At 36.0% G+C, this 142,007-nt stretch overlaps 13 protein-coding genes, 1 long non-coding RNA gene, 1 other non-coding gene and 1 pseudogene across 25 annotated transcripts; 10 read left to right on the plus strand and 6 right to left on the minus strand.

Moving 5' to 3' along the window:
- The first annotated feature begins 17,367 nt into the window (after positions 1-17,367).
- Positions 17,368-18,894, plus strand: LOC103863523 (chromatin modification-related protein MEAF6). 2 transcript variants are annotated; one of them, XM_009141266.3, is made up of 6 exons: positions 17,368-17,644; positions 17,739-17,839; positions 17,963-18,032; positions 18,325-18,352; positions 18,438-18,492; positions 18,581-18,894. In XM_009141266.3, the coding sequence occupies exons 1-6, from the start codon at positions 17,540-17,542 to the stop codon at positions 18,708-18,710; spliced, it is 489 nt and encodes a 162-aa protein (XP_009139514.1). In that variant the 5' UTR covers positions 17,368-17,539; the 3' UTR covers positions 18,711-18,894. The 2 variants fall into 2 exon arrangements, with proteins under 2 accessions (XP_009139514.1, XP_033146651.1); XM_033290760.1 differs by having other exon boundaries at positions 18,438-18,550; positions 18,581-18,658.
- A 246-nt stretch (positions 18,895-19,140) lies between these two features.
- LOC103863525 lies at positions 19,141-22,685 on the minus strand. Its single transcript, XM_009141267.3, has one exon. The coding sequence runs from the start codon at positions 19,996-19,998 to the stop codon at positions 19,405-19,407; it is 594 nt and encodes a 197-aa protein (XP_009139515.1). The 5' UTR covers positions 19,999-22,685; the 3' UTR covers positions 19,141-19,404.
- A 3,329-nt stretch (positions 22,686-26,014) lies between these two features.
- LOC103870680 (PH, RCC1 and FYVE domains-containing protein 1) lies at positions 26,015-44,956 on the plus strand. Of its 3 annotated transcripts, none has more exons than XM_033290695.1 (9): positions 26,015-34,114; positions 40,719-40,909; positions 41,093-41,179; positions 41,310-41,399; positions 41,499-41,585; positions 41,669-43,846; positions 43,937-44,083; positions 44,172-44,554; positions 44,624-44,956. In XM_033290695.1, exons 2-9 carry the CDS (start codon positions 40,862-40,864, stop codon positions 44,817-44,819), a joined length of 3,216 nt encoding a protein of 1,071 aa, XP_033146586.1. In that variant the 5' UTR covers positions 26,015-34,114; positions 40,719-40,861; the 3' UTR covers positions 44,820-44,956. The 3 variants fall into 3 exon arrangements, with proteins under 3 accessions (XP_033146586.1, XP_033146584.1, XP_009147090.1); XM_009148842.3 differs by lacking the exon at positions 26,015-34,114 and having other exon boundaries at positions 39,760-40,909; positions 41,669-41,767; positions 41,849-43,846; XM_033290693.1 differs by lacking the exon at positions 26,015-34,114 and having other exon boundaries at positions 39,759-40,909.
- A 2,662-nt stretch (positions 44,957-47,618) lies between these two features.
- On the minus strand, positions 47,619-59,693 carry LOC117133775. Its single transcript, XR_004457790.1, has 2 exons — positions 57,041-59,693; positions 47,619-50,051 (listed from the first exon to the last, which is right to left on the minus strand). It is a non-coding gene; the product is annotated as an uncharacterized LOC117133775 (long non-coding RNA).
- Positions 52,169-52,275, minus strand: LOC117133850. The gene has a single exon (XR_004457891.1). It is a non-coding gene; the product is annotated as a small nucleolar RNA R71 (small nucleolar RNA).
- Positions 59,694-60,451: 758 nt separating the features above from the next.
- LOC103870659 (serine/threonine-protein kinase tricorner) lies at positions 60,452-64,856 on the plus strand. Of its 4 annotated transcripts, XM_009148832.3 has the most exons (15): positions 60,452-60,706; positions 61,080-61,420; positions 61,519-61,693; positions 62,011-62,094; positions 62,176-62,417; positions 62,508-62,727; positions 62,809-62,888; positions 62,959-63,043; positions 63,141-63,272; positions 63,367-63,480; positions 63,606-63,653; positions 63,980-64,064; positions 64,154-64,210; positions 64,311-64,397; positions 64,532-64,856. In XM_009148832.3, the coding sequence occupies exons 2-15, from the start codon at positions 61,200-61,202 to the stop codon at positions 64,546-64,548; spliced, it is 1,647 nt and encodes a 548-aa protein (XP_009147080.1). In that variant the 5' UTR covers positions 60,452-60,706; positions 61,080-61,199; the 3' UTR covers positions 64,549-64,856. The 4 variants fall into 4 exon arrangements, with proteins under 4 accessions (XP_009147080.1, XP_009147066.1, XP_018514079.1 ...); XM_009148818.3 differs by having other exon boundaries at positions 64,311-64,853; XM_018658563.2 differs by having other exon boundaries at positions 60,472-60,830; positions 64,311-64,853.
- Positions 64,857-65,983: 1,127 nt separating this feature from the next.
- On the plus strand, positions 65,984-67,465 carry LOC103870650 (uncharacterized protein At4g14342). The gene is made up of 4 exons (XM_009148806.3): positions 65,984-66,240; positions 66,437-66,522; positions 66,611-66,734; positions 67,209-67,465. Exons 1-4 carry the CDS (start codon positions 66,235-66,237, stop codon positions 67,254-67,256), a joined length of 264 nt encoding a protein of 87 aa, XP_009147054.1. The 5' UTR covers positions 65,984-66,234; the 3' UTR covers positions 67,257-67,465.
- A 6,004-nt stretch (positions 67,466-73,469) lies between these two features.
- LOC103870642 (casein kinase 1-like protein 11) lies at positions 73,470-77,173 on the plus strand. 2 transcript variants are annotated; one of them, XM_033290731.1, is made up of 15 exons: positions 73,473-73,967; positions 73,999-74,162; positions 74,272-74,312; positions 74,460-74,529; positions 74,619-74,767; positions 74,842-74,937; positions 75,061-75,131; positions 75,293-75,354; positions 75,456-75,519; positions 75,615-75,699; positions 75,794-75,920; positions 76,016-76,089; positions 76,184-76,253; positions 76,450-76,586; positions 76,724-77,173. In XM_033290731.1, exons 2-15 carry the CDS (start codon positions 74,066-74,068, stop codon positions 76,940-76,942), a joined length of 1,362 nt encoding a protein of 453 aa, XP_033146622.1. In that variant the 5' UTR covers positions 73,473-73,967; positions 73,999-74,065; the 3' UTR covers positions 76,943-77,173. The 2 variants fall into 2 exon arrangements, with proteins under 2 accessions (XP_009147042.1, XP_033146622.1); XM_009148794.3 differs by having other exon boundaries at positions 73,470-74,162.
- A 30-nt stretch (positions 77,174-77,203) lies between these two features.
- Positions 77,204-80,423, minus strand: LOC103870633 (kinesin-like protein KIN-10A). Its single transcript, XM_009148782.3, has 6 exons — positions 79,806-80,423; positions 79,571-79,726; positions 79,382-79,489; positions 79,173-79,283; positions 77,745-79,082; positions 77,204-77,661 (listed from the first exon to the last, which is right to left on the minus strand). The coding sequence occupies exons 1-6, from the start codon at positions 80,421-80,423 to the stop codon at positions 77,368-77,370; spliced, it is 2,625 nt and encodes an 874-aa protein (XP_009147030.1). The 3' UTR covers positions 77,204-77,367.
- Positions 80,424-80,607: 184 nt separating this feature from the next.
- LOC103870624 (60S ribosomal protein L36a) lies at positions 80,608-82,052 on the plus strand. Its single transcript, XM_009148769.3, has 4 exons — positions 80,608-80,798; positions 81,327-81,506; positions 81,659-81,733; positions 81,818-82,052. The coding sequence occupies exons 1-4, from the start codon at positions 80,670-80,672 to the stop codon at positions 81,875-81,877; spliced, it is 444 nt and encodes a 147-aa protein (XP_009147017.2). The 5' UTR covers positions 80,608-80,669; the 3' UTR covers positions 81,878-82,052.
- Positions 82,053-83,689: 1,637 nt separating this feature from the next.
- LOC103870615 lies at positions 83,690-84,248 on the plus strand (annotated as a pseudogene).
- A 253-nt stretch (positions 84,249-84,501) lies between these two features.
- On the plus strand, positions 84,502-88,765 carry LOC103870790 (agamous-like MADS-box protein AGL97). Its single transcript, XM_033290750.1, has one exon. The coding sequence runs from the start codon at positions 85,298-85,300 to the stop codon at positions 86,210-86,212; it is 915 nt and encodes a 304-aa protein (XP_033146641.1). The 5' UTR covers positions 84,502-85,297; the 3' UTR covers positions 86,213-88,765.
- LOC103870604 lies at positions 86,550-91,900 on the minus strand. The gene has a single exon (XM_033290765.1). It carries the CDS (start codon positions 88,818-88,820, stop codon positions 88,641-88,643), a length of 180 nt encoding a protein of 59 aa, XP_033146656.1. The 5' UTR covers positions 88,821-91,900; the 3' UTR covers positions 86,550-88,640.
- A 30,410-nt stretch (positions 91,901-122,310) lies between these two features.
- On the plus strand, positions 122,311-124,219 carry LOC103863542 (peroxisomal membrane protein PMP22). Its single transcript, XM_009141279.3, has 7 exons — positions 122,311-122,701; positions 122,787-122,885; positions 122,967-123,068; positions 123,431-123,506; positions 123,582-123,652; positions 123,786-123,871; positions 123,971-124,219. Exons 1-7 carry the CDS (start codon positions 122,630-122,632, stop codon positions 124,020-124,022), a joined length of 558 nt encoding a protein of 185 aa, XP_009139527.1. The 5' UTR covers positions 122,311-122,629; the 3' UTR covers positions 124,023-124,219.
- Positions 124,220-125,750: 1,531 nt separating this feature from the next.
- Positions 125,751-132,544, plus strand: LOC103863543. Of its 4 annotated transcripts, none has more exons than XM_009141280.3 (13): positions 125,752-128,992; positions 129,259-129,340; positions 129,437-129,540; positions 129,734-129,860; positions 130,058-130,152; positions 130,254-130,377; positions 130,465-130,644; positions 130,736-130,891; positions 130,988-131,045; positions 131,109-131,182; positions 131,405-131,449; positions 131,644-131,820; positions 131,924-132,316. In XM_009141280.3, exons 1-13 carry the CDS (start codon positions 128,955-128,957, stop codon positions 132,314-132,316), a joined length of 1,653 nt encoding a protein of 550 aa, XP_009139528.1. In that variant the 5' UTR covers positions 125,752-128,954. The 4 variants fall into 4 exon arrangements, with proteins under 4 accessions (XP_033146610.1, XP_009139528.1, XP_009139529.1 ...); XM_009141281.3 differs by having other exon boundaries at positions 131,115-131,182; XM_009141282.3 differs by having other exon boundaries at positions 125,755-128,992; positions 131,121-131,182.
- A 5,940-nt stretch (positions 132,545-138,484) lies between these two features.
- Positions 138,485-140,411, minus strand: LOC103863545 (putative F-box/LRR-repeat protein At5g02700). Its single transcript, XM_009141283.3, has 3 exons — positions 139,443-140,411; positions 139,153-139,326; positions 138,485-138,926 (listed from the first exon to the last, which is right to left on the minus strand). Exons 1-3 carry the CDS (start codon positions 140,361-140,363, stop codon positions 138,618-138,620), a joined length of 1,404 nt encoding a protein of 467 aa, XP_009139531.2. The 5' UTR covers positions 140,364-140,411; the 3' UTR covers positions 138,485-138,617.
- Between the last annotated feature and the right edge of the window lie 1,596 nt (positions 140,412-142,007).

Consider the following 142,007-nt stretch of genomic DNA (forward strand, 5'->3'; position numbering starts at 1 on the left):
GCCTAAAGTTTCTAAGTGCAGAGAATTCCGAATCTAAAAAGTTCTCTCTTTGCTCCTCGCCTAGGACTCCTTATATACTAGCTCCAAGGTCGGTTTACGCTTTTACTCTTCTGCCCTTAAGCCGTCATAGCATAAAAATGGAGATATTCCATTTTTCCCGATCTTCACAATTATCTTCAAAACTTCCGTATTTATCCGCGGAAACTTGACATTTATCCTTCCTTGTGGACCAAGCGCGAACCAGGCTGTGGTTTACGGGCTTTTGATTAGGAAAATCGTAGGATGGGCCTCGAGTCGTGTTTTAGGTCCCTTTGGGCCGTCTTCCGACTCGACACGTTTACTACGAGTTTTCCGCGGTTTCTAATCCGCGAAGTTTGATCGATGAATTAGAATGGCGGGAAACATGGACTGAGCTTGCTACGGTCTTCGGGAGATAGCATTCGAAGGTTTGACGAGAATGCAAGAACTGGTGTCGTATTGACGTTCGGAAAGGTTCAATCGCTACACAGCGACCGAACTTTGGCTCGAGCCCGGTCGCTTCGTAGCGACCGAGCGGAACGAGCGCTCGGTCGCTACGTAGCGACCGAGCTTGGCTTGAGCTCGGTCGCTACGTAGCGACCGAGCGGGACGATCGCTCGGTCGCTACGTAGCGACCGAGCTTTGGCCCGAGCTCGGTCGCTACGTAGCGACCGAGCGGGACGATCGCTCGGTCGCTACGTAGCGACCGAGCTTTGGCTCGAGCTCGGTCGCTACGTAGCGACCGAGCGGGACGATCGCTCGGTCGCTACGTAGCGACCGAGCTTGGCTGAGCTCGGTCGCTACGTAGCGACCGAGCGGGACGATCGCTCGGTCGCTACGTAGCGACCGAGCTTGGCTGAGCTCGGTCGCTACGTAGCGACCGAGCGGGACGATCGCTCGGTCGCTACGTAGCGACCGAGCGAGACGGATGCTCGGTCGCTACGTAGCGACCGAGCTTGGCTCGAGCTCGGTCGCTACGTAGCGACCGAGCTGTGTGCATGCTTGGTCGCCGCGTATCGATCGAGCTTGGCTTGTCCGCGGTCTGATTTCCATACTCGAGCTTGTCCGCGGCCGATTTGGATACATGTCCGTTGCCTTCGGACAATCGGTATTTAGTGGTTCGATTGAGATTTGGACGATATTTTACTGCAAGGCTGTTCGTAAAGATATCTTTACGAAGATTACTTTTCGTAAAAACGGTTATGCTGATTTTTACGGACTTTCAGACATTGATTCCGTCGTGACCGATTTTGACCCCAACAACCAAGCGTAAACCAGGCTGGGTTTACGGGCTTTTGATTAGGAAAATCGTAGGATGGGCCTCGAGTCGTGTTTTAGGTCCCTTTGGGCCGTCTTCCGACTCGACACGTTTACTACGAGTTTTCCGCGGTTTCTAATCCGCGAAGTTTGATCGATGAATTAGAATGGCGGGAAACATGGACTGAGCTTGCTACGGTCTTCGGGAGATAGCATTCGAAGGTTTTGACGAGAATGCAAGAACTGGTGTCGTATTGACGTTCGGAAAGGTTCAATCGCTACACAGCGACCGAACTTTGGCTCGAGCCCGGTCGCTTCGTAGCGACCGAGCGGGACGAGCGCTCGGTCGCTACGTAGCGACTGAGCTTGGCTGAGCTCGGTCGCTACGTAGCGACCGAGCGGGATGATCGCTCGTCACTACGTAGCGACCGAGCTTTGGCTCTAGCTCGGTCGCTACGTAGCGACCGAGCGGGACGATCGCTCGGTCGCTACGTAGCGACCGAACTTGGCTGAGCTCGGTCGCTACGTAGCGACCGAGCGGGACGATCGCTCGGTCGCTACGTAGCGACCGAGCGATCGTCGAGCTCGGTCGCTACGTAGAGACCGAGCTTTGGCTAAAGCTCGGTCTCTACGTAGCGACCGAGCTCGAGCTAAAGCTCGGTCGCTACGTAGCGACCGAACTTTGGCTCGAGCTCGGTCGCTACGTAGCGACCGAGCGGGACGATCGCTCGGTCGCTACGTAGCGACCGAGCTTTGGCTCGAGCTCGGTCGCTACGTAGCGACCGAGCGGGACGATCGCTCGGTCGCTACGTAGCGACCGAGCGGGACGATCGCTCGGTCGCTACGTAGCGACCGAGCTTGGCTGAGCTCGGTCGCTACGTAGCGACCGAGCTTTGGCTCGAGCTCGGTCGCTACGTAGCGACCGAGCGGGACGATCGCTCGGTCGCTACGTAGCGACCGAGCGAGACGGATGCTCGGTCGCTACGTAGCGACCGAGCTTGGCTCGAGCTCGGTCGCTACGTAGCGACCGAGCTGTGTGCATGCTTGGTCGCCGCGTATCGATCGAGCTTGGCTTGTCCGCGGTCTGATTTCCATACTCGAGCTTGTCCGCGGCCGATTTGGATACATGTCCGTTGCCTTCGGACAATCGGTATTTAGTGGTTCGATTGAGATTTGGACGATATTTTACTCCAAGGCTGTTCGTAAAGATATCTTTACGAAGATTACTTTTCGTAAAAACGGTTATGCTGATTTTTACGGACTTTCAGACATTGATTCCGTCGTGACCGATTTTGACCCCAACAGTTAGCCCCCCAGCTCGTTAGAATCATGAGCTTCTAGCGTGAGGTTCTAGCGAGTGGCTTGGCAAGTTAGGCAAGTTAGGTGAGTTAGGCGGAATTAATGGTTGAAAAGGTCTGTGGTAAGTGATCTTCTCGCTCTCCTAAAAGTAGAAAACGCGATAAGATTGGGGCTGCGCCTTATGACGGCTGCCTACGTACCCTTGTTGAAGGGATCAAGCCTTTCGTAGTTCATCTTGGAGTTAAGGTTCTTATGACTAGTTTTCCAGTAGGACCTTTATGGTCTAGTTTTTATGTAGCGGTTATAAGGCGTGTTGCTGCCGATGGCATTTTGTATGGGTGTAGAGGGAAGACTACGAGTTGTCGTCTCGTAATCTAACTCTGTGTGAATTGCCATATCCATAATCTGTTTCGAGAGTTTTCCGCAGTGTGTAAACTTGCGGGATTTTCTGAAGACGTTCGAATATTGGCAAAGAGACAAATTTTGGGATCTCGTATCAGGGTGTTTGATTCTATGCCTAGAGATGTTAGAGACCAGTGCGCTGGTTTAGGGCAAGACCTAGGTTTACTCCTGGTTTTAGAGGGTGCGATGACTAATTCGACTTACGTATCCCGTTTCAGTTTCATCCTGATTCCATACCGATTTAAAGTCCGCGATAGGTTCTCGGCTTATACGACTTGTATGGTTGGAATCGAGCATCTCTCCGGAGACCGGAAGTGCTGGACCAAAATTTCGGATTTCTTTTATAGCGCTATTATCCTTGTGTCGGATGTAAGAGAGTCATCTTCTACGAGATGGCTAAGTCTGTTTAGGACGTTAAGAGTTTGTTGTGATCAGCAACAAACTTAATGGTAAAAATTACTATTTTGAGTCTTCGCGAAGAATATGTTTTGAGAAGATGTTAGTGCGTATGACTGTCTGGTCTTCCATGAAGGTGTTTTTATCGAGGAAGGAAATTTCGTCGAAGAACTAATCTTCAGGCGTCCGCGACGTCTCGCGATGCTGAAGATTTGTTATTCTTTCGTATGCCACGTTTCGTGCTTGAAATGTTCGCGGGCTTTGAAGATATTTCGCGATGTTGCGAGGGTTTAGTATTAGCCCTGTGTTTGAGAAACATTCTGGTTTGACTAAGAATGTTCGCAGCCAAAAATTGTTGTTCCTGTTCGGATGCTAATAGTTTTGTTTGCGATCGAGGAATTATGACTGAGGTGTCGTGTAAATTTGTCCATGGGAACAAGTGTTTTCCTTCATGGTGCTTTGTGAAGAGTTGGCATTCCGAGATATATTTCGTGCATTTTTTAGGATGTTTCGTATAGCTCTAGAAGCTTTGTTATGAATTTTTCCTTACATGCCGCGTATTGTGGTTAAAACGTTGCGGGCTTAAAGTGAATTGTGGAGCGTATTGAACTTGGTCAATTTTCGAAAAGTTTAGATTTTCCGTTAACCGTTTGGTTGTTAGGACTTAGTTTCGTTATGAAGAATTTATCATATGATTTCCGATTGTGGGCTATACGATAATTTATCATATCATATAACCGATTTTACGAAGGTCGTAAATCAGTGATATGTATACATATGTCAAAGTAGATTGTTTCTGCGGGTTCTACGAGAAACGTTCCCGCTGTGATTTTGATCTTAGGTGAAGGTTGCTTGGCGTTACCCATGGAGTATTACCGAAGTTTATTTCAATACGATCTAGTCGCGGAACGTTTTTCATAGGTTTTTCGAGAGGATTCTCATGACACATTTGTTTCTTGAAAGAATTGGTCAACCAGAAGTGGATCTAGCTAACCATCGGGAGGAAAGTGCTTCTTTTAATGTGCACGATGCTACATATATTCTCGAGTTTTCTTCGTCGCAAATGTTTTCGATACTTTTCCGTGACTTACTTGGTACAACGGAAACTGAAAGAAATGCTTTGGTGATTGAAGATTTCTCGCCGCTAAGTTTAAAACGAAACTGGCTTTCTGAAGCCGGAAAAGGCTTCAATACTTTGGCTAATCGTCGAGTTTCAGTTTGATATTGGTACAAGTTTTCTGTACGCATGATTGCGACAAGAAATGATGTATAGTTTTTGAGATTATGTTCATGATCGTCTGGATATGTTGCTAGCGTTTAGACGAATATTAAGATTGTCGTTTGCCTATTCTTGACGATTTGCAGAAGTTTTTTGAAGTTTGGGAGTATACGAGTATAGTATACGTACCTACTCCCCCTTTTTTTTTTTTTTTTTTACGAAAGAAAAACGGTTGAACCGATACTTTGAAGGGTTGTGTACGTTTCCTCTCCTGATGTTTGGAATGATCGATAATTCGGGACGATTTATAGACGACGCTTGGACTGTGATTTGGTTGTTTCCACGTTGACGACTTGGGATATGTCGGTTCCGAGAAAATTGCCAGAAACGAATCGGTTTTAAGACGACGTTCATGTCTCTAACTTTTTCTCTCTTTAGGAAGCGAGCTTGATATGCGTGGCGATCATTTCTCGACTTTCGGAGAGTTTAGATCGGTTTGCAAGATTTGGATGAACAATTATGGGACAATATATCGAGACAGGAAAAATCGCTTAAAACTTAGTTCGCTAGACTATCCGCCTAGGTTTTACGTTCCCTAAAGTTCTATGGCAGCCTCAAAGTAATTTCCTACGAAAATTCCAAGTCTGATTTCAAAAATTTCAAGTCGGAAATACCTTAGTTCTCTCGAAGATGCAGTTTTGTCCCTTCTCAGTTTTGCGTGCTCATTTCCGTTTCCTATTCTCGTGTATGTTCGCCATTTCCGATATTGGTGTTTACCCTTTGAAACTTGACATTTATCTTCCGAACTTGACTGTTATCTTCTCCTTAGATAAGACGTCGATTTTTGTAAAAAGGTCCAACGTAATCGTATAGTTAAGGCGGCTAAGGTGTTAAGCTAACCATTTGCCGTTTTATACGATTAATCTGAATCCATGCGAGAAAATAGGTCTTTGCGGTTTTTTTTTTTTTTTTTTTATATCGTAAAGTCTCAATGGTAACTTCAATCGAGGCAAAACAAGAGACGTTTCGATCGAGATTCGAAAGTGAACGCAAAGATGGAGGTAGGGTGAGCAGAAACAAGCCAAGGAGTTTTGGATGAGGTTTACTTGTTTTTGTCGTAAAATCTCAACGGAAACTCCGATTGAGACGAAACCAAAAGCGTTTCGATGAGAATTCAAAGGAGAACGCAAAGGAGGACCCCTTTGAGGCCTGACAGGTTGCTATAGCGAGTGAGGATGTCATCTCGGTCGCTATAGCGAGTGGAAGGGAGCCGAGACGAGTCCCACTTGTTTTCGTCGTAAAATCTCAACGGGAACTCCGATTGAAACGAAACGAAAAGCATTTTGAACAGGATTCAAAGGAGAACGCAAAGGAAGAACCCTTTGAGGACTTACAGGTCGCTACGTAGCGACTGACAGTCTGACAGGTCGCTACGTAGCGAATGGAAGCAAGCCAAGAAGCGTCCTACTTGTTTTCGTCGTAAAATCTCAACGGAAACTCCGATTGAGACGAAACGAAAAGCGTTTCGACGAGGATTCAAAAGACAACCCAAAGGAGGACCTTTCTGAGGCCTTACAGGTCGCTACGTAGCGACTGACAGTCTGACAGGTCGCTACGTAGCGAGTGGAAGCAAGCCGAGACGAGTCCCACTTGTTTTCGTCGTAAAATCTCAACGGAAACTCCGATTGAGACGAAACGAAAAGCGTTTCGACGAGGATTCAAAAGAGAACCCAAAGAAGGACCTTTCTGAGGCCTTACAGGTCGCTACGTAGCGACTGACAGTCTGACAGGTCGCTACGTAGCGAGTGGAAGCAAGCCGAGACGAGTCCCACTTGTTTTCGTCGTAAAATCTCAACGGAAACTCCGATTGAGACGAAACGAAAAGCGTTTCGACGAGGATTCAAAAGAGAACCCAAAGAAGGACCTTTCTAAGGCCTTACAGGTCGCTACGTAGCGACTGACAGTCTGACAGGTCGCTACGTAGCGAGTGGAAGCAAGCCGAGACGAGTCCCACTTGTTTTCGTCGTAAAATCTCAACGGAAACTCCGATTGAGACGAAACGAAAAGCGTTTCGACGAGGATTCAAAAGAGAACCCAAAGGAGGACCTTTCTGAGGCCTTACAGGTCGCTATGTAGCGAGTGGAGAGTTGGCTTGAGCTCGGTCACTACGTAGCGACCGAGCATGTGTGTGCTCGATCGCTACGTAGCGACCGAGCAGCGTGTGCGTGCTCGGTCGCTACGTAGCGACGAGCAGTGTGCGTGCTCGGTCGCTACGTAGCGACCGAGCAGTGTGCGTGCTCGGTCGCTACGTAGCGACCGAGCAGCGTGTTCGTGCTCGGTCGCTACGTAGCGACCGAGACCGACAGCGTGTGTGCTCGGTCGCTACGTAGCGACCGAGCAGCGTGCGTGCTCGGTCGCTACGTAGCGACCGAGCCGTGTGAGTGCTCGGTCGCTACGTAGCGACCGAGCAGCGTGTGTGCTCGGTCGCTACGTAGCGACGAGCAGTGTGCGTGCTCGGTCGCTACGTAGCGACCGAGCCGTGTAAGTGCTCGGTCGCTACGTAGCGACCGAGCAGCGTGTGTGCTCGGTCGCTACGTAGCGACCGAGCAGCGTGTGTGCTCGGTCGCTACGTAGCGACCGAGCAGTGTGCGTGCTCGGTCGCTACGTAGCGACCGAGCAGCGTGTTCGTGCTCGGTCGCTAAGTAGCGACCGAGCAGCGTGTGTGCTCGGTCGCTACGTAGCGACCGAGCAGCGTGTGTGCTCGGTCGCTACGTAGCGACCGAGCAGCGTACGTGCTCGGTCGCTACGTAGCGACCGAGCCGTGTGAGTGCTCGGTCGCTACGTAGCGACCGAGCACGCACGCTGCTCGCGTCGCTAGCGTGTGTGCTCGGTCGCTACGTAGCGACCGAGCAGCGTGTGCGTGCTCGGTCGCTACGTAGCGACCGAGCAGTGTGCGTGCTCGGTCGCTACGTAGCGACCGAGCTGTGTAATCGTTTTGTTGTGTTTCCTTTTTCCGCGATTAACGTAGGGGTTTTTCAGCGGTTTTTTTGGGAGAACAAGTTTTTATCCTTCCGAAATGTTTTCGGAAAACGTGTTTTGGTAAAACCCTTATGCATCGAGATTTGTTTACGGGGTTTTGATAAGATTTATCGTTTCCCTTCTTGTTTACAGGGAGGAATCGCGAGCTTGTTTTAGTGCTCTTCCTGTGGCGGAAGGTCGCGACTAAGTTTTCGATTTTGTTGAAAACTACGGCGTTTGCGTAAGCGTTGGCCATAGGAGCAGTCAGTGCTGCGAGTTTGTCTTTCATATATCCAAACATCGTTTCGATCAAGCGTTTTGTGGCCATGAGTAAGAGTAATCCGTAACCCCCCTCCTTCTAGCGCCAAACTGTGGGAACCGAAATTCGCACTGTCGATTTCCGTTTAAATAAGGAAACTAGGAAAACCCTAATTTCCCAGAGGTCCCGGATCTCTGCGAGAGCCAACGACAAGTGATCGAATATATGCGGAAATCATGAAAAGATAACAAACGAGTTTAGAGAAAACAGTAGATCTTATTTCGAGTCCGCGTAAGAGCGTTGCGATCATTACAAGAGAATACAAAGGCTTTGGCCGCAGGGGCCGTCAGCGAGTTACCTAGTTCTAGCAACATAAAACCCTAATCCTAGTTGAGTCGCAGCTCGATAACAAAGGACGAAAAAGATATCTAAAAGGCTTAGATTGATTTCGGACTGAACCTTGTTAAAGGCTGCCTACGTACCCCTTTCGAGGATCAAGCCGAACGTAGTTCAATTGATAGAGCTGGACAAGAGATCGAACTGCCTGGGCGAGTTCGTCTAGTAATTGAGTGCCAGTCATAGAAACCGAACTTGTCGAGAATAAGCCTAAAGTTTCTAAGTGCAGAGAATTCCGAATCTAAAAAGTTCTCCCTCTTGCTCCTCGCCTAGGACTCCTTATATACTAGCTCCAAGGTCGGTTTACGCTTTTACTCTTCTGCCCTTAAGCCGTCATAGCATAAAAATGGAGATATTCCATTTTTCCCGATCTTCACAATTATCTTCAAAACTTCCGTATTTATCCGCGGAAACTTGACATTTATCCTTCCTTGTGGACCAAGCGTAAACCAGGCTGTGGTTTACGGGCTTTTGATTAGGAAAATCGTAGGATGGGCCTCGAGTCGTGTTTTAGGTCCCTTTGGGCCGTCTTCCGACTCGACACGTTTACTACGAGTTTTCCGCGGTTTCTAATCCGCGAAGTTTGATCGATGAATTAGAATGGCGGGAAACATGGACTGAGCTTGCTACGGTCTTCGGGAGATAGCATTCGAAGGTTTTGACGAGAATGCAAGAACTGGTGTCGTATTGACGTTCGGAAAGGTTCAATCGCTACACAGCGACCGAACTTTGGCTCGAGCCCGGTCGCTTCGTAGCGACCGAGCGGGACGAGCGCTCGGTCGCTACGTAGCGACTGAGCTTGGCTGAGCTCGGTCGCTACGTAGCGACCGAGCGGGATGATCGCTCGGTCGCTACGTAGCGACCGAGCTTTGGCTCTAGCTCGGTCGCTACGTAGCGACCGAGCGGGACGATCGCTCGGTCGCTACGTAGCGACCGAACTTGGCTGAGCTCGGTCGCTACGTAGCGACCGAGCGGGACGATCGCTCGGTCGCTACGTAGCGACCGAGCTTTAGCTCTAGCTCGGTCGCTACGTAGAGACCGAGCTTTGGCTCGAGCTCGGTCGCTACGTAGCGACCGAGCGGGACGATCGCTCGGTCGCTATGTAGCGACCGAACTTTGGCTCGAGCTCGGTCGCTACGTAGCGACCGAGCGGGACGATCGCTCGGTCGCTACGTAGCGACCGAGCTTTGGCTCGAGCTCGGTCGCTACATAGCGACCGAGCGGGACGATCGCTCGGTCGCTACGGTCGCTACGTAGCGACCGAGCTTTGGCTCGAGCTCGGTCGCTACGTAGCGACCGAGCGGGACGATCGCTCGGTCGCTACGTAGCGACCGAGCGAGACGGATGCTCGGTCGCTACGTAGCGACCGAGCTTGGCTCGAGCTCGGTCGCTACGTAGCGACCGAGCTGTGTGCATGCTTGGTCGCCGCGTATCGATCGAGCTTGGCTTGTCCGCGGTCTGATTTCCATACTCGAGCTTGTCCGCGGCCGATTTGGATACATGTCCGTTGCCTTCGGACAATCGGTATTTAGTGGTTCGATTGAGATTTGGACGATATTTTACTCCAAGGCTGTTCGTAAAGATATCTTTACGAAGATTACTTTTCGTAAAAACGGTTATGCTGATTTTTACGGACTTTCAGACATTGATTCCGTCGTGACCGATTTTGACCCCAACAATTATGCCACAAAGAGCTGAAGCTCTGGTATTTGAGCATACTAATCTCCATCTCTTATCTAGAAGGAGTTCTACTTACAAAGAAGGTCCTAACAAGATGTGGGATGTTGGAGGTGACCAATTTGATTCTTTAGATGAGCTTAATATAGGAAGAATTGAGTTTGAAAATCTTTCCCTTGATGAACCAGAACTAGAGGCTGTTGTGTTTGATGGAGAAGATAATAATGAGTGAAACAATTGATCTTTGACATTGAACATTTTTATTTTTAGTTGAGCTGATTAATAACTTTGTTGGATTTGTGTGGTTTAGACACTTTTAATTTTCAGAATTTTATTTTATATTTGGGTTTACATTATATATATTATATTTACATATGCTTCCAACATGATTCCGCTTTCTAACTTTTTAAAAAAACTCGCTTCTATGCTTCCATACGATTCTGGTTCCGCGTACCCGCTTCCTTTTCCATGTTATGTAGGTTATTTCTTTGTTGCTTCCGCCTTTCATTTTCAGGGGATCACTACTGGATACAACAAAAAACAATGGGATAACCTTTTATGTTAAGATTGCTAACTTGCCAAACAAAGAACAATGAACTAAATCAATTTTGTCAAAGAAAGATTAGCTTTAGGTGATATTTTTAAAAATGATTAGTTTTAGTAAACTGCAAGGCACAAGATTGCGATCAGTAAATTTGGTCAGGAACTAGATCACTCGAATGCTTCAGCTCTATGTGCTACGAGATCCCTTTGGGCTTGCTCTAGCCGGTTAATTACGGTGCGATGAACAATCCCTTGACTTCGGGACTTATATACGAGGGTGGAAAGCATGCTTCATAACTTGGTCACTTTCTCACGGGTATGCGTTATTGGCGGGGATATTCTGTCTCGGTGTATGGATTCGATTGTTGGGATCATCTCCAATTACCATGTCGTTCGATCGGTTCCAATCTCGCTGCAGCTGGTGTGTTCTAATAGCTGTGGTTGCATTGGCTTGTTCGGTACCAATAGGAAGGGTTTCAGTTTTGTCGTGTCAGCTTTGGGGATATCGACATTGTCCCTCCGTGTTTAAATGGACGTAGGACGGGTGAGCGTGGGATTCATGATCGCGCTTATGAACCTTAAGGCAGATATTTAGCAAGGATGTCTTCGTTTTATCTCTTCCTCACAAACGGCACCAAAATATGGATTTATATATGTTGATGTTAAAAAGGGTTTTGCAACGAATATGGATTACAATCAAATTAAACTAGACTAAGAACAAGGAAGGACGAGGTTGGTGTGTTGCAAAGATAAGAGTTCGAGTTCGAGGTTGGGAATAGATAAATCAGAAAAAAGTCAAAAGCTCTCTGGCTCAGTTTTCAACGTCAAACCCGTGGGCTACAGGTAGCCGCTCCTCCGCCTCGCCTCCGTCGTCTTGTACCACCGGTAATAAGAGAAACCTCATCCCCCCAGACCCACCTGACCCTCTATCCCATCTTCCCTTAGCTCAGTACCCTCCTCTCTCCCCAACCATCCCTTCCCGCCGTTCCAGAGCAATAGCTTCCTCAACTGTTGCTCCTCTACTGTCCACCCCAACTGTCCAACAGATCTCTGCTGGTCTCTCTACCACTGATATTGCTCCCTGCAATGTCGATACTGAAATGGTCTTGGAAAGTGCATCTATTGTAGATCCACAAACCAGATCTGAAGCAACTGTTGATAACGCAATAGTTCGTCAGCCCCAAACAACAACTACTGTAGCTAGCTCTACAGATCTGCCTAATACCTCTAATGAAACTTTTACTGTCCTGCCGCCAAAGCCTACCTCCCCTATCCAAACAAATAAAGCATCCTCTTCAACCCCAACTGTTGCTAGTGTCTGTTCTGATGCTGCTCCTTTGCCTTCTGAACAAACCACTGCCCCCCCCCCCTCCTCTTGCCTTTGATCGCCCTCAAACCTCTATTAACCCTCCGCCCCTTCCTCCCAACCCTACTCTTGTGGAAAAAATTCGCAGATTTGAAGATAAAACCTTAAAAAGAATAGCACCAGCCACCATCTCAGCGTCGGGAAGACCGACTGTCATGATTCCGGATACTGTCTTCCAAAAGGGAGCTGATCTACACAAGGATTTCATTGTCTGTGTCTTCAATGGCAGATCCCCCCCCCCCCCCCTTTAGTCAGATACAAAGTGTTCTTAACCACTTATGGGGCAAGGGAAAGAGATTGGAGATTCATAACAATCCGTCCTCCCGAAGTGTTCACGTTCGCATTACGAGTGATTACTTGAAGCAAAAAATCTTGGAAAAAGGATACTGGTATGTTGGTGACTCCTTGTTCCACACCCAGCAGTGGACATCTACTACTAGGTCTACGGCACCATCCTTCTCATCAATCAAAATTTGGGCACACCTTACTGGTATTCCTCTTGATCTCCGGCACCAGGATGGTCTCAGTCTGGTAGTGGGCCTTGTAGGTGAACCTAAAGAAACAGATGATTTCACAAAGAACCTTGTTAGCCTTACTCTTGCGCATGCTAAAGTGGAAGTTGATCTCACCAAACCTTTACCTGATGTTGTTGAATTCACTAGACAGTCTGGCGAGGTTGTTGAAGTTCTTGTTGCTTATCCTTGGCTTCCTCCTACTTGCTCCCATTGTAAAGAACTAGGGCATATCGCTAAGAATTGCCTCCTTATCCCTCCCCCTCAGAAGGCTCCTCCCCCTCCTGCTCCGCAAACCAAAACTCCTCCTGCTACCAAAGAACCACCAGTACCTAACCATCACCATTCCTCCCCATCAAAATCCACTACCAAGCTTTCAGCTAAAACAACACCAAAAAGTCCCACTCCCATTAAAACTCCCATCGCTTTTCCCTCTGCTACAACTACTCCCTCTCCGAAACCGAGCTCCTATTCGCTTCCACTTGATCCTAAATCTGTTGTACCTCCTGCAATCCCCATAGAAGCCCCCTCTGATAGCCGCTCCTCCTCCTCTTTCTCCACTCCTAAAAAATTAAAAGCAAAACGTTTATCAATTCTAAACACTGATACACCCATTTCCTTCTCATCTGCCAGTCACCCTACCCTTAATATACCCAGCCCCTCCTATCAACCTTCCCTAAAACGCTCCCGTTCTGACCCCTCTATCTCCCCCCCCCCCGAACTCCTTAAGCCTCCTCTCCAGTTCCTCCAAACCCCCCATTTACCCTCCCTCCTCTAACCATTTCTCTCTTTTGGCCACTTTAGACTCATCCCATCCTATGGGTGAGTCTAACCCTTCTTCTTAATGTGTACAAAACTATTTTTTTGGAACGTCCGGGATATAAATGACCCGGGCAAGCACACCCCTTTTTGTGATTGGATTCGATTCCATAAACCCTCTTTTGGTGTACTATTAGAAACCCATATAAAAGATTAGAATGTTACTAACCTTATGTCTACTTTGTGTCGGGGATGGAGATATGCATCTAATCATGACTCTGATGAAGATGGTAGAATAATAATTATTTGGAAGGATGATATTAGCGTCACGGTCATGCACCAGTCAAGACAATCCATGACCTGTCAAGTTACTCTTCCTGGTACTGCTCCCTTTATCTACACTGCAGTCTACGCTTCAAACTTCAGAATAGAGAGGATTGATTTATGGGTTGAGCTCTTGCAAGTCTTTCAGACATTCGATCTCCACCTTCAACCTTGGATTGTGGGAGGCGATTTTAATGAGATCATGCATCCCTCGGAACACTCCATCATGGAAGTAGGCATTACTACTCCGCAGATGCAAGAGCTCAAGGACTGTTTGCAGCAGCTAGAGGTCTTCGATCTGAGATTTCAAGGTCCTCTCTTCACATGGAGTAATCACTGTCCTGTGAGCCCTATAGCCAAGAAACTGGACCGCTTGCTCGTCAACCCCAATGTCATCTCCATATTCCCTAACTGCTCAGCCACTTTCCACCCTACCCTTTTCTCAGACCATAGCTCTTGCATCCTTGACCTAGCTCACCACCTGCCTCTTGCTGGAACTAAGCCATTCCGATTCTATACTACCTCATCCGTCACCCCTCTTATCACCAATTGGTACTTGAGACATGGAGTCAAGCCAGAGATCTGGCCCTGAACCTCACAAAACTGAGCTGGAAGCAAAAGAGTGTTAAGGGAGTGTTAAAACAACTAAACCGAGAGAATTTTTCAAATATTCAAGTGAGGGTTTTAGAAGCTAACAGTTTATTACAATCTGTGCAGGTACAAGCTCTAACTGATCCCTCCACTGTCAATTTCCAAGAAGAAAGACGTCTCCATGAGAGTTGGGTCTTCCTTCGTGGCATAGAAGAGAGCTATTTTCGACAAAAATCAAGGATCAACTGGCTGCTTGAAGGAGACCAGAACACTGCCTACTTCTTCAGGATTTTCCAAACTCGGTGTAGCTATAACTCCATTAGATCCTTCGCTCTGGCCTCGGGGATCATCATCACGGACCCTCGCATGATGAGTCTGCACGCTATCACTCACTTCTGTAATATGCTGGGGCCTGATATAGTAGCTGTTCCTCCAGTTTACTCATCTCCGGCTTGGTTTGGGTTGTTAACATCTTTCTCTCCCAGTGACGCTCAAATCACCTCCATGATTGTGATTCCATCTGCGGAGGAAATAACTTCGCTACTCTTCAAACTGAACCCCAACAAGGCACCTGGTCCTGATGGTCTCACCTCAGCTTTCTACAAATCTTCCTGGAGCTTTCTTGGACAGGAAGTTATAGCAGCAACAACCCACTTCTTCCACCACTCTTTTATGCCCTCTTCTACCAACTCAACTATCCTCGCTCTCGCTCCAAAGTTCCCTGGTGCTTCTCTCATTTCAGAATATAGACCTATCAGTTGCCTCAACACCCTCTATAAACTGGTCGCAAGGCTACTGGTGCGCCGACTGAAGCCAATTCTCCCAACTTTAATTGGCCCTAATCAAACGGATTTTGTTAAGGGCAGACTGATAGTGGAGAACACAACACTGGCAGGGGAATTGGTAAATGGTTACCATCGCAGACAGGGCCCCAAAAGAATCACTATCAAGGTGGACATAGCGAAAGCCTTCGACACCATCTCCTGGGAATTTCTTTTCAACTGTCTACAAGGACTTCAGATTCCCTCTCAGCTAATAGGATGGCTCAAAGCGTGCGTCTGCTCCACTAACTTTACTGTTGGCTATAATGGCATGGTTCATGGATACTTCAAAGGCAATTGAGGTCTCCGGCAAGGGGATCCTCTCTCCCCATACCTTTTTGTTATTGCAATGAATATCCTGTCTATCATGCTGAACAATGCGGCTGCTGACTTACGGATTAAGTATCACCATAAATGCTCATCCTCAAGGCTCACACACTTATGCTTTGCAGACGACCTCCTGATCTTCATAGACGGCTCCATTGACTCTGTTCAGAATGTTCTTCAGGTTCTAAAAGAGTTTGAGCTTCGCTCTGGTCTAGCGGTGAGTGTGCAGAAAAGCTGTTTCTTTGCGTCCGGCCTAACACAACAAGAAGTTGACTCTATCAAAGCTTCGACGGGCATGCCAAATGGTCTCCTCCCTGTTTGATACCTTGGTGTTCCCTTATGTACAAAGAAGCTCACTCTCTCCAACTGTGAGGTCCTGATACAACAAGTCAAGGCAAAATTCAACTCGTGGATAGTTAAGACATTATCATTTGCGGGAAGGTTATTGCTAATCAAAACTATCATTGCGGGGATAACAAACTTTTGGTGCTCTAATTTTTTACTCCCTAAGGCGTGCATTGCAAAGATAAACTCTCTCTGTGGGATGTTTTTGTGGAAAGGCTCTATAGAGGGTAATCACACTGCTAGAGTATCTTGGGAGACAGTAACGAAATCGCGAGAAGGCGGGGGACTAGGAATCAAAGACTTGGGAACATGGAACAAAGCTTGTTGTCTTAAGCTAATTTGGTTGCTGTTCTTCCAAGGAGGATCAGTATGGGTAGCTTGGTTCAAGACAGAGATCCTAAATGGCAACCTATCTAACTACTGGACGGTAAACACGAGCCCTTCAAATTCTTGGTTGGCCAACAAATTAATTAAGCTGAGAAGAGAAGTATATACCTGGATAAGGCTGAGAGTTGGGAATGGAGTGAATTGTCGCTTCTGGATTGATAACTGGTCATCGATTGGATCACTTAAAGAATACTTCGCAGCGAATGCGTCCTCAAGGCAGGGTATCCCCCTGACTGCAACTCTGGCTGATTTAAATAGAGCTGGCGATTGGAATCTCCCCCAGCCTCGATTGGAAGCAATGTTGCAGGCGCAGATAGCATTAACTACGATATCACTGGTGGAAGAAGAAGACAGTTATGAGTGGGTAGTTACTGGTGTACCTACAGGGAGGTACAAAACCTCATTGATATATTGGAAACTGAAGGGTGAAGAACAGATGGCACCTTGGGCGAAGATTGTTTGGACAAAAGGTAGGATTCCTAAGCATAACTTCCTCACATGGCTTTTCGTTTTGGATAGATGTCCTACTAGGGATCGCCTTCGAAGTTGGGGACTGCCGGTGGACTCAAAATGTTTGCTTTGCAACTTGGAGGATGAAAGTCGAGATCACTTATACTTCAGGTGTTCCTTCTCATGGCGGGTCTGGTCTGAGATTGCTCGTCGGTGTTTATTGTGCCATCACAATTGTGGTCGGATACGATCAGCCAGCTAATCTCTCTACAAGGCAACAAACTTCTCAAGCGTTTAGTTCATCTTTCCTGGCAAGGAATGATCTACTCTTTGTGGCGAGAACGGAATCAAAGACTTCACAACCGAGACTTCCAGACTTCAGACACCATCATCGCCACTATCAATCGGCAAATCAAAGATAAGATCCTTAGTTTCAGAACCTCATCTCCATCGCTCTCCTCCTGTCTCATGCAGATGTGGGTAATGACGGAAGCATCCCCTTGATCACGACTGCTCAGTTTCCCCTCTTGGGCTGGGCCTGCCAAATTAGTATTCTGATCTTAACTATGGGTTTAAATTAAGGGTTTTCTTAATGGGATGGGCAATCTAATGTTGGTGTGACTAGAGCTCTATGCTTGTAAAACATTTTATTTCTTTTGCAATTAAATATAAAAACCTTAAGTCAAAAAAAAAATGTGTCCCCTTCTCTCTTCCCTTTCTACATATTTTCTCTTCTTTCTAACGTTGTGATTCCAAAAATCTCAGAGACTTGGTGGTTGCCACGAATCCCAGGGTTCGTTGGCGAATATCCCTTTTAAGCTAGCGTTGCTACGATCTTATGAACTCAGCTTCTAGTCCTGGTCGAGTCTGAAATTAGTTCTCGAAAATCGAATTCGTTGTTGACTTTGTTTCTTCACTCTAATCATACGGGATTTGGGCCAAATGTCAATGATAGCTTATACTCTAATGGGCTTTGTCTAGGTTTGGGTCCAAAAGTAATGGCTTCTACATAGATAGATTGTTTTAGTTGTTGGCAAAAAAATATTACACCAATCGAAATCTTTGTCTATTTATTTATTCCCGATGGAATTATGAAAAACTAATTGAACAAAGAAAAAGCAAATCTATTATCGCGAGAGATTGAACCAAAAACTCATCTGGAGTGTCGGAAAAATGTCGTTAGGGCAAAAGGGTTCGGGGGATCCAGGTGCGATGCTCACTTCCCTTCTGAACAAGCGAGAGAAGCTTCGACAAGACTTACGGAGCATCGAGAAGCAGGTCGGTTGTTGATAATTAAAATCTTGAATATTTCGATTTCGTTAGAGAAATTCGAATAAGGGTTGTTTTGTTTTTGTTTTTGTGTGTGTGTTAGGTATATGAATTGGAGACAAGCTATCTTCAAGAATCGAGCCATATAGGAAATGCCTTGAAGGGTTTCGAAGGCTTCCTTTCTTCCTCCAAAAGCACTGCCAGGTCTGCTTTGTTGACAACTTTAGATTCTCTTTGCAGCTTCAAATACTCTCTAAGATTCTATAGCATTGTTTATAGCTTTCTGCATAATGATTTGACTTTTGATATATGAACCTACGTTTGTAGTGCTAAGAGATCAAGGAAGTTTCAGCCTGAAGACAGAGTCTTCTCTTTGTCCTCAGTCACCTCACCTGCTGTATGTTTTATCTAAAACTCTTCTTTTTCTTTGTATTTCCTTGTGTTGGTTGGTAATAACATCACCGAAAGAGCCAATGATTACATTTATAGTACATAGAGTTTAGGATACATTGCTAACATCTCAAGCAGAATCAAATAAGCACCAAAGCTGAACAAACTATGATGTAAAAGGCTCGAGTTCTCATTTGCCCTTTAGTTAGTGGAAATAGTGTTTGTTTTCGAGTGGATTCTTACACTTAATCGCAGTTTCTTGGACTGGTATGTTAATCTTCCCTGTGATATGTATTCAGGCTGAAGAACTTGGTGTTGGAAGAGAAGGTAAACCGTGCAACTTCAACTAAACTGACTTCGCTTCTCCTATTCATGGATCAGTTTAGACACTTACAACTCCTTGATGTTATAGATGGACGAGCTGAATTGGGCCCTGGGAGATCCAAGGGTGGATTGTCAACGGGACAGTTAGTTTCCCAAACTCTGTTTGCTTTACTAAGTTCATACATAACCTGTCTGTATCGCGTACATGATTTTGGGTTTCACCAATTACAGGGGAAAACCGAAGAAAGGGAGAGGACACGGAGTGGCAAGAGATGCAAAGAGAAACAGACCATCAGAACCAGATTATGACGACGAAGATGATCCGGATGCGAGTATGTATGTGCCTGGTTCACTCATCTAAGGCATTTTCTGTTTTTGTGGTGCCTGAAAGCATTAAGAAACAAATCAGCTTGTAACGTTTTTATTTTACATCCCAGAACATAACCAAAGTAAATCTAGGAACTATTGTGGCAGATTTATAACGTCAATTAATATATAAGATGTTTCGTGGAATATTTCTAAGATAACTATATATGGTCTCAAGAGTCCATAAGTCCATTATTAATTCATTGAAGGATGTAGAGAAGGCAGCTTTAGGAATGTGAGAGTGGAATTGGTTGGCATGCATCATCATTTGATTCATTGTTTGTGATAGAAGCTTTAAATAGAATTTTCTCTTCTGGGTCCAACTTAGTTGTTCTTTCCCTTTTTGCCTCTTTGTATTATTACCTTTTTAATAAGCCGAAAATGTAAACTCTTTTGCCAACAATAATTACATTATAACAAAAAACTTAAGATAAAACAGTTTTATACATTAACATTAATCAAGAATAATGATCATGCAAACAATTTAGAGTGGTGAGACATATGTATTCACATCAGTAAAACAGATGTTTGAGATTATCCAAATTTTAGCAGAGAAGATTTGATCCCAAAAAAAAAGGAAAAACAAAGAAGAAAGAATGAGAAAACGAAGTTACTCAGAAAATTCGATCAATCTTTTAAAAGGAAAGGAGAATATGAAGACAAACATGAAACCATGATTAGCCAATTAATCAAGCACTTCGTTTTAACCTTTCTTGAAACTCAAGAAACGACCTTTCTTTCTCCATCTTCATACTTTCTCTAAACTTGTAGATGAACTCGTCGGCTCTCTCGTCAACCCTCAAATGCGGCGAAGCAGCCACCACTCTCCTCCATGCATCTTCCATCGAATCAGCAATCTCCGGCATCCCCTCTTCGTCCTCTTCTTTCTCTTCTTTTCGCCTCACAACTTTCTCTTTGCTCTCACTCGTCCCTTCGCAGCGTGATTGGTTTTGGTATTGATAGATTTGAGAGTAATCGTCATCGTATTCATAGCTTCGACGCTTGGTTTTGGTGTGAGATCGTGAGAAAAAGTTGAGAAACCGTCGAGAGGTTTGGTTGCTGCTGCGGCTGTAGTATTTGTCTGAATAGCTAGTGTTTTCGAGGTACCTTGTTCGGAAAGGAACGATGAGACGGCAAGAAAGGAAACGAATGACACGAGCCGTTGATTCTCTGACTGTTGCAGCGATCTCGATGTCTCTGAGTTTGGACTTGACCATGTTTGTGAAGCTCTTCCATGCTCGCTTTGCTGGATTTTGCCTCTTCTTTTGCCTCAGCGAAACCATTTAGACGCTACTGTCTCTTTTTTTTTGGCGATGTGTGGACAAAATGTGTATTATTGTACAGAAATGGTTTATATTTTGGTTATAGCTAATAGAGCCCTTGATATTTTGATTAATTACTAAAACGCCATTGCTTTTGGGTAAAAAGTTGGCAACAAAAAGGGCATATTTGTACCTTCGGGAATCAGGATGCTAATATTTTCATATATATATGTGTGTATTATGAAATTTATATTTAGGAAATTAGTATAATATTTTTTGTAACTTAGAAATTAATATGAATATAATTTGATCAACGAAACCAAGTGGTAATGTATCCACAGATGATCGGTTCACCCTTGGCATTAGTCGGAAGGTATTCCAAACTCGGATCAGACAGTGTGGTAGTCAATCCACTTTGTAGCACTAAGTGTGTTCCTCCGAAGACGGATCAGATCATCCGATAGAGTTTACTAAAAAAAAATCAATGATAAAAGTAGTAAAGAGGCTATTATCCATTTTTGTCGGCAGAAAATCAGATTCATATTTTCACATCTTCAGGATGTTAATATTTTCATAAATAATATGAAATTAAAGTTATACTTTATGAATATACTAATACATAATGGCTTGAAGAATAAAAAGAAGGTGTTTTCCAATTTCCAGACACATATGTCGGCATAAAATAAGAATTTTGAGCTATCACATTGGCTTTAAAGAAGTATGAGCCTGAGCTGTTTTTCTTTTATAGCTAATCTGAGTTGTGTTTCTTTTTTTCTTTGCACTATGTGAGATGTTTTGAAGCTCTGTAAAGAAAACGTTGTTCTCCATGAAGCTAAGACCATGTGAGATCCGACCAAAGGGAAGGCCCATAATGTTAATGGATAAAGACTACTACTAAATGTAATTATTGGATGGGACTGTTGAGCTAATAATTATTGTTTAACCAACCAACCAATCAATCATACATTTATATGCACATTCTATTTTTTTTCTAATTAATAAGAGCTTTATATTCTTCATTCATACCAACCAAAATTTTTTAGACATGTATTTGACATTATCTGCTTAAATATGCCTTACATGTTTCAGAAAACTCGGATGTTTTCGGTAAAAACACTTTAGTCTTTAGGTGGACTTTTATTTATCTTCTTTGAGGATGGAATATTTGGTAGACTAGTTTATTGGTCGCGGCGATGTGATGAGGTGTGTCTCAGAGTAAATATTAACTGTAAATAAAATATTGAACTTTCTGCGCTCTTTAATTTTTCTATGCTTACATTTTATAGGTATCGAGTAGCCTTAGATATTTGGGTATTCTGGTCGGTCTGGATCTTTAGCTAAAGTGATTGGAAGTATTCGATTTGATTTGAGTTCAGGTTCTAACGATTTCAGAACGGTTCAATTCTCAACTTTAAAGTTATTTAATATTTGATTTTTTTGTATACGGTTTGGTTCAATTATTTACTAATGATATACTAAAAATATATAAAAAGAGATAAGAATATATTTAAAATTTGAGAAAAAAAAACTAAAACGTCAACATGAAATACCAAACAAATACAAAAACTTGGAAAAAGTAAAAAAAAAAAACACAATACATGAAATACCAAGTATATACTTAGAGTACCTGAACCGAACCAATATTCAAAAATATCACTTATATATTTAGTATTTCTCAGTCATTCATTTCATATATTTGACTATGTGTTTTCCTTCACCATATGCAGTAATAAAAAAATTAAATTTAAAATATATTTAAAAATAAAATTTATTATTATTTTAGATTTTATTATTTTATTATAAATATTTTAATATCAATTTTGATTTAATTGAGCCTAAAATTAAGATAAAATAAATAATTTTGTTTATTTTAAAATATATTTAAGAATAGATATTTATATATTTAAAATTATAGTCTTAGATATATTTTTCTATTTCTTTTGGATAAGATATATTAAATCAACTTGTATAAATTAAAAAAAAATTGATATAAAAGTTGTATATTATGAAATAGTACAACTATACAATATTTCTAAAATTTGTAGATATGTAAATAAGCTAATACTATTACGATTAAAAATTTAATTTTTTTTACAAAATTGTAAAAAAAAAATTGAAAATAATTTTAAGTTATAAATTGTATAATTATAAAAATAGAAATAAATAATATTTTGGAAATTTTAAAATATTATTATATTTTTTACTATTACATTAGTTAATGTCATATTTGAATAGATTTACTTTAACGATGATTATAATTTACTACTATATTCTAAAAAGTTTAACAACAAATATAAATAAGCATTAAATATAATTATCCATGTCATATTTAACTATAAGCCATATAATCATTTCTAACATGTCATGTTGACATTTATTTAGTGAAAATGATTGTAGAGATGACATGGTCAAAATCAGTTTGTAAATAACGTATAGGAAATTGGATATCCAGTAGTATCTACAATCGAATTAATACCCACTGATAAAAATGTGCAAAGTTCATTAAGATAAAATAGCCATACTCAAACCTGGTCTGATTTTCCGATTAGTTCTAGTTCAAGTTTTCGGATAGATCTGAATAATATGCACATGTTAGGCCACATCATATTTTGCTTAGTTATATGGTTACTAAAACTTTTTCTAGGGATAATATAATGGAAACTCTATAAATTAATATTCGATAAATTAATAAACACGATAAATTAATAATTTTTACTGATCTTGAACTGGACCAGTGTAAAAATATAACACAATTCGATAAAGATAATAATTTTTGAAAAACATTATATAAATATATGTTAATAATTAATTCATACAATTTTAATATAATTATAAAAAAAATATTGCATATTTTTTATTCATAATAAAGTCTATATTTAATTTTTCTAAACACTTCAAAATATTTTAATATTATTTTGAAATTTTACACCTGAAATGTATGTACTACGGTAAATATTTTCTATACACCAAATAATTAAATAAAACCATCATAAAATTTGTTTATATAAAATTTAATCAATATGTTTACCGTCAAATCAAATATTCTTCTTGATTTTACATAAAAATACATCAAATACCCAAATGTAAAAAATTGTAAATTAATAACTCTATAAATTATAGTTTCAGCATATCAATACGCAGAGTTTTTATTGTATTTTTGATATTATCAAATATTCCAGCTTGGATGATGTAAATTGATAATGGTTTAAATTTGCATGCAGTTTGATTGTAACATTTCCTTACTTTGATTTAAGTATCACAATGGCCATTTCTTATGTAAATGTGATTTATTGATTGAGTTTTCCACGTATTTTTGAATCAAACTGATTTACCAGTCATTTTTTTTTAGTAGGGGATGGAAGCTTACCAGTCATTTGATTACATGTTTTTAAATCTTTTTTTGCCGTGAAATCAAGAATAGAGGTTTTACAGCTTATTTAACACTCATTTTCTAAATGATAATTACAGTTTAGGAAAAAAAAAAACAGAAGAACGCTGAAACAGAACACAAACATCTCAGATAGAAATTGGTCTAAACCTAATGGGAGAAACCCAAGTGACAAAAATCCAACTCATCATTGTGACGTAAATCCCAAACGTGTGATATCTCGTTCACGTGACACCAAACCGACTAAGTGGAGACTTTTTTTTTTTTTTTTGTCAGCAAACAAAACAGATTCATGTAGACTCTACGAACCATTCCGGTAGCTCTGCATCCATATGGACGACAAACGACGGTTGCTTTCTTGCACTGCGTGCGAGACTGTCCGCCTTTGAGTTCTGTGTCCGTGGTATATGAATGATCTCTGAGCTGTTGAAACTGACTAAGTGGAGACTATGGTTATGATTGGCGACCATAAAGTGTAATTGTACTTTGTTACCATTCAAGAAAAACATTAACCAACACCTCATAATTGATCAAATAACGCACTTGAAACTCAGAAAAAAAATCTTTTTGGTTGAGAATGGAGACACTAAGTGCGGGGGAGTTTCTGTATTGATTTGACTAGTTTCCATAAATGTCACCAATCAGAGGGATAAACTAAAAAAAACGTTTTTGAAAAAATCGTAATTGAAATACGCACATGATTTACAAGACAACCAAAACATGCATAAATGTACAAAAACGCAGTTCAATGGTGTCAGCACGAAAGGCGGTGCAAAAATTAAAGTGCGGGACAGTGCAACTGCGGTTTGTGCAGAACTAAAGTACAGTAGGTCAGGGTATTTTACTCGGACCCAAAGACCCGACTCGAAACTGACCTGAAAAAACCCGGTTCGGGTAGGAACCGATCCGATCAAATTATCCTATCGGGTCTTGTTGCAGAGGACCCGCGGGTCTTGGACCCGACCCGACCCAAACCGAAACCCGATGGATACCCGAATTAATAATGTAAATTAAATAAAATGCATCAAAGGAAAATTAAAGACGGGTTATTTGTGTAGAGAATATCGGTGTAAACCACTAGGTGACAACGAATTGTTGTTGTATCTCGTATAGTTTAATATATATACACATTTTAATATAATAAGAACACAAATTTTAAATATTTTCGGATATATAGATATTTTTCAGATATTTTTAAGTCTTTTTAAATCGAACCCGAACCGAACCCAACCCGAAACCGAACCGAATCCGAAACGATAAATTTTAGTTACCCGAATGGGTCTAACTATCTAAGACCCGATCCGACCCGGACCCGGCATGATCCGAACCGACCCGAAACCGAAAATTTGAAATTATCCTATCGGGTCCTAAATTCTTAGGCCCGAAAGGACCCGATCCGAACCTGACCCGACGACCCGAATGCCCATGCCTAAAGTGCGGTACGGGACAACTGCGATTTTAAGTAAAAAACAATGTGAAATATTGTTTGATTGGTGACAATATATATTTGCGGTATTGAAAATTATTTAATTAATAAACTAATAATGGTACATAATATAGAATATATTAAAATAATAAAAAAGTATATTAACATAAGAAACATTTTTTAAATAATTTTTTTCAAGTGAAATGTTTTTGATAAGTGCAGTTTTGATAAAATAAGCGATACAAAATAACGTTTGATGGGTAAAGTATTTTATGGTTTTAATAGATAAATATTAAAAATATTGTAAAATATATAATTTAGTTTCATTTCTTGGGTTCTTGAGATATAAGATTTTTTCTGGTAATTGATAGGATCCAAATCCAAACCGAACCTAAAAAGAGGTTTGGTTACGTTCTCGAGTTCCGGATAAATCTACACATAGTTATGTATTCCTATATTTAATAAATTTTGTTTGGTTATTATTTTTGATTTTTATTCTTTTAATTAACTATTTTGAATAACTATATAACTGACATATTATCATGTATGGTTTTATCAAAATTATTGTTTCACTTAAAAGTGCAGGTGTAAAGTTCATTTTTTTTGCTCGTAATAAAAAAATGGTAATACCCTCTTTACAAGAGATAATTTTATAAAGAAAATCCCCTATATATAATTTGAGAAGCATTATAACTTTTTTTTGTAGTCACTTGTCATCACTAGGATGATTCTTGGAATCATAAGAGAAATATGTTGGTCCTTCTAATTATATAATAAACTTTTTATTAAACTAACCATAAATTCATTATTAATGTTCTTTATAATTTCCATAAATAAAACTTACGGAATTACCTAATACGGCTAAAATATATATGGCACTTAATGATTTTGAATAATAAAGATTTGATAAAAATTAGTGTATCTTCTATCATATTTGTTTAATTTTAAACTATTAAAATAAATTAAACAACCACAATAACCATACAATTAAAATTTAGATTTTTCTGTATATGTTAGATTTTGAATTTTTAAAAATGACTATAATCTACTAAAACTGTTAAAAGTCTCACATTAAAATTTTGTGATCCATGAATTAAAATTTTTGTTATGAAAAAATATAAATGATTACAAAATCATATAATTAAAAAGTCTAATTTAAATAATTATTAAGATTAATAAATATATATATATATATATATATATATATATATATATATATCATTTTAAATTAAATAATAAACCATATCAAATACATAAATATTTTAGTTTCAAAATTTAATCTGAACAATTGTTTTGATAAAAGATTTGAATGAACATTGACAACTTATTTTTTTTAAAAATATAAATTACTAAAACTATTAATCCCATACAAAATTTGTTATCAGTAATTTAAAGTTTTTACTATAAAAGATACAAATAATCAAACAATCATTTGAGTAGAAAGAACCATTTAATAGACATTAATATTAAAAATTCAATATGTATGTTAATATCATTTAAAATTTAATTACATATCCTATCAAATAGAAAAAAAATTGTTTGGATTAATAAAATTGATTTAATTATATGTTCGCACCAATTTAATTATATATGTAATATTTAATGACTTTTAATTATTCAATATATATTTATTATTTCATGTAAAAACATATAATATATATAATTATTTTTATATATAATGTTTATCCCGCGCAAGGTGCGGGTCTTAACCTAGTATATTACTATAAAGAGAAACAAATTTATAATGTACTGTGTGTTTCAATAAAAAATATTATAATATACTTTACAAGGCGTTTTTTAGTGGTTCTGAGACTATTTTGGTGTTGGCACCAAAAACCCCCGTACTTAGTGTCTCCATTCTCAACCAAAATAGTAGCAGAAAAACTAAAAAAAGCCTTCAATAAAAATACAGTTTGGTTAAATTTTAGAGCTATGGTAGGATAGAAAAAAGTTTTGGTGCTAAAATTACATTAAAATGGTGTAGTTTTCACACCAAAATGGTATTATGGGTTAGAGATGCCCTTTAAGGAACCGGTTTCCACACCTATATAATAACAATTGTACACCATCTTTTAATATCAACCTGATTACAAATATAACGATTAAAGAAACATATCTGTCCCCATTGTGAAAGATCGAAACTCGAATCCACGTAAAGTTTAAGGTACGATCTAAAACCAACACATAACGGTTTACAGTTGGTTTACTATTCCTTGATCTAAAACTTAACCAGCTAACCTAATTAAACCTAACTTAAATCGACCTGTAAACACGAACTAACAACTGAATCTTATTTAACCCGATCCGAAACCTGACTTATTTAACCCAAAAATCTGAATCCCTAAAGCCCCAAATATCTAAGCTCTCTTTCTCTCCCACATACATTTTTCTAATCATTCATACTTCAGATGCTCGAAACTCGTTGGAGTCAACCTAGCCATGTACGAGTCGACAACTTGGGTACAAAACTAACACTGTTTTAAAGATTATCTCTAAGCCACCTCTATATTATTATTTTTTTAATCTCCAAAGGCACTTATATATTCAATTTTATATTTTGTTCTAAAGCAGAGAAACTCTATTATAGATGTGAATTTACTCTAATGTATACATTTATAACAAAGTTTCTCTATTTTTAAGGGAAAATGGAGATAAATGTTATTTCTACCTCTAAATATCGAGGTAAAAGTATTATTCTTTTATATTTTTGGAAAGACTGACCTATTTCCACATCAGAACTATGATATACTCACAAATGTACACAATCTTTCAATCTCGACCTTATTGCACACCGGTTAAGTATAACAACATATTTTCACACACAAAAGTTTGAAACCTGTTTTCCCCTAAACTTTAAACGACGGACTAATAATGACAAATAGCGGTTTTAAGTTGGTTAATGTTCTTTATTTTTAAACAAATGGCTAACCTAACTAAACCAAAAATGACCCGATTAGAGAATATAAACCGGATTAAATCAACCTAATACAATTAGATCTAATAACGCGACTTAAGCTAATTGGAAACCCTAAAAACGTAAATCCACAAATCATCTTCCTCTGTCTCTCTCTCGTGAAGAACGTCGTTGCTCCTCCGCTTGGCCTCAATAAGGTAATTTCGACATTTCTCTCTCTCTCTCTCTCTCTCTCTCTCTCTCTCTCTCTCTCTCTCTCTCTCTCTCTCTCTCTCTCTCTCTCTCTCTCTCTCTCTCTCTCTCTCTCTCTCTCTGATATTGACTTTGTGTCTCTCTGTTTTCAAGATTCATTACTCATACGGGTTTGTATCTGTGGGAAACAAAATCTCTTCTCTGGATTTTTAGATTTTAGGGTTCTAAATCATGAAATCAATTTGGGGGCTTTTAAAAGGGGGTTTAAATCGATCTCTAGTCGAATCTTCGTATGGGTCGGGTTGTACCAAGACCAATCGATACGAATTGGTTTACTATCGGTTAATGTTATAAACCATTAAAACCAAGCCTAATCTTGGTCTGTGTGGAAACGGGTTTCAAAATTTTATTATGTGTGGAAATAGGTTGCTATACTTAACTGGTGCACAATTAGGCCGAGGTTGAAAGATTGTGTATATTTGTTGCTATATGATAGTTCTGGTGTGGAAATATGTCGTCTTCCCTATATTTTCTCCTAAAATAGAAACATACATTGGAGCATAATCACCTCTATAATAAAGTTATCTATTTTAGTACAAAATATAAAAATGTACATTGGAGATGCTTGAAACAGTTGTGTTTTTTGTTTTACAAATACTAAAATGAATCCCATTCCACATGCTCAATATTGGGCTCGACTAGATGATCCAAACCAGAAAATAAAACTACACGTTAGACCAACAAACCAAATCCTAATAGGTTGAGATATCCAGATTAAACCAGAAGACCAAAAATCCTAGCTTTGAAAAGTGATACACTGCATATCACCACAGCGTCGACAAACCTAAGACTACTTACTATGGACATGTTGAATATTTAATTAAACTGTTGAATGCTTACAATGGGCCTGTTGAAAAAAATAAAAATATTACGTGGATTGTTTTCTGTTGAATTTATTGAACAGGTTGAAAGCCAAAAAGGTGGAGTCCACAATAATATGTATTGCGTTCTTATTGGTTGTTAATATTAATTGAATTTTTTCATATTCACTTTCCTTATTATAAGTCATTTATTTCAGAGCAAAATAATTTATTTATTTTTAATACATGGTATCAAAATATATAAGTTTTGATTATCTATAAATAGAGATTAGGTTTTATATGATTTGGACATATACAAAAAAAAATCTTTTATCATAAATTATAAACATTTTCAATCATTATATTTTTATTAATATTTCATAAAATTTCAACTAAATATTTTTATTTAATTTTATAATAATTAATTTCTAAAAATAAATTGTTATGTCTTAACTATTATCATTTAGTTACAAAATCAAGATACAAGACATTAAATAAAAATAAATAGATATAGTGTTGATTTTTTCCTTAAGAAATTATTATGAAATATATATCTCTATAATATTATTTGAGAAGTCAGTTTTTTATGTGTCGCTCTCACGTTAATTCTCACGATGGTTGATTACATTTATACCCTTAATGAATTCATTTACATTTTTATTTAGTTTCCTTTTAAACAAATTCCGAAAAATATACACATATAATAAAAAAATATTTTTTTATAAAGTTAAAAAAAAAAGAATTGAAAAACAAAAATATATGTATATATAATATGATTTCATAAAAAGGGAAAGTTCACAAAATATTACATTTAAAAAATATTTTTAAATAACATAAAATATAATTTTGAAGTAATAAAATACTTTTAATATATAGAATAAACAAAATATTACAATTGAAATTCACAGATGCAATCCAATTTACGCAAATGATAACTAAATCGACTGAAAAAATAACAAAACCGATTAGATATACATATAAAATATAGAGTATTTAGGCTCTATACACACAGAAATTGTGGAAATTAGGAGAATGCCCCCGACACTATTAAACTTTTTTTAATACCAAAACACCCCTACACAACTTCATCACCTATATCTTGTACTTTTGATTTTCTGTCAGAGACTAGAACCTAAGACCCTATACTACACGCCATGCACTGGATTTCACTATTAGTCATAATGACGCCGAGGGTACATAAATAGGCAACAATTACATTTATTGGTAGTTTACCAATTGTGTTAAAAGTCACGACCTTTCATGTTTCTTTCTTCATAAACTCAACAATCTCTATATTTTTTTCTCATTTTTCTCTCTGATACAGAGAAGCTAGAGAATCAAAACCTTTCATGCCTCTTTACCCTGCATCATCTAAGAGCATGTTGAAATAATTCGAGATTTGGAAGAATTTCTGGCATGTCCATGGGGTAGGATCTCGTTCGAAATGCTAGTTATCGGGATCAAGAAGAAAGACGAGATTCTACTTTCTCAAACTAGCGTTGCGTTGCCTGGATTTGTGGATGTGACTCAGCTTGTGTTTATGGTGGCAGTTCCTCGGATTAAAGAGGTTGTTCCACAGGTTGAACCGGTTGTGTTGATTAAGTCAAGACTCCGAGTCAGAGTCTGATTGCAACGATTTTCAAGTTGACGAAGAAGACGAGCCAGATGTTTCTAAACCAACCCCACCTCTAGCAATAGTTTGATATTGCATAAACCCAACACACGTTAAAGCCCTGGATGAATAAGTTAAGGTTAGTAACTGTATAATAACGACTAATATTTTTTTGTAAATGTAAATAAAGATCTTACCAGCATCAATGTTCAAAATTGGTTAACTACTTCTGATGTTGGTCTTTATGTTAGATTAGCCGATACCCTTAGAATGTCATAGTTACTAAATGATGTAGCGCCTATCGTATATAGTTACCACTAAATATTTTGTTAGGTGAAGTAACAGAAAATAGCTGTAGCAGAGATACGCTAATGGATGAACGTAACAGAAAATAGCTGTAGCAGAGATAATTAACCGTTATTGTCGCTAGTTATTTAATTTGCTCCATGTTGCGTGTTAAAGGCTAACAAATGAAAGCTATTATGAATGGTAACTGATACGAAAAGTAATTACGGCTAATAATTATCATGTGTAGTAGTCGACAAATGTAATGAATTCTACTGCACTATCCTGCTTGTGGCCACTACTTTAAAAAGTGTAGTTGATTTGATTGTTTGTGTTCACAGACTGAGGTGATATCCATGATTGAGGATACAACACACTTCCCGGATGACCTGATTTGGGATGACAAAATCGAAGACGAGACTATTGTCAACCTTGTTCGAGGCCTCAGTGCAGCTGTTCTAGCCCGTATGAGAGCAGAAAAGAAGCAAAAAGAAAAAGAGGCCAAAGAGAAGAATGAAAGAGAGAGCCAGCCGGTTTTCAAATTTTAGCGTACTTTATTAATGTTATCATTAAAACCTAGACGTTAACCTTTTCAGTAGTCTCTAACTTTAAATAATATATATATATATATATATATATATATATATATATATGATTTTGCAGTGATCCTTACGTGCTTAAGTTATCCAATTTTGTAATGATATCTCACAAGTTTCTTAAGTTCTATAATAGAAGTTATTATTATCCGAAGATGTTAACATGTAATATGAATACTTAACAACTAACATTTATATTTACTACTCTAACTGTTCTGTATACAATCACCTATGCTAACACTTCTTCCCAATTTGACAAAATTCTTATCTTCTTTGGCCTACCAGGATAACACTTTGTATTTGGAGGTGCTATGTTTTAGAGATCCAAGTGTGTAAAACTCTGGTGCATGTGTCATGTAATCTCCAGCTTGATCTAATCAAGTATAGATGCTGACTTTGGTTGCAGGTCAACTATTAAAATAACACATAAGTTTACAGTTATCAGATAAGATCAAACATTAACATTCAATATAAACTAATACGTGGTAAGATCACACATGCCACATATGTATGGTCAATGCCATACTTGATCGTCTACACATAGACTTTCTCCGAATTTCTTTCATATGTTCAGTGTACCTTCCACAGTTACCTAATAAAACTAGTGGAAAGAAAATATAATAGCTGCAGACCTACTTCTAAATAGTAACCTAGGATTGTACTTCATAAGATCACGCCAAATCAAACTCCTATCACTTTTTCATCTTACGTGTCTTTGGTCTAGGGGCAAAACGGAAATGAGGATGCAATTGTGTACAGTGGGCGTGGTTTTTTTTATGGTTTTGGGTAGTTCCTTAATTTAGTGCACATTTATGTATATCTAGCCAATTAACTCTTAAATCTATGTATGATTAAAGAAATACAATATTATTGATATAAATGATGCATATAAATTAGAAATTAATTTAAAATTAATAGTAAGTAGCAATCAATTATTAGAATATATTAAATATATAGAATAAACAAAATATTACAATTGAATCATAGATGAAATCTAATTTACCCAAATGATAACTAAATCGACTGAAAGAACAACAAAACCGATTAGATATAACATATATAAAATCATATGTATAATTAAAGTAATACAATATTATTGATATAAATTGGAAATTAATTTAAAATTTAAAGTAAGTAGCAATCAATTATTATAATATATTTACTTTAGAAATTTTTATACCCGGGCATGAGCACGGAAAAATCACCTAGTTTTAGATGTATATGTGGAAGAAAGAGAAGATGATGTGTTAAGGTAAAAGTGTAATATAAGGTGTTGAAAAAATTGAACGAGTACATAATATAAGAGCTCAGTCGCAAAATCCCCAAACATGAGAATCACCGTGGACTGATGATAAATAAGGAAATACTACTCCTCAATCAATTTTTGAGAAGTGACCAACGAACACCTCCAAACCGGCATAGTACTGAAGAATATGGAGTTACAAAACTCACATAGGGTCCTTTCTTTCTCTTCCTTCGCTTTTGCCCACGTGAGCAAAAGTGAAAGAAAAAGGACAAAGAATTCTCATAAGAGCTTAACCATCAGAAAACCTCTGAGCTGAATCAGTTCCACTGTTCTTAGGTCCAGTTCAAGAGTAAACAAGACCCTGAGATAAAAAAAAATAAAAGGGTCTTAATTCCTGTTATGGGTTTATAAAATAAGCTTTGTTGCTATGAGTATAATATATACAAGAACAAGATTCAAAAATTTGAAAGTGCAAAAAGAGTGATATAGAATAGTATGAGTACTGTGTCAAGAAGTACTACGATAAATGAACACAAAGAACACAAAGAATTTCTCAACAAAGAAATGCCTCTTCCAAGTAAACTTACAAGTCTTACTTAATCAGGAAAACGCTAGACTCACACGTTTCTATGATCTAACACATGATCTTAAGAAACTCTCTCTTCTTAGCCCTTTATATCTTACTCGCCATACAAATAATGAAACCCTTTTTGCTAAGAATACTTTTCTCTGTGTTAATCCCTTAGAAATCTCCCCCAACCTAGTTATACTAGGTAGATTTTGTGGCTCTCTTCTCCAAGTAAAGATCTCCAAATCTCTTTGTTAATTTTCCTTTCCTTTTAAACAAACCTTTTTTTTTCTTAATGACAAACTTCTTCTTCAAGCAAACTGTTTTTTGATTAATGGAAAACATCCATTTGTCTTCACACATATATTTCTTTTCCTTTTTCAAGTTCAAGTTCAAGCAATCAATACACGAACTCCAGTATGGCTCTAACTTCATGCAACATGTGTATTGCCTCCTGTAGTACTCCGCGAACTAATACATCAACAAAATTTGGACGTAACTAAGAAAAGAAAAGAAAATATATGGACCTTTTTTACTAGCTAAACCCTTACACTTTTTAACAAAATGAGTAGGACCTTTGCAAATGTGCCACCTGTACATGCACAAAGCCGGGTCTGACTGTGTCCAAGCTGATCTGAGACCGAAAGGCGAATTCTGGTGAGCTACCACTATGAGGCCAATCACCACCACCCCAACACGCGCGACTTTAGGGTCACCATCGTAACAACAAACCAGTTACCACAGCCGACACCACAACAACAGCCGAGAAGACGAAGAAAAGGAAGAAAAGACCACCGGAGCCGGTCCTCACGGCAACAAAGAGGTCACGAATGCACATTTCCGATCAACCACCGCCATGCCCACCAATCACATGTCTGGAAAGAAAGTTAAATCAACTGATTTGGAAAGCCTTCCCACAAATGAAGAACCGATGGGAGTAAAGCCTTGACGCAGAAGAGAAGGAGAGGAAGAACAAAAAGAATAATTCAAGTTCTTTTTTGTAGAGAGAAGGAAGAATTTTCTTTCTCTTCGCCTCGATTTGATTGATAGGTACTTTCTTCAATGATAAGAAATATTAGAATTAGGCTGTACAAAGTTTGTTCAAAGAGCAATGAACAGCTCCTTTAGAGGGTTAATACTGCTAATATTTTTGTACAAAATTGTTTTATCACTGGTGTAATCTAATTAATATGTGCTTTATTAATAGAAATTTGCATCTTACGAAACACAAAAAATGGATGCACGAAATCAATACTATTAAAACAGAAGCAATTTTTATCTACTTACAAATAGTCTAGGTTTGACCATTATATTTAATTATATTTTCTATTATTTCTATTCATATGTAATTTAATTATTAAATACACATCATACCTAAAATTAAGGAACTAACTAACTAATCTGTTATTTTTAAACTAATGAATTTAATTTATAATAATTCGAAATTTAAATAACTAATCAATTATATTTTAGTTATTAATGTAATAAATACTTATATATATATATATATATATATATATATATCTATTCATTTGTATATATACAACTATATATTAATCCAAATGCAAAAAAAAAAAATTGTTCAAAACCCTCACCAAATACATAAAAATATAATTTTTATAGTTAGAGTATTAAAATATATATATATATATATGATAAAATAAATATTAATAGTAATTATACGATGAAACATATTACTGTTGATAGCTTTATGAATATATTTTTTACGGGTTACTCAAAGAGACATGTAACATATATATCAAATATAAACTAATTGAACAAATATATTAACAAAAATATATCATAAAACATTACATTAACATGAATTGATGCCAGAGAGTAAGGGTTAATATTTTAATTATTTAAAAATATAATTATATATATATATAAATTATAAAAATTAAGAACTAAATATACTAAAATTATATATCAAAATAAAATAATAGATATTATAAAAATATTTACATTTCTAATGCAAATAATGAAATTAACTTTTAAATTTAAAATAAGCCATAGACAAAACATCAAAAAGTATCTGATAACATGTGAATAACAAAAGTAAACTAACTAAATAAATAAACAATTTTTTTTTTTGCAAACGTAAATCATTAATTTGTAAAAGACGTATACACATTATTGATGCTCAAATCTATTTAATTTTTAGTATGTATCCTCTCAAATATTGATCCATTAACAAGATGGAATTTTAGTTGAACTAAAATTGTATTTAAATTGGAATATCACTTTCATAATATATTCACTATTCATCTGAACATTGATGAATATATATTACAATACTCTAAATATAATAATAAATCAAACCGAATTACACATTGGGTCATGTACCAGCTCAACCGATAACCAGATCTCGGGTTTTAGCGGTTGTTACGGGTTTTATAGAATTTTTAAATAACAGTTTTAAAAAAAAAAACTAAAATGAATTACATATGAGCCACCGAATTTGCCAATTTTACTGCTTGTCGGGCCGGATTTCAAAACATTGAATATAATGTTCCATTTGTAATATCTAAGTGTAGATACAATTAAAATACAAATTTATATCAAATAAACTTGGAATGTTTCAAAAATGATCCCGCGCTTTGAAAGCGCGGGTCAAAATCTAGTCTATACTATTAAAAGAGAAGCAGTTTTTAAAAATTTACTTATAAAAGGTTGTTGGATCCTTTTATTTTTTTTTTATTTTTTGGTCTTTCTTATATATTATATGTTATCCCTATTTAATCTCACTTTGTTATCAGCAAAATAAATATTATTAATTGGGCTTTGGGCATTTAACTTAAAAAAGATAAATTAACTGATACAACTCATTCAGAAAAGAAAATTATAAATCCAATTAACTTTTGTTACAGAAAAAAAAAATTAACCAAATTAACTTTAGACCCATTTTTTACAAAATCCCAAATTATGAAGACCATTTTATACATAAATACATATAAATGTAACATTATTTAAATTGTATGGATTTTTAATAATAAAATTTCTGTCTCAAACTGATTTTATTGATAATAGTTTGATAGAAAATTAAAAAAGGAAAAAAAAAATACTTGCTTCACTATTTTGGTAGATTGATAATTAATATATTTATAAATAAACTTAACAATATTTGTTAAAAGAAATTTCTTATACAATTCGAATGTATATTAATATATCAAAAATTTATAAAACAAAAAACAAATTATATTTTTCTCAGTGGGTTAATAACGGTCTTTTTGATTTTCAGATACTTTTACTATATTCGTTTTATTATATTCTATCCCACTATATATGAGTTACTAGATCTTAAGGTTCGACCACAAGTCTGATTCGGATATGAAAACTCAATGAAAACATTGTATCGGACTGAAATAATAATAATAGAACAACTTTTAAATATTTTAGATATTTAATAATAAATATAAATTCATTTAATATTTGAGTTTACGGTCACCAAAAAAATATCCGCGCTTCTTAAGCGCGGATCAAAATCTAGTCTAATCTATTAAAATAGAGTCCTATTTGAAATTACCTTGGCATGTTTTAAGTTTGGTCCTATTGAACAATGTTGTGACAAAATGTAACATGTTTTATATATATTTATTTGATGACCGATATATTTACATTAAACAAACTTTAATCATTAAATTAATATTAAAAATCTATCCAACATCTAGGTCATCTCTAGCGTCGTCATCTTCTCCTCTTCCTATGTTCCACCATCATTACCTCCGACCACTATACACAGATACATTCGCATGAAACGAAGAACAAAGTGAATTAGGGCTGGTGGACTGATTCGATCAAGAGTTTTTGCTTCTTTCAATCATTTAGAGGAAGGAATCTTCAGATATCAGGTCCGGTTGATCCATACAAAAGCCATATAAGTGTATTAGATTTGTTCCATTCGATTTCATGTTCTACCTTTCAATCCTCAATTTTCTTTCTAGAGTTTCACTGAGTAGGCTGAATCATGAACAACAAAAAATCTCTGCAATTTTTTTTTGGGTATACAAAACTTTAAAATAAGGTGCTTGTGAATTGGTGGGCTAAGCACATAAACTCTACAAAGTTGTTATCTTCAAAAACGAAAAAAAAACTCACAATTGAGGCCATTGCTCAATCATTGCTAAAGGATCAAGACTTACCTAGAAAAATAAGAAATAACAGTCGGGTCCTTAGAAAACTATATGCATTTTGATGGCAAGAAACAAAGATGAGAGCTCAGGTTAGTATCTGTGATTTCTACCCTTGACTGTTGATCATCCCATGAACTCTTTCATGAATTTTCTCTTGAATCAAAGTATCAGATGCTATGTTTTGTTTAATGCAGAGCTCAGGTCAGGCACTATCTGAGTGGAGCGGAGACAAAAGTGAATTCTCGAATCAAGTCCGAAAGGTATTTAGAAGATGTGAAAGCTCCTAAGCAAGCTTTCCCTTCACACGTTTCTGTCATGGTTTTAGAGGTGCTGATCAGGCATTCAAAAGATCAAGGTCATTTGCCTGTTAAATTTACTCAGTTCAGACTTGATCTTCTCAAGAATGTTGAGAGCAATGCTGAGGTGACTTTGGAGCTTTGACTCCATTACTATGTGTTTTATTGGTTTGGCGCATATGTCCAGTTGCTAATTCCCATTTGTGATTTTCAGGTCAAAGTTTTGGATGTTGATGCCCTTTTCATATCACACACCCAAGTGAACCAAGCAGCAAAACAGAGGTGGAGGACCTATCGTGTCCTGTAAGAATCCATAGTATGTTCTTCATGATGCTACTCTTTTTTCAACTTTTGTTTCAGTCACAATGTGCTGACTCTCTCTTTATTTTGCTGCTTACATATCAAACACATGCCACATTGAGTTGATTTTGTCAAAGAAGGAAGAGCCTGTGAAGAAATAGGTACGTTATCCACTTCAATGGGTGTATGTAATCCTGATTTTCACCATTTGATCTTTTTCTTCTCACCTTTTTATATATACTCTGCAGCGAAGCCAAAGAAAGGAGCTTCTTCCTGAGCTTTCGTGATCGTTTGTGTTACAACGCTTGATACACTTTGTTTACCTTTTTTTCACTTTGTTTACTTCTCTTTCATTTAGACAAGTAACCGTAATTGTAAAGATATAATGATGATTGGTTTCTGGATTACTCAAGCTTTAAACTCTTTACGCTTTTGAGGTAGATTAACATATACAAAACTTTGAAATAAGGTGCATCTGAGTTGTAATTTCGCCTAAATTTGATTGATGTTTACTAGCTTTTCGTCCAAGTAAAAAAAAGATCTAACAACTTAATTATGTTGAGAACATATTTTCCTTATTCATTTATTTTTGAAAACAGAAAGTATTTTTGCTTCCCATTTGTGATTTTCAGGACACATTATTGTGTTGCTTTGCAAATAAATGGGCAATACGATTATGGGTCTTAACCAATTAAAACTAATAGGAGTATTATGGAAGTTGAAATTTAAATAATAAAATATAGTATATAATATATCTACAGATAATATTATAATTAAAAATATATAAAAACTCTATTGTGGAAATATTATTTTTTTAAATGTAATATTGTAATCTCAGTAACAGTTAAAAAGGTTTGTTTAAATAATTTGCTTATAAATTTTGGATCTCAAACATATTAACATTTATATATATGGAATGTTGGAATTTAAAAAAAAAACAGTATATATTATATCCACAAACAATATTATAAACAAAACTATATATAAAAAACTATATATAAAAAAAACTATGGTTTTTTTATAAATAATTTTATATATTCTAATCTCGGTAACAATTAGAAAGATTTGTTTAAATAATTTCCGCCCTTGAAAAGGGCGGGTTACTATCTAGTTGCTAATTAAATCAAAGTGACAATAAGTGAATTAAGCTCAGAGTCAGTGCCAGCTCTAGGTAGAAGCTGGAGAAGCATATTTAGGTCATCTATCTTATTAAAACTTAAATACAAATTAGGTTTATTTGGAACATGTATAGTAATTTTTAAAAAAAAATTGTTTGGAAACATAGATTGTAGTTTTAAAAAAAAGTTTGTTTAGAAATATGTATTGCAATTTTTAAAAAAGAGGTTTGTTTGGAAACATAGATTGTAGTTTTAAAAAATAAGTTTGTTTGGAAACATGAATAACAAAATATTAATTAAGAGAGAAAAAAAAAGTAATGGGCTTATATTTTTAAGAAAATTTGGAATTCCATTATATTATGAGGAACTATCTATCTGGTACTTAATCAGGTTCGGTTCAGGTCTGTTTGGGTTTTGGATTTCCGGGGTCAAATATTTCAGCCTCATTCTAATATTTCTAAATTTCGGTTCAGGTTGCTTCGGATTTTTGCGGATTCGGTTCGAGTTCAGATAACCCATTTAAATTACTTTTAAAATTCATTGTATATTTATATACTTTAAATTTATCAAAAACTATAAACAAAATAATATATTAAATATAAATTTGAATAACATATGTCAGAATACCTAAACTTAACATATAAATTATTTTAGTTCAAATATTTGGATAGAGAATCAATAATTATTTTAAGTATTTCAGGTGTTTTAAGTATACTTTTATTATTTTATATATTTACTATTGATTATTTGTATATATTTTCAAGTATTTAAACCAGCTTAAATTATCATATATATTCTAGATGTTTTATATATATATATTAAATCTAAACATAATTAATATATATAAGTATATAAATCTATTTTTGATACATTTGGGTATCCAAAATACTTTGCTTCGGATCGGATTCGGTTCTCCAAAAACCAAAATTTTGAATAATTTGAATATTTAATTAATTTATATTTGAGTTTGGTACTACTTTTTTGGACGAGATCGGTTTGGTTTTTCAGATTCAGATATTTTGCCTAGCCCTTATATTATTGACATGAAAAATAAATAGAAACATATTTTTGAAAAATATACATGCGCGGGTCAAAGTCTAGTTTTTCTTTGAAAGCTTTAGCAACCCAGTGCTTAATGTTAAAAGTTGACTGCTAGAGATGTAAAGTTCAATCTTCTTTCTAGTGATTAACTTCTTCTTTTTTTGAAAGAATTCTAAATTTACCACAAATTTAATACCAGTTTCCGAATTACTTTTAAATTATGATCATTTTCACAAATACTCCAAATTTGTGATAAAAATTAAACAAATTCTTTTAAATCATTTATAAATATTTATTTATCATTTACAAAAGTTATAATCCCAACCACACCCCTTAAGTACCTTAACCAAAAATCACTAAATTCTAAACACAAATGTTAAAATATTTTTGATTAAAAGTATTTTTTAGAAATGTTAACCAATTTATAGTGAGCTAAAGTCTGTTAGTCCATAACTACTATCTTCAAACAATTTTTTATTTCTTTGTGTGTTTAATCATTAGGGATTATTAAACTGTTAGTCCATAACTATTATTTGTTTATATCCATCCCTCTGAGTGTGAAATTTGGAAAGAGAAGGAGAAGTGAGCTAAAGTCTGAGGTTATTTGCATGGGAGCTTCAAACACTCCTTAAATGGAGCCCTTAAATGTCGATATTCCTTTGAAACTGTCCTCTCTCTCTCTCTTTTATTTTAAACCAGTCTCCTACTTTGTAGGATCATTATTCACATTCAACCTAATCTTCATCAAATGATCTAATTTGCCTAGTGGAATTGGAGAAGAAAAAAGAACTGAATGAGCATACTAGCGGATCAAGTAGGAGAAGGAATCGAAGAGGGATGCATCCATGAAGACAGATCAGCTGATGCTTCTTGACCTTTTATCCTTCTCCTCGGCTTTTCTCAGATGGAATGGCAGATCCTTCTAGCTATGTCAATCACGACCGTGACGTCGACCAAGTTTGTTCTCCACATCTTATCTTTTTTTTTTTCAAAATCTTCTTCTGAATGATTTTCTTGATCCTCTACAATAAATAGATATGAATCAAATGTTGGGGTTTCAGATTTCTATGGCAAGAAAGAGAGTGATAAGAGTTATGATCTACATCATATAACCATTAAATTTTTTTTTCTTGCTTGTAGGCACTCATTGCTTTGAAAAAAGGTTGTCAATTACTTAAGTATAGTCGGAAAGGGAGGCCTAAGTTTCGCTCTTTCAGGCTTTCACGGGTATTTCTACTTTCTTTCATATATAAGTGTATCTTACACTCTTCTTCAATCTGCAAAATTTAATTTGTTATCACGCTTCAAGAACTATGCGATATGTGCTCAATGTGTTTTTTTTCTTGGGTGATGATAGGATGAAACAGCATTGCTTTGGCTCTCACACGGAGAAGAAAAAAGTTTGAAGTTATCTACAGTTTCACGACTTCTCCCTGGACAAAGAACTGTGAGTGTTTCGTTTACAAGATATAGAAATGCTAACTGATTTTTATTTTTTCATGGACCTTACAAGCTTTTGTTTGTTTACTACTATACATATATATAGGCTGTTTTTCGAAGATATTTACGTCCAGAAAAAGATTACTTGTCATTCTCTCTTATATATCACAACGGAGATAGATCTCTTGATCTGGTTAGTAAAAAAATAATAACTTTTCTATTTCCTATATTTTTAGAAAATTAGTATCACAACTTCATCTAATTTACACTCCACAGATCTGCAAGGACAAAGCAGAGACAGAAGTTTGGTTTACGGGACTTAAGTCTTTAATTAGAAAAAACCATAACAAGCAAGCTAGAAGTGAGGTCCCTGAGGTGTGTGTGTGTGTATTTGTATTTATATTATATTATATATCATATTCAAACATATCTAACAAACCCCTACATTTTGTTCAGATACATGACAGTGATATTTTCTCAACTGGTCGTCCTTCAACTGCATCATTAGAATTTATACCAAACAACAATACTCGCAGAGGAAGAACATCCCTTGATTTAGGACCACGTAATAATAACTCTCCGATTCCTTTCAGAGACTCAGATGTCGCTTCGGAACGTATAAGCATGCTAAGACCAAGTACTGATGGTTTTCGGATTAGTATCTCAAGCACACCAAGTTGTTCTAGTGGAGGGTCCGGTGGTCCTGATGACATTGAGTCTTTAGGTGATGTTTATGTCTGGGGTGAAGTTTGGAGTGACGGGATATCATCATCATACAATGGCACCATGAACTCAAAAACCGTGAGAACAGATGTACTGATTCCAAGACCCTTAGAATCAAACGTTGTTCTTGATGTTCATCAGATTGCTTGCGGCATAAGGCACATCTCTCTTGTGACAAGACAAGGTGAAGTGTTTACATGGGGAGAAGAAGCTGGAGGAAGGCTTGGACATGGTATTCAAGTTGACGTTAGTCGTCCAAAACTTGTTGAGTTTCTTGCTTTGACCAACATTGATTTTGTTGCTTGTGGAGAGTATCATACTTGTGCTGTATCCACCGCTGGAGATTTATTTACTTGGGGAGATGGAATCCATAACGTTGGTCTATTAGGACATGGTAGTGATCTTAGTCACTGGATACCAAAAAGAGTATCTGGTCCTGTTGAAGGACTTCAGGTCTTGTCTGTCGCTTGTGGCACATGGCATTCTGCGCTAGCAACTGCTAATGGGAAGTTATTCACTTTTGGCGATGGAGCGTTTGGTGTTCTTGGACATGGAGATAGAGAGAGTGTTTCGTATCCTAAAGAAGTGAAAATGTTGAGTGGCCTTAAAACCATGAAAGTAGCTTGCGGAGTGTGGCATACCGTGGCTATAGTCGAGGTTATCAATCAGACCAGTACGAGTGTTTCATCTAGAAAGTTGTTTACTTGGGGTGATGGTGATAAAAACAGGTTAGGACATGGGAACAAAGAGACTTACTTGATTCCAACTTGTGTCTCTTCATTAATTGACTACAACTTCCACCAAATAGCTTGTGGTAATACATTGACAGTTGCACTAACTACCTCGGGTCATGTTTTCACTATGGGAGGAACTTCACATGGTCAGCTCGGTAGCTCGAATTCAGATGGTAAATTGCCTTGTTTGGTTCAAGATCGATTGGTCGGTGAATTTGTTGAGGAAATTGCTAGTGGAGACCATCATGTTGCTGTGTTAACATCTAGAAATGAAGTCTTCACTTGGGGAAAAGGCTCTAATGGAAGACTAGGACATGGAGACACCGAAGATCGAAAAACGCCAACATTAGTTGAAGCTCTAAAAGAGAGGCATGTGAAGAGCATATCATGTGGCTCTAACTTTACATCAAGCATATGCATCCATAAGTGGGTCTCAGGAGCTGATCAATCAGTTTGCTCTGGTTGTCGTCAACCATTCGGTTTTACAAGAAAGAGACATAACTGTTACAACTGCGGTTTAGTGCACTGTCATGCTTGTAGTTCCAAGAAAGCTTTGAAGGCAGCACTAGCTCCAACTCCAGGGAAGCCACACCGTGTATGTGATGCTTGCTACGCTAAACTTAAAGCTGGAGGGGATAACTCTAATGCTGCTAATAGATACAACACAACTCCTAGCGCGGTAAGACCAGTCAGAGAAACAAGGTCGTCAAGGATTATATTGACACCAAAAACAGAACCAGTCAAGTACTCTGAAGTTAGGTCATCAAGATCTGAGTCTTCTATTGTCAGATCCTCACAAGTCCCAGCTCTTCAACAACTTAAAGACGTTGCATTCCCGAGCTCCCTTAGCGCTATTCAAAATGCTTTTAAACCAAATTCAACATCAAGAAGAGGAGGAAGCCCTCCGCGCAGTTCTGGATTTTCTAGGAGCGTGGTTGATAATTTGAAGAAGACAAGTGGTAAAATAAACCAAGAAATGACAAAATTGCAGAGCCAGGTTTGTATATATTATTTCAAAATTCTCAAACTTATCACAAAAGATTAATGAATCTATAATAAAACTAAAGAAAAATCTTGTCCACTTCAGGTTAGAAAACTGAAACAGAAATGTGATAGTCAAGGCATAGAGATTCAAAGATTAAGGAAAACAGCAAGAGAAGCTTCTGAATTAGCTATAAGGCATTCTTCAAAGCATAAAGCAGCAACAGAGGTCATGAAATCTGTGGCTGAACATGTAAGTTTCTTATAAAAATGCTCAAAAGAATTATCAACTAACTAGTGAGTCATTTTTAAATTGACCATTCTTTCATATATTTTTTTAGTTGAGAGAGTTGAAGGAGAAACTACCCCCTGAAGTATCTAAATGTGAAGCTTTTGAATCCATGAATTCTCAAGCTGAAGCCTATCTAAATGCGAGTGAAGCAGCTGAAACATCTCAAGACACAACTCTTTCTGAAAACTCACAAGACCAAAACATAGAAGAACATCCATCATCATCTAATGGAGGTGCCATGATGTCTCAAGAACCTTCAAACACAACAAATATAAATCCTCACCCGTCGGATTCAAGGCCACCAGCAGAAGCTTCATCATCACCATCAAAATCAGGAGGCAAGGAGCTTATCGAACAATTTGAACCTGGTGTTTATGTTACTTATGTATTGCACAAAAATGGTGGAAAGATCTTTAGAAGAGTTAGATTCAGGTATTTAACTGCACAAAATTTTTCTCTCTTCTTTGTCTAGATTTTGTAAATAATTTGATTGCTTTGCAGTAAACGGAGATTTGATGAGCATCAAGCAGAAGAATGGTGGAATAGCAAAAAAGATAGGATGCTTAAGAGTTATAGTCATCAGGTTTCATCATCAGGTCCTATGGCTACCGAGTCAGTTCCTACACCAACTTCAGTTCAACCGCCATCTTCGCCGACACAGCCAAATTCTGATGATCAGGAAGGGGGGTTAAAATAAGTTCTTGAAAGCTGGTTATGTGTATACTAGTAATTGACTTAATAGATTGGAGAACAAGGCATCATTGGGTGTCACTACTGTAGATCTGAGTAACCCAAAGTAGATACAAAGATTTAAATGTTTCTTTGCAGTCAAAATTCACGGTTTCTAGGTTTCAAACCTTGAATTTTTGAGGTGGGAACCAAACAAAGTTTATTTCCAGTAGATCATTAGCAACAGCAGGTACAGTCGCAACCACTGGTTCCCTGTTTTTGGCGACTTGCTGCTTTCATAGTTTAATATAACGGTGATGAACTCCTAATTCCAATTAATTTTTTTTTTTTTGTAAATATCATTAACTTGGTAATGAAAATCTGATTACAAGAACGTGCAATATCATCTGCTGTGAAGCTAATCAGATGCAAAAGACCCCAAAAAATATAATAAACCTTAAGTATCTATTTTAAATAGTAGAAATTGATCAAAAGAACAATACTTTGATCTACCACTGATATACTATGAATTTTATTGGTTTTTATCCATAGCATAAGCCTTATTTATAGTTTTTATATTATATTTCGAATATATTTTAGAGTCTTTTCAGGTCCATATATATTTTGGAGCACTATGGAGATCATGAAGCCATTTGGAACATAAAGATGAGGAAACTCGTAGTTATTCAAGAAAATAGAAGTCAAGCCGAGTTTTGGAAAGAGTGTTCATCGACACTTTCCTTGGTGCCGTTCGATACCGACGCGAGTACGGGCCGGCTCTATTCCAGAATAAAATTTGGACCAAAAGTCTCTACATATTACAAGATTGCTTATGGCCGACTTTATACCAAATATATATATATATATATATATATATATATATATTTTAAGTCATTGTTTAGGCTACGAGACCGTAAGATACTTTATTAGAAACTTTATTATTTTGGAGAGAAAATAACAAGACGCCTTCAAAGATTTGATTGGAACTCCAGTATTTCTTACTTTATCTTTTTAATGCAATTCATTCGGTTTATCTCTATGTTTTGATTTAATATGTCTTAGTAGTTTACTTGTTAGATTTAATGTTTTTCTAGGGTTTTGATGAACTTATAAAATATAGAACTACTAGGGTGGTTTATTTGGATCTTTCACATGATTTATCTTATTTCTTGTATTCTAGATTAGCTACTTGGTTACTTGAACATAGGATAATCGACAACCGCGAGAGTGGGTTCAACTCCTGAAGCTAATCTCGCTGAGCTAGGTTGATAAATAACAGCGAGAGTTGGTTTAGATAACTTGATGAACAAATCAATCTGAACGACAATGCTTGTCTAAAAGAAGTATTGATCCGCACTCTTCCTAATTCGCATACAAGAGTTGGAATTATATGATTTAGACATCTGATTAGTGTTGAGAAGAGATCAATATATAGGAAGAGAAAGACATGAGGAGTTGAGTATGATGAAGAGGCCGTAGTAATACTAGTTATCCGAGTAACTTACAAAGGGTAAACCAAAGTTACCCTAGTAATACTAGTACACTAGTTATACTAGTTATCTGGGTAACTTTGGAAGAAGAAGAAAAACCATATTCTCTTAGCTAAGGCATCAGTCCGTTGCAAGAGAAGAGGAGGTACGTGTGACAGCCTGGAGAAGAGCTGAATAAAGCAAAAGGAGCTTTATGCAAAAGGAAGAAGCTCATTGGATGGTTTGAATTAAAGCAAACCTTATCTCTTGTCATAGTGCCACTTTATGAAACTCTCATCCTTGTGTTGCCTCCTCATATATATTGTAATTAATAATTAAGAAGTATTAGATTGTCTCTCTAGACTCTCTCTCTTGTTCATGATGATTCTTAAATACTCTTAAACATGATTACTACCTAATCTCTCTACAAATCTCTCATTAACCTCCTCTAATCTACCTTTAATCTCTCAATACCTACTCTATTCTTTAAAATCATAATTAGACTCGCCGCGATAGCTGGATATCTTGCTACCGAATTCAAGTTTTAGGACGGTTCTTAATACACTCTTAACATCTATAAATTATATTTCTTATTGCATGCATGAAACTCTAAGTCTAGCGCTTTTTAATCTCTGGTTAACAAGTCATAGGACATTAGGACCATTTAATTAGTACAAAATATGACATTTGATTATTTACATTAATCAATCAAACATATAACATTTTTAAAAAAATTTAATAACAAATAAAGAAATTAAAGATAAATAAATTTTAATTATAAATTTGAATATTTTTTTAGTTATAATAAAATCTGTTAAGAAAAATCTAACAAATCCTATAAATGTTCTATATATTTTATTAAATAATACTTTAATTCACTTTGTAATTAATAATATAGAATTATTATAATTAATTTTAATTAAATTTTTATTATAAAAATAAAAATTCTAATATGTTTTAATAATTATAGCGATAGTCTATATTATATTAAACTAGAAGTATTATATAAATTAAATATGGAAATTTATATTAAATTAGTAAATTAGCCTAATTTATATTTTTAAAATGATTTCATTTAAATAAATTATGATCCACCTTTAAAACATGTTAAAATTTGTAAACTATTTAATATTTATATACAAAAAGTAAAATTATTAACATACATATGTTAAATTTTTATATCTACATCTTCCAAAATATATTTTGAAGATGATTATTTATTTGATTATTTCACATTATGAATTTCATGTCCCGAACTCGAAAACATAATAGCAATTAATAAAAAAAGTAAATAGTATAAAACAAATCACTATATATAAGTAATCTATCTATATATGTAAAATTGACTTTTTCTCTTCTTATGACATGTGGAATGGGGGTTTGTTGACATGTGTCCTCATATTTTTTTTCTTCTTTTAGATTATTGCAATTTCCTCCATCAATTTCTAATTATGTATTATTTAATCTTTTCACACTTATTGGTCCCTAAAATTCAAGAAATAAATAAAATAATATAAATATATTTTAAATATTTAATTTATTCACAACTAAAAATAGCATAAACTTTCACCATTTTATTATTTTTACTAATTTTTATTATTTCATTTACAAATAATATATTTATTTCATTATTAATATCATAAGATAATCAAACTAAGAATAAGAAACTAGAGCACCAACACAAATAACCAAGAAAACGGACCAGATGGAGAATAATAATCGAAAGGCCAAAGCCACCAAGAAGAAAGAAGACATATACCTAAAGCATTGAAATCACAACCAGCTAAAATGTAAGAAACACTTCACAAACTAAACAAGAACATACAAGACGGCCATGTAAGTGAAAAACCACAAAGCTCTGGATAAAAGAGACCAAAGCTCCAAGAGACTAACTTTGTACACTTATACCAAGGGAAACATGGAAATAAAATAAACAACTTGAGGGAGGGAAAATGGAAGACAACCACCAAAAAATCAAAGACTAAACTTGAGACCAATAATAACCTGCCAACCCTACATAGCATACACGAACGAAAACATTATCCAAACCTCGAGTGGCAAACATGGTGAAAGGGAGAGCCACCAGAGATGCGATGAAAGCTGCAAAGAGATACGAGAATAGAGAGAGAAAGGGAGACGAAATGAAATCAGCAAACTATAGATCCGTACTCGAGCTATGAAAGAGAGTATAGAAGCCAGAACACCAAAAACTAGATCTTGAAAACCAAGACGAACAGAGACTGACGGTAAGTCAAAGACGAAGAATACAACATCAAAGACGACTAAACTCTGACCCAACAAAGGAGATGCAGTTCCTAACATCAGCTGAAATCTAAGGAAGAAGAAGAGCAGTCAATATTGAATCGAATAGCCTACAATGCCGTGAGAATCAACCGAACAACTGAAAACTCATAAACCTGATCTACAACAAATTCTTAGATTCAACAAAGTTATTAAAATTCAATATTCTTTTACGTTAGAGGCTCACTCACTACTAACAAGTACTATACACATAATAACACATTATTCAAAAAAAAAAAAAAAACAGACACAAAATATATTAATCTATCTCCTACTATTACATACCACACTAAAAACACCAAATCATCCTCTTAACAATAATAAAACAATATTCCGCGTGAAGCGCGAACACCCCCTAGTGTAATAAGAAATCTAACTAATATGATTAAAGACTTGCGGATTAAACTCTAGTTTCTATTAATTTGTAACAATCTTTTTGGCATTACTTAATAGTATCGTTGATATTTTAAATAAAATAAGTATTTTTACAAAATTTCTCAGCGGGGTATTGATTTAGCGATGTCCTTTTAGTTTAAAACATGAGAAAAAGACTAAAATATCACTAAATCAAGTTTTTGTTTCCAAACTAGCACTCAAGGCCAAAAGTCACAAAAATAGCACTCAAGGGGTGGGGTTTAGGGTTTAGAATTTAGGGTTTAGGGTTTAGAGTTTAGGTTTTAGGGTTTAGAGTTGAGAAGTGAGGTTTTGGGGATAAGATTTCAAATTTTGAAAAATAAAAAAATTTAAATTTTTCAAAAGATAAAATGCTATTTTGGTCATTTTAGTTTTTGAGTGCTATTTTGTGATATAAACTTAGAAAAGTGTTATTTTGGAGATTTGCCCTTAAAACATTTCAGATAATTTATTTTTTGATATTCATTGTGAAACAAATGAAGTAATAAACTATTAAGTAAAATCTATTATTTCAATTTTATCAAATATGTATCTATATGTATATCTAAATTTCAATATTTTAATTGTAATTTTTCAATAATTAAAATTAGCTATTATTTATTTAAGTATTTGGTTTCTTATACTTTTTAATAAATAAAATTATAGTGTAAAATTCATGAATTTATATTATATTTATGTAATTATTTAAATTAAATATTATAAAATTAAACATATTAAGTGTTTTTCTAAAAAAAATATTTATTATTTATAATAATTGAATAATAATTACGAATTTTTTTATTAATTATTTTATAAAACTTATCATAATAAGAACATATATATATTTTATATATATAAAACAAAAAATATTAAAATAGTTTATTGAGATGATGAACATGTACAAAAAATTTAGTGGCACACAATTTTTGTAATATACGTAAGATCAAAAAATTTAACAATGTTTTTGTTTTAGTAAGATGATGAACTCGTATGCTAAGTTTTCAAAATATCTTTGGTTAATGTGAGAATAAATTGCATATTTCAACATTAAATTTTGATTACAAAACCGTTAATATTCTACCATAAGTATTAAGTTACTTGATATCTTGCATATTTGCATTGTTTTATTCATTCATCCATGAGCATTTTCATCATATAGATTAGAATTTAGTCATGTGTAGGTTGCATTTTACATTCATTGTCCTTATTAGGTGTTGGAGTGCCACATGGAGTTCTTGGGGACATTTGGATGCATTTGGAGCTTAAAGGACGTGAAACAGGTGATCATTGGACGAGCAGAGCATGGGAGCGAGGTTCCGCAGCGACGTCATGAGGTCGCTCCAAAGCACCTCTCAGAGCGACCTAGCTAGAGCGACCCCGTGAAGTCGCTCGCCATATTTCATCCCGTTGGAAGCCCAGAGCGACTTGCCCAAAGCGACGCACCGAGGTCGCTCGCATCTCACACCCCTCTCGGAGCGACCTCCCAAAGCGACACCCCGAGGTCGCTCGCGTCTCTATGGCGAGACGACAAGAAGCGAAGCCCGGAGCGACCTCTCAGAGCGACCCACTGAGGTCGCTCCCGAAGGCCGGAGCGACTTGTCGGAGCGACATGCCGAGGTCGCTCCGCGTCTATTGTTGGGTCGATTTCTATTTTACTTAAGGGCCTTTTGGTCATTTCATTATGCACGTTTTACCCTTCTAAAAAAACCTATGTTTTAATACTTTGTAAGCCATTGGAGGCAAAATAATCTCTTTTCTAGAGAAGAACTAGTAAAAAACCTCTTTTGATTCAGATTTCATTGCTTTCATCTTGTGTTCTTATTGATTTCTTATCTATTTCTCTACATGGTTAATCTGAAATCCAATATGGGTTCAAGAGGAATCATGGAGATTAGTGAGTAATCACCTTTTGAATTCATGGGTTAGGGAGATTAAGGGTGATTAGGTTAGTTCTAGGATGTTTTAGTGTAGATCATTCTTGTTCCTTGCTAGTAGAGTATTCATAATGCATCTTCTGAGTTGGCCACTCAAAAGTTGATCAATAGACATTTCCCACCCAAAAGGTGTTTGATGAAATGCCTGAGACAACTCTCCTAGGCTTTTAGTATACTTTGCCAAAGACATTTGTTGTTAAAGATGCTAAGATAGCTAATAGACTTGTTAGTAATGATTGCTTTCATATTATTCAACCAAAGACATTTGATGTTTGAGATATGTTAGCAAATGAGCATTCATCTAGACATAGAGCTTGCTTAGAATTGTGTCTAGGCTTAAGGTTGATAGTTTGATTGATCATTTGCCATCCTTAGTTCGATACTTGATCACCCAAGGTCTAATCCCTATGCCCATGAGTTCTCTTTTCCCTTAGTCAAGAAAGTATCATTCTGTTATTGCTTTCTAGTTTAGTAGTAGTTTAAAACCCATCTAAATCATTGTTTGCACTTAGATTAAGTGAGTACTTGCATTCTCAGTGCTTTGATATCCCTCAAAACTGGTTCGACAATCTTCTATACTACAACATTTGTCTTAGGAGCCTTGAAAACTCCTAACATCAAATTGGCGCTGTTGCCAAATTCTGAGTAGATTTGAACATTGAGATTTAGTCACTTGCTTGAGACTAAGTCATTTTTATTTTCTTTTGTTACTGATTCTCTTTCTTCACCTCCCTTTAATCTACAGGTGTATGCACTTGAGGAGCAGGGGTCCATCAAACCTAGTTCCAAGAGCTGCAGATATCAGAGCTTTAGAGAGAGAGTGTGCTAGAAATAGAAGAGAAGAAGAGCAACAGGCTCACTTGCAGAGATTGAGTACTGATATGGGAGACATACCTCAAAACCAACAGCGAGCAGCTCGACCCATTGGCACTTACGACCGCCCCAACATTCATGGTCATAGATTGGGAATCCGAGCACCCGCTGTGGCAGCCAACAACTTTGAGATCAAATCAGGACTCCTCAACGTGATCGAGAACAACAAGTATCATGGCTTGGCTCTAGAGGATCCATTTGATCACTTGGACAGGTTCGACAGCTACTGTGGGTTGTCAAAAACCAATGGTGTGTCCGAAGATGCCTTAAAGCTCAAGCTATTCCCTTTCTCTTTGGGGGATAAGGCACGTCAGTGGGAGAAGTCTCTACCCAGTGACTCCATCACTACTTGGGATGACTGCAAGAAAGCATTCTTGGAGAAGTTCTTCTCTACTTCAAGAACTGCTAAGCTGAGAAACGAGATTTCCAGCTTTCAACAGAAAAACTTGGAAGGCTTCAGTGAAGCCTGGGAGAGATTCAAGGGCTACCAAGCTCAATGCCCACACCATGGCTTTTCTAAGGAGAGCTTGCTGAGCACATTCTACCGTGGTGCTCTTCCTAAGTACAGAGCCAGACTGGATACAGCTAGCAATGGGTTCTTCTTGGGGAGAACTGAAGAGGATGCAGAAGAGCTGGTTGACAACATGGTAAAGAGTGATGCAGTCTACAGTGGAGACCACGACAGAGGCAGTAGAACAGATGATAAGCAGACGAGGAAAGAGATCAAAGCTTTGGAAGACAAGATCGACCTACTCATTGCTGAAAAAGCAACCCAAGAGCAGCTGAAGTTTGTTGGTAACTCCAAGCAGGAAGATCCACTTGCTGTCAATGAGGTTGAGGGTTTGGAAGGTCAAGAGGAGTTGTGTTTCATCAACAACAATGGTAGCTGGTACAAAAAGGAGCCCAACTTTCAGTACAACAACTACCAACAGAAATCCTATCCAAATAACCAACAGAGTGGTTATCCGCCAAGAAACAACCAGCAAGGCAGCTATCAGCCTCAGCAAAACCCCTCGTCTGGTTCCTCTGCTCCTCTTGAGAGCAGCACTGATACCTTACTGAAACAAATCTTGGAGTCTCAGACTAGAAGTGAGAAGCATGTTGGTTATGAGTTGAAGAACCTTCATTCCAAGATTGATGGGAGCTACAATGAGCTCAACAACAAATTCTCACACCTTGCTTCTACAGTCAAGAATTTAGAGAATCAGTTTGCTTCCATGAACACTCACCAGAATCGCCAGCAAGGATCTCTACCTGGAAAATCTGACCCAAATCCCAAGGAGCCAAAGCTATCACCCTTAGGAGTGGTAAGCAGTTACCTCCTAGAACCCTCACCAAGGATGCTGAGAAACTAGGTGAGGGGGTTGCCATCAACATAGATGATGAAGTGGTGATTGTTGATGAGAAGATCAATGACGAGATCTTGGAGAAGATAGTGGAAGCCAAAGGTAAAGGAAAGGTTGGAGAAGAGAAGAAGACAGTAAAGGATGGTGAGTTGTTACTCCAGCAAGTGAAAGTTCTTTTGTTCCTCTTCCTTATGAACCCAAACTTCCATTCCCTGGTAGATTCAAGAAGCAGCTGCTAGAGAAGTACAAGGCTCTGTTTGAGAAGCAAATGAGTGAAGCTCAGGTTGCAATGCCCATCATCGATGCTTTCATGTTGATTCCTCAATACAGCAAGTTCCTGAAAGATGTTGTAGCTGCAAAGAAGAAGGAGATGGAAGGCATGATGATTCTTACCCATGAGTGCAATGCCATCATCCAGAGGCTTGATGTTCCAGAGAAATTAGAGGATCCAGGAAGCTTCACACTACCTTGTGCTCTTGGACCTATGGTATTTGAGAAAAGTCTCTGCGATTTGGGAGCTAGTGTCAGCTTGATGCCTTTGTCTGTTGCAAAGAAGCTTGGATTCACTCAGTACAAGAAGTGTAGACTCTCTCTGGTGTTAGCTGATCGTTCAGTGAAGTATCCTGTGGGCATCTTAGAGGACCTCCCTGTGAAGATTGGAAGGTATGAGATACCTACAGATTTTGTGGTGCTTGAGATGGGTGAGGAGGCTCAAGACCCATTGATTCTAGGAAGGCCATTCTTAGCTACAGCAGGAGCTATTGTTAATGTGAAGGAAGGCACGATTGATCTCCATTTGGGTAAAGAGAACATCCTCCACTTTGACATCAAGGAGAAAATGAGGAAACCAACTGTGTTCGGGCAAGCCTTCTACATTGAAGAGATGGCCACTCCTGCTGATGAGCACCTTGAAGAGTTACCACCTGAGGACGACGAGGAGGGAGCATCTCCCTCTACTCATTCCCCATAGAAGGTAAACCACCACACTCCCTTGTATATACCATTTCATTTTTGCATATTAGTCTTCTTTTCGGTATCTCTCTCTACTTGACAACACAGAGACTGTGTAACTCAAGTTTGGGGGAGGTACCAAGTATTTGATCATGTTTGCTTTGATGTTGTTTCATTGAGTCATGCATTGCATACCTATTTGCATATAAAAAAAACAATCAATCATTTAGTTTGCATCATTTGCATTTCTAGGAGAGTCTAGAGCATATAGGTTGCATTCACTTGCATTGGGAGCAATGATTTTAAATGCCTTGTAAAGAACACTACGTTGCACCTGAGTAGCTTTTGCACCTCTCAAAAAGACTTGTATGTTTCGAGCCTTGAAAACTCTTCCTGAAACTTGTTGATTACTGAAACTCAGTCTTTGAAGCCAACTACAACCTTATTTGAACTGAACGAACTTAATGCTTCTTGCTCATGGTCCCTTGTGTACTGAGTCATGGCTATACACACTTGAGTTGTCACATCCTTTATGCCAATCTTTTTTGACAAACTCTAGTGGTAGACCACTCCCAAAACCTTCCCTCCTTTTAAGCTTTCATTGTTTGATGAGTGAGGCCTTTTTCGGAAAGTCTTACATGTGCATAATGTTGAGAGTATCGGGAACGACAATGCTTGATCTTCATTCTTGCTAGATTGGGCACTCTATTGTCTAGCTATAGGTGGGGGTGAGTGTTGTGATTATGATTTGGGAGAAATGAAAAAGGAAAAGAATAGACTCTTTGTGCTTAAGTGAATTGTTTTATTGGGACCAGTATAGAAGCCTCTAGCTCAAGTTTTGAAAAGTCTTGGCCCCCAGCCTAAAAAAAAAAAAAAAAAGAAAAACGAAAAAGAGAAAAGAAAAAAAAAAAAGAAAAAAGAAAAGAAAAGGGGGCTAGCAAAGTTGTTAGGAGCTAAGAAATGTTTTGAGGTTGTGAAAAATCCCTTGTAGATTTCAAAGAGAAGGAGTTAAAGTTCTTAGGATCTTTTGGTGAGAGATGTGAGTTGGGTTTGACATTTGAGAATGATTGTGTGATTTGTATGTTTGGGAAAAGGGTAGAACAATGGAGATTGAGCATTGTATGCATGAGTTGGTCCCTTTCTTAGATATATTATGTGCAATGTCAAGGCTACTTGTTTTGAGAGTAAACCACCTTAAAGATCATATGTTTTGAACCTCTTGAATCACTTGAATAAAAGCCTTCCCTTACCCAACCAAATGACTTGGACCAACTGACCATTTGCAAGAATTCACCTGATGTTTTGTGCTTAATGAATGTGAGAGTTGGTTGATTTGAATGTGTGGATGCTTGATGATGAGTGTAAGAACAAAAAGAGTTAAGATAGGCCTAGAGAAGCTAGAGTGTAATAAGAGAGTGTGCTAGTTGTGTTTCTTTTGGCTATGTGCTCCCACCTTCAAACCTCTCTCCCTATGAGTTCTAGAAAGTTCACTTGTGGACAAGTAAAAGAACAAGTTTGGGGGAGTTGATATCTTGCATATTTGCATTGTTTTATTCATTCATCCATGAGCATTTTCATCATATAGATTAGGATTTAGTCATGTGTAGGTTGCATTTTGCATTCATTGTCCTTATTAGGTGTTGGAGTGCCACATGGAGTTCTTGGGGACATTTGGATGCATTTGGAGCTTAATGGACGTGAAACAGGTGATCATTGGACGAGCAGAGCATGGGAGCGAGGTTCCGCAGCGACGTCATGAGGTCGCTCCAAAGCACCTCTCAGAGCGACCTAGCTAGAGCGACCCCGTGAAGTCGCTCGCCATATTTCATCCCGTTGGAAGCCCAGAGCGACTTGCCCAAAGCGACGCACCGAGGTCGCTCGCATCTCACACCCCTCTCGGAGCGACCTCCCAAAGCGACACCCCGAGGTCGCTCGCGTCTCTATGGCGAGACGACAAGAAGCGAAGCCCGGAGCGACCTCTCAGAGCGACCCACTGAGGTCGCTCCCGAAGGCCGGAGCGACTTGTCGGAGCGACATGCCGAGGTCGCTCCGCGTCTATTGTTGGGTCGATTTCTATTTTACTTAAGGGCCTTTTGGTCATTTCATTATGCACGTTTTACCCTTCTAAAAAACCTATGTTTTAATACTTTGTAAGCCATTGGAGGCAAATAATCTCTTTTCTAGAGAAGAACTAGTAAAAAACCTCTTTTGATTCAGATTTCATTGCTTTCATCTTGTGTTCTTGTTGATTTCTTATCTATTTCTCTACATGGTTAATCTGAAATCCAATATGGGTTCAAGAGGAATCATGGAGATTAGTGAGTAATCACCTTTTGAATTCATGGGTTAGGGAGATTAAGGGTGATTAGGTTAGTTCTAGGATGTTTTAGTGTAGATCATTCTTGTTCCTTGCTAGTAGAGTATTCATAATGCATCTTCTGAGTTGGCCACTCAAAAGTTGATCAATAGACATTTCCCACCCAAAAGGTGTTTGATGAAATGCCTGAGACAACTCTCCTAGGCTTTTAGTATACTTTGCCAAAGACATTTGTTGTTAAAGATGCTAAGATAGCTAATAGACTTGTTAGTAATGATTGCTTTCATATTATTCAACCAAAGACATTTGATGTTTGAGATATGTTAGCAAATGAGCATTCATCTAGACATAGAGCTTGCTTAGAATTGTGTCTAGGCTTAAGGTTGATAGTTTGATTGATCATTTGTCATCCTTAGTTCGATACTTGATCACCCAAGGTCTAATCCCTATGCCCATGAGTTCTCTTTTCCCTTAGTCAAGAAAGTATCATTCTGTTATTGCTTTCTAGTTTAGTAGTAGTTTAAAACCCATCTAAATCATTGTTTGCACTTAGATTAAGTGAGTACTTGCATTCTCAGTGCTTTGATATCCCTCAGAACTGGTTCGACAATCTTCTATACTACAACATTTGTCTTAGGAGCCTTGAAAACTCCTAACATCATTACTCTTACTATATAATTATATATTAACATCACATAATTTTTATCACTTATATATTAATTGAGAAACATTACAACATTTGATATAGTCACGTGTTATAACTCAGATGATTTTTATAACTTTTAAAAAATAGGTTTATCAATCTAAGCATATATTATATTCTTATTAAACTAAATATCAAATTTATTATTAGTGCATAAACAATATTATTCATTCTTTCCTTAAATAAAATATAATAAATTACCTAATATGATTAACATATATGACAATTATGAATAATAAATATTTGATAATAATTTTTATATCCTCCATCATTTTCTTTTAGTTTTTATATTATTAAAATAAATTAAACAATCACATTAATCATATAATATAAATTTAGAGTTTTTCTTATATCTTATATCTTATTTTTTAAAAAAAAATTGGTTATAAATTACGAACATTCTTAAAATTTCACTTTGAAAATTTTATGAGAAATATTTTATCTTTTTGTTATAGCAACATACAAATGATCATAAAATCATATGAATATGAAGTCCATTCAATAGATATTAATACATATATATATATATATATGTATCATTTAAATTAAACTATATACCATACAAAGATACATAAATATGTTAATTTAGAAATTTGCATTGAAAAAGTATTGAAATCTTAATATTTCAATTAAAAATTTGCATTAATTTTTAAAACTATAATAAACTACAAAAACTATAAAACACCTTCCATTAATTTTTCTGTGTGATTAATGGTTTAATTTTTTACAATAAATATACAAATGTTATAAAATCATACGAGTATGAAACCTCATTTAATAAATACTCATATTAAAATATACTATATCTATGTCAATATCATTTAATTTAATTATATACCATATAAATAAATAAAAATTATTGTTTTCATTTATTTACCAAGAAAAATTGTTTTAAATAAACAAAAATGATTGTCTTGATTTATATGATTACTCTAGTTTAGTTATATACATAATAGTTACTATACATTCAATTATTATTATTATTATTTAATAATATGTAAATGAACACAAATAAATTATATATATATATAATAATTTGTAAATATATAATGTTCATATGTGCAAAGCGAAGGTTTAGCCTAGTATTAATTTAAAAAAAATCTCATAATGTGTTGTTATGCGGGTAATAATCTAGTGAATCTCTCAAAATTTAAAACACAGAAGATTTTTTTAACGTACGGTTAATTATGATATTACAACAATGAGAAATATTACAAAGAAAATTATACAATCGACAATTCTACCACCTTATGATAATAAGGTATGACTGCACCATTCTGAACCATCCTATGAGATCCATATCCGATGGAACCGGCCTTGAAAATATAGGATGTGATTGGTAGTGGTTGTAGGTTATGTCCACCGCTCTATTTATTTTTACAGCATTAAATTCACTACAATCAAGATTTAATAAAAATTTCAAAATCAAAACTCTTGAAATGATCTACAGTTGTACAAGTACTCTGTAGAGCCAAAACTCCAGAGCTATTTTTTGGAGCTTTCTATAAAATTCTAAAGATTTCTAAAGCAATAAAATCTAAAGCCATAGCAAAAAAATCTACAGATTTTTTTCTACAGCAAAATTTTAAAGCTACAGTCATTACCAATCAGACCCATAAAGGCTGGAAGCAATTTTAAAAATAAGAGCATGTTTATTGCATGTCTCTTAGGTTGGGTCTCTTGACGTAATCTAACATACGGTCTCTTAGCTTTTAACTAAAAAAATTAAGAGACGTCTTTTATAAAAGAAATATATTGTAGAAAGTCGAACACTACACCTTTATTACAATTTTGATTTCATTTACCACCAAGCTAATAGAGGAGATTGTTTATTTATCGGCTGTTAAATTGATAAAGGAGATGAAGACCAGAAGCCCAAGCTTCCTTAGTTTCAGCTCAGGGCCTCTCTGTCGATGGTATGTCCTCCATCATGCTAAAAAAGATTTATAAATTTTTTATAATGTTAATAATTTGTATTTTTTGAAGTTTGAACTCTATATATCATTGTGTAGAAGCATTAATGAAACTTTAGTTAAACGGCTGGACTAACAGAGCTTACACGTGGAAGCACCGTAGCCTATTGGTTAAGGTTTAAAGGCTTCTACATCCAGGTCTTAAAAAAAACAGAGCTTACACAAATGGAAGATTTAGGAAAAAATATTGAATCACACTATATACAAGTGTACAACTACTATTTATGGAGTAAGAATTTAGATGTGCCACCAAACAGTCTTGGAACAAATATAAAACATACTCCCTCTGTATTAATTTAATTGATGTTTTGTATTAATTTAATTGATGTTTAAGAATTTTGATTTTGTTTCAAAATAAGTGATGTTCTCACAATTCTAGGTAAAATTTAATGTCATTTGAAATTTTTGACCAATTATAAAGGGAAATATCCTAAGATAGCACTAAAAAAGTTTCTATCACAAATATAGACTCTATGAATCAAAATAACCAAAATATTTCATTAAAAAGGTAAATATACACTTATAACTAATACAAACTTTAGGGTTTAGAGTTAAGGGGTGGAGATTTGGGTTTGAGGTTTAAAATTTTATAAAATAGAAAATAAATCTTAAAATTTTGAAAATGAAAAATTTAAAAATAGTTTCAAAAAGTATTTTCGAATTACAAAAAGAAAATTTGAAAAAAAAAATTTCGAAAAAGAAAAATTCAAAAAAAAAAATTTACAAAAAAGTTCAAATTTGAAAACATATAATCTAAAACTATAAAAAAAATATTTTATATATATATAGGGTATTAGTGTTTTTTTGTCTATTAAATGAAATATTTTGGTCATTTTCTGCCTTGTGTTCTATTTTTGTGACCAAAACTTGAAAATAGTATATTTATGAGAATTGTCCAATTATAAAATACTGCATCTTTTTCTATTGGTTGAATTAGTTTTATTTAATGTTATTTTATGTAACCAAAACCAATTACATAAAAGTTTGTATTTTTTTAATATTTGTGCAAAAATCTTAAACACCTCTTAAAATAATGCAGAAGGAGTATTTGTGTATATATAAGTCAGCTTTTACTTCTTGTCCCACTCTCAGCTATATTTTTCCTATTTATAAACAAAACAATTTCAATAACTTTGACATTTATTCTTAGCTTTTGACATTGCCATCAAACATACTTCCCGTGGAGGGGTCCACGCGGTATAATAAAGCCGCTCAATCTTAACAATAATATATTCACTTTACCAATAACATATTCAAATTTTGGTATTAAAATCTCCAAAATCAATTACTACTACTAGTTTCCAGTTTTTCCTGACTATTATTCTTGTTTTAAGGAAAACTAATTAAACCCTTAATTTACGGTAATCAACTTTTAGTAACTAAAAAGAAATTAATTTTTTTCCCCGACGAGATATTATTGCTAATAAAGAAAAAAAGAAGAGAGAGAGAGAGAGACGGAGGGGAAGAACAGTTAGTGCAATTCACACAACATCGAAAGCGATAAACAATAAAAAAGCTTCCAACTTTTTTCTTTCTCCTTTTACTTGTTTCAAATTTCAGAATTGGATCCTCAAGAATCGAAGAAACAAAGAACTGAAGAATCGAATCCCCAGGAATCAAGCAAGCTCCTTTCTTTCTTTCACCACAAACTGCGGGTCTCTGTCTCTCTGTTGTCTCCATCTTTTGTTCTTGAGGTTTCATTACATCTGTGTCTAATCCTCTGTTCCTGCTTCCTTGAGATCGAGCTTCTGTTTTTTTTTTAGAATTGTATGATTTGAGGTTTGGTTCTCTGACCCAAGTTTAGGGTTTCCGGTTTGATTTTGGTTTTCCCCCAATTCGTAATGCACATTTGATGTTTCAGATCTATTAGGTTCTGTTCTACTTTGTAATAATCATGGAGAAATTTGCAATTTAGATTCAAATATGTTTTTGATTTGAGTATGTAAAGTTTTGAACTTTGAGTTCGTTTGTGTTAGTTAATAGAACCTTTCTTACTAGCATGCTTATGTTTGTGTCATCTTGTTGTAGGTGTGAAGCAGTCACTAGATGTATACTTGGAGTGGAACTCATTCTCTGCTCACTTGTGCCTTAAGCATTTGACTCTAGATACCTGGTTAAGAGGAGAAATCTAAAGAAAGGAGGAGAGGAATGGAGACTGCCAAAGCCTGGCTGAGTAAGTTAAAATCTAAAGACAAGGGGAAGTCTTCAAAAAAGAAGGAAGCCACGAGTAATGTAAAAGAAGGACCGAGAACACCTGGAGGCGAAGAAGCGCTTTCAAATGTAACCAAGGAGAAGGCTGCTGCTGCCAAACTATATATTGAAAACCATTACAAAATGCAAATGCAGAGTCTGCAGGAAAGAAAGGAGCGGTATGGGTTTCCTTACATATATATATTTTACTGTGTAATGCTTTTAAAAATCGTGCCTTAACCTTTATTTATTTATTTGTTTATATATTGTTTTGCAGACGCAAATTGCTGGAGAAAAAGTTAGCTGCTGCAGAAGTGTCTGAGGAAGAGCAAAACAACTTGATAAAGGATTTGGAGTTGAAGGAAACTGAGTACATGCGCCGTCAGAGGCATAAGATGGGAGCTGATGATTTCGAGCCATTGACAATGATTGGGAAGGGTGCATTCGGAGAGGTAGCAGCATCTATTGACATCATCTTGAGTACTCTGTGTTGCATCTTCCTGAAGATGACTAACGTTTAATGGAACACCTTGGAAATGCCTTCTGAAAGATATAACCTATTTGCTGTATCATTTTAGTTACCTAGCGGCTTGTAGCGTTTACACCAACTAAGAACATATAATTTTAGATTTAGGTAGGGATCATACAATTAGTAAAATGGCTACTTACCAAAGTGGCAGGGAAAATGTTTTCATGTTTCAGATGTTGAGTCTAGCATGTGAATTTTGAAATCTTTATGTTTTTTTTTTTGTTTAATCTCTTATTGCAGGTTAGGATCTGTAGGGAGAAGGGAACAGGCAATGTCTATGCAATGAAGAAGCTTAAGAAATCCGAGATGCTTCGCAGAGGCCAGGTACTTTTAGATTCTTCCAACCCGTTTCCTGTTGACGTTTGTTTTGTTGGTTCGTGTGTATGTGAAATCTTGACTTTTCAGGTGGAGCATGTAAAAGCAGAGAGAAATTTACTTGCAGAAGTTGACAGTAACTGCATTGTCAAACTGTATTGTTCTTTCCAAGACGAGGAGTATCTTTACCTCATAATGGAGTATCTACCTGGTGGGGATATGATGACGTTACTTATGAGGAAAGACACTCTTACTGAAGATGAGGCCAGGTTTTATATTGGAGAAACTGTCCTGGCTATTGAGTCCATTCATAAGCACAACTACATCCACAGGTCAGCTAAGCAGTACATATGGCTTAACTGTATCTCTCATGTTATTACGTTTTTAACATCATTTTTTTTTGGGGTTTCAATGTGATACAGAGATATCAAGCCTGATAATTTGCTACTTGACAGAGAGGGCCACATGAAACTGTCAGATTTTGGATTATGCAAACCATTAGATTGTAGTAATCTCCAGGAGAAAGATTTCACAGTTGCACGAAACGTTAGTGGGGCTTTACAAAGTGATGGCCGTCCTGTGGCGACAAGACGCACCCAACAGGAGCAGCTTCTAAACTGGCAGCGCAATAGAAGGATGCTTGTAAGTCTTAGTTATGTTTCGTTCTCTCCTTTGATATTTAAATATTAGAATAACTTATTAGGCTAAGGGTATTGGTTTCAGGCGTATTCCACTGTTGGAACTCCTGACTATATTGCCCCAGAAGTTCTGCTTAAAAAAGGATATGGAATGGAATGTGATTGGTAGGTGCAACCAACTATTGTGATTTATTCTATTTAGTGCAGATGATTAATCTTGAGATTATCCTTATAGGTGGTCCCTAGGCGCCATTATGTATGAAATGCTTGTGGGGTTTCCACCATTTTATTCAGATGATCCAATGACAACTTGTAGGAAGGTAACTAATCCATTGCTTTTGCCATCTCAAGTCTTACATTTCTTTAGTGATTCTAATGTGGGAAACGTACATGTTCTCTATTCATTTGTGTACGCAGATTGTAAATTGGAGAAATTACTTGAAATTCCCAGAAGAGGTTAGACTATCACCAGAAGCCAAGGATCTTATTTGTAGGCTTTTATGCAATGTTGAACAAAGACTTGGAACTAAAGGAGCTGATGAAATTAAGGTGTTGTGTGCATTGTTTAGCTCTGAGATTCGAAGTTCCCTTATCTTAATAAGAAACTTGAAAAACGAACGCTTTGCACTGTTTTCTTATATAGGGTCACCCTTGGTTCAGAGGTACGGAATGGGGAAAGTTGTATCAGATGAAGGCTGCCTTTATTCCTCAAGTCAATGATGAGTTGGACACCCAAAACTTTGAGAAATTTGAAGAGGTAACATACTCATACTATCAGCTCATGATGTATATTGGTATACTGAAGAATTGGTGCCACATATGATATATATGCTCCTTATAATGGAAGTAATGTGTACTCTTCTTTAATTCTTTCTGGAACAGACTGACAAGCAAGTTCCAAAGTCGTCAAAGTCAGGTCCATGGAGAAAGGTATGACATAGGCATGACTTATGTACATTATCAAGTTTTCTAGTAGATTAGTATGCAACAGAAAGCTCATAATAATTAAAAAAAAAATACTTGTGTCGATTTGAAAGAGCTGCTGGAATGCTATCGAACGATGTTTTGTTAATCTGTCAGTTGTGCATGTGACATGTGATATCTTTTGATACCAACATGAGATGAATAAGAACCTGTCAGTAGAATGTGTCGTGATTCATGAACCAAAGGAACTCTGTGGAATTTTAAATAATGTATATCTTTTTGTTGTGTTGGGCTTTCTTAACATGAGGTTGTGTTTATTGTATCTTCTCCAGATGCTCTCGTCCAAGGACATTAACTTTGTGGGTTATACTTACAAGAACGTTGAAATCGTAAACGATGACCAATTACCAGGGATAGGTATTTAACGTTTCTGTGTTTGAAGAAGAAACAACATACTAGACTGCCTTGTGATTTAACATTGCTTGTCTTGCTGCATTGATGTGCAGCTGAGATTAAGAAGAAGAGCAATAAGCCAAAGCGGCCTTCGATTAAATCCCTCTTTGGTAAATGCTTTTCCCTTTTATCATGTGTTGGAAGCAAGTGGCAATATTATACAATCCATGTTGATTTTCTCTAACGACATTGTTGGAAAAATATGAATAGAGGATGAATCATCTGGTGGCGCAACAACAAACCAAGGAAGCTTCTTGAATCTATTACCGACGCAGATGGAAGAACCGGAGAAAGAAGGTAGTAAGTGCAGCTCATCCGGGTGATTTGACTGACATCTTTGCACAGCCTGAATCAGAGACTCTTCTTATATAACTTATGCGTATGTTTGATTTTCGTTGAAAGCCTTTGTTATTGTTGTTTTCCTCCAAAAGAGAGTAGCAGCAAATGATGATGGGGTTTCAACAAACGTACAGTCTCCTTTGGAAGCGAAGGCTCTCCCTCAAGGAGTTAAAAGATGGATTATTATGTTTAATTGTTTCAACATAGGGTTGTTTGATTTATGTCAACCAAGAAAGAAAAAGATAAGTAAATATTCTTTTCGGAATTGGTTTGTTTGTTACTGTTTTTCACAAGGAGATGGAGAGAATTGGTTTTGTTTAAGTATTTTCTTCATTCACTTTATTTGGTTGATCAAAACTTGATTGTACTACATAACACCTCAAGATGAAATCAAAACCCACTAATATTATGACCTAAGTCTGTTCTCTCTTCACTTTTAAGACCTGTTTAAACTTTAAACCTTTTTATTTTTACTTCCATAAGACTTGTTCAAACCTTTTTTCATTGAGAAAAAATGGAAAATGGATATTTTTAATCAAATTATTGTAAATGATCTATAAAACAAAACAAAGCGCATTTCAGCATTTCAAAATTACAGGATTAACTTCGATTTTTTTGGAAAACTAGTAGAAACTAGTCGTTTCTATTAGACTTGGGTTCCAATTATGGTTTGTTTTTTTCGGATTTTTGGTTTTCTGATTTTAGAATATATAAATCTTTCCGTTATTTATAATGGTTTAATTTTAGTTCGGTTAATTTAGTTTTTGGTTTCGGTAACAACTGTAGGAACCATTTGATATTTATAAATTTGTTTCGCTATTTCAATTAATTTGGTATCATTCGAGAAAAAATAGATTTTTAGTCTTTTGTGTTAAATATCGGATAATTAGGATAAATAAAAACATTTTACATAAAACTATTTGGGTAATTTAGTTCTTTCGTATAATTTGAATAAATTTAAATATTTCAGATAAGAACTATTTTGTATTTTATATTTTTGGATATTTCAGTTTATAAGTAGTTATTTCAAAAATATTTAATAAATTTAAAACTATTTATAATTTATATTTTTAGGTATATAAACTGTATTTTAGCTATTCAGAAACTTATTCAGTTCTCAGTTTAGTTCGAGATTGGTTTTTATTTTTAGGTTCTAGAATATAGAAAGTATGATTGTTTGTAAACTTCGTTTCGGTTCTATTTTCGATTTTAGGTTGAAATGTCTATGCCTATTTTCTATCATTTATATTTATAGAAATAATCTGATTTATGTGGTGTAAAGATTTAATAGTGTTTAAAATTTCTTTAACATTTTTAATATACTGGATGTTTCCATTTAAAAAACTGTTTTTGTAATATTTTAATTGTCTCTTTATTATTAAAAATTATATTTTAGAGAAAGTTTTCTAATTATTATTTAAAAAATATGTATATATATACTTGCAAATCTCTTAAAAATCAAATGATAAAAGAGACTGAAATTAATAATTAGGACTAATGAATATAATTTAATGAAAAAGAGATTGGATTACAATTAATAATTAGGACTAATGTGTAATAACACAAGATGTTTGATGAAAAATAAATTTAAAATCAATGGGCCAATAATATTAAGATACAAAATTCTGCTAACTAATAAACAAGGCTAAATAATAAAATAACCAAATCCATTAAGTTTTTAATTATTTACATTCTCCTTTCAGTTTTAAAACGACATCGTTTAACAGGGATTTGCTGGAGACTTCGAGGGAAGAGGCTCTTCTTTTCTTCGTCGGCTATTACCAACTCTGAAACGATGCAGGTTCGATTTCTGGATCGGAAACCCTAACTTTCGCATCACTCTTTAAGCCTCTCATCTCCTTATCATTAGCTTCATCTACTATTAGTTTCTTAAACATAGCTTAAGGCTCTCGTTATTCTATGGATATACCCAAACTTTCTTTGAATTCCAGATCTTGTTTAATATGTTAAAAGAATGTTTTTTTTTGTGGGTGCAGGCAAGTGATAGGTTTAACATCAATTCTCAGCTTGAACATCTTCAAGCTAAATATGTTGGCACTGGTCATGCTGATTTGAGCAGATTGTGAGTTTCTTTAATCTTCACTTTTGTTTTTTAAAGATTTTTTTTCTGGGTTCTGTAGAATTTAAAATGTTTTTGAAAATGTGGGCAGTGAGTGGGCTGTGAACATTCAGCGTGATAGCTATGCTTCATACATTGGCCACTACCCAATGCTTGCTTACTTTGCTATCGCTGAGAACGAGTCCATTGGACGCGAACGCTACAACTTCATGCAGGTTTGTTTCCTTGTTGCTAGGAATCATATCCCTAAAAGTTTTGTGTTTTATTTTGCTCATTTCCCTGTTTTCCTTCTCTTAGTGATTCAATATTTGGATTTATGATTCTGTGGCCATTTTGATTAGGAATGTATCATTTGTTTATCAATATCATTTGGTTTTTCTCTTTCCTTTTCTTTTAGTTTCAAGACTTATTGATGTCGTACTTGTGTTGTCGTCGTGGTATTTTGATCAGAAATCATTAGGTTATATGGTCTCACTCGAAACTAATTGAAGACGAGATGCCTCACAAGCATTAATAAGGAGAAATGATGAACAAATAATGATATAACAGACTCTTAGCATATGTTTTTTTTTGTTAAAGGGTAACAGACTCTTAGCATATGTTTGTTTTTTATGAAAACCATGTTTCTTCATTTAAATACATAAAATATTATATGGAATAATTCAGGGATGTCTTTTTTTTATTTGCAGAAAATGCTGTTACCGTGCGGCCTTCCTCCAGAGAGAGAAGACGATTAGGAGGATTTGATGTTCTGGCTTATGATGGAAATGTCTAGTTTGGATTCAGAGAGTGATATAACTGTCAAATTTGGTGTTCTGTTATAATAACAGTCACGTTGCTTGTCTTTTTTGCATAGATGATATAGTCTCATTCCCCCTCCAAAATAAATGGTTCGCCACCGGTTTACAGGATGAAAGAAAAGTTGAATGTGTTTCTTATGTCTGTCTATCTGTGTTTGGCCCCCAACATTTATCGAACCATACAAAACACCTGTGTGGATTTCAAAGTAGACATCACACATTTCTGGGAATATATTGCAAAATCGACCTTTCAGAGCTTGGGCTGTGAAATTCATGTCTTATATAGGACGAACTCAACTTATGTAGCGTATGTCATCAATGATATAGTTAACTTCTGGACTCCCAATTTTATTTTGCCAAGAGAGTTGTATAAAACAAATCGAATCTTTTCGTGAAAACTAGAAGTATTGATAAAAGGAACCATGCTTAAATCGTCTGGTCATATCTATTAATCAATTGCTCCAGTGTTCCCCTGTCCGAAAAAAATAAAAATTCCAGTACTCATATCCGAAAATTATTTAAATAAAATTATTTAAATCTAAAAAATAGGTAAAAGACCACGAAACCAAAAGAGATCTGCATAATTACAATCCAAACAAGGGCATCTCGCAGATCATCCAGACTCGATCTATAAAATTCGGATCTATTTTCCATAACTTCCAAAAAGTAAGAGTTGGTGTAACTATAAACATTTGATTTACAGTGCAGCTTAATAAAATTTCAACTAAATCACACTTTTAATAACGGTAAAACTTAGTAAAAGTTCAACTAGTTTTGATAGTATCTTTTACATTGGCAATATATTCTACTTGGGATACAATGTTCTTACTGATATATTTATTGAAATTAAAACAAATGGAGATAATTTTACAGAGAAAGAGTAGAGACATTACATTATGAAATGTATTTTACATAAATTTAGTAAAAATAGACAAAAATTACATGTCATAACTCATAAACACACAACTAATCTTCAATTGGCCAATAACGAGCAGCCAAATGAATTTCATTGCAGAAGTCTCAAGCTGCACATTGCCAGAAACAACGATCGCATTTCCATCGTGTTCTTGATCCATCTATGGAGACTACAAACACTGGTTCTGTTATTATGGAGCACCAGCAATTATATGAAACGTTGTGATCTATTCTTCCCAATAGAGACATAAACATCTCAGGTTTATCGTAATCCCAATGGCCAGAGCCCAACTAGTGATCATGTGATACATTTGATCAACATATTCACGAGTAAAAGCAGGATAGTTGTGAACCAATCCTCTATGATCAACGCTAAAAGCTAAGTTCATCATATCATCTACATATTTGGCCAACATGCATCCTCTCTCACCAGCAAGATGATTTTTTCCCTTCCTTCATCAAGTAAATGGAGGATGAAGTATTCATACATACCTCGCAAGTAGATGGCCTCTGGATTACCCAGTTGGTAGCACCTAAGCCTGAATGTTCTAACAGCATTGACCTCAATTGTCCAGTCATTCAAGAAAATGAGATCGGCAGATATGTAAAAGTGATATTCTCTGCCAATTGCGTTAAACCCGGGGAAAGCAACTCTTGCACTACCAAAGTCTCTGATACTAGTTGTTGCTACCTTGGAGAGAATCTTGTGAAGCATGGAAGGAGGGAGAGAAGCCAAGTTGAAGTTCCCCATGGAGAGATTTCGTTTTCTCAAGTAAATGGAGAGATATTAGTTTTATCAAGTAAATGGAGAGATATTCATTTTATTTATTTGGAGAAGGTAATAATGATCCTTTGACCCAGCTGCAAAAAGTAGACGCCTCGAGAAGACACGAGTTCAGAAGACACGACTTCTCACTGCAACAGTCACATGCCTTGGATTTGAAAATTTGTATAACTTTAATTGATAAATAACTTTGCATAAGTGAGTGAAATAACTGATTTAGATTGTATGAAATCATGAAACTAAGCAAAATTATAACGACTATGGGCCATTTGTAAGGTTTTATCTTATGTATAATTTTTTTTGAAGCTTGTTAGTGTGTGCTGAAACTTGGTTTGTGATGTTGAATGCTCTTATTTCATGTTGGGTTTGTGCTAATGTGTTTTAAAATGGTTTTCTTAACTTTTGTAATTATTCAACTACGTAAAATTAAGAATAGCTTGAAGTTAACATGAAGTTCATGTTCGTATAAGCATGTCAAATTTTGCGTTAGTTTTATTTTCTCAATTGTCCAACATCGTAAACATTAGAGAAACTTTTTCAATTGACCAAACTTCATAGTAGTCCAACTTCACATAACTTAGGAGAAACTTACGAAAAAACTTAGAAAAAACAGAAAGTTTAACTTTGTCACTGGCTTTAGGAATTACTTGTACATCAAAATTCCTAGAACTAAAACGATACTAATGATAATCACACAACCTCCTAGTATCATTACCTTAGGCATTATTTTGGGACCTTCACTCCTTATTGTTGCTTTGAGCAATTGAACTTCTTTTTCTAGGATTCAAACTTGGTTGTCCAACTGTTGAATCTCATTGGTGAAAGATTCATCAACCCATTTAAAAACGTGATCATCGTTCTCGAGCTACAACATTTTGTTCAAAAAATTTAAACGTACAGCTTAAGAGAACAAGCCTTCGATAACTAAAGCTAAACAAACTTACCCTCCTTTTATACGCAAAGAAACACCGATAATACGGGCGGTATGGATTTGGATCGGATTTGGAGATGAGCTCGATGATGCTCTCCTTGCACCAACACCTACTAGGTATTCCCGGAGTTCTTACTCGTCTCTAACCACCGATAATACCCTCAGTCGTGGAAGTGGAAGATGAAGCGGGCGTTATTGGGTTCGACATTATTTATTTTCCGGGGTTGAGAGAGAGAGAGAGAGAGAGAGAGAGAGAGAGAGAGAGAGAGAGAGAGAGAGAGAGAGAGAGAGAGAATGGGGAAGAGAGAGAAAGTGGAAGATAGAGAATGGGGAAAACCCAAAAATAAGGGTTTTAATACTTCAGCCAATTGGGAAGGGGAAAGAGTGAAATTAGAAATTTGAAAAGCTGGTGGGCGGGAAATTTTTAGCCTAGTATTTTCGTGATTGAAGTTTCACCAAATTTGCAGTTTTAGAAAAAATATCAAAGTTGTACTTTATAATTTTTTCCTTTTATCTTTGTTTTACTCTACTTGAATGCATGATTTTATGGTTATACCAATTATGTTATGTATCCTAGATTCATTTATCATATGATCATGTAAACATAAAATCGGTTTAATGCCCTAGTAAGTTTTCAAATGAGACAAGGTGAATATTAACGAAAAAGCTATAAGAAGACAATGTAATTCCGACTACATGATTACTAATAAGCAACAAGATGAAATTTTTTTTGTTCTGATTAAATCATAATTAACACAAAATAACTCATAAATATATCATCTTAGTACTTTCGTGACTTATTTACAATCATATTACTTAGTTTACCTATCGTACTTATACTAGTAAAGAAAAAAGTTTCAGTTAGTTGCACAAACAAAAAATACAAATCTCACCTTTCAACGTTCCCATACAATAAAACATTCAAACTGAAAGTGAAAGGCTTACAACCTACTCCTCTTGTGTTTCTTGTGGGGATGTTCATTGTGTTCCTTTTGTTCCAAACCAGTTTCCACATTCTTTTCTTCTCCATATCCCCTCTCACGCTCACCATAATTCCTATTACATGAGCTTTGTTTCTCAACTCTTGATAGTTGCTCGGTTATTTGAACTATTTCTAATTCTTGGATGTCCTCTACATGCAGAATACTTCTTATTTGTTCCTTATCCACCGATGTTAGATAAACAAACACATCTTCATCATCCAAAATATATGATTGTCTCTTAGATTCCACTACCAATGAAATGTAACCCAAATTTAGCCTCTTCATAAACGGATATATTCCCATCTTCCTGCATATCTTCTCTTTCAACAACAAATAAGTGATCTCATTTAATGATGATGTCCAAAAGGATATAGCATACAAACGAGCATCGGTTGGAATCCATTCATAATCATCTCCATACTTAGAATAATGTCCATCATAATCAAAATGTACGTTTGTAGAAGAAAGACACATCTGCAATACAAAAAAAAATAAACCAAACCATTAAGTTATACATGATTATACAGTTATATCATTTAAGTTATACTAAGTTATACTAAGTTATACCTTGTTACACAGTTTTTGTCAGTAACCAATTTTGCCGAATGTTTCCCAACTTTTCCCAGTTCTAGTTGTTTTCACCTCTTCAATTCGTCTCAATAGTTATCTCGGAGTTATCAGCTTTGATTTGCGACGTTCTATCTTTTCTTATGATATACAATTGTTGATTATCCAATTCCCTAATAGACAGACCATTCACACTTTCCAATCCTCGATTAGTCCAGTCCAATTACAACTACGAATCTTGTAAATCGGAATCTTTGTAAATCGATTGTATATGGTAGATTCTAAACATTGGCTTTAACGACGATTTAAGATACATACCATGTAAAACCAGAATCAATAGCTCGATGATTCAGCATCCAAGCGACGAAACCGAGTTAGCTCAATGTGATGATAGCGAGGAAGAAGAGAACACCCGAAGAACCCGAAGAAACATGCGGGTGAGATGAGAAAGAGAAAATAACAGATTCGATTACTCCCAATTTGAAAATGGAATAATGGGGATTTTTGATTGGTCATGTCGTCATTCAATCGGTCAGGTAGAGAAATGACACTTTCGACATTAACCAGCCATATGGAGAGTATTAGAATAGATAAGAGTATGACAGAATAAGTAAGAGTATGACAGAATGAATTTTGCCTCATTAAGAACATCTGAACGTTTCACCCCATATCTATGATATACAAAAGGATAAAAGTCTGATATGCTCTTAACCACAAATTTTTTTTCTTATTTTCTTAGTGAATTTGACATACTTTTTATTTATTATATCTCTTTTTTTGTTCAAACTATTTATTAGATACTCTTACAATGGAATGTTAAAGTCAAAAATATAGCTACTTAATTCAATCAGTCACATGCTTTCTTTTTCTTTTTCCTTTCTCCTTCCGCGACGATGACGACTCTCCAATCCCGAATCCGGACCTTCCACTGAAGGTTTTCTTCAATTTTTATTCAAACTCAGCAGTATATTGAATCCATTGTCAAGGATTAAGAAGTATAATCTTCAAATTTAGGTAAGTTATTATTTGTATTATTGAATCTAAAGTTTTAATCTAATTTCCACTGATATTGGGTTTCCGGTTGGTTAATTGGAATTGAAATCAATTTTTATAGGTGTTAGTAATTAAATACTTGAGCATATGGGAATTGCGTTTAGTTTAGTGGATCCATTGAAAAATTAGATTGATAGTTAGTCAAACACTGGATGAATCAAAAGAAATTGTTTCAGTTTTTTCTAAAGACGAAGAGGAAGAAGAAGATGGTTGAACTAGTAAAACTTAGTATAGATTTGTGAAACTAAAATCGTACTACTGGTAAAACTAAGTATAACTATAAACCATATAACTGGTATAACTTTGTTGGTAAAAATGTAAAATTTTTGTATAACTTATAAAAATGTAAAACTTAGTAAAACTTGGTATAACTTTATTGATAAAACTGTTATAACTTGTGATAACTTTGATTTTATCATTGTAATTTTTACGGAAGACGATGGGTTGTTCTACCACAAAGATACACTTTGACTAGGAAGGAAACTATTTAAAGATCAGAAATGATTATGAATGAATTCTAAGTGATGGTCGGTTTTATGCTATATCATTTACCACATCATCAATGGAGGGGATCACTTGTTCGGTGTTGGTGGATAGGATATGCAGGAAGACAACCATAGAGCCATGTAAAAAGATGTTGAATTTGAGTTACATTCCATTGGTAGTGAAACTTTATAATCTATCATAAAATGAGTTTGAGATGATGAGAACTCATCAGCAATTGTTTCATCACATCGAAGAAGGAGAAGACGGAAAGATGAATGAAAATGGAAGATGTAGGTTTAGGGTTAGCTATATATATATATATATTCAGATTCTTCGAATAATTGGTACGAGTATCGGGTATAATCGATCGGGTACGGATATCCAAATAGACAATAAACTCGTTCGTTTTTTTTTAAATAGTTTGGTTTGGTTTTTGGTTCGAGTTTTTAGGGTCGGTTCGGGTGTTCGGTTAATATGTCCACGCCTAGATGAAACTGTTTGAGTATCTTATTTTAACCGTTGGGCTAACGAATAGCTAGAGAAGGAGGCGAAAATATTTGGGTTGGTGACTGTTTTCAAAAGTTTCATTTTTAAAGTGGCCCAACAAAAACAAAGATAGTCTCTGATTGGTGGAACTTGATTATACAATTTTCCCCATATGCCTCGTTACTTTTTCAGTTCTCCTATTCTCAAATTATTCCTTCTCTTCTCTTTTCTTCCACACTATTTGACTCTCCACAAAACTTTTTCCTCAGAACTCAGATCCGAATCCTACTAAATTCCCCTTTCCTTTCAAATTTTTTTCCTATATTCTTCTTCTTCTTGCTTCCTATCCTATCCTATCCTAAACTTACTTTCTTTTTCTTCTTCTCTTTCTTGCAACTTTCACCATCAAAACCAGCTTCAACAACTGTTGCTTGGGTGGGTTCTCTTCTAATTTCACCAACTTTGCGAAATTGAGGTTTAGTGATGAGATTTCCACTTAGTGGGTATTTCTAAAGTGGTGATTTTGAAGCGGAAAAAAGGGATGGAACGGAATCAGAAGAAGATGGATCACGTCATCGGCGGAAAGTTTAAGTTGGGTAGGAAACTCGGTAGCGGATCGTTCGGTGAACTTTATTTAGGTATTAATGACATTTCTGCTTTTTGCCTTTTTCACTTCTTTGTTTATGTCTTTAATTTTCATCTTTCTTTTTTTTTTTTTGAAACTGATATTTGATCTTTTATTTTTAGGGATCAATATTCAGACTGGAGAAGAAGTCGCAGTTAAGCTGGTAACACTTGCGACTTTGAATTTTAGTTTTGAGTAACGGATCCTGCCTGCCTGTTTTAGTCTCTTTTTTTTTTATTATTAGTAAGACTTTATTTTATCTATCTTGTGAATTGATTTTTGCTACATTTCTGTTTTATTTGACACACAGGAAGCTGTGAAGACGAGGCATCCTCAACTGCAGTATGAGTCGAAGATATATATGCATCTCCAAGGAGGAAGTGAGTTTGGTTTCTTCTACGATATTTGTTTATAAGTTCCAACGCCCCCTCCCTCTCACTCTACCTTTGTGACATGTTTTGGATATTAGCTGGTGTTCCCCATCTCAAATGGTTCGGAGTCGAGGGTGACTACAGTTGCATGGTTATCGACCTTCTTGGCCCCAGCTTGGAGGACTTATTCAATTACTGCACTCGAAAGTTTACTTTGAAATCTGTTTTAATGCTTGCAGATCAGTTGGTAAGTACTTCTGAGTTTTATGATATGCCCTTTTACGCTAATCTGTTCCTTTAAAATCTCTTGCATGGATGCAGATATGCAGAGTTGAGTACACGCATTCACGGGGTTTTCTTCACCGTGATATTAAACCGGACAACTTTTTGATGGGTCTTGGGCGCAAAGCAAACCAGGTAATCCTTCTTTTGCATCATGAGTTTGTGTATGGCTCTTGAAGCTGTGTCCTTACATATATATCTCGGTCTGATTCGTGCTAAAGCTGTCTGGTTAATCAAATTAATTTTGAACCTCTTCAGGTTTATATCATCGATTATGGCCTTGCTAAAAAATACAAGGATTTTCAAACACAAAAACATATACCATACAGGTCAGATCTGCAAATTCTTATGCCTCCTTTTCGGATATCTTTGCTTGTTTGTATCTTCTCTGCCTATCTTATTCTTGAATCATAGTTTTATGCTGCATTGGTGTTTCCTTTTTACACCCTTCTTCCGGTTTGCTTTATTAGAATTCCTTGTAAATTGACAGAGAAAACAAGAATCTAACAGGAACTGCACGGTATGCAAGTGTCAACACGCACCTTGGCATTGGTAAGGACTGCTTTCATCTAATACATCCGTGGCTTTCTTGTCTGAAGCATTTGATAACTCTTTTTCTTCCTTGCTGACTCATTTTGTATGCATGCTTAAAGAGCAAAGTAGAAGAGATGATCTGGAGTCACTTGGTTATGTGTTGATGTATTTTCTACGAGGAAGGTAATGAAACTTTCTTGGTTGCGTATCAGCTTATATAACTTAATTAAAAGAAAAATAAATCCTTAAACATGAGTCCATGCCTCCTTGTGTCTCAGTCTTCCGTGGCAAGGGTTAAAAGGTGGGACAAAGAAGCAGAAGTATGACAAGATTAGTGAAAAGAAGATGCTTACTCCTGTAGAGGTACACTATTGTTAAACATTGATATAATGTTTTCAAATATCCTATAGATTTTGACTTACCTTGGTTTTACTCTCTTTTTTTTTTCTTTTTGGAGATTCTGTGCAAGTCACATCCATCAGAGTTCACCTCCTATTTCCATTACTGTCGATCACTGAGATTTGAGGACAAACCAGATTATTCATATCTGAGAAGACTTTTCAGAGACCTTTTCATTCGTGAAGGTGAGAAATGAATCTTGTTGCTGTGTTTCTTGGAGCTTTGTGGAACTTATACTTAGCTCTTTTGTTTGTTTTGATGAAATGAACTATGCTTGTAGGTTACCAGCTGGACTACGTGTTTGATTGGACAACCTTGAAATATCCTCAGACTGGCTCTACTTCGAGACCAAGGGTTAGTTCTATTACTGATTTCAAGTGTTGTGGAGACCCAAATCTCATAACCTATCCAAAATCTTATCCTGCTATTTGTCTATTGTTCACTACAGCTGACTCCAAGACCAGCCTTGGACCCGGACCCTCCAGGACCACCTGCAGAAAAATCTGAAAAAACTACAGGTACATTGTTCTTTGTCTTTATATATGTTGTGGGGTTAAATTAAAAGAGATATATTGAAACATGTCTTATAGCTTTATGAGTGAGAAGTTTGAGTGCTGAAAAACTTGGACTGTTAGATAGTAATGTTCAGAGATTGAATTTGACAAACACTCTCAAATAATGTAAGATCCAGAACTGAGAACTTGATTTCCTCAGTGGGACAAGACCTCAGAGGAAGATTTTCAGGGGCAATAGAGGCATTCACCAGACGAAATGTTTCAAGCCAAGGCGCTCATGGTGACCGCTCTAGACAAAGATCTTCTGATGATGTACCCTCTTCTTCCAAAGAAGTGGTTAGTTTTTGTTGCTCCTTCTTTCGCTGGCTGTAAATCTATCACGCCAGTTTCTCTCTACTTAGCAAGATCCAAAGTAAGAATCCCAAAGAACGTGAGAAAGTTTGAATGTTATGAATTGATGGCTTCACTTGCAGCACGAGTCTGATAGAAACCATTCTTCAAAGAGAGGTGTGATGTCACCTGGCTCCTCAGCTGAGCCAAGCGAGAACCACTCAAGCCGATTATTTTCAAGTGGATCACGGCTCGCCACAACTCAGCCGAACTATGAGTCTAAGCCATCATCTGGAAGGCCTGGGCACGATTATGTCATTAGAAGCTTTGAGCTTCTTACCATTGCGAAGAACAGGAAATAAAGATAAGGACGGAGAGAGTTGATAAGAATGAAGAGACATGTACATGCTTCGGGATTGAAAGAAATAATCTTAGCTTGGTTCTCCCAATCTCTCATTGTTTGTGTTGAAGAGACATGTACAGTTTTCTTTTTGGCTCTTTCTGTTTTCTAAAACTTCATTGTAGAGATTTGAACTGTAATATGGAAACATTTTAAAGTTGTCAAACATTAATGGCAAATGTTGTACACTGTAGATTTAGACAATGCACTGCTTCTGCCGAAATATCGTAGAATATACTATTGATGAAGATGTGGACACGTACATATATTGTTCTTTTCCAAGACTGAAAACAAGACAAAGGTTACATCCCTACTAAGGCTAACCCTTTTAAGAGATAAAAGAAGAAGACGCGACTAATGTCTTCGGAGACAAAAGGTTACACATCTCTAATGTCTGCGGAGAGTGATGAAAGGAGTGGAGCTGAGATGAGCTGCGATGGGTGATGAAAGTTCATCATCAACTTGGTGCTTCTGTGTCACTTTTGAGATGGGCGTAGTAAATTGCATCTTGTTTTCTATGGGCGTTAGTGGAAGTGGACTCGCTTGTGTAAGACTTCGAAGTTGAGATGAGCTCTTCCCCGGTCTCAGAGTAGCCAGGTAAGCGTGTCCGTTACAGAAAGGCAGACTCGTGGCTTCAACTGTTGATTCTTTCTCCTTTGCCACTTGAGCTCCACATGGTCCCTTCAAAATATTACACGGCGTTTAGAACCAGCATATAACAAACAGATAAATGAAAAGCGTTTTGAACTTGTTGGGTTTATTACCCCGAGCTTGAGAAACGTGAAAGCTTGGTTATCAGACCCAAGGTAGATCTCAATAAGCTTCCTCAAGTCAGCCAGTGTTGCGTCCTTCGTAACTCTTAGTGTTGTTATGAGCTGCTTCCGAGGGTTATCAGCAGTAGTTGCTTCCCACTTAACGTAGATATCTATCTGTCCGTTGTTACCTTCATCAACTGAGATATTGTTTTCCTTTGCCTCTTCTACTGCTAGAGCTTCGGCCTTATTCGTCGTCACAGGAAGCAACTGATCATTCTCTTGTCCAGTGTGTTGTGACATCTCTCTCTGATTGCCACAAAGGGTGAATATGTTTTGAATTCTCATCTTTCTAGACATTGCTGATTCTTTGTCATCTGTAATGTTGAAGCTATTCTCTTCACCATCCATACCTCCAAAGTTCAAACTAGGCACAGGTGTTGTTGTTATCGAGCAGATGCTTTTATCCTCGATTATCACTTTCTCCTCATCTTCTTCGACCTCTTCTTCTTCAAAGACAGTGCTCAGGCATACACGGTCAGGGTACATTTGATTGCAAGACATACTTTCAGAAGGCTTTGGTTGCAAGACATCAGACAAATTGCTACTGATAGTGTTGCTTGGTTGGTATGAAACAGCAGACTGACCCCAGACTTGCTTGACTGGTTCTGGATCACCCATGTCAAGATCCATTGACTTCACCATATCATCATCGGAGTAAAGACCCCTGAGTCTCTTGGCAAACCCACTAGTTTCATCCATTGACTTCACAGCATCTCCTCCATCCCTTGAGCGCCTGAACTCAAGCTCAATTTCCTCCAACCTTCTTCTCATCATCTCCAGTTCCTCTTGCTGCTGCACTATCCTTTCTTCCATCCTCCTTCTCTCCATCTCAACAAACTCCTCCGCCATTCTTCTGCATTCCTCAAGTTTCTTCTCAAGTTCTGCTTTCAGAAGCTGCGTTCTCTCGTTTACTTTCTCCTTGATCGCCTCTTCATTGGGAGCACATGCTTCCTTCTGTATTAAAAGAGATCGCAAAGCAGCAACTTCCTCTTCCTTCTTCTTCAGCTGCTTCTGTGCATCGTTCCTTTCTTTCTCTTGCTGTTTCTTCTCAGACTGGAGTTTGGAGATAAACTCATCCATCGCTGCTATTCTTGTTCCCAAAATCACAGCAGAAGAAGAAGACTCATCGCCACCATTCTTATCCTTGTTGGGAGTATGTGACCCACGAACTATGCACTTTGCTTTTGCCCCATACTCCAGAGTGCAGAGAGTCTTGTGCATTTCCTTTGGATCCGGGCTCGCACATAGAATCATTAGAATCTTTGACTTGTCATCTTCAAAAGAGTCCTGCATCAAGAAAACAGAAACAAGACTAAATATCTTTAAACACATTCCAGAGTATGCATACAGCAATAGAACAAGAAATTCAAAATTCACCTGAAGCAGCATAGTGAGCTTGCTGTCTCTAAAGGGCACGTGGGAGTCTCCATTTGCTATAGATTCCACAACTCGCTTCAGTGCAATATTCCCCTGGTTGATCTTAGCAGTCTATATATTAAATAAAGAGTACAGAGTCAGTCACTTTCAAAACTTATATCAGAATCAGAATATATTGAGAGAGAGGGTAGAGAGTAAGCAAACATTACTTGCATCTTTGCTTCAAATCCAGTCTGCCCAGCTTGGTCTATATTCTCAGAACCAGCCATGTCAACAAGCATCAACCTTCCCCCAACAGTAGGCACATCAAGTATGATCTACACACATATAAACAATCACTTATATATAAGTTGTTAACAAACAGAAACGTAATCTATGTTTCAATCATTAAAACAAACCATGCAGTGACTCCGGGAACTTCTCTCATTGCAAAGCGTGCTTTTAACAATTCTCCGTTTCTCCACTTTGACAATCTCTTTAGAGATCTTTCCCGCTTCTGTCCCTGAAATAAAGGTTGCGTTTTTGGCCTTCTTCCCCATTACTTCAAGCCTGACCTGTCAAAAACAACAAAGCCCAAGACTTTAACACAAAGATCTTAAGGTACATGTTCAGTTTCACACAAAGAAAGGTAACCTTAGTGCTTCCTCCTTTGGGCCAACCAATCCCTAAGTTGTTGCTACTATTAGTGGAAAGAAGATCATAAATCTCCTCGTTATAAACCTCAAGAACAGAGACTTGAACAAAGGTAACAACACCATCTTGATCCGAATCTCCGAGGATATCCCTCAAAGAACGGTACACAATCCCAGGCTCCTTCCCACACCCAAACATGGTATGGCTCTTCCCAGCACCGGTGGGTCCATACATCATGATTGTGCATTTATTACCAACCCTCACGCCTTTAATCCTCTCCTCTATAAACTTCTTGTAAAACGACTCGATTCCTTCTTCCTCCGAGAAAGACACTCCGTCGAGGGTGAAGTCTCTGTACCCGACCTCGGCTCTGACCCGGACCGTTTGGTTGTCCGGGTTGACCTGCAAGATCGAAGCTGGTTTCTCCTTCCGCTCTGGGTAGTCTCGGATCCGGCCGACGACTTCGACTGGATGCTCCGGTGGTGGGAGATGATGGTCTTTCGAGGAGTCTGGGTTTGGGGTTTTCGGGTGGAAATTGAGTCGTTGCTTTGTTTGTGGAGTTCTGATTAAGGTGAATTGCGTTTGATTCGATCTCGCGGAGGACGGCGTCGGAGCCATGTTAGAAAAAAAATTCAAGATTGAGAGAGAGAGAGAGAAAGTGAAATGGGGATTTAGGGTTTGAGATTCTCGAGGTTTGAAGTTTGAACTAAAGAAACATAACCGTTGTGACTTTAACGGCTAGTTTTTGGTCACGTGCCAGCGAAAGTATTTTATTCATATTCGGCTCTTTGAAAGAAAGAAGTGAGATAATGGGCTTATAGTTGGTTAGATTACTGGGCTTTAATATTAATAGAGGCCCAATGTATGTTTGACAAGGCATTAGGGTTTCACGAGGTTCTCTCTTATAAACTTTGTTCTTTTAGATTTTTTGTTTTTTTTTTTTTGGCAGCGGAGGACGGCGACGGCAGGAGCTTTCACCGAAGAGCGAAAATGGTGAGGAGACTCTCTTCTCTTCTTCCCTGTTGAGTTTCTCATAGTTTAGGAGGATACTTGGTGTTTTGTAGAGCTCTTGTTTGATCCCTGAGACACTTAGAGAAAGAGTTGAAACCATTGTTAATAGATCTGTTGTTTGATTTTTTTTTCTTTTCCTTGGTCGGTTTGTTTCTGATTCTGCCTCTACATTCGTGAATTAGAGTTTATTCCGTAGTTTAGAAAATGGTTAAATCACCAAAAAATTGTAAGAGGAGACTATCAGTCTTGACGAATTGAGTAGTCTAATCGTATATTAGCAACCATTTCTTTATGATATTTTGTTATTGATTGCTATTTAAAGTATGTTCTGATGATTATTGTGACTAGCAAGACATAATTAACAAGCATACACTTTGGTTTTTAATATTTGAATAGGGATCAGTCTTGAATTTTTGAATAGTGATCTTATGATTCCTATCAATATGTTGAAAACCGTTTTCTTTACGGAACTTAACTCAAAGTTGCTGTTGTTGTATGGTGAATTGGTAGGTGAACATTCCCAAGACAAAGAAGACTTACTGCAAGAACAAGGAATGCAAGAAGCATACATTGCACAAGGTCACCCAGTACAAGAAGGGTAAAGACAGTCTTGCTGCCCAAGGTAAACGTCGTTATGACCGCAAACAATCCGGTTACGGTGGTCAGACCAAGCCCGTCTTCCACAAGAAGGTAACCAAAACACTTATCGTTGATAATCAGATTTGAGTCGACTTCTAATAAGTGTCTTCCATCTGAGAACCAGTTTTGAGATTCTCATTTAAGACTTTGTGAAATGTCTCAGATTTCGTACATGCTCATCATTTTGTACTTTTTTGGAACAGGCCAAGACAACCAAGAAGATTGTCTTGAGGCTCCAGTGCCAAACATGCAAGCATTTCTCTCAACACTCGATTAAGGTAATGGGACATTTCTTTTTATTTTTTGTTTACACTCTTTTGAGTATTGAGATGTGTTTCTTACATTTGTGTGGGTTTTTGCAGAGGTGCAAGCACTTTGAGATTGGTGGAGACAAGAAGGGAAAAGGAACATCTCTCTTTTAAGTTATTTCCTCTTATCTACTTTCTTTTTCTTGTTACTGTCTTGCTTCGATACTTGAATACATTTTGAATCTTCCAGAAATGCCTATGGTGTTCAATTTAGATGACATTGTCGTATGAAATATCTTTTAGTTTCGTGAACCTTTCTTTCTACACGCGTTTGATGTTTAAATTTTCACGACATCATATTACAAACCAAACCCATCTAATTAGAGATTTACTCTTGTACCGATTTTGCAAGTTAGACTCATTTTTGCCGCAAAAATTTAGAATGATATGCACCCTGTTGATTTGCCAGAAGAAACGTCAACTGAACTTCTTGTATATTCGTACTTCGTAGACTTGCCTGGGTAGTCTACGGATTTGAAGTTTCTTAAAAACATAATTTCACTAAAACTGATGAACATTAATGATTGGCGTTAATAAAAACCAAATCTCATTAGCATCCGGCAAGTTTTCAGCTAACTGCAACCAACCTATCACAAGCACGAGATACCGGGTATCTGGTGGGACTTTGGTATCATTGATATTCACTCCTGGAATAGCATTTTCAACAGAAGAGAATATTAGTAAAAGATTTAACTTACTTATATATCCAAAAGATTTTCCTTGAACAACTTAGTTGGAGACGAAGGTAGTACTTCACAATGTTTACGGGGATGGCAAACAAAAGCAGAGAAGGGAGAGCAAGAGAATGATGTTAGCTCGAATACGAATTTCAACAAAATAACGAGCTTGCGAGACATTCTTTCGTTGGTTCTGAACCACTCGCCAGATGGAGCGAGCACTTGTGGAAGCTTATAGAAGTTTTGTGTTGAATGCTTATTTAGTTTCAACAGTTAATAGTGTGGCTTGCTCAAAGGGTCCAATACTAACTCAGTATCAGGCTCGATATGGCTTCTGGAATATGTTCGCACTAATAAATCCTATTTTCTGATCATTGTGATTCCTAATTTGGCGTTTATTAGCTTGCGTGATTGTTCTATCTAAGCCGCCTTTCTTGGGCCACTGCCACGATTAAGCTCATAGCCTCTTATTGTCTTTTGAAGTTGTTCATTGGTTTATCTGAACATATAAACATTAAAACTGATCTGTATTCATCGAGTTACCTGAAACACTCAAGTCTGTATTCTATTCTATGATGACATTTTTGATGATATTAAGATCGAAAGTGATGAAGGAAATCTAAAACATTTTCTTATAGTTTCTTCCAACATAATCCAAAACTTTTCGACTCACAAGACGGGTCAGACACCCCCCGTCATCGAGTCATATACGTATCCTCCATCTATTCAAATACGCTTATTGACAACAATGTATCACGTACATTCGATTATCTTGATGCACAAAATAGTATCAACCTATTACTTCTTTTTTTTTCTGTATCACGCGGGTTGATGGTATCATCTATTACTTCTTGTTTACTGATGAATCAAATCTCTTTTACTTATATTTTTGAAATTCATTCACGCCGAACAATTTTGAGTGGCGCTAAGAAATTTTATTTAATAAAAAGTCGCGCGAAAAGATGTCGTGGTCTGGAAAATTATTAATTTTAATTGGTTGATAGGACTATTAGTACATCACACGGATAGGTCAAACGGGCGATAGGAGTGTTTTAATTGGTTGATAAATGGAATCACGCGGATTGATGATATCATGAAATCGTAGCCGTCGATAGTGCTTTAATCCAACGGACAAAAAAATATATTTTCCTCCGGAATAAATTTCTTTCTTATAAAAGCAACACATCTTCGGCGGTAACTCTTCACACACCAACCTTCGCATCATCAATTCCCATTTTCTAGATTGTTCGTATTTAATTTCGAAATGGCTCGTACCAAGCAGACCGCAAGGAAATCCACCGGAGGCAAAGCCCCAAGAAAGCAGCCAGGAAATCCGCTCCGGCCACCGGCGGAGTGAAGAAGCCACACAGATTCCGTCCAGGAACGGTGGCATTGAGGGAGATCAGGAAGTACCAGAAGAGCACCGAGCTTCTGATCCGTAAGCTTCCTTTCCAGCGTCTGGTTCGTGAGATCGCTCAGGATTTCAAGACGGATCTAAGGTTCCAGAGCAGCGCCGTCGCGGCTCTACAGGAAGCAGCCGAGGCTTACCTCGTTGGGTTGTTTGAAGACACTAATCTTTGCGCGATTCATGCGAAGAGAGTCACTATCATGCCTAAGGATATCCAGCTCGCTAGGAGAATCCGTGGTGAAAGAGCTTGAAAGAGTCTCGGCTTTAACTTTCATGTGTTAGTTAACGCGTTTGTTTCTACGTTGTTTATGCCTAGCCTTTGTTAAAAGAGAGTCCTGAAGGTGTTCGACGAAATATCCCAACGAGTGTATCTCTTGTTTAATAAAAGCTTATTTGACTATTTCTATGCTTGTTAGATGACACAGCCATTTCTCCTCTATGTAATCTTACAAACATTGGTTCAGATATACAATTTGTAAACAAACTAGATATTAAATTACTTAGGCTTAGTCAAAGTCATCATTTAACATGTCTAACAAGACACGCAATGCATTCGGCTTGGAGAACCGAGTCTTTGTTCCTTGTTCTTGTTGTTGGTGATGAGAAGTTGGCACTGAAACTGCTGATGAATTGTCTTCTACTAGCTGTGGAATTTGATCTTCTTCTATCCAGTCCTGAAACAGCTGTAGAGGACGCAAACCACCGTGACTGCCTAGCCGCTGCAGCAATTAATTGTGTATTAGACATCCCTAGAATCATAACACTGCAGTTATAGCGTCTCTCCCAGGGGATTCTAATTCCCTTTTGTTTTCTCATAAACAAGGTAACTTCTAACCATTCTGATTCCCTTTTGGTATTTATAAGCTTGCAGGTTGTTCTAATTGGAGCTGTTGAATAGCAAAAAATTTCTCTTAGGCCCATGGGGAAACCTGGAAACACTACTTGTAGTCTGAACGTATTGAGTTCAGGTGGTGTTGTATTCTATGTGACGTAAGAATAGCAACAAACTAGTAGTGTGTGTGAGTAGACAAATTGCTCCGTTCTCTTAATTGACCCAGACGGTTTACGTTGAGTTCGATTTTAAGGTATTACAAAATCGGTTAAGAGGTTTTCTTCTTGATTAGGTTTGGAATTGGATCACCAGTAAACCGGCATCGGCTTGGACTCTAGTAATAACGCGGGAAAAAGAAAAGAAAACAAAAGGCTATAATTGGTTGAACTAAACCGGATCGCCGACATTTAGTAAGATTTTCCTTTTTTTTTTTTGGAACAACAGAATCGAAATAAGATTTTTCGTATTTTATTACCGTTTACGTAGAATCCAATCCATCACTAATTTGTTGACTTATATATATACTGAGAGAGAGATCAGAGTCCATCGATCACTTTGCTTTGTCCACACGCTAAACAAAACAAAACAAAAAAATCACTCTCACGAACGAGAGAAGAATGGTGAAAGGTGGTACAAAGAGGAAGGCAACGATGGAGAGGATCACGAAACGCGAATCTGCGGCAACGACTTTCACGAAACGAAGCTACGGTCTCCATAGCAAAGTCTCGCAGCTCTGTCTTCTCACCGACGCACAGATCGCCGTGTTGGCAACACCTCCTTCTTCCCACTCCAACGTCAGCTTCTTCTCCTTCGGCCACTCTTCGGTTGACTCCATCGTTACCGCTTTTCTCACGGGAGAGAGACCTGCTGTCCGAGAAGAAATAGATGATCACGAGGCCTTTGGGATTTGTCTCGCTAGAAAAGAGTTAGGGTTGCCTCAGTGGTGGGAGGACGATGCTCTTCTCAAATCTAAGAGCCCCCAAGAACTGTCCCATGCCATCAACTCCATGTCTAGTTTGTTGACCAAAATCAATGAGTTGCGTGCTGAAGACGCAGAGGCAGAGCCTCCTCTGAAGAAACAGAAGAAGAAGAACGAGGAGACAATGAAGAAAACAGAACCCACTGTGGAACAAACCCTACTTCTCCCGTCCGATTCCAGTGACAAAACCCTAGATTACAACAACAACAACAATGACTCGTTGGAGGAGATTGATTTTGATCAACTAATTGATCTGGATTTAGATTTAGATTTTGATTTCGAGTCTATGAATTCTTCTGACAACAACGACGAGACGATGAAGATGACAGAGCCCTTGGATCAACCGCTCCTTCTCCCATACGATATTTGTGCCAGTCCAGACAACAACAACACCTATTCAACTGGAGAGATGAGCTTAGATTACGGGATTGATAAGCAGCTTCAGGAGACTACTATTGCAATGAGCTCGGTGGCTTGTGATGATGGTGTCTCTGCTTTGAATGAAGATGACATCAACTTCTCTGATTATCTCACTCAGTTTCTGCAGTCTTGAAGATAACAACAGTATATGGTTTATTAGTTAACTTATCTGTAACTTGTTTGTCTTGGTTACTTTTTAACGTGTTTCACACTGATGTATGTAACAAATGAAGGGTCTTGTTTGATCTCTCATCAATTTTCCATATCGGTATGGAATTGATTAGACTCAAACCGCTCACCTTCAGTTTTCGGATTAATGGTAGACTTTGTGTTCTGTGTTATATTTTTTGCAGTGCATACGTCATTCCAGTCCACAATTATTTTCTAACAGCTTAGTAGTATCTTTAGAGTCAAACTCGGAACATCTAATCAAACAAACACAAATTTTAAATCTAAACGCCAACCAAACGAAAGAAAAAAGTCAGAACTCATAAGTAAAGAAAGCTCCTACTACAATAACAAAATTTGTAGCTTTTCTTTATAAAAGTCAAAGTCCATAGTGATCTCCTGTTTTTTTGACAGAGCAACAACAGCAAGTGATGATGATAGTGATCCGTTTTCCAGTTTGTGATTGTGTCTGGTCCATGATAGACTAAATTGTGAAGTTGGCGTGGCTTGGCAGCATTTATGTATTTGTCTCATTTTGATTGGTTAAGAAAAACAAAACAAATAAAAATCATCATATAACTAAAATAATATTTTTGAGAGCTTTGGATAAAAAAAGAGAAAAAATACCAATTTATTTAGTGATCTGCAGGAGAAAATGGAAAGAGAGCAAAAACATGCTGAGGGCCAATGAAATTAATCTTTTTTTTTGTTTTCTTTCTTTTGTTACCTATAAATATATTCATTTAATTTGTTTCTTTCACTTTTAAATCAAATACTATATTTCATCTCAAAAATAAATTTAATATATTTTCCAGGTTTTCCTTTATTAGTAATTTATTTTAAAAGAGTTTTATTTATTTTATAAATACGTTTATAAAAATTTATGCATATGTAGATTACTTTTTTATAAATACATTAATAGAAACTTATGCATATGTATAATAAATAATTATACATGTTATTTTTATATAAACTAAGAATATATGCTCATACAGTACTAAAGAATTATATAATAATTAGTTAAGAAAACATATTTTATTGTTTATTTTTATTACGGATAATAACTAACATAAATAAAATAATATTCAATTTATGGTTGAGGAAAATGACATGAAAAACCAAAATTAGATACAATTTTTTTATGACTAACATTAAAGAAACTATTGAAAATACATGGTCAAACAAAAATATTTATATCAATTTTATTTTAAAATTTTCAACATTCAGTCAAATATGATGATTTATTAAATTAGTTTGATCAAAACATTTTGATGGATTCTCAACAACTCTTTTTATTGGAATTTTGTTTGGAAATCATCAAAACAATTCCTTACAAATACTTTATGTTAAGAATTCGTCAGGATTTGTTTTTTAAAATTAACCAAAATAAATTATTATTTTTTGTAATTTTAAAAATAAATTTGTAATTTTTGTTAAGAATTACCAAAATATAATTCAACTTTTATAATTTCTTTACTAAAAATATTAAAAGTTTTAAATGTAAAAATAACACAATATAATAATTTAAATCCTTAACAAAAAAATAAATGTGAATTTAAAAAAGAGTTGTAACAACGACAATGAGATTACATAATTTTTTAAAGATTTCAAATTTATCTGGTGAAGATTTTGATCATACAATGACATACAGAGATGAGCAAACAAAAATGATCCATATTATTTATATATTTTCAATTTCATTGTATGTTATAAAATATTTACTTTTTATATAATGTTTAAATTTTCTTTGTATTTTTAAAGTAAATTGTTTAATTATAAGAAATTGTATTTTTATATTGGATCAACTTACAAATTTAATTTTTAACAATTGATCAATTAGGCTAATTTCGATAAATTAGTTTACCTAGTTTGATCCGTATTTTCTGATTGATTTGTATTTTTGTTTGATCTCCGTACCATTGGTGTATTTACCATTGAGATAAAACCGAGGGATGAAAAATTCAACATAAGCACAACCACTGCCGGCTCTACAGGTATGCCAATTATGCCTTTTTGTACAGAATCCTACTCTTTTTCAGTTTTTCTTTATATTTTAAAAGTCTTAAAGTTCCGTTTTCTTTTTCTTAAAAAGGTCCACAGTTTACAAATTAATAAACATAGACTCATATATGGTATAAAAAATTGATAATGCACAAGATCCAACTATATTTTAAGTTGGGCCTGAGTAGAACTAGACGTTTAGAAGTATCAAATAATAATATTGGAAAACTAAGTAGGAGGAAAGAGTAGAACAGAAAACTGTATATTAACAAACTGCAAATCGAAAAAAATATTTCTTTTATATATGTAGAGACAGAAACATATATTAATATTTATCTGATAAATACATACTACGTTACATGTTACATATGGTAATCACCAAAAAGAGATTCTCACTTGCACGTAAAATGGAGATAGAGAAACACGAAGAGTAAGACAAGAGGAAACACCAAGATAAGTGGAGGAGATGGTGGAGCCACTGGTCCCATCATTAGCGGAACGAACAACAATATTATCGCAACGACCACAATCGCCATAATCGAACCCATTCCGATTCCATATTCATTCGCCATTTTTGTCTTCTTGTCTTCTGATTCGGTATGTTGTGAACTTTTTGTGTCAGTGAGTTGTCTGTTGGACGGACTATTTATAAAGATATTCAGACATCGACTAACACTTGTGTCGTTCGACCAAAAACGAGACACAATGTTTCGCGTATCGTTGCACACGTTAGAAATAACCACCACAAGCCTCAAAATGCTGCGTTTTTGTCTTTGTTGTTTGTTGCCGCCACGCGTTTATTTAAAAACGCAGCCGGCTGAAAGAAAAAAACCCAGCGCTGGAGAGGGTTCATCTTCTGTTAAAAAAAAATCCTTGAGGTCTGTTACTCTACTTTCGACCTCTTGTAAAATTCCAAATCCCATTCTCTAGAAATTCCAATTTAGCTGAAATTCTCAGAGCGGATGAAGACCTCGAGGAAATTGATGAGGAGGAGAGAAGGGATGAGATGGAGATTGGAGGATGAATGCATGTATGATGTATCAACTCAATGACATTGGATCAAAAACTTATACTGGGGGATGGTTTGTATTAGATGGCGAGGCAGTTATGCTCGCTCATGATGGCTTATGTTTGTATTAATTACGACATTGCTAATTGTGAGGTACTCAACGCTTTAACTTTGTTTATGAAACACATGCTCTGCCTGAATAGTTTATAAGAATATATGCTTGATCTAACTTGAACAATGCTGCTGTGGAACATTGATATTAAACTCTCACGTTGGCTACAACAGCATACACAATTCTTAAGTTACAACATAGATGATGCTTAAACTTTTTTTTCTTGATTTAGATTGGTTTTCATCTTAAACATGCAAAAATACTTTATTACTAAAACTGTAGTTTATGGCTTACATATTGTATGCAATACTATAGACCAGAGAATGAATGTAATTCCATATCCATCTGGCTTTGTATTGGGTGACTGTAAATTTAGTGCATTCTTATCTTTTACATCAATGACCTGAATTTTTTTTTTTCTTCTTTTCTCAGGTAAAATTTGTGCACCATCGTTCATATGGTATCTCTCCAAATACTTGGAGAGGCAGGCGATATGTTGTAGCTGCATCTGCTGGGAATACGCTAGAGTATGGATTTTGTTCATGAAAGACATACATGCGCTCCACATAGAGGACGGATTTTCGAGAGGTTCAAGGACTGCTCTTACTCCTTCATACAATAACACATCCCGTGGTCAGGCACTTTGGCTTGTTCATTGTTACAAGAAGCTCAACAATGGTGGTACATACCATGCAGTCTTCTTATAGCGTCACCCACCAGTTTCCAAAGCATAGTCAAGGTTTTTGACGTACGAGACTGGAGGTTTACGGCCTCCTTGCAGTCTCGTACGTCAGGTACGGTTTTCCTCCTTGGAGTCTTGGAGGTTTACGGCCTCCCTTCCGATGGCCTTGAGTGCTTCGGAGTGTTCAGTTCCTCGTCGGCAGGCCTTACGGTTAGCGATTGACCTAGCGCGTGCTAGGGTTGCAAGCCTTGGCGTGTGGAGTCTTGCAGTGTTTGCAGTCCGGTATGGTCGTCTATGGCCGTCCCGGGGCAGTATTGTCGACCTCCCTCTCATCCGTCTTCCCTGCCTGGTGTCCCGGTTCCCAGATCTTCTTTGAAGCTGCCGGCTTGCTTCTTTGAATTGTGCTCCTGTATTTATGTGTTTGGATTCACCTTCTATCGCAGGTTAATCACTTGATGTTAGTGAAGAAATTGGTCTCTGGTTCTCAGAGTCAACTTCAGGCGAGCTAGCTGTGGTCTCGTGTAGTCTACGGTCCTCAGTTTCCCTCGACGACTCCTGTTTGCTGACATTCACATCCCAGTGTCGACATTGGTCCTTTGTCAATCTAGACAGTGCTTTGTTATTTTGTTCTTCGAGGTCTCAAGAGCGTTTGGTGACCGGATCAAGCAGCCCCTTGAGTTCGTCTTCTTGCATCTCCAGCGTGTTGGTCAGGTCGTCTACCCTCACTCTTGGTGTTTCTATATTTTCGTTATGTATTTATCGGATACCGAGCTTGAATGTCCCGGGCAAGTTCCTAGTTAATTCGTTGGAGCTGAGTTACTTCAACCCCTGAGGTGCGGAGTGTGGTTTGGTGGGGATGTACCTGTTCTGACTTGAGTTTTGGGGGTGGAAATGGATTGGTTAGGGATGACGGTAAACCCTGATCGTGTAATCCTCTTTCATTTCCCGGACTCAGGCCAGTCAGGTGGTTGATAGAAGCTCAGGTGAGACTCTAATCTGTGTGTCGGCGCTGTTTAGAGAAGGAACTAGAGATACAGTGGTCAGCTTGATTTCGGTTAAGTCGGCATCGTTGGCCGCGTTTCTCTGGCAAGGACATGTGACCGGGCACAGTACATTGAGCCGAGAATCTTTCCCTTCCATTGTGTTTTTGGTTTACTTTTCCTTGGTCTTATAGATAAGCCTAATCTATTTTGGAGTTTTATTGTTTCTCTTTCGGTTAGCCAGAAGCCTGTTTCGGTATTCCCTTGCGGGTTGGTTTTTATTATAAATATAATTGTCGGAAAAAAAAAAGAATCAATCCAATTTGATGGCATCAGAGCATTTGTAGCCATAGTTTAGTTTTCATTCTAAAATAAAGTTTGTATTCAAAAAAAAAAAAAAAAAAAAGAGACCGGAGGTGCAGAATCCTATGGCAGCTTTAGATTATTCTAACCCTTTACAATTTAGGAACCGAGGACAACTTGTCATAGCAGAAACAAAAGCAATTTTGAAAACTGGTTAAAAACTTAATAATAACTAGATTTTGACCCGCACGCCCGTACGGGTGTATCTTTTAAAAAAATAAGATGCTATTTGATTTTTATGTCACTATTTAGGGTTAGGCAAAAAATTCGAATTCGAATAATTGAACCGATCCCAATCCGAATAAATAGTACTAAATCCGAACCGGAATTGATTAAATATCCGAATATTCAAAATTTTGGTATTTGAAGAACTGAAACCTAATTCGATCCGAACCGAAGTATTTTGGGTATCCAAAATAGATTTATATACTTATATATATTAATTATTTTTAGATTTAATGAATATAAAAACATCCATAATATATATGATACTTTTAAGTTCATTTAAATGCTTGAAAATATATACAAATAATCAAACGTAAATATCTTAAATAGTTAAAATATACTCAAAACTCCAAAAATACTTACATAATTATTAATTCTCTATCCAAATATTTAAACCAAACCTATTTAAATTGATTATCCAAATTTGAACCAAATCTTCAAAGATCTAAACTGAACACGAAATCCCAAAAAGACCCAAAAACGAACCCGAACGCCCACCCCTAATCACTATTTTATATCTTATATGTGTCATCATAGGTTACAAAATATGTGTTATCATACAATTAATCATATTTTATATATATCATCAAATCATTTTTCTTATAATTAATAATATTTTATACGTACAATCGTATAAATAATCACATATATCATATTTTAAAATTTAATGTGAAATATAAAAACCATAATTTAAGTTGGTGTTTGAAATTGGACTGTGTATAGTATTTTTCTTATATATATTGGAAACATTTTTATTATAGTTATTAGAAAATATGTTAGTAAAAATCAAATTTTGAATATATTTATATTTTTGAATGAATTTTTGATATAAATAAATTTTAAATTATTATTTTAATTTGAATATATATTTCAAGTAACATAGACCCATTACTTTTTAATATAATGTAATGGACTTCCAATTTTTTTGGTACCATAAGCCCATTATTTTTTTTCCTAACATATTGCTATTCATGTTTCCAAACAGTACTGTTTCCAAACAGTACTATTTCTTAACTACTATCTATATTGCCAAACAATCTCAATGTGTACTTCAACTTTAATAATATAGATAGAGTTAAAATAGCCAGTTCGACTTCATCAAAGGCATGAGATCATTACATGTCACCGGAAAAATCACTACTGATTGTCTTCATTGGAGATTACCTCTAAATTGATTTGGGGAAGATTAAATCAAATCAGAGAATAGGTTTTCGAGTGAGGAATATGAAATCGATTTCAGATTTTTCTGAAAAAATGATTTTTTAAAAGGTGTTGTATTGGGTATAACAGATGTTACTCGAGTTTAACAGAGTACTGTTTAAGTTTAATAAATGGTCGAGTTAACAAAAATAAGAATGAAAATGACTAATATTTAAAAATTGAAAAATGTTTTGGTTCAAACACGAGTTGGAGTTTTTTTTGTTTTAATTTGAAAGTTCAAAGATTTAATGGATGTTTTCTCATTTATTATATTTTTTTTTATTATTTAGTAAATAATAATATGCTCTAAATTTACTGATTTTACAGGGACAAAATCTATAGTACTTAAGTGAATTTTATGTTTTTACAGATTTAAGAAGTTTTTTTTATTAAGAATAAGTAATATATAATCTTAAATCTTTTTTTCCTAAAAAAAAATCACTATTAGGGCCGGGCAAAAAAACTCGAATCCGAATAACTTAACCGAATCCAATCCAAATGGTAGTACCGAACCCAAACCAGAATTGGTTAAATATAATTTAGATATTATACTTTGTTGCATTCTTATCTTTTACATCTATGACCTGAATTTTTTTCTTCTTTTCTCAGGTAAAATTTGTGCACCATCGTTCATATATGGTATCTCTCCAAAATACTTAGAGAGATTACTGGGTGTAGATGGCAACTCAGACAGATATGTTGTAGCTGCTTCTCCTGGGAATACGCTAGAGTCTGGATTTTGTTCATGAAAGACATATCTGCTCTTACTCCTTCATACAATAACACATCCCGTGGTCAGGCATTTTGGCTTGTTCATTGTTACAAGAAGCTCAACAATGGTGGTACATACCATGCAGTTTTCTTATAGTGTCACCCACCAGTTTCCAAAGCATAGTCAAGGTTTTTGACGTACGAGACTGGAGGTGCAGAATCCTATGGCAGCTTTAGATTATTCTAGCCCTTTACAATTTAGGAACCAAGGACAACTTGTCATAGCAGAAACAAAAGCAATATCTTTATGGGATGTCAATTCCCTTCACCCTGAAGCACAGCCCATCAGTTCCACTTCAGGGCCAAAAAAATATCATTTCCCCATCTTAGCCTCTTTTTTATTTTCCTCACTTTTTTTCTTACATATTGGATTATCTGTGAACATATAGGAAGCTAGAACAAGTAGATACTTTAACATCTCTTTCATTTGACTTAAATAGTTTGTCTTCACCTGAAATGCAGAGTAAGTTCGATGGACGGTTAAGGCAACGATGAAGTTTTCTGCATTAGTGATTCAGTTAACCCATCTGGCATCGGAGGTAAAATTCCTAAGCTCGGCGTTAATGAACAATGTGTATCATCTCGAGGAGACATAGAATTTCTGGGATGTACCAATCTGAAATCCTCATCTGCTAAGAAACAAACATCGTCTGATTCTTCTCAATTACAGCAATTCTTCTTATGGAAGCAGCGTCTTGTACAGTCTACCTGAATCAAACACTCACTGGCACCATTCTGCAATAAAACCCAACTCTGGTGAAATTCAAACTTTGTCATGACTACTGGTATGGGACTTTTCATGTTTGATACTGCTAAAGAAGAGACCTTGCAACAGCCAAAAAAAAAAATTTGGTATGTGGCCAATTCTCCTTATGCTGTGTTAAAGACAAAAAAATCTACAAAACTACGGATCTTCTGAATTCTCTTGTTATTTGCTTTCTTCTTATTGGACTTGAGTTTGTACATATATGTTGTGGTGTTTTGGTTAATGCGGGAAATCGGCTATTTCAATCCCTAACAATGTTCAATTCATACCGACTTATATGTTCAATTCATACCGACTTATATGGCCGTGTCAAAACATACCTGAACTTATATGGTCTTGCCAAAACATACCCGACTTATATTTTTTTGGCGAAATCATACCTCAGTCGCCACATCAACTGCCACGTCATCCACTTTTGTTCAATCCGTGTCTAGGCGACTGTCTCTGCAAAAATGGAGATAGCAGCAGCAGCGACTGCAACGAGCTTCACAACACGTCAGAGATAATCCCGTCTTCAACACGTAACCTTCGATCTAAAGTGAAATGTTTGTCATCTTCGTCTCTCAGAGCTTCTCTCTCGAATGGCTAGCGACTTCTGGGGCTCCAAGCTTTGTTCGGAATCGCTTAATCCGTTAAATCTGCTCAATTCTAAGCCCAAGCGCGGAGTTGTCACTATGGTAATGCGTACGTTTCATATCGTTTCTCGATTACGAAGGCCTATGCTGTTAGGATTTTTGAATTCGAGGCCTTGCATTCACGAAACTCTTCAGCAAATGATGAAAACAGAGACGCCATTGAAGACAAACACACTGGCACATGTGGCTGATTTTGTCACTGTACATGTAGTTCTCATTGCAATAGCTTTTTTTTTTTTAAATCTCCAGTAGGGTTGTTCTGATTGTATTTTTTAGTTTCATATATGCACGTAATGCAGTAAAGTAATAAATATAATAACAGAAGCTGATCAAGCACACATAGATGGTAAAGATTACTATAAGTTCCATTACTGACATATCATGATTACATCATCATATCTGATACGAGACTACCATAATCATTAATCGAGGTTTTAGTGAACCATGTGAAAGTGTTTATGTACTTACTAATATAAATTAGGTGAAAGAGTAAAACTTAATCATAGAATTGATGAAAACTAAAACAGAAGATACACTAAAATAGAATAAATAATTAAAATTCTGATATAAAAGTACCATAAGATTTTTCTCCAGCCACTAGCTACCATCATTTCTATGTCCAACTTTTTTTTTTGCTAACCGAGTATCCTGGCCCCACCGAGATGGTCCAGACTAGAGACCGAAGTGAACATGGACGCTGTCAGGGCGTCACCATGTGGCTCACCGTGTAACGATCTTCGGTCTCGGATGCTGCAGCCCATATGTAAATTCCGCAGTGGCCAAGGCTCGAACCCAGGGGCGGGCACTCCACCTGGAGCTCCTATACCACTAGACCAAAGCAACTTGGTTTCTACGTCCAACTTTGTAAACAATATCATATTTTTCATTGTTTTAGATAAATATATGTTGTCACATATGAAAACTACAACTAAAATAGTTAGTGAAGGTTAGGAGAAGCACAACAAAAAGATAAACATTCAAGATTCAAGGAAACTACTACCATAATTTTCAAGGGTCTCACCTATCTTGAGCAACAATAGACTCTAAAATATATCCATTTCAAAAAATAAAAACCTTATAATACACACAAGCACCCAACTAAAGAAATAACTAACACCGTTTATAAACTATCACTGAGGGTTAAGAGCATGACACAAAACAGAACATTCAAGATTCAAAGAAACTACTGTCACTATCTGAGGAGACTATCACCTACGTTGATCTACAAGAGACTTCAAGATACAACGATTTCATAAAATAAGAGATCTTATAATACGTACAAGCACCAAACTGAAGATAATAGAGATGAGAAACACTGTAAACACAGATGTAATGTTCCAATATTTTTTTTGAAAAAAGTATCCACCTGTTCATCAATGAATATTTTAGCAATCAGTTTCTAGAATCTCACAAAGATGCTAAAACACTGAGAGAAATGTTGCCAATACACCTTAATAGAACATTTTCAACTATAAATGGAGCTGAGATCTTCGTTTCCAATTTATTTACTTTTACGTGTATACCACTTAACTTAGTTTGTCAATTTTCTTCTGTAATAGTATCAATTTATAAGAGAAAAAGGTCAAGAAAGCATATACCTGAACAAATCCTCGGCCAACAATAGTATCAGGTATGTGCTTTAAACCAATGAAACTATTCCTTACTTTTATGTCTTTTATCTCTTTTTTTTTGTAATTCCCTAAATGTATAACTCAATAACAAACAAAATTGAAAAATATATACCTATGATACAAAGGCTTACTACTTCCATCTCGCTCTCTGTTTCCCCTGTTTTCGATTTTACAGAGCAAACCAGATTGATTGCTTGTGTTGAGAGAAGAAGAAGAAGATGGGGACATGAAGGATTGAGTTAAAGAAGATCGAGAATATGAACAGACTTCAAGTCAGTTTCACCAACAGACGTAACGTGTTGATGAAGAAGGCTAACGATCTTTCGATTCTCTGCGACGCTGAGAGTCGCTCTTATCGTCTTCTCCAACACCGGACCATTTTTAAAGCACAACGATTCTTTTCATTTTGAGATTTTGGATAAAGATCAACTTTCTCGGTTTCTTGTGTCCAAAGAAAACAGAGCCGATTATAAATCTTAGGGTTTTTTGGTTTACTAAAGCAACTCCCAAATTTGCATTTATAACCTGGCTGGCTATGAAGGATAGACTATCCACAATGGATAGGATTATGAAATGGAGCCAAGGAGTTGATACTGCATGTGTGCTATGTAAGGCTGCTATAGAGACTCGAAATCATCTGTTTTTCGAATGCTCTTATGCTTCACAGCTATGGGAGTATCTCGTAAAGGGTATATTGCTGGGTACTTATTCCATCAACTGGTCTTCATTGGTGAGGATAGTTACAAGTGGAAGTTTGGATAAAAAGGGAATGTTCTGCATTAGATATGCTTTCCAGGCTGCTATCTATGCTATTTGGAGGGAGAGAAATCGTATCAGGCATGGGGAGAAACCTTTACCTATTGCCATGCTACAAAAGCTTACTGAGAAGGGGATTAGAAACAAGTTGAGTTTGATGAGTACAAGGAAGAGGAGAGGTTTAGAGACTGCTCTTCAATTTTGGTTTCAAACAAGACTTTAAATAGAATGTTAGAAATATTTTTAAAGTTTGACCTTAGTTTTTAAAGAAGACTACACAGGATGTAAAAAGGCTTTTTTGGTGAATAAAAATTTAACATTCATTCAAAAAAAAAAAAATAAAAAAAAAAAATCTTAGGGTTTTGTGTGTTTAAGGACTCGAGAAGATTTAAGATCAGTAGTAGAGTCGATTATGAGCATAGCACACTAGAGATTCAAGGAAACTACGACCACAATTTTGAAGAGTCTCTCACCAACGTTGGTTTACAATTACAAGAGACTCCAACATACATCTATTTCATGAAAAATAAGAGACATTATAATATACACACAAGCACCGATCTAACTAAATTTAATAAATATTTTTCTAAGCAACATAAAGACTACTAACGGTGATCACTGAAGGTTAGGATGAGCAGAAAGCATAAACATTCAAGGAAACTACTTTCACGAGTCTCACCTATGTTGATCAACAATACTCAAATATATCCATTTCGTAAACGAGAGACCTTATAATACATGCTAGCACCCGTATAAGATTAAGAGCATAACACAAAACAGAAACATTCATAATTAAAAAAAAAAACTACTACAACAACATGCTAGAGTCTCTCGCCTACGTTGATCTATCAGAGACTCCAAGACAAACTGATTTTCACAAAATAAGAGACTTCATAATACACACAAGCACCAAACTACAGAGATTCTAACACTGTTAATAATGCAAGGAGGTTTGGGAGCATGACACAAAACAGAAACATTGAAAGTACCACCACAATCTGCAGGAGTCTAACACCTACATTGATCTACAAGAGGCTCCAAGATACATCCATTTCAAAAAATAAAAAAAACCTTATAATACATTAAAGCACCAAACTAAAGAAATGGAGATTACAAAACAGTAAAACACTGTAAACGCACAATATACTGTTCTAATAGTAAAAAGAATCTACTTGTTCACCAATGGATATGTTAGCAATAAGTTTCTAGAACCTCAAGGATGCTAGATCAATGAGAGAAATGTTGTCAAGACAGCTTAATAAAACGTTTTTAGTTATAAACGGAGCTAAGATCTTCATTACCTTTACATATCACTTAACTTAGGTTGTAGATTATAATACTGTAATAATACTAATTAATAAGAAAGAAAGTAAGGAAACAAAAAAAAAATAAAGAAAGTAAGTAAGGAAAAGAATCTACCTGAAAATCCTTGGAATTAGTGAGGAGGATATGAACAGTTTGTGAAGCACATACCCACAAAAACGAAAATATAGCTTTACTTCATGTTTATGTCACAATCTTGTGATTTTCATAATCGTATTAACTAAATAACAAACAAGTTTGAAAAGCACATACCTTTCAAAGAATCTGCTACACTTGAAATTTGCTCCGATCCTACTGAAGCACATATATATAAAACCTGAGGAAATCACAATTAATTAGTCTTTACTTCACGCAAAATGATTCATACTTACCTTGTGAGTTTTTAACGTTGTAAGTGGTAAAGTAAGGAATATATTAATGTTCAGAGTCTTTTTCATAACTTTCTTTTATGAGATTGATCGTCTTTTTGTATCCCATAGTAAGGACTTTTTCAAGCCGCTTCTCACAGCAACTTTGAAAACGAATTTTCTAACACGTTAGTAGTGCAGTGAAGAATCAATTATCGGCCCATAGGCTCTGACTTAAACCTGGCTTGTTGGTCGTTTTTATCATCCAACAAGTCAAGAACTGACTCAATTTTTTGTTTCGTAGTTTATGTCTAAGAATTGGTTTGCCATTGTTCGTTTTACCATCCAATACGCTCAGTGTTGGGTTCAAAGTGCCTATCCTCAAAACCTGGTGTTGTTGGTCGTTTTTACCATCCAACAAAAACCAAGAATCGACTTGGTTCATAGTCTTTGTCTTAAAGACTTGTCTAAACCGTTGATCGTTTTCCTTGTCCAACAAGCCAGGCGTAGTCTTTGTCTAAATTCTTAATTTGCCAAGGCTTTTGTTGTGAAGTAAGGAGCATATTTTGATAGTCTTTGTCTTAAACTCTTTCCACTCGTTGGTCTTTTCCTTGTAACGATTTTCAAGCCTTGTGGTAATGTAAATAAGTAGTCTCTGGCTCTGATGTCTAAAGACTTGTTTAACCGCTGGTCGTCTTTACAGCAGAAAAACTCAGAAAACCAAACTACAAAATCTTTGTCTAAGAGCTTTCAAAGCCGTGGGTAGTTTGTTCCCTTCCAACACGCAACTTTTATTAAGCCGTGGGTAGCAATATTGTCCAAGAACTCTTTACAAGGTGTGGGTATTTCAGTCTTTGTCTGAAGACGTTTTGTAAACCGTTGATCGCTTTAGCCATTCAACAGGTTCACATGAATTTATCTAAGCCGTGGGTATCACAATCATTGCCTCAAAGACCACTTTTTCTTCTTGTCTAAAGACATTTTGTTTATTGTTGATCGTTTTATCCATCCAACATATATCTGTAACCTTTGTCTAAAGACATTTTTGTTCATTGTTGATCGTACTATCCATCCAACACAGTCATAATCTTTGTTTACAGACACTTTATTGTAAACCGTTGGTCGTTTAGTCCATCCAACAAATTTACAGTCTTTATTTTCAAGTTGTTGGTCGCTTTCGTAATAAGCCGTGGGTACTACTATCCATCCCCAAACGCATGCACTACCAACCGACGGGACAAATAAGACCAATTCAGTAATTGTCTTATGAATTTTTCTAAGCCGTGGGTATCACAATCATAGTCTCATCAAAGACCTCTTTTTAAGCCCTTTTTTATCGCTTTTTTCCATTCCAACAATCTCATGGCCTATGTCTAAAGACATGTTGTTGTTCATTGTTGTTCGTTTTATCCATCCAACATGAACATATCTGTAACCTTTTGCTTAAAGACTTGGTCACAAGAGTCTTTGCCTTATTTTCTTAATAAGCCGTGGGTACTTAAAGTTTCATCCCCAAACATCGCATCGCATGCACTACCAACCGACGGGACAATGTCCCCAAATAAGAATCTAGCACAACACTATTAGATTAGTGTCAGCCTATATGATCTTTTTGGGGCGTTTTTTTGATTAAACTAAAAACCAAATGTAAGAATCGGTAGAGCACAAGAGTCGTCTCTACCTAATATCAGGCGATAGTAGAGCTTCAGTGACTCTGTTCGGAGTTGTGGATGTAATGGAACCCTGTCAAGAAAATAAGAGGAAAGCAAGATACTTTATTACTTTAAAAGTTGAAAATAGCTAACTCAAAAATAAAAACATATATATATATATATATATATATATACGGTTCACGTGTGTGTATATAAGCAATCAACAATGGTATATATATATACGAATCTACTTTGTTCGCTTTACATCAAAACAAAATTAAACAGAGATACATGATCTAGAGAGAGATTGAGACAAGGATTTTCGAATCACAAAGAAGACGAGGAAACTTAATCGATCGCGTCAAAAAAAAAAAATCGAATTTAGGATCTAGAGATGTAACGAGGATTAGAGAAACCTTTGAATAAAATCGCAAATAAGAGGAAGAAAACTCAATCGATTGCGTCAATTTCATGATTAAGAACGGAAAATAAACAAATCAGCGATCGGCAAAAAGAAAACTCACTGTTGTATGAGTCATCGTCGAAGAAATTGAAATTTGGGGAGAAAACCTTAAAAGTCCCTTTGGTATGTATTGTTGGATATTTAAACCGTAACGGATATATGTTCAATCGGACGGTCCTTCTTTTTCCACACGATCTGTCTTCGTCTATTTTCAATCGGACGGTCCTCCCTCCTCCTGCAGTTAAAAATGTAAAGCCCATTTTTTATTATACTAGACCCATAAAAACCCATTAATTCATTTTATAATTTTCAAACTCAACGATTTTTTTTGTTTGGGTTACCTTTGCTCTTTAGACACCAACCAAACCGTACCAATTTTTTTTTTTAACGCTGATTTATTATGATCTTACAATTATGATATAGGAAATATTACATAGACGATTCGACAACCGACAATACTACCTTCCTTATGAAGACCTACGCAGTGAGATTCGACAACGCTGATCTATGGTGATACAAATATTTTAAACAGAAGACAGTTTTAGGATCAACTGATCACCACTAATGAGGCCCGCGGTGGCCCTTGGTTTGTCACCGGGGATTTCAACGACATAATTAGTAATGAGGAAAAGACGGGAGGTCCGGCAAGACCAGAGGGTTCGTTCACGGACCTGAGAACGTTCTTCTCCGAAGGCGATCTCTATGATATTCAGAGCTCAGGCGATCCTCTCTCATGGAGAGGGAAGCGAGGTGATCACCTGGTTAGGTGTAGACTCGATAGAGCAGTTGCTAACACTGCTTGGGCGGAGCTGTACCCTACAGCTCGCAGCCAGTAGATGGACTATGAAGGATCTGATCATAAGCCGATCATAACCCTATTAGAGCCCCACAAGAGAAAGCGAAACGGCCTGTTCCGTTATGACAGGCGTCTGAAGGACAATGCTGAAGTTAGGGAGCTAGTCCGCGCTATTTGGGAGAATGGCTCGAGGCTGACAGTCCAGGGAAAAATAGAAGAGAGTCGAAAAGCCATCTCCCACTGGAATAGGAACAAGCAAAGAAACAGCAGGCTGGTCATCGACGCAAAAAGAGCAGAGCTAGAAGCCGCTCTGACTGATGAGAGGAACGACACAGAGCTGATACAGAAGGTGACAGCAGATTTACGAGCAGCTTATCTCGCAGAAGAAGCTTATTGGAAGCAGAGGAGCCGACTTCTCTGGCTCAGATTGGGGGACCGTAACTCCGGGTTCTTCCATTCAGTCACTAAAGGAAGAAGAAGAGCTAATATGTTTTCGGTGATAGAGGATGAGCAAGGAGCACCGGTCTACAAAGAAGAACAAATTGCCCAAGTCATAGTGGAATATTTTGGGAAGCTCTTCTCATCCTCAGCTACAAATAGCACGGAAACAGTGAGCTATGCTTTAGACCCGGTCATCACAGAAGAACAGAACTTCATTCTGATTCAACCGCCAACGGCCATAGAAGTTAAAGCAGCAGTGTTTTCGATCCATGCGGACAAAGCCCCTGGCCCGGACGGTTTCTCGGCGGGTTTCTACCACACTAACTGGGAGAGTGTTGGAAATTCCATAACCACTGAGATCCAACAGTTCTTCATCTCAGGCACACTCCCGGAGAAGATAAATGGGACGCACATCCGCCTCATTCCTAAGGTGCAGCGCCCGCAGACGGTGATGGAGTACAGAGCAATTGCGCTGTGCAACGTGTACTATAAGATCATTTCTAAGATCATGACAAAGCGACTCCAGCCACTCCTCCCCTCAATCATCTCAGAAAACCAGTCCGCTTTTGTGCCCGGTAGAGCTATATCCGACAATGTTTTGATCACACATGAGGTTCTTCATTATTTGAAAACGTCGGAGGCTGAAGTCCGTTGTGCTATGGCTGTTAAAACAGACATGAGCAAAGCTTACGATAGACTTGAATGGGAATTTATCTCACTAGTGCTACATAGGATGGGGTTCCATCCGAAGTGGATTACATTAATCATGGAGTGTATTACCACTGTTACATACTCCTTCCTTATCAACGGCTCACCTAGGGGAAGGGTTAAACCGAGTAGAGGAATCCGTCAAGGAGACCCACTTTCACCATACATTTTCATATTGTGTAGTGAAGTTCTCTCGGGACTATGTAACAAAGCACAAGGGGATGGTACCTTGAAAGGAATCAGTGTAGCTCGAGGAGGGCCGCGGGTTAACCATTTATTGTTTGCGGACGACACGATGTTTTTCGTAGAAGCCACCGATGAAGCCAGTAACTCCCTTAGACGAGTCCTCCTCTGCTATGAAGAAGCGTCTGGACAAACAATCAACACAGCAAAGTCCTCTGTTTCTTTCTCGAAAAGAACCCCATCACAAATCAAAAACCGGGTAAAAAACTGTCTACAAATCCAAAACGAAGGGGGTGTTGGGAAATACCTCGGACTCCCCGAGCACTTCGGCAGGCGTAAGAAGGATTTATTTGCCTCAATCGTTGATAAGATCAAGCAAAAGGCCAAGAGCTTTAAGAATCGCTTCTTATCTACGGCTGGAAAACTAACGATGCTAAAGAGTGTGCTTAACGCCATGCCATCACATGCTATGTCATGTTTTAAGCTTCCGATCTCTCTCTGTAAGCGGATACAGTCAGCAGTAACAAGATTTTGGTGGGATTCAAACTCTGGTGATAGAAAGATGGCGTGGGTCTCTTGGGACGATATGGCGGAAACCAAAACTAAAGGGGGTCTCGGGTTTAGGGACTTTCAGTGCTTCAACGACGCCTACTTGGCCAAACTGAGCTGGAGACTACTTCACAACCCTTCATGCCTCCTTGCTAGAATCTTATTTCACAAATACTGCCAAGAGGTGGATTTCCTTACCTGCCAGGATCGCAATGCTGAGTCACATGGCTGGCGTGGAATATTGATAGGTAGAGACCTACTGGTAAGAAACATGGGATGGTCGGTGGGAGACGGGAAAGCAATTCATGCCTGGGATGACCCCTGGCTTAGCTCAACGAGACTGGCTAGACCCATAGGACCAGCCTTAGAGACTCACTCAAATCTCAAAGTTTCTGACCTGATGATAGAAGGCACAACTGTTTGGGATCACCCGAAGATTCAGCAAATATTCCCTGCTATGGCAGACACCATCCTCAGCATCAAGCCAAGCTCGTTAGGGGCTCCTGACAAACTGTTCTGGATTCACACCCGAGATGGAGTTTATACGATCAAATCGGGATATACGGCGGCGGTGGAGAAACGCAAAGAAGAAGAAGAAGACAGATTAGAGAACGAGCACACCATCAACTGGAACAAATGCGTTTGGAACTTGAAGACAGCACCGAAGATTCAAATTCTTGTGTGGAAAGCACTTCGCGGAGCTCTCCCGGTAGGCGAAAAACTACTGGCAAGACAGATAAATATTGACCCTCGATGCAAAAGATGCGGTAATATCGAATCTATTGATCATCTCATCTTTCAATGTGAATTTGCTGAGAAAGTGTGGAGAAAAGCTCCTTTTATACAACAAGTTGATAGGAGAAGATTACTAGATTTGAGGACCGATTGGTCGCATCTTATTGAGAACCCCTGCCTGCCACCGGTTGGGATTGTAGACGGTCAACTTGCACCATGGATAGTGTGGGCGCTTTGGACTGCACGAAACAAATTGATTTTCAACAACAAAGTGTTCACTGTAGAAGAAGTGATCACCCACGCAGTGGCGGCAGCTCGTGAATGGCTCAACGCACAGAGCAAGGAACAGCGACAGAGCCCACACCCCCAAGCATGCCGAACAACCTCCCCCCGAGAAGCTGTGATTCAAACTGATGCAGCCTGGAAAGTCGACACAAGGACTGCGGGACTGGGATGGTCAATCAGGAAAACAGGTGAAACCCTGAACTTCCAATCGGTGAACTGCTTTGTAAGTTCCCCTCTCATCGCAGAGGGTCTGGCCATGCGAGAGGCAGTTAAGAAATGCAAAGAGCTGGGACTCCGGCACATCAGATTGGAATCAGATTCTGCTCAACTTATTAAAGCCCTACGGTCGAAGTTGGAACCTCCGGAGATCTACGGGATCATCTCAGACATTAGAATTAACTGTCTTGATTTTGAAACTGTTTATTTTAATTGGATTCCTAGAGCAAAAAACTCTGTTGCAGATGGTTTGGCTAAACAGGCTTTGGCTTTGTATCAAGTGGTTTAACCACATACTCTGATGATTTAAGGAAGGTTGTGTTACAAAAAAAAAAAAAGCTAACTCAAAAATAAAAACATATATATATATATATATACGGTTCACGTGTGTGTATATAAGCAATCAACAATGGTATATATATATACGAATCTACTTTGTTCGCTTTACATCAAAACAAAATTAAACAGAGATACATGATCTAGAGAGAGATTGAGACAAGGATTTTCGAATCACAAAGAAGACGAGGAAACTTAATCGATCGCATCAAAAAAAAAAAATCGAATTTAGGATCTAGAGATGTAACGAGGATTAGAGAAACCTTTGAATAAAATCGCAAATAAGAGGAAGAAAACTCAATCGATTGCGTCAATTTCATGATTAAGAACGGAAAATAAACAAATCAGCGATCGGCAAAAAGAAAACTCACTGTTGTATGAGTCATCGTCGAAGAAATTGAAATTTGGGGAGAAAACCTTAAAAGTCCCTTTGGTATGTATTGTTGGATATTTAAACCGTAACGGATATATGTTCAATCGGACGGTCCTTCTTTTTCCACACGATCTGTCTTCGTCTATTTTCAATCGGACGGTCCTCCCTCCTCCTGCAGTTAAAAATGTAAAGCCCATTTTTTATTATACTAGACCCATAAAAACCCATTAATTCATTTTATAATTTTCAAACTCAACGATTTTTTTTGTTTGGGTTACCTTTGCTCTTTAGACACCAACCAAACCGTACCAATTTTTTTTTTAACGCTGATTTATTATGATCTTACAATTATGATATAGGAAATATTACATAGACGATTCGACAACCGACAATACTACCTACCTTATGAAGACCTACGCCTAACTGCATCACCTGAGCCGTCCTATGAAGATCCACGCCTGGCCAGATTTACTTGCACCATGTTGAAGATTCCTTACAAGCCTTTCCTCTGTAGTCTGCATAATTGTTTAATAAACCGCTCTCTCCGGGACTTGAAACCTGGATTTCCTGTAATCTGCAATAAATTGCATAGTCTGGGATTTGAACCCCAGACCTGGGTGTAGAAGCCTTTAAACCTTAACCAATAGGCTACGGTGCTTCCACACCCATACCAATTAAAAGAGAGAAAAATCACTAAAGCATATATACCTAGACAAATATAACTTAATTCATTACTTTATGTGTTTAGGGTTCATATGTTTTATTTCTTTAATAAATTCAAATTTCTATTATTGATTCATGTAATAGTGGTTAGTGATTGTCGTGTATTACTTTATTTTGAAGTTGTTTAGGTCAAAGATGAATAACATAAGTAGTTTTCACTGATTGATTCCATAAAAATAGAATAAATAGATGATAGTTGCACCAAAATAAATACAGTTGACCTTAAAACATAAGGTAAAGTTTATGTTTCAAAAGAAAAACATGTAAATGCATGTGTTTGTTTTGCGATTATCGTTTTTGAACGAAGATACCAAATTCTTTCATCCTCTTATAGTAGTAACAATCCACGGATGTGGCCGTCTGTTAAAAGCTTCATTGTTGACGTATTAGTTAAATATTTTGCGTTCAAAATGATATTGAATCCATGATTATTGTGTTGCATATTTTTTTTTATTTTAGTCTGTAAATGGAGTTGTGTATATTGTAAATTAAGACTTGGACTTCTTTTTTTCCAAATTATTCCATTTAGTTTACTGTTATGATGGATTAAATTGTTTTGTTGAAAGCATAGTCTATGAGATCTTGAAATGATTGTTTACCATTCCAACCACCAGGTTCAGCATATACAGCCCACTTGTTATTCAAATCAGCAATGGTAGTAGTCATACTTCATAGACGGCAAAACAAAAAAAAGATCATGAGATTTAAACAACCAATGCTTCTCCAAGCAACTCAATGTTCTTACTACTCAAATCTCATTAAAAGCAAATGACAACCAAGAGGCTTCCCACCTGGCCCATGTATCATTATATTAGAATTACTACATTAGCAACTGCAATTTAGGAATCTCATGAATCGTAGAGCATCCACATCATTAACTAAGTTGTATATATTTCTTTATTTTTCTTATTATATTTTATAGTTTACATGTATTGCTTTTATAAAAACTGCACATACTATATACTTATTAAACAATTATACCTGCATTGGCTCTTTACTACAAATTGAATCAGATTCTTCCTCCCACCACCAGGGGAAAAGTACCTGTGAGATTGGTAAGCAACTGGGCCTAACATTCAGAGATGGGCCTCGGAGTGATGTTGGTGAAGCCCATGAGCCAAGACCGCGGGAGTACTTAAGGAAGTGAAGCAGAGGAGTATATCTTATCCTAACGGCTTCGTCTTCTTCCGTTAGTCTAAGATCACCATTGTTGTATCTTGAGCTATCCTGTAACCTCCCAAAAGAAAAAGTTTAGTGGATTCCAGGCACCGATCCTGAAGGAGACGTACCTCGTCGAATTGACAGGGAACTCTAAAACTTCGCGTGTGTCCTTCATCTTTCTTTCTTCTTCTTTGTATCTTCTTGCGAGTCTGTGGAGTCGCGATCTACAAACAAACGAGAGACGTGAGTGAGTGAGTTAGATAGAACACCAAAGAGTGAGCGAAGAGAGAGTAGTCATATCAGATTCTTTCACAAGTGGTATCAGAGCTCGGCTAGAGCACGAGAAGGATCTAGAGGAAGGATCGACAATCAGAACCAGTAGACGAGTCTGCTCTACGAAGATCAAGGTTCGAGGGGAGCGCGTAGATCAACTAGAAGAAGTTGATCGCAGTCACAAAGGGAGTTTCATTCTGATCTCTGATAAATTGAGTTGATCTTGAAGCTGTGGTTGTGGATCTGGTTACTGTGAGATTGGTTTCATCGTTATCTGCAGGTAACAAGAAGTCGATAATCACGCATCACCGGAGATGGATCCTACACCAGGGAAGTTTGAGATCGAGAAGTTCGATGGAAAAGGTGACTTTGGACTTTGGAAGTTCAAGATGTTGGCGCAGCTGGAAATCCAAGGATTACTATCAGTATTGGAGGATGAGGTCTCTAAATTAGAGACTGATGGAGGAAAGGTAGAGGAGGGAGTCGAAGTCAAGAAAGATCCAAAGAAGGCTGAAAAGGATCTAAGAGTAAGGAGCTTGTTCAGCACATGCTTAAGTGATGTGATCTTGAGAAAGATCATGAACGAGGCAACAGCTCTTGGGATGTGGAGAGCGCTGGAAAGAGACTATCAAACCAAGTCACTCCCGAACAGAATATACCTTAAGAAGAAGTTCTCTTGCTTCAGGATGGAGGAAGACAAGCCACTGGAGGAGAATTTTGACACATTCCTGAAGCTAGTAGCTGATTTGGCAAGCATCAAAATCGACATCTCAGACGAAGACCAGGCCATACAGCTACTATCAGGGCTAACCACAGCCTATGACCCACTAGTGCATACACTACAGTATGGTACTGGAAAGGACACTCTGACAGTGAACGAAGTGATCACTGCAGCGTACTCAAAGGAGGCAGAACTAAAGCAAAAGGGCCTAAATACACGAGGCAAGCAGTCAGAGGGCCTTTACAGTGAGACAAGAGGAAGGGCATCAACCAGGAATGACTCTGGAAGCAACAAGAACGGAAACTACAAGTCTAAGAACAGGTTCCGCTCAAAATCGAGGGGAAAGCAGACGATGAAGCAAGATAAGACGTGTTGGGTCTGTGGAAGTGATGAGCACTGGAAGAGAGACTGTCCTGAAAGGAAAAGGTCATCACAGTTCCCAAAGCCAGGAGGCTCAGCAAACGTGGCCAAAGAACTTCCTGGGCCAATAGCGCTGACAGCAAGCCTGGTTGTCTCAGACAGTGAATGGATCTTGGACTCCGGATGCACCTTTCACATCACGCCACACAAAGAATTCCTATCTGAGTTTGTGGAGTTTGAAGGGAACAAGGTCCTAATGGGAAACAACTCTGCTTGCACAGTGCAAGGAATGGGAAAAAATAACTATAGACAACCATGATGGGTCTATAGTTATATTGAGTGGAGTGCGGTACGTTCCAGAAATAAGAAGAAACCTAATCTCCTATGGCCAACTAGAACAGGCAGGGTGTAGTTACAGTGGAAAGGACTACATGGTCAAGTTCTACAAAGCAGGGAGAGAAGTCTTATCAGGAAGATACATCAACGGTCTTTACTACCTCGAGGGCACGGTAAGGAGACCGGAAGCAAACGCAACTACAGGAACAGTAGATCTCACAAAGAGGTGGCACACGAGACTTGCGCACATGAGTCTGCGTTCAATGGAGACGTTAGCGAGAAAGGGACTTCTTAAGAAAGAAGAAGTTGGGAAGCTAGAGTTTTGCGAAGGGTGTGCAATGGGAAAAGCCCACAAACAGAAGTTTCCTAAGGCGAAGCACACAACAAAGGGAGTCCTAGACTACATCCACACGGACCTCTGGGGATCACCAAACACTGTGATGAGCTTATCAGGGGCTCAATACTTTCTTACTCTCACAGATGATTATTCTAAGAAGGTTTGGATATATTTTCTGAAAACTAAATCTGAGGTGTTTAACTATTTTGCAGAATGGAAAGCACTTGTCGAGAACCAGACTGGCAGGAGAGTGAAGAGCCTTAGGACTGACAATGGGTTAGAATTCTGTAATCAGAAGATGGATCAACTGTGCAGAGAATCTGGGATCAGAAGACACAAGACTTGCCCCTACACACCGCAGCAAAATGGAATTTCAGAAAGAATGAATAGAACCATAATGGACAAGGTTTGAGCTATGCTGAGTGAGACGGGTCTCGACAGCAGCTATTGGGCAGAGGCAGCTTCAACTGCAGTTTACATCATCAACAGGTCGCCAAATGCGTCAATCAGATTTGATATCCCTGAAGAAAGATGGTCAGGCCATGAACCAGAGTATGGTCACTTAAGGAGCTTCGGGTGCATAGCCTATGTTCACCAAGTAAAGGAGAAAACAAGCCCCAGAGCGGCTAAGGGGATTTTCTTGGGATACGCAGAAGGGACTCGAGGCTATAGAGTATGGCTGATCGAAGAACAAAAGGTGGTCGTGAGCAAAGATGTAGTGTTCAACGAGGAAAAGCTGTTTAAAGACATAGAGAAGGAGCAGCTAGGTACTGAGAAAGACCAAACTCAGCAGTCAAGTCAAAAGAGAGTAACATTTAGAAGTGTTCTAGAAGACGTATGTGAAGGAGAGAGCTCACGCTCGGGTGGAGATCCTAAGGAAGTTGGCTCACAAGGTCAGGGAAGTCAAGAAGAAAGCACTACAGAAGATGAAACAGAGAAAGAGCCTGAGGAAGATACTGAGGGAAATTCAGAGAGCCTAGAAGACTATGTCTTAGCAAGAGACAGGAAGAGGAGGGTGATCAAACCACCGTCAAAGTTTGAGGATGCTGATTTTCTGGCGTATGCGTTAGCAAGTGCTGAAGATATAGACATATGTGAACCTAAGAGCTATCAGGAGGCAATGAAAAGTAAGGATCAAGAACAGTGGAATGGTGCAGCTGATGAGGAAATGGAATCATTAAAGAAGAATCAGACATGGGATTGGGTGGAGAGACCAAAAGGACATAAAGTAATAGGTTGTAAATGGCTCTTTAAACTCAAGCCTGGAATCCCTGGAGAGAATCAACCACCAAGGTACAAAGGAAGGTTGGTTGCAAAGGGTTACGCCCAAGTTGAAGGAATCGATTATAACGAGGTCTTCGCGCCAGTAGTAAAACATGTCTCTATACGACTCCTACTATCAGCAGTGGCTCATTTCGACCTAGAGTTAGAGCAGATGGACGTTAAGACGGCATTCCTTCACGGAGTATTGAAAGAAAGAGTCTACATGGAACAGCCGGAGGGATATGTAGAAAAAGGAAAGGAGAAGATGGTGTGTTTGCTTAGAAAATCTCTCTACGGACTGAAACAGTCACCGAGAGAGTGGAACCATCGATTTCACACGTTCATGATGGAACAGAAGTATGAAAGGAGTGAATATGACCCGTGTGTTTACATGAAAGGGTCGAGTGTAAGCGATATTGTCTACCTACTGCTCTACGTAGATGATATGCTTATAGCTTCTAAGCAGCCTAGAACGGTACAGAGGCTAAAGGAGCAGCTAAGTCAGGAATTTGAGATGAAAGACTTAGGCCCAGCAAGGAGGATACTGGGTATGGACATCTACAGAGACAGAATCAGAGGGGTGCTGAAGTTATCTCAGGGTGACTACCTAACAAAAGTCCTGAAAACTTTTGGGATGTCAGATTGCAGAGCAGTCAGCACGCCACTAGGGTCACAGTTCAAACTACAGAGCCTAACTAAGCCAGAAGAACAACAGCAAGCACGAGAGATGGAAAACATACCGTATACCAGTGCTGTGGGGAGCCTGATGTACGCAATGGTTGGCTCCAGACCAGACCTAGCATATGCCGTGGGAGTAGTGTGTCGGTTCATGAGCAAACCTGGAGTAAGTCATTGGTTAGCGGTGAAGTGGATAATGAAGTATGTAAGAGGAGCGTTAAAGTTGAACTTAACTTTTACCAAGAATGAAGACTTCATGATCAGAGGCTACTGCGATTCAGATTATGCCTCAGACTTAGACCGGAGCAGATCGATCACGGGTTACGTCTTCACGGTAGGAGGGAACACAGTCAGCTGGAGATCGTCTCTGCAAAAGGTGGTAGCGTTGTCAACAACTGAAGCAGAATACATGGCTTTGTCAGATTCAGTAAGAGAAGGTCTATGGCTAAAGGGAATCTGCGAAGAAATGAAACTAAACAAGGGTGAGGTGGAGGTTCATTGCGATTCACAGAGTGCAATCTACCTAGCCAAGAACTTTGTATACAGAGAGAAGACGAAGCATATCAAGACTAAGTATAACTTCATCAGAGAAGTTATTGCAGACGGAGATGTTAAGGTGGTCAAGGTTCATACTTCAGTAAACCCAGCGGATATGCTGACTAAGACTTTACCTGGAGAAAAGTTTGAGGGATGCTTAGCTAAGCTAGGCGTCGTTGAAGAAGCTTGAAGAAGCTTAGGCACAATCGTCTTTGGAACTGAGAAGACGGTAGAGCTAAGGTAACATCTCGGAAGACAGAGAGATGAGGTTCAGTCGAGATCAGACTGATGACGAGAGCTCAAAGTGAGGACAAAAGAGCTCGGTAAAAGGCCAGGATCGGAAAAGCTCCGACTAAGAGTTGGTCGGAAGCGCACAGAGGGAGAACATCAGTTCAGTTAGTTTACCAAGGTGGAGATTGTGAGATTGGTAAGCAACTGGGCCTAACATTCAGAGATGGGCCTCGGAGTGATGTTGGTGAAGCCCATGAGCCAAGACCGCGGGAGTACTTAAGGAAGTGAAGCAGAGGAGTATATCTTATCCTAACGGCTTCGTCTTCTTCCGTTAGTCTAAGATCACCATTGTTGTATCTTGAGCTATCCTGTAACCTCCCAAAAGAAAAAGCTTAGTGGATTCCAGGCACCGATCCTGAAGGAGACGTACCTCGTCGAATTGACAGGGAACTCTAAAACTTCGCGTGTGTCGTCCTTCATCTTTCTTTCTTCTTCTTCGTATCTTCTTGCGAGTCTGTGGAGTCGCGATCTACAAACAAACGAGAGACGTGAGTGAGTGAGTTAGATAGAACACCAAAGAGTGAGCGAAGAGAGAGTAGTCATATCAGATTCTTTCACAGTACCGACCACTGTTGTTTTTTTTTGTTAAATTTTGGTGAATTACATATAAAAAGGTTGCAAGAGTTATTGTTACAAAACTGTAAATAAAGCCAATTATAAGAATCAGACTGAATCCATGATGAGGAGTAGAATTTGTCATGAAGAGATGATTAAAAGATCCCAATTAGTGGAGTCTTAATTGATTTTCTGGAGGCCCATTAAGCTGAATATAGTTCAATGAAGGCCCAAATAGAGGATTGAGTAATGGAGATGGCAAGAGAAACGATTCGATTATGACTCGAGAATCAGTTTGTTGAAAACCAAATTTGCATGGCTCTGTTGGAGAAACCTATGTTTGTCTCTGAAGGATGAGATTCTGTTCTTAACTAATTGATCAATCTCAGCAAGGATCGAAGCTGAGCTCCTGAATGTGCTGCGGTGGAGACGGTGATTGAGTTCTCTCCAAATAAAATAGATCGGCGACTGCAACGCCAGTAAACAGAGAAACTTCTTGTGCTTGTCTATTGACAAAAAAAAGCAAGGTTTGTAGAGAATCTGTCCAAAACGATGATGGCAGAGATAAGCGAAGCTTCAAGGCGAGAGTATTCCAAATGGTTGAGGAGTATTGACAACTGCTTGAAGGAGTACCGACCACTGTTATCTGAGAGAATCTCAGATCCGGCGACGGGGAAGATCAAACGAAGGAAAAGATGGATTTGATGTATTTCAGTATGTTGAGACTTCCTTTAGCGGATTTGAAGAACTCGTTAACCCTATTCAATGAACCTCAACTTTGTAAAAGACGATGACATGAACTCAACACAGAGCCTCTGAAACTCCTCGCCGCCGTGTATTCCATAATCCGCCCTGTAGATTCGATCTCAGACACGGCCAAGAAACATGCAACAAAGGTATATCAAATCTCTAGCTCTCCTAGAATATATAATTGTTTCTATTATAAAGAATATTACGGTTTGCCTTTAGATCTATTTTCTATAGTTGATACCGATTGTTGTTTTGATCTTCGATGGCGATATGTCTGTAAGGAGAATTATGATGAACAGGGTGAAGCAGTGAACCTTGACTACGTCTCCATCACTTATTTATAGTCTCAAAAATTAGGGAGTTGAAGAGCTGCGGAGAAGGAGCAAGTGAAAACAATTAATGAGAGGTTTGAATGAGGATTACGAGCGTTACAGAGGCGTTACAACATATGCGATGCAAAAGACGGGATTGAAGAAGACGAAGTCATTCAAAGAGACATGGGCTGTAAATAGACTATGTTTATGTTATAGAAGGTCAGCAATACTAGACTCAACTTGTTATGGTCTTTTTGGGCCCATTCGTTGGAACTATTTTTCATCAACGAAAATTTAGAACTTTATAGAGAAGCTGACATGTCAAAATTTGCCCCATGCTCTGATGCTGATGTGGAGGCATAAGGTTAGAGCACAAGCCGACTTTATATATATATATATATATATATATAAGATATCTCTTTCATGTGATTCCATAATTAGTATCAACTAAATAACAAACAAATTTGAAAATTACATACCTATCAAAGAATTCTGCTACATTTAAAATCCTCTCCGAGTCTTCTGAAGCACATACAACACCTGAGAAAATCAGAATTAATTAGTCTTTACTTCACGCAAAACTGCCTCATACTTTACCTTGTACTAATAATAACGGTAAGGGTTTTAGGTATATCACTACTAACAATATAATTTTGGACATATCACCATTAACAATGACACTTCTCGACATATTGACAACGTTACTAGTGGTGATATACCGCCACTAACAATTTTGGTTTTAGGTAACTGAAAATGTTAATGGTTAGTGATGATATATCCAAATTATCATTGTTAGTGGCAATATGTCCTAAATTATTATTTTTAAATTTTTAGAGCTATTGAAGAACTATTGTGCATCTAACACAGTTACACTTATTGATTTTGGGTTTCGGATTTTAAGAGCTATTTCGGGTCACGGAAGAGCTCCGTAACCCAAAATCTAACATAAATTTATAATTCAAATATTCAATTTCATATTTATTTAGATATGATATCTAACAATAAGTATTTAAAATTTAAATAAAAGCTTTAAATACTCCATTATATATAAAGAAGTATATATTTCTTATGTTTTACTTTTAAATTTTAGTTATTTTGGATATATCCGAACCGATCCGATATAATCTGAATCCAAACGATATATGGTTACTTCGGATATATCTGAACTGATCGAAACCGAAGTGTTATATCCGAATCTAATCCGTATTTGTAATTTTACTTGAATGAGACCTAGGAGATGTTACAAAACAGAACCGAAATCTGAAAAACCCGACCCGAACCCGAACGGAAGGCCCATACCTAGCTACTATAGAATGAAACGAAGCGTTTGGAGCTCAAAAATCAAGACCACTGTAGTGACGAAAATAACCCTTAAAAGAGACCATTAATATAAAGATATTATATCATAATAGAACGCACCCGCGCGGATATTATTATTATTATTCTTATAAATCTATATTTGTTTTTATTTTAAGTGTTATATATAGATGTTTCAACATAATATGAATTACATATTATTGTATTTACAAAACATATTCTCCAATGTAAATGGTGATCATATAATTTCGTGTTTATAATTGGCGGATGTATTATATATTCCTCACAATCTATTTATTATATAGAAGATGACCATTAAAACCATGAATTTTCAAATTAAAACAAAAAAAAATTAACTCGTATTTGAGCCACAAAATTCTTCAACTTTTGAATATTGACCGTTTTAAATTTTATATTTTGTTAACTCGGTCATTTAAGAAACTCGAATAGTCAATTAATAAACTAGATTAAAACTAAACGACGTCGTTTTGAAAACTGGTTAAAAACTTAATAATAATAGAGTTAAAATAGCCAGTTCGACTTCATCAAAGGCATGAGATCATTACATGTCACCGGAAAAATCACTACTGATTGTCTTCATCGGAGATTACCTCTAAATTGATTTGGGGAAGATAAAATCGAATCGGAGATTAGGTTTTCGAGTGAGGAATATGAAATCGATTTCAGATTTTTCTGAAAAAATGATTTTTTAAAAGGTGTTGTATTGGGTATAACAGATGTTACTCGAGTTTAACAGTGTACTATTTAAGTTTAATAAATGGTCGAGTTAACAAAAATAAGAGTTAAAATGACTAATATTTAAAAATTGAAGAATGTTTTGGTTCAAACACGAGTTGGAGTATTTTTTGTTTTAATTTGAAAGTTCAAAGATTTAATGGATGTTTTCTCATTTATTATATTTATTTTTTATTATTTAGTAAATAATAATATGCTCTAAATTTACTGATTTTACAGGGACAAAATCTATAGTACTTAAGTGAATTTTATGTTTTTACAGATTTAAGAATTTTTTTATTAACAATAAGTAATATAGAATCTTAAATCTTTTTTTTTCTAAAAATAAATCACTGTTAGGGCCGGGCAAAAAAATTCGAATCCGAAGAACTTAACCGAATCCAATCCAAATGGTAGTACCGAACCCAAACCAGAATTGGTTAAATATAATTTAGATATTATACTTTGTTGCATTCTTATCTTTTTTTGACAACGATTTCATAGTTTAGATATTATACTTTGTTGCATTCTTATCTCTTACATCTATGATCATGAATTTTTTTCTTCTTTTCTCAGGTAAAATTTGTGCACCATCGTTCATATATGGTATCTCTCCAAAATACTTGGAGAGATTACTGGGTGTAGATGGCAACTCAGACAGATATGTTGTAGCTGCTTCTCCTGGGAATACGCTAGAATTTGGATTTTGTTCATGAAAGACATATCTGCTCTTACTCCTTCATACAATAACACATCCCGTGGTCAGGCACTTTGGCTTGTTCATTGTTACAAGAAGCTCAACAATGGTCGTACATACCATGCAGTCTTCTTATAGCGTCACCCACCAGTTTCCAAAGCATAGTCAAGGTTTTTGACGTACGAGACTGGAGGTGCAGAATCCTATGGCAGCTTTAGATTATTCTAGCCCTTTACAGTTTTGGAACCGAGGACAACTTGTAATAGCAGAAACAAAAGCAATATCTTTATGGGATGTCAATTCCCTTCACCCTGAAGCACAGCCCATCAGTTCCACTTCAGGGCCAAAAAAACATCATTTCCCCATCTTAGCCTCTTTTTTATTTTCCTCACTTTTTTTCTTACATATTGGATTATCTGTGAACATATAGGAAGCTAGAACAAGTAGATACTTTTAACATCTCTTTCATTTGACTTAAATAGTTTGTCTTCACCTGAAATGCAGAGTAAGTTCCATGGACGGTGAAGGCAACGATGAAGTTTTCTGCATTAGTGATTCAGTTAACCCATCTGGCATCGGAGCTAAAAGAAGACTGCATGGTATGTACCACCATTGTTGGGAAGAGACATAGAATTTCTGGGATGTACCAATCTGAAATCCTCATCTGCTAAGAAACAAACAACGTCTGATTCTTCTCAAGTACAGCAATTCTCCTTATGGAATCAGCGTCTTGTACAGTCTACCTGAATCAAACACTCACTGGCACCATTCTGCAATAAAACCCAACTCTGGAGAAATTCAAACTTTGTCATGACTACTTCTGGTATGGGACTTTTCATGTTTGATACTGCTGAAGAAGAGACCTTGCAACAGCCAAAATCTTTTTTTGGTATGTGGCCAATTCTCCTTATGCTGTGTTAAAGACAAAAAAATTTACAAAACTACGGCTCTTCTGAATTCTCTTGCTATTTGCTTTCTTCTTATTGGACTTGAGTTTGTACATATATGTTGTGGTGTTTTGGTTAATGCGGGAAATCAGCTATTTCAATCCCTAACAATGTTCAATTCATACCGACTTATATGTTCAATTCATACCCGACTTATATAGTCGTGCCAAACATACATGAACTTGTATGGTTGTGCCAAAACATACCCGACTTATAATTTTTTTGGCAAAATCATACACCAGTCGCCACATCAGCTGCCACATCATCCACTTTTGTTCGCGGGATGTTACGTCAGCTAATTTTGCTGACGAGGATGCCATATGTACAATTTTTTTTTTGAAAAAACTAAATAGTATTTTTATAAAAATAAATTTATAGAAAATGTAAAATTTTATAATTTTTTTACTATTTAGTAAAATTAACAAAAATTAATTAATTAATTAAATTTTAATCTTATATAAGAGAGATATTCATAAATATTTTGATCCTATCACAAACCGTCCTTATAAGAGTTATATATTTGTTGTAATTATTCAAATTAAATACTAGTGTTGGAGTCGTGTTACTCTTGATTAATCATGGTTGTGTTTACATTTTTTTTATAACATACCCATGATTAATAAAGAGTAACAAGACTGCAACACTAGTATTGAATTTGAATCATTACAACACATATCTATTATTATAAAGTAAGGTTCTCTCTCCTGTGAGAGCGCCACGTCACTAAGTCGTTCGACGATAGAGCGACACGTGTTCTGATTTATTTAAACGATGCGCATCATTTTCTTGCTGGTTACGTTCGTTTATGTGTTGTGTTTTGAGCTGTGTCTGGCCCGTTAGACAGAAGTCCTAAATAACCCTAATTTGACTCCAGAGAAAAACAAGTGTCTTCTTCCCTGTACGTGCTATGCTGACCAGATGCCGATTCCACTTCTTCTCATCGACTGAAATGATCCGTGATCAATTCCATTAGTTAACTCCCCCCCCCCCCCCCCCCCCCACTATTTCGTCTTCAATGCTTCGTTTTGATCTGAAAGGCGGTTGTTGTTGGGTATAAATATGTGTGAGTGTTTCTCCCTTTATCTCATCTTATATATCTTGCATCTCTTAAATCTCATACCAACTAATCGTGTTATGGCTGATTCTTTGTTTGTCGACATTTTTTTTTTGATTCGGCGAGCCCCTTACTTTTTGTTCAACAATTTTTTTTTTTCTTGGATCTTCTTCCTCTTTGTTGATTAAGAGATGTTTGATGGTTTATGAGGCTAACCATCTTCAAAATAATTTGGATGCAGAGAAGATACGTCGTGGTGGTGACCAGGCGAACCTTTCCTGTTTGTTTATCAAAATATTTATTTTTTTGTTTGGATCTTCCTGTTTGTAGATATAGGTTTTTGATTCTGCTTTTATCTGTCACCCAGTATTGTAAGTCATTCTGTGCTAAACATGTGTGAGTTTAGTAACATATGTGGTCTGACGGGAGATGGCGTCCTTAGTTTTATTGTACTGTTTAATTGTGGCAGGTGGAGGGATCATAAACTCCAGAAGAAATGATTGCTATACTACAAAGAGTTGTGGAAGATAGTTCACCTGTTATTTTAACTGCAAGGTTGAAGCAGAGGAAAGAAGAACCAATTTGCGTCTGAGAGAGGAACAAGATGCTGCTTACAGGGCTGCTCTTGAAGCCGATCAAGTGAGTTTGCGTTCCTGGTGTTTACAAGATCTGTTGTGATTAGTCTAATGTCCAAATTTGGGAATTTTTTTTTTGTGTTGATTAGGCACGGGAGAGCCAGAGACAGGAAGAGGAAGAGCGGTTAGAGAGGGAAGCTGCTGAGGCAGAGAGGAAACGAAAAGAAGAAGAGGAGGCTCGGAGAGAGCCGAGCGTGAAGCTGCAGAGAGAAAAACTGCTAGAGTGAGAATGAGACCAGAGAAAGCACTTGCTCTTGGAGACGAACCTGAGAAAGTACCTGATGTTGCACAAGTAAGTTCTCCTCCTTTTCTTTGCCATTCATTACTTTCTCTGTTTTGCTTTTGTTGGGTATTTATGGTACACGTGGACTGTTTATTTGCCGTGACAATGTAGGTTTTGGTAAGGTTCCCGAATGGAGAAAGAAAAGGGAGGAGGTTTGAAAGCAATACACTGTATGACTGCGTTGATTCACTTGGATTGCTTGAAACAGAAGAATATAGCTTAATCACAAACTTTCCAAGAACAGTGTACAGAAGAGACAAATAGTCAATGTCACTGAAAGATGCAGGTTTGCATCCTCAGGCAAGTGTGTTCATTGAGATACATTAAGTCTCAGATTCTTCTGTTTCTTTCTCCTTAAGCCACTTTTTCAGTTTTTTTTTTCCAGCTCTTTTAAAATAGTTAGTAGTGTAGCTTCAGTGATCTGATGATTAAGATAAACATATATATACATATATTTTCAGAAGTTGTGTCACATATTTGATATATTTCTTTCTTAAAATGATGAGGTCTCGCATTGTACTTTTTCTCTTGGTGTCATATTGAAGACATCAAGATCGGTCTTTGTTTCTAGCTGCAACAAATAATTCTTTAGCTGGTAAATTTCTATAGATCAAAAATGTGTTATATATTGTGAACTCGAAGAAAAATTTATGAAAAGTACAATTAACTAACATTTTAAAAAAGGTCAAAAATAAAAATATTGATGACAATATAAAATAATTATATATTGGTGGTAAGCTAACTAAATGATTTCTAACAATGATAATATAATAAATAGTAAAAATTGTAAGAGAAAATAGTAAGAATAATATAATACGAAAATTATTTTCTGGATAAGTCAAAACTTAATTACATCATTAATCATGATAAAATAGGTACTATTATAAGTTCAGACATTTTTTTTTTGCTGCCATCTCAACAATGGAAAAAGAAAACATGATACATCAATGTAAATTTTTAAAATTTATGATAAAAATCACATTTTTAACATTTGAATATTGAACCATATATGTGAACAATACAACAAATGCTCCATAAATAATATTTATAACTAACAATACATCATATATTTATTTATGGTTGTTAGTTATCTTTTTGGTTTAGCCTAAACTTTGGTAGTAAAAAAAATAAATTACAGAATTTATTATTTTCAAATTTTTGTTAATGTGGGTTTGAAGAAACATATCAAAACAACATGAATATATTTTTCTCAAAGATAATAATACATGAATATATAATCTAACGATTTGTAAATATTAAACAATAACAATTAATATCAATTTTTATGCTACTTGCCTATTTTTCTTAAAAAGATAAAAAATTGGATTTTCAATTTCAATTTTTTAAATTATATAATTTGAGAAGAAATGTATTTAGAATCCAGTAAATTCAAGAAAAGCAAATGTTGTGAACAAAGTAAAATATTTATATTTGGATGATTGTTTAAATATAGTAACAAATGTACAATTTAAAAAACAAAAAATAGTCAAATTTATACTTAAAATATTGAAATTTATAATAAAATAAACTAAAATTTTCATTAAAATTTAGATATGTTTATATTATTGTTTAATTTGCTTATAATAAAATAAACGTTCATTTGCATACCCGCCCGTAGGGCGGGTCCGACCCTAGTAACTCTTATAAGGACGGTTTGTGATAAGATGTATCTCTTATATAAGATTAAAAATTAATTCATTAATTAATTTTTGTTAATTTTACTAAATAATTAAAATTTATAAATTTTACATTTTCTATAAATTTACTTTTATAAAAACACTATTTATTTTTTTTCAAAAATAAATTGTACACATGACATCTTCATCAACAAAATTAGCTGAAGTAGCATCCATGCGAATAAAAGTGAATGATGTGGCAGTGGTGACTGGTGTATGATTTTGCCAAAAAAATTATAAGTCGGGTATATTTTGGCACAATCATACAAGTTCATGTATGTTTGGCACGGCTATATAAGTCGGGTATGTATTGAACATATCATATCATGTATGAAATGACCGTTTTCTTCCTGGTCAATGCCACATGTTTCTTTTTAGTCAGATGATTTGTAGGTTAAAAAGATCCGATGAAGTCAAAGATATGAACAGAATGGCCTAGTGAGAGAGCTGCATCAAAAAGAAAGTAGGTAGATCAATCATCTTGGAGTGTACAATAATAACAAAATCTGCAAATAGACATGAACAAAATCTGCAAATAGACACTCCTATCCCATACGATGTCGTCAACGATCTCAAGGGAGGCTATTAGTTTTCTACTTCTACTTTCTTCCCCCAGTGTTTTGCTCAGACTTTTTGGCAGTTTCTTTTGCGAATTTGAGTGTTCTTCATGCGTTTTAGCTACAGTTACATTTTCTTTAAGGTTCTATCCAGACATAATGAAACAAAAGTTGCAATCTCTATTTAATTGTTTCCAAAAAAAAAAAAAAAAAAAAAAAAAAAAAAAAAAAGTTCAAAAAAAAAAAAAAAAATGACGCTGGTTTTATGAATAGACAGACAATAGTTCTGTTAAGTATATGTCATCCAACCTAACTTGTCTGTAAGAACAAAACAGGCAATCAGATAACTACATGACAACTTGTGGACCAACACAAGAAATATGAGAGATGCACTTTCTTCAGGCACAGACAAAAAAGTATTCCTGATTTAGGTGTTTGTTTATTTTTTTTGATATCCCATAAGTGAATCTCCACCTAACCCTTAAATATATTTGTTTTTGTTTAAATGAAGGCAACTAAAACATGATTAATTTCTTGTAATCAAATCTGGATCTCCTCCTAGTCTTCTTGTTCCTCAGCTCTTCCTAGCTATCTTCTTCTACTTCTTTTTGACATAAAAGAATCAGGACAATAATCTTCGGGCCATGTCTGATTATGCCAAAGACGCATGGCGGAAGTATCTGATTCAGCTCCAAGCTCACCCTTTACGAACCAAGGTCCCCTCACTTTAAAAAAAAATCAAAGATTAAGTTTTGTTTTTTTTGCTTTTTAACTCCTTGTTTGTTTGGTTTTTGTGGGCAGGCGATCACAGCTGGGGTTTTGGCAGGTTGCAGTGATGCCATAGCTCAGAAGATCGCTGGAGTTAAAAAGATTCAGTTCCGTAGATTGTTTCTTCTTATGGTTCGTTCCTACTCTCTTCTCCTCCTATGATTTCAACTCCTTTTTCTTGTTTCTGAAAGTGATGATCATCATCTGGTGTAGTTGTATGGGTTATGTTATGGTGGGCCATTTGCTCACTACTTCCACAAATTGATGGATGCTCTTTTCAAAGGCAAGAAGGACAACACAACTGTAGCCAAAAAGGTTTTTCCTTTCGCTTTCAAACGTTTTCTTCTCCTTCAGTACCAAACAAGCCTCCTCTTCTTCAATGTATTTCTTTTCATTAATAAATGGTGCGGTAAATATACCTTCCTTTGGATGAATCTGATCATATGGGTAACAAATTTATGTAAATGTTATTCTTGAATGCGCCTTCCTTAGTTGATGTTGAGATTTATGTGGATGTTCTGAAACCTTTTTTGCTGCATTATGAAGTTGAATGTGCTTGGAACTCTGAATTAGAGCTAGAAAGTCACCTCTTTTAGTTAAAAACTTACTTGTATTCTAAGAGTACCGCTTGCATCTCATGAACTTTATCATTTCTTAAGAAACAATTGTTGGAGCAGGTTTTGCTGGAACAACTTACATCCTCTCCTTGGAACAACTTTCTTTTCATGTCTTACTATGGTTTAGTAGTTGAAGGTACAGTTACAATTCAATCCCTTTTTGTTTCTCTCTTTAGTGGGAGTAAAATCCTTGCAATGTCTTTTTTTACAGGGAGGCCATGGAAGCTAGTGAAGCATAAAGTTGGGAAAGACTTCTCTACCATACAGTTAACAGCCTGGAAGGTAAAAGAAAACATAGTAACTTTTATATTTCTGTTACAAAACCTGAATACATATTCATTAATGTTGCATTTTGACATTGCTGTTCAATTTGGTAGTTCTGATTTTTTTAAAACTTTTTGTATGTAACACAAAGTTCTGGCCTATTGTGGGATGGATTAATTATCAGTATGTCCCTCTGCAATTCCGCGTCTTGTTCGGCAGCTTCATCGCCTCCTGCTGGTAAACAAATCTCTAATCTTTCTTTCACGTTTTGCTATTAACTTTCATGCCAAACTGATTTTCCTATAACATCCTAATCTCTTGGATATATACATTTAGGAGCATTTTCTTGAACCTGAAAGCGCGATCTGCAGTGATCAAGAACGCATAGAAACCTTAATCTGGAAGAACACAAGCATGTATGTTATGTATATTCAAATGCAATTCCTCTTTTTTCCTTCCAAAAACAATTCTCTAGCCCACAAAGTATACAACAAGAGAAGAAGCCACTCGTTGATTGCTTAAAGTAAAGACTCTGTTTTCTTTTATTAAATGTCAAGAGAAAAGAATAACTAAATATGATGTTAACAACTAGTAATAGTAAGAAAAGAGGATACGGCAGAGGAGACATGAATTAGGAACCTTGACCTCGCTAGCCAACTGGTTGAGCATCTCACTTCTCTTTTCCAACTTTTCAAGCTCTGCCGGTTCAATGGGTTTTGTGGAGATAGTTGCTTTCTTCAAGCGTCTTGCATTCTTTAGGATACAAAACGGCCACTTTTCTCTCGTCTTCCGCTGCCACTCGTATGTTGTCCACGCAAATGTCTCAAGTTCAACAAACAATTGGTACACGTATTGGTTGACTCCACTCCCACCCCACCCCAACAATGTCAATTTCTTCTTACTGTTGCTGCTATCAAAGCTTGAAAAGTTTACTAGATGGATGTTCACAATGCTTCTTTCATGGTGATCTCACCGAAGAGTTTTATATGACGTTCCCCTTATTTTAATCGCCGAATCCAACTAAGGTGTGCCTCCTTTAGAAGTCCTTGTATTGACTCAAACATGCACCTCGTTGTTGGTTCGCTAAACACTCTACATCTCTTTGCCAATTATAAGGTTTCGACAAACTAAAGAAGTCTGCTCTTTATTCTCGTACAAGAAAGACAACACAATATTACACATTCTCATCTACGTTAACAATTTCATTATTGCCGAATAACCTTCATGTCATTGATCAATTCAAGGCTCATCTCAACGATTGCTTTTACATGAAAGACCTTGGAAATTGAGGTATTTCCAGGGGAACAAAGTATGTCGTGGTTCCTATGGTTTGCCTCTTTTAGCATAAATACGCTCTTGACATTGTTGTAGAAGCTGGTTAGGCTCTAAATCATTGGCAGTACCAATCAAACTCAGCCATAAGCTCTCATCTGTAACGAGCCATGTGTTTGATGACCGGAGCAATTTCACGATATGGTTGGACGATTCATCTAGGCTCTGTTCATTTCTCCATCCAGATAAGCCATCTGAACGAAGATGAGAGTACAATTCGTTTAGGCGTTAAAAGTACAAGTTATTTAGATGGCTCATCTGAATGAAATTTAAAAATTCAGGTTTAATCTTAAAAATCAGATGGCTGATCCAAATTGGATGATCGGGATGGAGATGAGTTTGTCAAAATAGTATAATGTCTATTATATCCTCATGTAATTAACAAATTACAAACTCAAACCTAATATATTTTTTAGGGAAATATTCTAAGATAACACTAAAAAAGTTTTTAACACAAATATAAACTCTAAGAATCAAAAAGACCAAAATGTTTTATTAAAGAGGTAAATATACACTTATACCCCTAGGGTTAACTAATTCAAACCTTAGGGTTTAGAGTTAACGGGTGGAGATTTGAGTCTGAAATTTAAAATTTTATAAAATAGAAAATAAATAATAAAATTTTGAAAATAAAAATTTCAAAAATAGTTTCAAAAAGTTTTTTTGAATTACAAAAAGAAAATTAAAAAAAAAATAAAAAAAAATTTCGAAAAAACAATTTATAAAAAAATTCGAATTTGAAAATATATAATCTAAAACTATAAATTTTTTTTTGTATATATATATCTAGGGTATTAGTGTCTTTTTACCTATTAAATGAAATATTTTGGTCATATTCCTCCTTGTGGTGTATTTTTGTGACCAAAACTTGAAAATGATCTATTTATGAGAATTACCCATCATTTTATCACTCATGAAAAATGACAAAACCACAAAAAAAACTTTTCCCACCAAAATTACAAAACAAATTTTTCCGCCAAAATCACAAAACACAAATTTCCGCCAAAACCATAAAAATACGTTTTTCCGTCAAAACGTGTTTTCCCTCCAAAACTGTAAAAACGTGGTTTCTCGCCAAAACCGCAAAAACGCATTTTCCTGCCAAAACCACAAAAACGTGTTTTCCCACCAAAACCATACAAGCGCGTTTTCCCGCCAAAATCGTAAATCGCGTTTTCCCGCCAAAATCATAAAAGCACGTTTTTTACTAAAAGCGTAAAAACTGTTTCCTGCCAAAACCGCAAAAATGCATTTTCTGCCAAACTCATAAAAATGCGTTTTTTCTGCCAAAACCGTGAAATCGTGTTTTTCCGCCAAAACCGAAAAAACAAGTTTCCCGCCAAAACCGAAAAACAAGTTTCCCGCCACAATCACAAAAACGTGTTTTCTCGTCAAAACCGCAAAAGCTCATTTTCCCACCAAAACCGTAAAAACGATTTTATAACAAACCCGCAAAAATACGTTTTCCCGCCAAAACCGTAAAATTATTTTTTCCCGGCAAAACCACCAAAACATGTTTTTCCACCAAAATCGCAAAACGTGGTTTCCCATCAAAACTGCAAAACACGGTATCTCGCCAAAACAGTAAAAACGTGTTTTCCCGCCAAAACCGTAAAAATGCGGTTTCTTGCTAAAATCTTACCATTGCTTTCATCTTTTAAAATTTTGTTTTAAAAACTTTAAGTACATGATGCTCTTACCATTGCTTTCATCTTTTAAATTTTTAGTTTTATAAAATTTGTTGCACTTTGAGTTTCTACTTTGACTTGTTTGGAAGTTTATTCAAATTTGAGTTTCTATTTTGAGTTTTATGAAAAGTTATAGTAATAGTTAAATTTTAACACAAATTTAAATAAAAATAAATAAATTTATATGAAATAAAAATTTATAAATGTGAAATGCTAATTTTAAAATAATTTCAGTGTAAATATATTTTATACTAAATAATAAAAGTTATTATAGTTAAAATCAATATCAAACATATGATTAAATCAAAACAAGAGTATATTTGTAATTTGTTCATTAAACTCATCTGGATGAAAATATAAATAAAGAAACAAACATAAAATACATCAGGATGAATCATCTAGATGGCTTATCTAGATGGAAAAACGAACATCTCTTAAAATCTGGTAATTTGGATGGATCACATAGATGGAGCAACTGGATGAAGATGATAGATGGAGAAACGAACATCCCCCTATTTGACCATCACACAACTGCACTTGAGCTATGCTGTCTACATTCTATCTCAGTTCATGAAAACTCCTTTGGTTGCACATTGGGAAGCAGCCTTACGTCTGGTATAATATCTCAAGGGCACTCTTCAAGATGTTTTGTTCCTTCTCATCCAGGTTCTTTTGCATTGTGATAGTCAAGCTATCATTATAGTAAAACTATCATTCACATAGCTGTGAATTCCATATTGCACGGACAAACCAAACACATAGAACCGACTATCATCATGTTCGTGTTGTTGTTCAAGATGAGATTGTGGTCATAGAACACATAACCACAAAACACCAAGTTGCTGATTTATTTAATAAAGTTTTCACAAAACTATTATTTGAAATACTTTTGTCCAAGTTAGGTGTTTGAAACTGCATACCACTTACTTAAGTAGGGATATTGGGATTAAGATCTTAATGTACTTTCAATGAGATGTATGTTTTAGAATTTTGTATATATTAAGAAAACATATAAAATTTGACTATCAATAGTATTTTAATAAATACAACTATGTTTTTTTTTTTAAGTTTACAATTTACTATTAATTAATACATTGAAAATGTAAAAAAATATTTTTTTGAAATATTTTTTTTTCTATGGAGGGACTATGTTATTTATAATATCTTCGAGATACAATTTAGATATTATATTTCTCGTATTAGAAAATACTGCAATATATATATATATATATATGTATATATATTATGTTGTACATTGAACATTATACGCAAAAAATACACTTGAGAGAAAAGCAGCCAATAAAGTTTCAATTAGTTTAGGAGTAAAACAAGTTTTGGCTGAGAATTAACCACAAACACAATTATTAAAATGATGAGTCGACATGTATTGTTTACTTATTGACATCATTTGTTTTCAATCCATACCAAAAGTTCATATTGTAAGAATTTGGATCAGATACGGAATATTCGTATTTCTTAACATGACTACATGAGAAAGCAAGCACACACCCACACAGAGAATTCGTTGGTGCGTTTCCATCCCATATATGGTGCCAGGCTGCCAGCATATCCAGATGAAGATGAAAATCTTTCAAGTGCTGTGATAGTCTTTGTGCCAGATGTGGTCTTAGGTGTCGGAATTTCCAAGTCACCCCTCCTACAGCTTTAGTACTTGTAATAATTAACCTCATATGTTTATTAATTTGACCTCGTATTATTCATTTTCTTTTTAAATGGGATAGTCCTAAGCCCACATATAACGACAACAAATACGTGTTGTCGAGTAAAAACCTTAATTTATCATTAAGATTTGTTTTTAGAAAAAAAAAATAAAAGAAAAAAATGAAACAAAAGAGGCTTTGATTTGAATTGTCGCTTTGTCAGCTTTCACTGAAAACCTTCTTATAACACAATAATGGTTAATGATTATGTATCACCAATTTCGTAATTACTCTTCAAAATGGGGTAAATTCAAAACCTAAAAATTAAATATTGTGACGTTAATATCAAAAGTGCCAAAAATGTGGGGACTAGTTTACAAGTTTTTATATAATAAAAAGGAAAATTGAAAAGAAAAAAAAACAGTTGAGCTTAGGCAAAAAAGCCGTTTCTATTGCTTCTTTATTTCTCTTTCTCTGTGTGTGTCCCCCTTCCTTCTCACTGCGTCTCGATCTTCGTCTTTCTTTTGGGGTTTTTATTGCTATAATTCTTCTTCTATATGCATCGTGTTCGTTTTCTCAATCGATTTGACAAATCGTGAGAAAGATAGAAGGTGTTGATTTTTTTGTTTGATTTTTTAAATGGAGCAGCTTGTTAACTTCATCATTCGACCCCCAAGGTGAAGAAGCTCTTTATTTTTGTAGAACTTACTTATTTTGGAAGTTCGAATTTTAGTTTCCTCTTTTACTATTTTTACAATTGGCTTCTTTTTGCATCAAGTTTAGAGTTTCAGATTTGAACTTATTTTAGTAACTTTATGTTTTATGATTATAATCTCCTTTAGACCAGACTAGTTCAATTGGACAAGGTTAAATCACCAAGAAAACCCTTTTCATCATCCAGTTCCATTACAAGATTTGTTCTTTTGTTTTGTTTTTGATGCAGAGCTGAATACAAACCGGAACATGATCTTTTGGAACAGGAGTTCTTGCTCAAAGGGAGATGGTACCAGCGGAAAGATTTAGAGGTATATGTAAAATCCCTTTGAGGCTCTAGTTTTTTTCTGCCTTTAGCTTTATCTTTATTCACCTAAGGTTGATAGGGGGATCTTTGTATCTGACAGGTGAAAAACATCAGGGGAGATGTCCTTAAGTGTAGTCATTACATGCCACTTGAGCGTCCCGAAGATAGGCCTCTACCTTGTGTAATATACTGCCATGGCAACAGGTAATCTTTAATCTTATTAGAATTTCAATCTGATCTCAACTGGTGAGATAAGATTTTAAGAACTAATCCTGCAATATCTGTAATGATATTTGGACTTCAGTTGTTATAATTGATTGTTTATTGTCCAAAGATTCGACCCCTGCTCCTTGGTTGTTGTTGATGTTTTCTTTAATGACCCTTTGATTATTCTCAGTGGATGTAGAGCTGATGCCAGTGAAGCTGCCATCGTATTACTTCCTTCAAACATCACCATTTTCACGCTGGACTTCTCGGGATCTGGTCTCTCTGGCGGGGACTATGTCACATTGGGGTGGAATGAAGTATGTGCTCCGCTGATCTTTTCTTATCCAATTAAAAACCAATACACAGATGCTACTTGATTTGGTCTGTAGAGCAACCTTACTGTTACCTAGTTCATCTTAAGAGTGACACGTGGGAAGATCACATGGGATTGTAGGTGTCCTTGATTAGGTTGTCGATAGTTAAATTTTGACAAACGTGATATGGATGCTTGCAGAAAGATGATCTGAAAGCGGTGGTTGAGTATTTGCGCACAGATGGAAATGTGTCTCTGATTGGCTTATGGGGTCGTTCAATGGGTGCTGTCACAAGGTTCCTTTTAAGTCTTTCATTTCTTGATTCACTTTTGTCATTTCAAGTCTTGCATGAAAGTTTCAAGTAACTGTTTGGAACTGCTTACACTTATTTTCTAGCTTGATGTATGGAGCTGAGGATCCCTCTATCGCAGCGATGGTTCTAGACAGTCCATTCTCTGATTTGGTCGATTTGATGATGGAACTTGTAGATACATATAAGTTCCCATTACCCAAGTTTACTGTAAGTTAAAAGTAAACTTGTAGCTTCTGTTTCTTGTGAGTTTTGTTTCCACATTATTTAATCTAAGCTGTTTTTTTTTGTATTCAGATAAAATTTGCAATACAATATATGAGGAGAGCTGTTCAGAAGAAAGCCAAGTTTGACATAACGGATCTCAACACCATTAAGGTAGCGAAGTCATGTTTTGTTCCAGTTTTATTTGGACATGCCATAGACGATGACTTTATTGGCCCTCATCACTCAGAGCGTATATATGAAGCATACATAGTAAGTTATTCCATATTATCCTTTACTTCCTCTGAGCCTCTCAGAAGTTCTCAATAAACCCTTGACCATGTAGCCCTTTTGATTATGGCAGGGAGACAAAAACATCATCAAATTCGAGGGAGACCACAATTCACCGCGGCCACAATTCTACTTTGATTCGATAAACATTTTTTTCCATAACGTTCTTCAACCTCCAGAGGTGGTTGGGACCAGATTGTTTGACCCCGTGGATGATTATTTTGTCAAGGTAATGAAACTTGCAGACTGTTTAGTTTCTTTTGGAGTGTTTTTGTCTCTAATTTAGTGTGAGAAAGGTCAATGATGTTAACTGTTCTATGTTCAGGGCAGTTGTTGGAGTACCATGCAAGAACTAAGTTCTCAACCATCCTCCGCACAGAAAAGTAAGTCATCTGGGTCCAGGTTTTATATAACCATGTGGCAACATCTTTACTCATTGGTTTCAGGTTTAGCTGCAGGCAGTAGTACGTCCGGTGCAATCAATGACGTCCGAATGAAAAGACCTATGAGTCGCACAGAGGTTGGTACTTCGCTAATTTCCTAGAAACATGGAAACTTCAGTGCTTATAGCGTCAAAAGGAAATCACATCTGATTATTTACAAATTTGGAGTCATAGAAACCATGTAACTGTTTTTGCATAGCGACCAAACTAATAGAGTTTGCTTCGCTTGCTTGCCTCTCCGTGGTATAATTATAAGACTCTCCATCTCCGTGCTGATGGTCCTTTATTACTACTTTCAGGTTCCTTCGAACGTCCCATCTAATCAATCATCTTCAGAAACCAAGGTATAATACGATCAGCTTCTCTTCCTTTAATTTTTCTATTAATCTGTTCATCTTCATGTTTATGGTCATTGGCCATTGACTAATCAGTTTAATTCATGTATATGATGGCTTTACGATCAACAATAGTGGACACTAGTGCTTGGGTGACCAACTTCTCTACATATAAATCATTGACTGATATGTTTTTATTTCAGGAAAAGGAGAATTACGAAGTCTCCAGTAGTTCATCTTCTGATATGATCAGCTTTGATTTGTCTAATGGGGATCCATATCCTCCTCATCTATCTGTAGCCTTAGATGATGATCAATATGTGGAGTTTCAAGTAGAGGAACTAGCAGATTTTCCATCTAATCCAGATGAAGAAGAGAGGGTGAGAATTATTACAAAAAGTTGGATTTGTTTCACCTTTGACCCCTCCTTATGACTTTGCTCGATATTCATTTCTCCTCACATATCTTAAATGGCTTCTTCAGATGCTGATGGAAGCGGTGATGAAATCGCTCAAGGACGTGGAGGTCGAAACTCATCAGAATAAAGAACCTTCCAAGACCACCGATACAGAGAACACTGTAGAAAAAGAAGGTAATGCTTCTTCTACTACAGAACCAGAATCAGCACATCCTGAGACATTTTCTGCTTTCGGTCCAACACCAAGTAACCATGATGCACCATTATCTTCTGAAGCCAATGCTACATCGGATTCTCTGCCAGGACCCGTAAATGGTAGTCAGGACACAGACGACCTCATTGACTTGTCATCACGTACAAAGGCAACAGTGACTGTGGTTGGACGTAGTAGCACATCAGGAAACGTCTTAGACGGGTTATTACGCCGGTGGGATCTCAATTTCTTCAAAAGTAGATAATATCATAAAGATGTGTTTTGGTTTGGGTAAATTAGAAAGCAAAGCTTAAGTGTTTAAAGGTTTGTCACGTCAAGTTATCTTCTGATTATGATTTTATATGATTTTTTTTCCATTTAATGTTACTTGACAAGAAAAAAATCCTCTCGTGTATAATATCCATGTGTAACACATGTACACGAACCAAAACTCCGCTGCAACAACCTATCAAGTTTCAAATTCTTGAGTTTACATCTTGTTGTTGGCTTTGACCAAAATGTCTTTTATCCTCGCGTTATGAACATGCAACGAGATAATCATCTTACATGTATTTTGATCATTACCCTATTTCTGTGAACATTTGCAAAGTAGTTGCATGTTTTCTCCTCACATTTCCAGGAAACAAAGCAACTGTTGGGTGGGGTGGGGAGGAGAACATAAGAATATGGACCATTTGATCAAACCATTCTATGATGAGCGAAGATAATGTGTTCAAGACAACTCGGGTTTGAGACAAAGTTAACATCTTAAATTTTTTGTTTCCTGTAAGCTCTTACACTCAATAACCACATTGCTTCTCCGATGATTCATTGATTGTTAAACAATGGCGTGATAAGCCAAACGTGCCAGAGAATATATCGTAGTTCTCAACCTCAGATGCTGTCTCAAAGACAAGTCTCTAATTCATTCTTTATGCCAAGGTTTTGGAAACTCTTGAGCCGACCATATTCTAAAACCAATGATACTATATGTCCCCATTTTTATACAATCTATAATACTAAAAAAAAAAATCTATTTTACACTACCGTTTTTTTTCTCTATTCTCATATTTTTTTCTTGTCAAAAGACTATTTGGTGTCTTTTATCAGCTGGAAATGGTACAAAGTCTACAAAATTAAATTTAGTAATGTAGTATATATGTCTCCATTATTTTTTGCTTTAAGCCTCCAAAATTTCAAGACCAACCGTGGAAAATCTTCAATCGGCCTGGATCAAGCCAATGAAACATTTGCTATGTACCCCTATTTTAATAGACTCCCATTTTTTTTTACGTCAAAAGTTCATTCTATTACTTAAACTTGAGGTGGTTTGGGTAACCAGACCGGAATATAACAATCAATAAAATGAAACTCTCTATAGAAAGATCTAGCAATCTTAGTTAAAAAATCTGAAATCTGATTGCACGTTCGTGAAACATGAATGATGTTGAAATACAGAAAGCATATCTGCAGCGTCTCTATCATTTCCAGTTTCGTCGCAAAGCTTAGCCAAACATGAATTTCCTTTATCATTGCTATCAACTCGTTACAGTTTGTCCCAAAGCTCCTTATATACTCCTATTTAACAAAAGTATAAATACACTATATATATTCAAAATATATATATAACCCACCAAATATATATATATATATATATATATATATATATATTACCCGCTTTGGTTTTATTGTTTAATTAATTAATTAATTAATTAATTCATCGTGCTAAACACCACAACAATTTATTGGCCCAATAAATTAAAAACAGTCTGGATTACTGAAAATCTAACTTACACTAACTTTTTCTTTCTTTTTTTTTCTCTTTACTCTTTCATATTTGTTCTTGTCAAAAAAAACTATCCAGCTTCGTCTTTTCTCAGCTAAAAGGGTCAATAAGTCTACAGAATTAAATTTTGTGATGTAGTATATGTGCTTTCATTTTTTATTTGTTTTAAGCCCCAAAAATTTCAGGGGTCGTCCCTATTTAACTATCTTAAGATTAGTTTTTAGCATCTGAATGGTTATTAGGTCAACTGCAAACCTCCTGATTCTTGGAACCTTTTGCATTAGTTGTTCATTTCTCTAGGATATTGACTACTGCATCGCCTAGTTCTTCCTCACTTACTTCCGCTTCACGGAACATTGTTATTGATTTTTATGTAGTACTCATTAACCTAAGTACATGTGGTGCTAATCCCACCATAACTTCTTGAGGTTTTCTCTCCTCAGATTGTATTGCCTTGAGAACCTGTAATGACAAGATATCATTTAATAATAGAAAAAATATTTTTTGATAACAACAAAATATATATAAGAATTGTTTTCTTTTTTAGAAAAATGTATAGATTTTTTTGAAAATTTTATATGTATTTATAATCAATTATCTAATATACATATAAAATTAATATTGTTAAATATGTAATTCATTTTTAATTTTGTTTGTCAGCAACTTAAACAGACTCATATGAGGTGATTGGTAGTTGTTGTAGGTGCTGTACACAGTCCCATTTATTTTTACAGCACCAAATTCAGAGCAATCAAGCTTTAATTTTTTTTTTTGAAACCACAGCTCTTCAAATAATCTACAGATGTACAAGTGCTCTGCAGAGTCAAATATCCAAAGCAATTGTTTAGTGCTTTCTATAAAATTATACATCAATAAAATCTAAAGCCACAACAAAAAGTCTACAGATTTTATTCTACGGTAAAAATTTTAAAGCTACAGCCATTACCAATCGGACCTATAGACTCTGCAAACCAAACTGGTAGCTCCACATCCATATGCACGACATATGACTTTAACAGATTCATTTTTAGTTATATAATAAATTATAGATAAAAACTTTTTAATGATCATTGACTTTAACCTCTCTAATTTTTAACGTGAGAGCTTACATAAAGACAATCACTTCTCAAATAATAATATAGAAGATCGTAATGATATTAGTAATTCCTTAGTAATATATCAATTTTAACTAAAAATTTTAAATTTAATTTTTAGTTATAACGAAATCTATTAAGAAAAAATCTAACAAAAGCATATGAATATTTAAATATTATTTTATAAAATAATAAATTAATTAATTTCTTAATTATTAATATCATATTATTATAAATTACTGAAATTAAATTTTTATTATAGAAAAAATAATAAAACTTCTATGCTATTTTGATAAATTTTATAATTATAGCCTATATTATATTAAAATAGAAGTGCTGACTTAAATATGAAAAATATATCAATACTATTAAAAGGGAAGGAGTCTAAAAAAATCTACTTATAAAAGTTGTTTGGACCCTTTCATTTAACTCATAATTTTTTGGTCTTACCATAAATTTATACTAACAATGTTACCATATATTTCTCTAACAATAATTTAGTCAATTCTTTTATTTATTTAAATCTCACTCCTAAATCATAATCATTACTATTACTATAATAATCATTTTTATTTTTAATCGTAAAAACATTGAAACTAATGTTTTAGATTATCACTTTGATCATATAATATACTATGATTTAAAGCAAGATAAATTACAAGATATATATGTGTACATTATAACTTCCTCTTTCGTTTATAATAAAGTAATCATATCATATATAAACTTTCCCACTAAAATCTCATATCATATACTAAACTTTCAACCGTCTATAGTTTGATACTATTTTCATATCTAAATATGATTTTTCTGAATATTCATGTTACCTTCACAAAAATGAAGAAATTCATTGGTTCTATTAAAGCTAACCCGACTTCATGATATCAGTATTGATTATTCAAGATTTTGAAAATTATTTGTTTAGATATTACACTTTTATATACTTTTCACTTAAAACAAATCAATACTATTAAAAGAGAAAGAGTTTTAAAAGATCTAATATAAAAAAGTTGTTGGAGTTATGAATAACTATTTATTATTTTTCTGATAATACATTAATCATTCTAAACATACAATATTTTAAATATTTTTAACAGATCTTAATATTATTTTTTATGATACTTTTACTCAGAAAAATATTTCATCAACCATGTTTTTGTACAATAACGTTAAAAATTTATATCAAAAAGTTGTTGGACCTGATATGGACGTAATGGGTCCACATCTGTTCGAGTATTTAAGATCCTAAAAGAATTCGAAATATATAAAAAATCTGAAAAATATCCGAAACACGAAAAGTATTTGAAACTCCAAACAAATACCAAAAAAATTTAAATACCTAAAAATTTAAAATCCTATTCAAAATCTAACACGATGAAGTGGAAAATACCCAAAATTTTATCCAAATACCCAATTTTTTTAATTTGAAAAATTTACCTAAAATCAAAACTCTAATCGTAAACCAAAAACTTAAAAACAATATCCATAATACCGGAAACATATTCGAAATATCCAAATATACCTAATAAACACATATTTATGATCAGGTCTAGGGTAGGACCCGGACTCAAACAAAGACATGCGGGTCAAAAAAAACATAATAGGTTATCTTCTCTGGACATGAACTAACCTATAATTTTGGGTCGGTTTAGTTTTTTTTTTATCCGGATATAATTCTCATGTCGAAAAGAAACTTACGTAAAAGTGTACATATAAAATCTCAAATAAACTAATTTATAGATTATATAGCTGTTTTATAATAAAATTTTGTATCATAATATAATCCAACAACCCCGCGCTTTCCAAGCGCGGGTCAAAATCTAGTTAAATTGTTAAACTAACCTATTTTTCCAATTCTTTCATTTAAAAAACTACCATTCACCTTTAAAATGGATTAAAATTCGTAAACTATGTAATATTTTTATAAAAAAATAAAATTATTAACATACGTAAAAAAATTATATCTACAACTATATATATCTTTTTGAAACCCATAAAAATATTTTCTTAAAATTATTATTTTTAAATTATAATAGTATATAACTAACCTTTAGTTCATGCTTTATTTACAAAATATGGGATTATAAAACTTTAAATTTTAAATAAATCTTTAAATATATTAATGACAAATAAATTTTAATTATAAATTTATTTTTTATTTTAATTGTAACAAAATCTATTGAGAAAAATATAAAAATATGAAATAAAATTCAAATATTTTTATAAAATAATGAACTAATTTAGTAACAAAAAAAAGTCAAAAATGAAAATGATAATATTCCAAACTTTACAAATGACAAAATCATAGATGCTAAAGTAATGTTTTTTTTTTTGAAATTCAACACGAAAAAGTTAGTTGTAAAAAGAAAAAAGTAATATAATATTTTGAACCTTAATTTAATAACAAAATTCAGAAAACTTAATACTATAACATCCAAAGAATATACTATGGGTCTGATTAGTGTAAACGCAAGGGTTGAGGTTACACAAGTTTTCGGATGCGGGTGGCTGTGGTTTTAAGTGTTATTAAGGGATTTGTACGAATAGTACAATAGTTAGAAATTGATGCAATTTCGGGATAATTATGACTGGTTGACTATCAAATGCTCAGTGGTTTAATAATAAATTAACAATACTAACCTTTTATAATTATATAAATATTAAACATCATATTATTATAATTAGTTAAATTCCCAACTAATTATACTTGGATCCTACACATTTGGATCCAATAGATACTTGTAAATTTTCAGTTCGAGTTCGAGTCGATTCTTCTCGGGTCCGGATCGGTTCGAGTCTATGATTAAAATACCTGTAAAATACCTGTAGTTTTCGGGTCCATATCTGGTCCGATTCGGGTATTTGGATCTGAAAAGGACACGCAATATCCAAACTCCATCAGATTTAGTCGATATTTATCACATATATATATAATTTACAAAATAACTTAAATTAAACTATTAATAATTAAAACAAAACATTTTTATACTCAAAATTTTACATTTTAAACCTTTATATTTCTTAAAAATATTACAAAAGAATGATAAACATTATTAACAAAAGATATTTCAACTAAATCATAAAATAATATATATAAAATACAAACAAACAATCATAGTTTAGATATACATGTTTTTTACTAGGGTACAAATAGGTTCTTTTTGGGTCCGGATCTATTCGGATCGGTTTCTTTCGGTTCCCGTTCTTTCGGGTAAAAGAATTTTGGATCCAAAAGGTACTTGTAAAATTTCAGTTCGGTTTTGGTTCAGATATTTTTAGGTCGGTTTCGGTTCGTGTTTTCGGGTTCAGTTCGTGAACCCAATAATAACTCTATATTTATATGTAATTTAATGACAGTTAGTTAATTAGTAAAACGTGGGAATATATAATTAGATGTAACATTTATCAATTGGTCAAAAATGAGGAATGATCATGTTTTAATAGAGTAAGATTTCACAAGAGAGAGCAAAACTAGTTTTATTATGAAGGAAAAAATGGTGTTTTATATTGAAAATGTTTTTAGAAAGAAAAGTATAATACACATGAAATTCAAAAAAAAAAAAACGATAGAACATCCGAAGAGTCAACTGTGAAACTTTCACTCAGAAATTCATATACAATAAAAATAATTTCATTACAAAGTGCTGTAAAAGATAACCGGTTAAATAGAACACGGATGCAAATACTTAGCAATTGCTTAGTTTCAGCATAATGGAGACATTAGTGTTGTCAGAAAGTGTTGGAACCATCCGGAGCAGCCCTTTAAACCATTTTGCATTGAAGTCAGAACCTCCCAACCATACAACCAGTGTCTCTAGCATCTTTGTGTTTCTCAGCAGACATTCTATGAACGAAGCCAATAGTTTCCACGTTGAATCTTTAGAACGCATCGAATACGTCTCACATGAGGTAGGAAAAGCACCGTATTTCAATCTCCAGTATTTATCCAATTTCAAGCCTTGTGAATTCAGATAGCTGCCAACATATTTATCATCCTGTAGTACATCAAAAGTAAATCCAAAAGCGCACGATAAATTATTTTCACTTTTTTTTTCTTGAGCTACAAAATACGTACTAATCTTGTAGCAAACTAGCTCAGCAAAAGTGACATGGCTCTTAAATAGTAAAGATATATTACCATCATTCTTACTTTATTAGTAGTTTGCATAGTTCTATTAGTAGACAAGAAATTCAAAGAGCTAAATAGTAAAGATATATTACCATCATTCTGCCTTTGTCCGTTGTGTGTACTATAAGCTTCTTTAAGCCGGGTGAATTTTGTAGTAACCATGCAGTACCAGGAATAGCAGATCGAACAAACTTTATTTTAACAATCAAAGTTTGGACTCTGAGCACTCGGAAAGGAAAACGTCGGATCTCAGCAACAGACAGAATCTAACAAATCCATTGGGAAAAAAATCACACAAAAGTTAAATCTCAAAAAAAGCATAGCAAGAACTATTCGTCAAAAACTAATTAGCAAGTTCGTAAGTCAAAGAAAGCTTACAAACCTGAAGAACTGTTTTACTAACAGTAAGTCTCTCTACATTCTGCAATTTTGCTATCATCTTTAACACCATGGTCAGAAGATAATCAACCGAGAAAGAAAAGTTTCCATCAATGCCAATATCAAGGTAAGCCTCAGTTAAAGAAGAGACGTCCACTAAATTACATGTGTCTGAAGTTTTCAATCTCAAATAATGGATGTTTGGAGCTATAATCTTAGTTGATCGTGACAGCCAAGGGTGGTGCTTCATTTCCAATCTTGTCAGACTCAGTGACTTACTCAGGTCAAGACAATTAAATAGAGCGCAGTAATACAATGCCAAGAATTCAAGCTTTGGACAGCCAGAAATAATCTTTACAATGGATTCATCTCGAATACGACATCTGCGCAGTGACAAGTTCCTTAGCGATTCCCATGACACTGTGGCTCCCGGAATCATATGTCTATCCCTTAATTTTACGCTTAGTTGCTCTATAGAAGAACTAAGATTAAAAAAATCTGGAAAAGTATACTTCCTGTGATTAAAGAAGGTCAAAGACAGATCCTGGACTCTGCGGGACATAGCGAACTCGATCCAGCTATTAATCTGAGCAGTAGAGTGATTATCATTGTAGATACCAAGATGGAAGGACATGATTTTGGGAGCTGTGTAGTGAGTTAGGATTTGGTTTATCCCTCGAGCCTGTGGTCCAAAGTCATGGATGTAGAGAGAAGTTAACTCGCGCCATAAATGCCTCCATCGTCTCGACAAGGCAGAAGTTCTGATGGCTGAGATGGTGACGGTAAAGGAGAGAATATGGTGAAGGATCTCATCTGGCATGGAGCTGATGAAATCTCCACGAACATCCTTTGCTCGTTTAGTTTTGCGGTGTCTAGTTTTTTTACGACGTTGTCGCTGGCGCCGTCTCCCTAGCCAACCCGCCATGCTAACTATTGTTCTATGATTTGCAAATATGTTTAGGGTTTCCTTTTTATTGTTTAAAGCACAATTTTTTTTTTGGGAATATTAGAAATGTAAAACAAAAAAGGAATTCACAATGATTGTTCTACTGGGATAAACCATTTTTGTCCCGTTTTTATTTACCTTTCCGTTTCTCAAAATTAATGAAATCAATAAGTTTTTATCATTGATTTATTATGGTACTACAATTATGAAAAACATATAGAGAAAACCACCAAAAAAAACTCTAAACTTTCAAAAAAAAGCCAAAAAAAATGTCAACTCATAAATGAGCAATTTAAATATTCAATTTTTGAATATTGGCCATTTTAATCTTGTTTTTATGTTGACTTGGCCATCTATTCTATTAAAACAGCAGTGTGACCCACTGATAAAAGTTATGTCCAGCTTAAAATATAACTGCATATAATTAATTACTAGGTGATAACCCGCGCCCTGCGCGGTGCGAAGAGATTATTAAAGTATTATAACTTTTAATATGTTGACATAATAAAAGTTAAAGTTATAGTAAGAAAAATATATGTAGGAAAATACAGATTATAGCTAAGAATTTTATTATGTCAATATAAATTTATATGCGATGGTCATTAAAATTAAATTATATATTTGTTTGCATGCAGGTAAATTATAAATATAATATTAAATAAAACATAAGTAATAGTCTAATAAAATATAAAAGGAACAATGTATAAAAAAAACAAAAAAAAATTAAAAATAGAGACAAAATAACTGCTGTCAATAATGCCTTCAGAAGTCTTCGTTTGCAATCCTATTATGAGCAATAGCAAAGAGATCATCTAGAGAATTTAAAAACATTATTAAAATGATGAGAAATTAATACCGTATATACCAGTTGCCTGATTTATAAATTGCGTGATGTCTGGACGTGAAATAGGTAAGGAAAATCAGTGATGGTCACGCAAAAAATATTTCAGAAATATTCCCCTATCGATTAAGGTAAGTTTTTCAATTCTTTGAATTTTGTTTCCTTGATTACGTACACAATTCAATGGTGTTTCCAAAATTGAATTGTGGCCGGTGCTATGTTAATATTTTTGAAGCATTAAGTGATGAATTGAATCGAAAATATCATAAAACGATTTGATATGAACATTCGTATAGGTTATGATATGAACATTATGATAAACGATTCTATATTAGTTTTGTGTCTAACATAGTTTGCTTGTTGCAAGATTAGTTTTATGATTTTTGATATGAACTTTAGATGTACCAAGTACTGATACAGGTTAAAGAACTTAGTTGTACCACGTTTAAAATTACGAAAATTGTACTAAAGCGTACATGACTTTAGATGAGACACTTATTTTGTTGCCTTATCTAAATGAAACACTTCCAAATTTTCGAACATACCATAAAGTCTCTTTTAGGAATGAGTTAATATGCTGCCTTATTTAGATCCCCGTTTTTTTTTTTTGAATTCGAAATGTAATCAAGTGTAAATGTAATCCAAAATCATATAGTATAATGTAATGACCAGTGGCATTTGTTTGTAATTTTTCTAGTTCATAAAGGATTTTTTTTAAAGTAAGTGAGAGTGCATGTGGTGATGACACCTAGGAAATGACACTCATGTAATAAACACATGAG

Source organism: Brassica rapa, chromosome A04, assembly GCF_000309985.2.
Source record: "Brassica rapa cultivar Chiifu-401-42 chromosome A04, CAAS_Brap_v3.01, whole genome shotgun sequence".
Lineage (NCBI taxonomy): Eukaryota > Viridiplantae > Streptophyta > Magnoliopsida > Brassicales > Brassicaceae > Brassica > Brassica rapa.

Bases quoted from the DNA above. Each gene is read 5' to 3' on its own strand.
- LOC103870633 (XM_009148782.3), bottom strand. From the start codon at position 80,423: ATGGCTCCGACGCCGTCCTCCGCGAGATCGAATCAAACGCAATTCACC. The intron at 79,490-79,570 runs GTTTGTTTTAAT...ATATGTGTGTAG, and splicing joins GTTCCCGGAGTCACTGCATG to ATCATACTTGATGTGCCTAC. The intron at 79,083-79,172 runs GTGAATTTTGAA...TTCTTGATGCAG, and splicing joins AGCTCACTATGCTGCTTCAG to GACTCTTTTGAAGATGACAA.
- LOC103863525 (XM_009141267.3), bottom strand. From the start codon at position 19,998: ATGGTTTCGCTGAGGCAAAAGAAGAGGCAAAATCCAGCAAAGCGAGCA.
- LOC103870659 (XM_009148818.3), top strand. From the start codon at position 61,200: ATGGAGACTGCCAAAGCCTGGCTGAGTAAGTTAAAATCTAAAGACAAG. The intron at 62,418-62,507 runs GTCAGCTAAGCA...AATGTGATACAG, and splicing joins AAGCACAACTACATCCACAG to AGATATCAAGCCTGATAATT. The intron at 62,728-62,808 runs GTAAGTCTTAGT...TATTGGTTTCAG, and splicing joins AGCGCAATAGAAGGATGCTT to GCGTATTCCACTGTTGGAAC.
- LOC103870790 (XM_033290750.1), top strand. From the start codon at position 85,298: ATGGTGAAAGGTGGTACAAAGAGGAAGGCAACGATGGAGAGGATCACG.
- LOC103870604 (XM_033290765.1), bottom strand. From the start codon at position 88,820: ATGGCGAATGAATATGGAATCGGAATGGGTTCGATTATGGCGATTGTG.
- LOC103863545 (XM_009141283.3), bottom strand. From the start codon at position 140,363: ATGGCGGGTTGGCTAGGGAGACGGCGCCAGCGACAACGTCGTAAAAAA. The intron at 139,327-139,442 runs GTTTGTAAGCTT...TGGATTTGTTAG, and splicing joins TTAGTAAAACAGTTCTTCAG to ATTCTGTCTGTTGCTGAGAT. The intron at 138,927-139,152 runs GTAATATATCTT...GATGTACTACAG, and splicing joins CGGACAAAGGCAGAATGATG to GATGATAAATATGTTGGCAG.
- LOC103863523 (XM_033290760.1), top strand. From the start codon at position 17,540: ATGTCGTTAGGGCAAAAGGGTTCGGGGGATCCAGGTGCGATGCTCACT. The intron at 18,353-18,437 runs GTAAACCGTGCA...TTGATGTTATAG, and splicing joins ACTTGGTGTTGGAAGAGAAG to ATGGACGAGCTGAATTGGGC. The intron at 18,551-18,580 runs GTACATGATTTT...CACCAATTACAG, and splicing joins ACATAACCTGTCTGTATCGC to GGGAAAACCGAAGAAAGGGA.
- LOC103863542 (XM_009141279.3), top strand. From the start codon at position 122,630: ATGTCTGATTATGCCAAAGACGCATGGCGGAAGTATCTGATTCAGCTC. The intron at 122,702-122,786 runs GTCCCCTCACTT...TTTTGTGGGCAG, and splicing joins CTCACCCTTTACGAACCAAG to GCGATCACAGCTGGGGTTTT. The intron at 123,069-123,430 runs GTTTTTCCTTTC...TTGTTGGAGCAG, and splicing joins ACACAACTGTAGCCAAAAAG to GTTTTGCTGGAACAACTTAC.
- LOC103870642 (XM_009148794.3), top strand. From the start codon at position 74,066: ATGGAACGGAATCAGAAGAAGATGGATCACGTCATCGGCGGAAAGTTT. The intron at 74,313-74,459 runs GTAACACTTGCG...TTTGACACACAG, and splicing joins AAGAAGTCGCAGTTAAGCTG to GAAGCTGTGAAGACGAGGCA. The intron at 76,254-76,449 runs GTACATTGTTCT...TGATTTCCTCAG, and splicing joins AAAATCTGAAAAAACTACAG to TGGGACAAGACCTCAGAGGA.
- LOC103863543 (XM_033290719.1), top strand. From the start codon at position 128,955: ATGGAGCAGCTTGTTAACTTCATCATTCGACCCCCAAG. The intron at 129,341-129,436 runs GTATATGTAAAA...TGTATCTGACAG, and splicing joins ACCAGCGGAAAGATTTAGAG to GTGAAAAACATCAGGGGAGA. The intron at 131,450-131,643 runs GTATAATACGAT...TTTTTATTTCAG, and splicing joins AATCATCTTCAGAAACCAAG to GAAAAGGAGAATTACGAAGT.
- LOC103870624 (XM_009148769.3), top strand. From the start codon at position 80,670: ATGTTTGACAAGGCATTAGGGTTTCACGAGGTTCTCTCTTATAAACTT. The intron at 81,507-81,658 runs GTAACCAAAACA...TTTTTGGAACAG, and splicing joins AGCCCGTCTTCCACAAGAAG to GCCAAGACAACCAAGAAGAT. The intron at 81,734-81,817 runs GTAATGGGACAT...GGGTTTTTGCAG, and splicing joins TCTCTCAACACTCGATTAAG to AGGTGCAAGCACTTTGAGAT.
- LOC103870680 (XM_033290695.1), top strand. From the start codon at position 40,862: ATGGCAGATCCTTCTAGCTATGTCAATCACGACCGTGACGTCGACCAA. The intron at 41,400-41,498 runs GTGAGTGTTTCG...ACATATATATAG, and splicing joins TTCTCCCTGGACAAAGAACT to GCTGTTTTTCGAAGATATTT. The intron at 43,847-43,936 runs GTTTGTATATAT...TGTCCACTTCAG, and splicing joins TGACAAAATTGCAGAGCCAG to GTTAGAAAACTGAAACAGAA.
- LOC103870650 (XM_009148806.3), top strand. The intron at 66,523-66,610 runs GTGAGTTTCTTT...AAATGTGGGCAG, and splicing joins CATGCTGATTTGAGCAGATT to TGAGTGGGCTGTGAACATTC. The intron at 66,735-67,208 runs GTTTGTTTCCTT...TTTTATTTGCAG, and splicing joins AACGCTACAACTTCATGCAG to AAAATGCTGTTACCGTGCGG.